Raw genomic sequence first — 144179 nt, 5'->3', positions numbered from 1 at the left:
TGGTCTTACCTGGTTTAATAACCACAGGGTACGTCACTTAATTAACTCTTTCGAGCCTTAGTTTCCTCATCTGTAAATTCATCATAATAATCCCTGTCTTTTTTTTTTAAGATTTTATTTATTTATTCATGAAAGACAGAGAGAAAGACAGAGAGGTAGAGACACAGGCAGAGGGAGAAGCAGGCTTCATGCAGGGAGCCTGACGTGGGACTCGATCCCATGTCTCCAGGATCAGGCCCTGGGCTGAAGGCTGTGCTAAATGGCTGAGCCACTCGGGGCTGCCCAATAATCCCCATCTTTTGGGAGTCTCATGCAATTTGCTGAGATATTTCTTTTTTTTTTTTATTTCTTTTTTTTTAAATAATAAATTTATTTTTTATTGGTGTTCAATTTGCCAACATACAGAATAACACCCAGTGCTCATCCAGTCAAGTGCCCCCCTCAGTGCCCGTCACCCATTCACTCCCACCCCCCGCCCACCTCCCCTTCCACCACCCCTAGTTCGTTTCCCAGAGTTAGGAGTCTTCATGTTCTGTCTCCCTTTCTGATATTTCCCACACATTTCTTCTCCCTTCCCTTCTATTCCCTTTCACTATTATTTATATTCCCCAAATGAATGAGAACATATAATGTTTGTCCTTCTCCGATTGCTGAGATATTTCTTGTAAAGCACTTGGCATAGTGCTTGGCACATAGTAAGCATTCAATAACTGATAGCTGTTATGACATGCAGGGTGATTTAGAAGATTCAATTGTGTCAATTGATGTTCTCAAAAAATGTATGATAGTCATGCAGGCTCTAAGATCCTGCTTCCTTTTCATAGACAGAAGGCTATATATATATATATATTTTTTTTTTAATTTTTATTTATTTATGATAGTCACAGAGAGAGACAGAGAGGCAGAGACACAGGCAGAGGGAGAAGCAGGCTCCATGCACCGGGAGCCCAACGTGGGATTCGATCCCGGGTCTCCAGGATCGGGCCCTGGACCAAAGGCAGGCGCCAAACCGCTGCGCCACCCAGGGATCCCAGAAGGCTATATATATTAACATACATCATATATGAGGCAATCTCATGGTTGGATATCATGAAATAATTTTTCTGCTGCTAAAAAGGAAAGGGAAGGAGGGAGAAGTTTCTTTCAAACAGCCCAGAGGAATGAATATTGATGACAACACTGGCAGGATTACTGAAGTTAATTGCTTCCTCAGAGAAATCTCTCTTGATACCTTGCTCCAATAAAGCAGAGGTGTGAAGCTTGTGGATTCTTTTTTTTTTTTTTTTTAAGATTTTGTTTATTTATTCATGAGAGGGGGGGGGGTGGGCAGAGACATAGGCAGAGGGAGAAACAGGCTCCATGCAGGGAGCCCGATGTGGGACTTGATCCCAGGACTCCAGGATTACACCCTGGGCCAAAGGCAGGCGCTAAACCGCTGAGCCACCCAGGGATCCCCAAGCTTGTAGATTCTTAATGAACTCAGAGCACTTAGAGTAACCAGCACTCATTTCCCACCTTATGGAGGCAGAAAGGGAATCTCTTTTCCTCTGCTTGAAAGTCCTGAGGGAGGAAGAATAGATGTGTCCAGCTGTCTCCAGGGCTCTGCTCGATGAAGCACCAATGGGTAGATAGCACAACTGATTTTGTGGATTTTGTTTAGTGAGAAACCATAGGGCTCACAGAAATGGACTTTCACATAACCCACTAATACTGCAGTCCAACTGTCCTTTAATTTAAATCTGATTGATTTTATTGAGTACGAGGCCAAGAGGTCTTTATATGTTTGAAGGAATCATATGAATCTATACAATTTCATTTTTTCCTTATTCCTAACTTGGGGACTTTTGTTATGTCAGTTACTTGGATTTTTATCTTTTCTTTCTCTTAGCACTGTTTTCTCATAATTCAATTATGCACATTTCTGTCTAAGGAAGGAAGAACAATTAGTTTCTCAGAGATGTCAGATCATTAGTATGAATACAAAGAAAACCAAGGAAAATTTTTTGGAACAAAGAATCACAGTGATCCACCTTCCACATTCATTCTTTCTTTATAAATGGCTTTAGAAGTGTCAAGATGACAGAATAATGTCTCCCTATTATGCACATAGTAATTGGTGTTTGTTTTAGGCTTTATTAGAAACAGATGTAAATATCAGATGATAGTACTTTTCTTTGCAGCTTTATAGAAGGAAGTCAGGGAACCACTAAATGAGAATGATAACTACCTGTGTCACTATTAATGAAGTAAATATCTAAAATGAATATTAGCTAGGTAGCAGATGCACATTTGAACAACATAGAAAGTAATACAGTAAGATGTACAGATACCAGGAAGGTGAAGGTTGGCTTGCAGAATCACGTGTTTCAAGCTTTTTTATGCAGCTGCTTTATTCAATGTACACATTATGAAAAAAAATGTACACATTATGGTTTTAAAAAAGATTTTATTTATTTATTTGAGAGAGAAAGCACACTAGAGAGACAGAGCAAGCACAACCTGGGGGCAGGGGACAGGGAGAAGCAGGCTCTCTGCTGAGCAGGAAACCTGATGTGGAGCTCTATCCCAGGACCCCTAGGATCATGACCCAAGCTGAAGGCAGATGCTTAACCAACTGAGCCACCCAGGTGCCCCTTAATGTACATATTGTGGGGTGATATTACAATAGAAGTCATGGTACTAAGTTACCTGTACACATTCAGAGAGATTCTCTCAGAAGTACAGAGATCATCTCTCATCTAATTCTGAATCTCTTCTGAGAATTGGCCACCATGGACAAAAATATACATAATTTTGCTTGAAGTTGAATTTAATGATCCTAAGCATGACTTTGCTAATATACTTGGGTCAAGCACCGGACATAGGATTTTTCTCTTCTCTGCACTTGGAGAATTCAGGAGCAAGGCCACTGGCAAGACAAGACCTGTACCCTAAAAGTGTAAGCAAATTAAGATAGCTATAAATGAATACATGGGCTTGACCATATTCATTTTTGCTAAAAATTAGATTTAATGTTGAATTCTCCAACTGCTTCAAACTTACATCCCTCCTTTATTACAAGACATTATTAAATTGTTTATTATTTATATGGATTACATTCAATGGAAAGATCTATTTTCACATATACTAAGTAATGTATTTAAGCAACAGTCAATGAGTAACTTCTAGTAAGTAGCACTTTCACTGTACAGTGTAAGTAGCTAGAGGTAAACAGCTGCTTTTAAGGTAAGGTAAGGCTGTTGTTACTAACATTATTTACTGGCAGGGAGTGTAGATAATTAAGTTTTACCATTAATGAAGTCCCTTGAAGATCAAGGACTTGCGAAGAGAGGCATGAAATGAGTCCCCAAGACTGTTTTTCCCTTAGAAATGTATATAAAATCTGGAGTAAGCTCATAACCTATTTTTTTTCACAGTATCTTCAGTATTTTGGGCAGAATATTTAAAATTGGTAGTAAGCAAAAAAAGGTATGGTCAAGCCGTGAAATAGGAAAGCACAACTATTACCAGAAATTCAGTAACAGTTGCCTACAGGAAGTTGTCCAGCCTGGAATGGTTATATAAGAACAATATACAAAAACTTGGTATTTGACTAGCTACTAGTAAAAAGTTAGCTCAGCTGGAATACGTTTCCATCAGCATGGTTGAAATAAAAGATTCATTCCTGAAATTTGTGGATGCCTACAAAATTTATTTTATATTTTCTTGACAGTAAAACAAATGGATCTGTTAATATATGCATTGGTGGAGAACTGCAAGTATTTTTACCTGATTTAATATTCTTATCAGTGATATATTAGGACAGTTTGTGGTTTTTACAGTATCTGGTATTCTTTTAAGGGCAGGAAAAATTTTGAAAGCACAGTGGATTACTCATTTTCTTAACATTTTCAGTGTTTTATTTTTTCCCAATATTTAAAAATGTGATAAAAATATACATAATATAAAGTTTACCATCTTAACTGTTTTAAGTGTACAGTTCAGTGGTATTAAGCACATTCATACTTAATATGCAACCAGCACCACCATCTATCTCCGTAACTTTACATCTTGCAAAACTGAAACTCTATATCCATTAGACAATAACTCCTTAGCACTTTCTCCCCCAGTCCCTGGCACCCTGTCTCCCAGTCCCTGGCAATCGTCATTATTCTTACTGATGGTTTTTTTTTTAATTTTTTAAATTTATTTATGATAGTCACAGAGAGAGAGAGAGAGGGGCAGAGACACAGGCGGAGGGAGAAGCAGGCTCCATGCACCGGGAGCCCGATGTGGGATTCGTTCCCGGGTCTCCAGGATCGCGCCCTGGGCCAAAGGCAGGCGCCAAACCGCTGCGCCACCCAGGGATCCCCTGATGTTTTCTTTTAATAAGATTTTTTAAAATAGAGAATTAGTGATTAAAATATTACATAAGATTAAAAATGTGTCTCTTTAAGCACCCTTACATATAATTTTTGGAAAATAATTATGTTGATAAATAATTTCCTGGCTCAGACTTTCCCAAGAAGAGAAAAGTGGCTGCTTTCATATCATAAATAAGCTACTCTCAGAGGTTGTAGAAACAAGTCGCAAAATGTCTATCAGTTCTTTTTTATCAGGACTTGGCTCCAATTACTCAAGAATTCAAAGTTTCCAAGTTTCTCCCACAAACAACCTTCAAGGGTAAGGATCATAGACTTATTTGCTACTTGCTTAAGGATAAAAAAAAAAATGTGTGTCATTTGCAAATGGGAAGTATGACAACAATCAATCAAATAAATACCTTTAACTTTTAGGTCTCCTTGTTAAAAAAATAAATCTGGTTTTCCAAATAAAATCTTACTTTTATATTTATAAAACATCTGTGAGGGTAGACACTTTATTATGTGTCACGAGGAACACAAAGATTAATAGCTTTTATCATGTCTTCAAGGACCTTGGAATGAAAACTGATGACCATTGGGCATATACACCCTGTGAGGCCATCACTTTCTCACCCATGCAATGCCTTTTTTTTTCTTTCTTTATTTATGATAGTCACACAGAGAGAGAGAGGCAGAGACACAAGCAGGGGGAGAAGCAGGCTCCATGCACCGGGAGCCCGACATGGGACTCGATCCTGGGTCTCCAGGATCGCGCCCTGGGCCAAAGGCAGGCGCCAAGCCACTGCGCCACCCAGGGATCCCTCCATGCAATGCCTTGATATGAGCTTCATTAATAAAGCACACCTTTAAATCTTTTTAAAGAAAAAAATTAAAATTTAAGTAGTATATGGGGCACCTGGGTGGCTCAGTTGGTTAAACATCCGACTCTTGATTTCAGCTCAGATCATGATCTCTCTGTGATGAGCATGGAGCTTCCTTGAGATTCTCTTGCTGCCTCTCCCTCTGCTCATCCCACTCCCTGCTTTTGTGCACTCTCTCTCTAAAAAAAAAATTGAAAAGAATTTAGGTAATATATTATTGTACAACCTGAATAACTTCCCCCAAGAGAGATTTCCAGAGCCCAGGCAGGCAGAAGGCATACTGTGCTACCATCCATCCTTCCAATATCCAGCTAGATGAGGAAACAAAGCCAGAATGGCTCAGGCTTCTAAGGGAAGAAGGTGAGCAGGAAAAGCAGCATGAACGGTTTGTTCGATTGGGGTATTGGTCTCTATAACCACTTTGCATTCCTCTTACACATTTACATTCTTGATATGATCTCATGGTGAGTGGAGTATATTTTCCTGCACTTTGACTTTGGACTTGGTCTGGTGACTTGCTTTGCTAGTGGATATTATATGAGCAGAACTTTGAAATGTGCTCGCACTATTGGACCTGCCTTTTAAAAAAAATATTCAAAATTTCCTGTCTTTGACCATAAGAAGAAAAAGTTTTGGGTAGTCACTGGCCCAGGGAAGAAGAGGGATGTGGAACAAACCTGAACTCAATTTGAATCTTGGAGGCCACCTTGGCCTGGTTCAGACAATCCTAGCCTCCATCAGCCTTATTTCTGTAAACCTAGAGATGTATGAACAAGAGCTGAATACTTGTTGTTTTAAGCCATTTCAATTTATATAAAAAATTGTTTGTTATAAAATTGTTATAAATTGTTATACAATTGTTTGTTATAAAGCATTATTGTGAAAATAGCTATTGCCAACTGATGCTCAGAAAGTAGTCAAGAGTAGAGTGTGTGTTAGGTAATCTCCATGAGTACAAATGAGGGTTTATGGAGGAGGGAGCTCTCCCCCACTGTGCCAGAACTCAGCTGGGTGATCCAAAATTCCCCTTTAGATGTGGTGCTCTTGTGTACTGTGCAAACTGAATGCCTGTCTGGGTGACTCTGCTGGTCTTGGCAACCAGGTTCTGGGAGTTTCAAACTGCTTACAGTGGCTAAAGAGGAGTACAAGAAAACATATTTAAGAACAGAATATAGAGAAATAAGAACTTTTGGCTTGCAGAGTAATTAGACTAAAAAAGAGTTGGAAAAGAGAACACAGAAAAGGCAAAGGGGAGAAAGAAGAGATAAAATTATACTAATATGATGAGGTTTTCAATAAGTACTTAAGGAATCAGACTGCCTTTATAAGGATTACACATCAAGAAAATAAATACATATATCTTGAAGGCCTCCTGTGTATATTCCAAAAGTGAGTAAGATACTATCTTTATTCTCTCTATAAAGACATCACTCCAAGTAGGAAGTGGTCACTTTTGTTAACCACAATCTGAACTCTTTACCTGAGAAGCAAGCATGTGAGTTATATGGATCGGTTTTTATTAGTTGGAAAGGGCAACGTAAGACTTGGCATGGGATATTTGAGATTTCCCTAGCATATCATCATTTGAACTGCCTGCTTTGATTAAAAGGTATACCCAACTAGAGGGCATTTCCATTTTCTTTTTTTTAATTTTAAAAAATTTATTTATTCACGAGAGACACAGAGAGGGAGAGAGAGAGAGAGGCAGAGACACAGGCAGAGGGAGAAGCAGGCTCCATGCAGGAAAGCCTGCTGTGGGACTCGATCCTGGGACTCCAGGATCACGACCAGAGCCAAAGGCAGATGGTCAACCCTTAAGCCACCCAGGCATCCCTGGCATTTCCATTTTCAACTCAACTAGATAACTAAGTAACTTGATTTCAGGGAGTGAGACACCATTTTTCCACATTTGATGCTGTCTGTATATGATAGCCTTGTCATCTTTTAGCTACTTCATAGAAATCAACTCATATAGAACTTAAAAAATTTATTTTGGAAAAAAATTAGACTTTCTAAGTAAATGAAAAATAGTACAGGGAGCTCCATACTTCGTCTGGCTTCCCCCGATGCTCACCTCTCACACAATCATAGCACAATTATGAAAACTAAGAAATTAACCTTAGTATAATATGACTAACTGAATTATAGATCTTATTCAGATTTTACCAGTTTTCCCACCAATAGCCCTTCTCTGTTCTAAAAGATATTCTAAGATCCTACAAAGCTTTGAGTTGTCATATCCCTTTAAGCCTTCTCCATCTGTTTGTCAGAGTTATCATGGGTTGAATTTGTGTCTCCATTTGTACCCCAAATTCATTTGTTGAAGCCCTAAATCCCATCACCTCGGAATGTGACTCTTTATTTGGAGGTAGAGTCTTTTTAGAGGTAATCAAGTTAAAATGGGATCATTAGATTAGGCCTTAATCCAATATGATGACTGTTGTTTGCATGAAAAGAGGAAAAGTGGGCCCAGATGTGTACAGAAGCAAGATGATAGCGAGACAAGAAAAGGTGGCCATCTACAACTCAAGGAGAGAAGACTGGAACAGATCCTTCCCTCACAGCTCTCAGAAGGAGCCCACCCTGCTAACACCTTGACATCCAAGTTCTAGCCTCCAGAACTATGGGATGATAGATTTCTGTTGCTTCCCTCAGTTTGTGGTACTTGGTCATGGCAGCCCTAGCAAACAAATAGACTCAGTCTTTCCTTATCTTTCGTGACCTTGACATTTTTGAAGAGTGTTTGGATTTGTCTAATGTTTTCTCGTGATTAGAATAAGGTTATGGATTTTGGATAAGAATACTGCAGAGGTTATGTGCCTTTCTCTGTGCATCATGTCAGGGGGTACACAATTTGATACATCCCATTACTGCTGGTGATGTTCTCCTTGATCCCCTGGTTAAGGGAGTCTCTATCAGGTAACTGCCACTGTAAAGCTACTGAGAAGCTTTTCCCCCTTTTCCCCCTTTTTTAGTCAACAAATATTTTAAGGGAAACACTCTGAGGGTATGAAAACATCGTATTTCTTTTTAAACTTTAACTCACTAATTTTGGCATCCATCTGTTGATCCTACCTGTAGCAATTATTACTGTCAGAGTTTTGTTTTTGTTTTGTTTTTGTTTGTTTGTTTGTTTTTACTGTGAGGTGTTTTAATGGTGATTTTTTATTTCTCTCATTTTTCTACATTTATTAGTTTTCCTCATTCCTTCTGCTTTTATTATGTGGAATTATACTGAAAGGAAGAGTTGTCCCTTCTCCCCTCACTCATTCATTTTTATCAGTATGTGCTCATATTTACTTTATTCTTTTTTTTTTTTTTCTTCGTATTTATTCTTTGGGTTGTGTTCCAATACTTCCATTATTAGTTTTGCTCAAACTGTTCCAGCTCTGGCCATTGGGAGCTATTTCAAGTTGTCTCCTGAGTCTTTTTCCCTCATCTGTGCTTTTTTTTTTTTTTTTTTTTTTGAGTGCTTCCTTATCCTTTAGCACAACAAGATGTTCTGGTCTTATCTAGTATTTTCCCTGCCCAGCCCTTCTCAAGGAACTCTGGCTTCTTTTATAGGACAATGGTATTTCAAAAGGATCTTCAACTTTTGTTTCAGGATGATAGATGCAGGTATTTTTAAATGTTTTATTATGAAAAATTAAAAAGGTACACAAAAGTAGAGACTGGTATAATTAACTCTCATGGATTCATCATTCATTCTTGATAATGACTGTGCCAAACTTATTTTTTTATTGTTTTTTTTTCTCCCTGGAGTATTTGAAAATTAATCCATACTTAATGACATGTTACCAACAAATATCCCAGAATCTATCTTATCTAATTTATGTTTTTAATAAAACATACCCACCACATCCTTATCACACTTAACAAAATTAATAACTCACTCCTTAATATCTAATACTCTACAAATTCATATTTCCCTGTTTCAAAACTGTCTTTTTATATTTGGCATATTTAAATCAGGGTCAAAACCAGGCCGCATATAGTATTTGGATGCTTTGCAGTCTCTTTTAAGAAATAAGATAATAATAAACAGTGCTCCTCCCCACCCTCCATGCTTTTAAAAAAAATTATTTGTTAGAGAAACAGAATCACTGGTGCTGTAGAATTTCGCATTCTGTATTTGGGTGTCATTTAGCTTATTCCTTCATTCTCCACATTTCCTGAAACTCAGTGGTTAGACCTAAAAGATTAATTAGGTTCAGGTTCATTTTTTAGGTAAGACTCCTTCATTGGTGGTGCTGTGTGCTTACTTCATCACCTCATGAGCACTTCAAGCTGGCTGACCTGCTTTTAGTGATACTAAGATTGCTTGGGTTCAAGTAGTGTTAGCCTGGTCCTTCCATTATAAAGTTCCCCATAAATTTCCCCCTAATGGTTTTAGCACTTGCTGACAATTGTTGCTTAAATCCATTATTTCATTAGAAATTGCCAAATGACAACTTTCTAGTTTTATCATTCCTACTGCATTTGTTATTTGGAATTCTTCTTTAAATCTTCTCTGGAATAGAGTTCCTACAGAATACATGCTTGAATCTTTATTTTATTTATCAATTTTTAGATGTTCCAGTGATGATAAATGAGATTTTTAGTATTATGAAATTCATGGACTTATGTATATTTGCTGTGTTTCATTCTATAAGATATTTTCTTTGTTATGCTTGGATTTCTCCATCTTAGGCATGAGAGCTACTTCAAATTGGCTCCTGTGTCTTTTGACGGATACCAATCAACTTTGATAGCTTCCTTTCTTCCTGGTATCTGGGGATGTCCCATTTTCATCTTGTGCATTTTCTGCCGCAGGCCTAAAATCAGTAATTTCTTTAAGCAATCTACATTCTTTTCAATAAAGAATAGCATTTATAGATGACTCTTGAAAGCTCAGATGCTTGTTGCTCATGATGCATGCTTATTTTTTAAAAGGCGAGTTTATTTTTTTATTTTTTTAAATTTTTATTTACTTATGATAGTCACAGAGAGAGAGAGAGAGAGAGAGAGAGAGAGAGAGAGAGGCAGAGACACAGGCAGAGGGAGAAGCAGGCTCCACACACCGGGAGCCCGACCTGGGATTCGATCCCGGGTCTTCAGGATCGCGCCCTGGGCCAAAGACAGGCGCCAAACCGCTGCGCCACCCAGGGATCCCTAAAAAAGATTTATTTATATATTTTAGAGAGAGAGCGCAGCAGGGAGGAGCAGAGGAAGAGAGAGAGGGAGAGAAACTTAAGCAGACTCTACACTGAGCATGGAGTGGGACGTGGAGCTCGATCCCATGATCCTAAGATTATGACCTGAGCTGAAACCAAGAGTTGGATGCTTAACCAACTGAGCTACCCAAGTGCCCCTGTATTGTTGGTGTTTTTAACCCCTCAAGTTAAAGAGAACTCCATTTATGAAAAATATTAGTATGTTTGCGTGTTTTCCAGGTTTGTCATTTGTTGTTTGATTCTTTATAGTATTTTTTCATGCAAAGTCATCTTATATTTACGTAGTTAAATTAATCACTTTTTTCTTTATTATTTTTCAGTTTAAGTGATAGGTAGCAGTTTTTCCCAATCTCAGTTTATTAAAAAAATTCACTCATGTTTTCTTCTAGTAGACTTCTAGTAAATTAAATGTAGTCCTTTTTAACAGCTTTATTGAGATATAATTTACATACCATACAATTCATTCAAAGTGTACAATTCAGTGACTTTTAGCATATTACATTATTATTACTTCTCATGGTGGTAAAATATATATAACATTAAATTTACCTTTTTGATCATACTGTAAACATACAATTCAGTGGTATTAATTATATGCACAATGCTGTGCAGCCATGACTACCATCTATTTCAAATCTTTTTCTTCATCCCAAACAGAAACTCTGTAAACCATTCAGCAACAACCCCCCATTTTTGCCTTCTTCCAGTCCCTGGTAACCTCCTACCTACTTTCTGTTTCTTGATTTGCCTATTCTATATACTTTATGTAAGTAGAATCATGCAATATTTGTTCTTCTGTGTCTGATATTTCACTTAGCACATTTTCAACATTCATCTATGTTGTGGCATGTATCAGAACATAACTGATTTTTGCAACAGAAAAATATTCCACTGTAGGGATAGACCACATTTAGTGTCTCCATTCATGTTTATGGATATTGGGGTTATTTCCATCTTTTGGCTGTTGTGAATAATGCTACAATGAATGTTGGTGTGCAAACAACTATTCAAGCCCCTTGAGTATATACTTAGGAGTGAAATTGCTGGGTCATTTGGTAATTCGGTGTTTAGCTTTTGGAGGAAATGTGAAATTATTTTCTGTAGTGACTGTACCATTTTACATTCCCACCAACAACATATAAGAGCTCCAATCCTCTGCATCTTGGATAGTACTTGTCTTTTTCTGTTTTTATTTTTGTTTTTAAAGCCATCCTAGTAGGTGTGAAGAGGTATCTCATTATGGTTTTATCTTGTATTTCCTGTGACTAATGATGCTGAGTATCTTTTCTTGTGTATATTCTATACCTTCTTTGGAGAAATGTCTATTTGAGTCATTTTTGAATTGGGTTGTTTGTCTTTTTGATACTGAGTTGTAGGAATTATTTACATACTCTGGTTATTAAGCTCTTATCAGGCACATGACTTGCAAATATTTTCTCCCACTCTGTAGGTTGTTTTTTACTTTTGTAATAATGTCCTTTGATACAAAAGCAATTTTGATGAAGTCCAATCTGTTTTTTTCTTTTGTTGCTCATGCTTTTGTTATGATAAGAATCCATTGCCAAATCCAAGGTCCTGAAGATTTACCCCTCTATTTTCTTCTAGGAATTTTATGGTGTCAGGTCTCACATTTAAGTCTTTAATTCATTTTAAGTTGATTTTTGTGTATGGTGTAAGATAGGGGCTTCATTCCTCTCCTTGGGCATATCCAGTTGTTCTAGTACCATTTGTTGAAGAGATTATTTTTCCTCTTTGAATGAATTTGGCACCCTTGTCAAAAATAGATGTTTTTTTTTAAATTTTTATTTGTTTATGATAGTCACACACATAGAGAGAGAGAGGCAGAGACACAGGCAGAGGGAGAAGCAGGCTCCATGCACTGGGAGTCCGACGTGGGATTCGATCCCGGGTCTCCAGGATCGCGCCCTGGGCCAAAGGCAGGCGCCAAACCGCTGCGCCACCCAGGGATCCCAAAAATAGATGTTTAGATTTATTTCTGAACTCTCAATTCTATCCCATTGGCCTATATGGATATCCTTATGCCAATACCACACTGTTTTGATTACTGTAGCTTTATAGTAAGTTTTGAAGTTGGGAGATGTGAGTGCTTCAGCTTTGTACTTCTGTTTCAAGATTGTTTGGCTATTCTGGCACCTTTGGAATTCCATATCATTTTGAGGGCTGACTTCCATTTCTGCTAAAAAAAAGCTGTTGGGATTTTAACAGAGATTGCATTGAATCTGTAGATTGCTTTGGGTAGTACAGACATCTTGACAATATTACTTCTTCCTATCCATGAATACAATATTTGCATTAAAACACATTTCACTGCATTTCACAAAGCATCACTTTATTGTCATATAAATAATAGTGATTGATGAAGGAAAAAACGAAATCGTGACTATTGATATTTATCTAGGGAACCATTTTCATAGAACACTGATGAAGGAACATGGTATACATCTTCAGAGTGGCAGGGGACACAGGGACAAGCACACTAGATTGAAAGCATAAAAGCATATTCTCATAAGAACCAAACAATCTTTGTTGTTGGAGGACCAAATGGAATCATCATTAATGTAAGTAGAATCAAAATTCACAATCTGTAAGTCCTTCTTAAGATATGCATGATTCAGCTTATTTACAGTTCGAGCAAAGGCATATTTAGAAGCACAACTATATGCTTCCAAACTGTACACTTTCTTGAAGTGCAGATCAAAAAATGGATTGTCCTAGAAAAAAAAGAGAGACATGATTGTTTGTAGCCAGGAAAGTAGCTAGATTTCCTGGGGATTCTCTCATATTCTCTTACATATGCTTACTGATTGTAAAGTATCAGTATCAAACAGATTTCTAAAATCTACAAACGAACTTTCTAAAGCTGTTTGCTTTAAACATATTGCTTTTAAAGAAAACAATAATATGGAAGATTACTTTGGAAGCATCTGTGACTTTTCAATTATCCAAATAAAACATGCCTCAGAATGCACAGTTATCAAGTCCTCCCAGGGGAGTGAGTTTGAGAGGATACATGGGGATGGAAAAAGAAAATAAATCCCCTTACATACTTCTGGAGTGGAGAAAAGATGTCTTCATTTCTTTACTAGGAAGTTGATCCCTTGTGCTATTCCAATGGTAGCAGGGGGAACATTAAGGGAGACTCTTAATCATAGGAAACAAACTGAGAGTTGCTGGAGGGGAGTGGGGTGTGGTGACAGGGTAACTGGGTGATGGATGTTAAGGAGGGCACAGGATGTAATGAGCACCGTTGAATCACTAACCTCTACCTCTGAAACCCATAATACATTATATGTTAATGAATAGAAATAAATAAATAAATAAATAAATAAATAAATAGGGAAACACAGGATGACAAGATTAGCTTTTGCCATACTATAGATCACCAGCTTGCTGGTTAATAGCAAGTTAATAGCAAAGAATTACCTTTGAAGTTAATAGCTGGGATCATTAAATCATTTGACTGAAAGTGTCAAATTACTCAAGATTGCCTCTATTGATTGCTCTAGGTTGTTGCTGTATTTTTAGTGGAGATGTTTTAGGAACAAGTGGACATCAAACTTCATCTAGGTCCTATCTGCTAAAATAACAATAATTACTGTTACTAAGAGCAGTAACAACAATGCCTTGAATTTATAAAATGCTTTTCAGTTTACAAAACGCTTCCACATTCATTAACTGCCTAACCCCTAACTCTTTTTGAGGCCAGAGGTTTTGAATTATTTATCTTTGTGTTCCTAGTGCTTATCTATGGCAAATATTAAGTTCTCAACAAATGTGTGTTGAACTGATCAGAAGTAATCCTATAAAAAGAGAAGTGGAGGTAAACATTGCCGTAAATGACAAGGAGGGGGAGAGAGGTGAAACCAGACTATTAATAATTTGTTACCATGTAGTGTGTAAACATTATACAGAAACAGCTTGCGCATTTGCATTTTTCTTTTAAATAGGAAAATTCTTGCAAGAGGCAGGAAAAAGAACATGAGTTTTGAAGTTAGATAACCATTTTGACTCTCTGATGTTAACCATGGGCAAAGTACTTATCTAATCTGACCTTTACTTTTCCCCCCATTTTAGGTATGGTTGCTATGATATGTATATGAGAATAATTATAAAAACTGCATAGTGTAGAGTTTAATAAATAATAGCTCTTTTTCCCAAAGCTGCCCTCAAAGGTTGTGATACTGGTGTGAATACTACCTTGCTTCATATCATTAAATAAAAAAAAAAAACACAATGCTTTCAAACAAGAATGTACAAAAGTTATGTGATTTTAAATTCAGTGTTCCCATGAGCCACACCTTGCAAAATTTTTCCTGGCTGTCATAATTGCAGCATTAACTACACTTCTGCAGGAAATCTCAATAAAAGGAAATCACACCCATTCCATTACCACATACTAATCATGCTCTTTATATCGTTTTCTCTAAAATATTTTATCCTTATCCTGTAGAAAATATCCATTATCCCTTTGGGATACTCAGAGGGGATTATTTTTCTCCTTTAAGCCTAGTAATTGATGCCTGAGCAGACATGTACATAGAATACAAGGGCCTCTTTCCCTCTCTTTCTCTCCCTCTCCATTCTCTTGTTCTTTTTTCCATAGAATCCTAGACCTTGAAGAGGGTCTCCTGGATCATCCAGTCATCTCTTGTTTAGCTGGGACAATAGTTTCCAGGAAGGTGGAGCCCAGGTCACATTTGTAGTTGGCAGAGACAGGAGAAGAACCAAGATCTCAATCAGCTCAGCCCAATGTTTTGCTATACTGTTCCGCCTCCTGGTATACCATATCACTCTCCAAATCCCCAGTCCTTATGATTTCTGCTTTATAGATTGACTTCAATTTCAATTCCATTGCATTTTAAAGTTGACAATTCTCTGGCTCAAAATTATTCTATTTAAAACCATGTCATTGCTATTGAGAAAAATATAATAAGTGCTGACTTCTGAGGTTTCATTCCAAGAAAGAAGAGAAGTAGAAATTCTCAGAACAACTGGGATATTTTCATTTCATCCACAGAAAATAAATATTTAAAAGAACTGATTTTTGGATATTATAGGTTTTTTTTTTCCTGGCACTTTAGTATTTTAGGTCCTAAAATGATGAGAAAATTAGAAATACTCAACTTCTCTTTTGTTTCTAGTTCACAATCAAAGATGATGATCTTCATCGGGAAAGGGAAGAATCAACAAGGTTGAGATAGAATTAAGGTCAGGAAGGTGAGGAGAAAATAGAGCACAGAGAGCTGCTTCCAGGGAATCTAAGTGACAGGCTTGCTGAATACAACCCCAGGCACTGACCAAGCTTATAGAAAATCATATGACATCAGTAATATTTGAAAACTTGAGAGAAAAATAAGAAAAGAAAAATGAGTGAAAATAGAGGGAGGGATGATTAATTCCTGAACATTGATTTCTTTTTAAAAAATATTTCTTTTATTTATTAAACAGCACAGTAAGATTTTTGTTTTTAGAGAGTGAGAGAGAGTACATGAGTGGGAGGTGGAGAGGGGCAGAGTGAGAGGGAGAGAGAATCTTAAGCAGGCTCCACACTCAGTGTGGATCCTGATGCAGGGCTCAATCTCACAATCCTGACATCATGACCTGAGCTGAAATCAAGAATCAGACGCTGGGATGCCTGGGTGGCTCAGTGGTTGAGCATCTGCCTTTGGCTCAGAGTATGGTCCTGGAGTCCCAGGATCAAGTCCCACGTCAGGATCCTTGCATGGAGCCTGCTTCTCCCTCTGCCTGTGTCTCTGCCTTTCTCTCGCTCTTTGTCTCTCATGAATAAATAAATAAAATCTTAAAAAAAAATTAGATGCTTAACCAACTGAGACACCCAGATGCCCCTTGACATTGATTTCTGATAAAATTCAATGCAGTATAGAAATTTTGGCAAGTACATAAAGGTATAAAGATGAAATAATAACTTAGAATATGTAATCTTATCACAGAGATAATTATTGTCAAAATACTGCTTTCTTTCATATATACATATTCATGCATACATATACCTATGTATATTTTTGTATTCAAATTTAAGGTTTAGATTTCAGTTTTCAATAATATGAAATATTCTAAATATGCAAAATGAGATAATAGTACAGAAAAGTTTTGTATTTGGCTGACTTTAAAAAGACTTACTAAATGATGAACAATTGTGTCCTGAGCCATTCTTATGGAAACATGATTTTTAATGACAGTGTCACATTCTACCATATTGATGTGCAATAGTAACTATTTCCTAAATGTTCAACATTTAGGTTGAATGTATTATCAGAAAAATGCTCTGTGAATACTCAGGGGAAAAAAAGCAATGAAATCCAGCATGCTTTCACCAAGAAGTCATGCCAAACATGCAAAATTTTTAAAATAGGATTGATTCCTAGGTGATGATATCAAGATAATAGCTGATAGCATATATTGATTTCAGTAAAGATCATAAGGGCAAAATTCAGGTATTCAGACTAGATAAGTAAGTAAGTATATAAGTAAGTATGGTAAAATTAAGTGCTTATGTCTGTCTGTTTCACCACTGTATCTTCAGAGACTAGTAGAACCTGGTATACCACAAATTCTGGATGAATGAATGAATGAATGAATGGATATATGAATTTGTAGAGATGTTAAACAAGCAGCTCAAAGAAGGCAAATTAATAGATTTCTGGGTAAAGTCTAGCTCCACCCCTGAATAGCTTTGTGACTGTGGGCAAGTCAATTAACTCTTTGAGTTTCGTTTTCCTCATCTGTAAATTGGAAGTAATAACTGAATCTAATTCTATAGGGTTTTGTGATGATTATGTGAAATTATATAAGAAAAGAGCTTCATGTGGTTCCTGGCATCTGATAAGAGTTTACTAAGTGTGAGATGGTAGCAGGGAGCGTTATTACAAGCGGTGGTAATAGTAACTCATCAATTACCTACAGGTTACCAGATGGCACTTAGCTCTGCCTGTCTCATCATTTTTATTATTGATGAATTAAGTCCTACATATTGTGCTCATTAAATCTGCATCATCATACTATAGTGAATATTTGACAATTTGATAGGTGGGAACAATAGGCCAAACTAAGAATATGGTATTCTCTAGGATTAAGAATAAATAAGCTTAAATTCTAATTTATCCAGCAAAACCACAAATACTTATTGAATGCTTAATATCTATAAGGCAGAAGGCTATGATAAAAGATGAAAAGTCATGGTCTCAGTTTTTTAGGTTTCCATCCGGAGGGGAGATAGAGTAAGCCAACTGCAGTTTGTAGAATTATGTCTGTAACACATTTATTCTTCAATGCAAGGGGAGTTTTGGGGAAGGGAAACAAGAGTAGGACTTTACCCGATGGGGAATCTGGGAATGGGGTGAGATATGGAGGTGACTGGGCATTTTAAACCTCAACAGTCAGCAGTTAAGCACTGATGATATATACGGTTTAAGGAGGAATGACCAGAAATAATGGAGCCAGATCACCAAGGGCCCTAATTTAAATTTTATTCTCTGTAAGTGGAAGCTATGGCAGATCAGGTTAATTGGTAATTCATGCACAAAAGACTTGGAGTTTCAGGTTTAATAGAAATAAAGAATTCAGAACCAAGGAAATACAGGCCAGTCACACTAATTGTAAAGTATTGTATTTAATTTTGGAAAAGCTGGAGCATTCCAGGGAAGAGAAAATAGTGTGGTGAGGGTGTTGAAGCAATGTCATGGGAAAGAAATCACAACAATGCTACTATTTCTTAGCATTTGTATTGTCCTATCATATTATCTTATTTGATCTTCATAATGAAAGTTATTTAAAGAATAAAATGAGTACCTTTGACTTAGAAAACCTGAGGGAACATTATAATCATCTTCAAATATTGGAAAGGCTGCTATGTGAAAGGAGGACTGGATTTTTTCTAAGTTGCCCCAAATGGCAAACCCAGAACTGATGGGTGGATGTTAGAGTGAAGCAGATTTTTGGTTAAACATAGCAGGAAATTAAAAATAAAGTATGGCAATTCAGAAATTGAATGGATTTCCTCACATGATAAAAGTTTCCCATCAGTGGAAGAATTCAAGGGGAAACTGAGAAAACCACTCTTCAAGTGGTCAAAGTGAAAGACTGGCATGTAAACCTTCCCCACAACCTTTCAAATCTAAGGTTGTAGGATTTCTGGAGGATTAAGTGGCTAACTGACAGTAGTTTGAAGACAACGAGGAAGGAATCTTCAAAATTTAATGGAGGAACTTGGGGAGAGGGTGCGGTGGAAACATCACATACAGTTTTAGGATTGACTGGCAGATTGTTCTTAATCTGTTAAGAATCTCTTGGGAAAGATGCTTTTTTTTTTTTTTTGAAAGATGCTTTTAAATTTAATAGACAAAAATTCAAACTTCAACTTAGAAAAATGGAACAAAAAACCCAGTGGATTATCCCAGCAGAATAACCCATACCACTAAAGAACAATATGTCATCTTAACAGTATATGCCAAGAATAATATGAAATAGGATATTGAACATAAAGATTTCTAGCATATTGATCCCACATCTCCCTTACAAAACATAACACTTACGGTATCTGCTTCTTTTCCATCAATCATCTGCAGATCGTTCAAAGACCACTTTTTTGTTACTTCATATTTTTCATCTAAACCTATTCTGTAGTGTTTCACCATAATTATTTTTACTTCTTCATTTTTCGTCACTGTAGGACAGAAAAACACTAAGTTTACATGAACTCTTGGAATAAATTATTCATCAAGTTATTTTATTTTTTTGTACTTTTAGGGATTTATGTACCTTCTTTTCATATAATGAGTTTAAGCCTACATCACATCTGTACCCCAATTATAAAGCCTGACATATCTAAACCTTCATGAGTATGCTCCCTAATTTGCTCCATATGTTAATATAATTTTTGCTACAACTGTGTTTACATGCTGCCGTGGAAATTTCTGTCAGATGGAACACTGAGCTATGTGCTTTCAGCTATGAGCTTTGTGGTGGAGAATGGGATTCGACTCATGGCAGGAAATAAGAGGCTTAGTGTTAGCATACAGTCAGTGCCAAAATATTTACCAGAACAAATTGGAATTTTAATTTATGACAATATGGAAAGTGAGGTCAGGAAAGCAAACAGTTCTGCTCACACAGCAACACAGGGTTGAAGAGTGATCATACAAATACAGGTCTGTATGTCCTCTAAACATACTGTACTGAACTATCTTCTAAAGTTGCTGTGAGAATTTTGACATACAAGTGCTTGCATCATAGCTACCATTGACCTGTTTGATTTTGTTTGAGATTTTTTTGTTTGATATTTTTAATCTTCTTTAGCATGTCTCCAAATATTAGCATTCAAAGTGTGCCATCAAAACAAAAAGCTTTAGTACTATACTTTGAAAGGCAAGAGAAAACCATGGCTTATTTGATGTGAACAAAATGAGGGAAATAATTTCCCGGCCTTAAAATCTTTAATCTCATACGAACACATCAGAAGAATCAATATTTGATGTTAGAGCTCCTGAAATGAAAATTATCAGTGAATAAATAAAGGGGGTATTTACTGAGAATCTGCTATTTACCTGATAGAACTATTACAGATGCCAGAAGAGATACAAGGATGAAACATGGTCCCTGCCCTCTAGAAACTACGATTTTGTTGAGGAGACAATGCTAACATGCATGAGTCACATAAAATTTATAGTTATGACATACAATGCTATATAAGTATATTATAAAGTAGTGGCAATTGGAATTGAATATCTGGAAACTTCTTTCAAGATGGATGATGTCACTTAGAGAGTTGCAAGCCCGTTCTGTCCTCTAAGAGTGAGACTAGAATTTGAGGAACTCTCTTTTCATTCTGGAAAGTACCACTCTGGCATGTCCTCTTGGTGAAGAAGATATAAAGCGATACATTATGATATAATGCTAGATAAGCAATGTGCAACAAACTATATGCTCACCAGGAGTTCTGAGGAGGGAGAGGATTGGAATAGTTAAGGAAGGAATAGTGGGAGAAATAAAATTTGAGAGAGGATTTAAAATGAGTCCTGTTTGTGAAGGCAAGTATGATACTGAGAGTGTTTCCAGGTGAAGGACAGCATGAGGAAATTAATGACAGAGAAGCTGAGACTCACCAAGAGAATTAGAGAAAGTGGACTATATAGATTGGTTGGTGTTAGGATATGGTGGGCAATAGGACCGACTAGGTCGAGAAGACTGTGAAAATGTTTTGAAAGCCTCTGGATTTGCAAAGGGACAGAAACCACTGAGGAGTTGTGATATTTGGATCCTTCCTCTAGTAGAAGGGATGGCTTGCTGGTCTGGACTGTGAGGGCTCCAGAATTGGGGCTGGTGAATGGAGTAATTATCCTCTGAGGGCGGAAGTGATACTGAAATTAAGGCCACCAGTTGATCTTAGAGTTGCTCAGTGAGTTTGACCCCATAGACAAGGAATCTCATCAGGCTGACAAATCTAAGAGGTCATTCTGTCAAGTGTTCAGTGAAAGCTCATACAAGAATACATATTCAATAAATCCTCTTTCCTCCCTGAACAGGAGGCTAGTACAGTGGTGCCCTGTTAAAGCAGTATTTTTTTGGGGAGTAGGGATGCACAAGATACACTGAAGAAGGAGAAAAGAAAGGAGGACTGGAGATCCCTAGAAAAGGCAGTGAGGCTTACTGGGCTCTGGCTTTAGACATTTCAGATTCAAATCATGGACACCACTACTTAGAGTGTGGTCTGAGGAAATGACTTCACACCAGAGAGATTAAGCCTCCTTCTGCTCAAGTTGGAAAGCACACATCAGACTTCTACAAACTCAGAGGGTTTAAAGATTAAAGATAAGCTAGATAAATGAGGTAGGATAGTGCCTGGTTTGCAGTAAGTGGTAAAGTGTTTTATCTCATTTATTTTAAGAGACTGTTGTTGTTATCTAGGCATAGGATGTGAGCAATGGAATAGACATGGCAAATCTAAGTAAGATTTCAAATGAGGCATTGACAACACTTGATGGAAACCCATACAGGAAAGTATGGAGGGTAAACTGGTTGGAGACAATGATGATTGGTTGATTTATATTTTTACTTTTCATTTATTTTTTTAAAAAGGATTTTATTTATTTATTTGAGAGAGAGAGAGAGAGCATAAACAGAGGGAGGGGGATGGGAGAGGGACAGAGGGACAAGAAGACTCCTGCTCAATGCAAGGCTCGATCCCAGGACTCCGAGATCATGACCTGAGCCAAAGGCAGATGCTTAACCCACTGAGCCACCCAGGTGCCCTTATTTCTCTTTTTAAAAACATTTTATTTATTTATTTATTTATTTATTTATTTATTTATTTATTTATTTGAGGGAGAGAGAGAGAACATGCATAAGTGGAGGAAGGGAGAGGCAGAGGGAGAGGGAGAAGCAGACTCCTTGCTGAGCAGGGAGTCCAATGAGATGCGGGGGCGTGATCACAACCTGAGCCGAAGGCAGACACTTAACCAACTGAGCCACCCAGGCACCCCATGAGTTTAGTTTTTGACATACAGACAAGGTATCCATAAATGATCTCAGAAGAAAAGGAGGTGGAAGTTTATAATTTAGGGGTAGAGATACAGAATTAGGCCTTTTCTGTGTGAACAGTTTTCCAAGACAAGTTTATAGAGAAAAGAGCAGAGGAAAGAGGCAAGACCGAGCAGAAAAGAAAAAGGTGCCAGCAGAGAGGTCTGGGAGGAGACAAACCCAACAATGCAGTGCCATGGAAATCAAGAGGACAGAGAATTTTAAAACTTGGAAACCATCCTGTGAAGTCACTTTGTTGGAGAAAGCAGAGTTCAGACCAGGCACTGAATCTGACTTAGGGAATACCATTGATTTCTTTCCTGAGGGCAGTTTCTCTGGAATGGTGAGGGCAGAAGACAACTTGTAGACAACTCCTTCTGCTCTAATACTGAGTGCATACTGTGTGCCAGTTCCAGGGTTAGGTAGGATTGAAACAAAAAATAGGAAAAGACTAAAGGCTATGATTTAGATCACATACTCCAAGAGTTTGCAAGAGGAGGGATTGTATATTCTGGGGGACAAAGGGAGTGACTGCAGGGCATGTCCTTGAGAGGACCCAGACAGGAGATCTTAACTCAGTCTCAAAAAACTGTCCCAGAGTCTGTGAGTCTCCTAAAATTGTCTGCAGAAATTGGTGGGTTTCTGCCTATGTGCATTTCTCCAGCTCTAAGAAAGTTTCATTTCCACTGGTCTAGATGCTAGCTTTGGGAAGAGGAAATGATTAGAAAGGAAGCTATTAGGAAGGAAGCATGGAGTGTCGAAGTAGAGGCAGAGTTGATTCTGTTAGACTTATTCAGGACAAGATCTTGAGGGCAGTTCCGTCGATTAGGAGGCAGTTGTATCTGTTCAGACAAAGGCTCTACCTCAGAACCAAAGGACAATGTTCTTGTTCTGACTTAGCTGTCTCACTAGCTACTTAGGGTGTGGGAGAGAATGGGTATAGGAAGAAATAATTGGATACTATGTGAAAATATAATCTGAAGCAAATTCCTCTGCTTCATCTACATGTTATGATAGTTAGCCAATTGCCTATAGGCTGATTCATTTCATTAATTTGATAAATATTAGAGTTCCCCTTTTGTACAAAGCCCTGTGAGAGGCATGAAAAAAAAAGAATTCCCATAAGGCAGCAATCTTGCTCTCACTGAGATTACAGGGGGTAGGGACTCAGAAAAAATGCATAATCACAGTGCCATGAATGAGGCACAGACAGGGTAATACAGGAAAATGGAGCAGGGACATCTTCATCCAACTGGTGGGGTCAGAGAGAGCTTCTTGAAGGGGGTAATCTGAGTTGTAAGGGGCAGTGAGAGCAGAATAAAGAAAGGACTAGAGGAACTTCTGGAACAGCATGTGTACAAAAGCATGAAATACTTGATCCTTTTGAGTCATGACAGGTATTTGGTATTATTGGCATGAAGTGTGAGGGTGGGTAGATTGTAGGAAGCAGGTTAGGCAAGAGGTCTGGAAGGGTCTAGAATGCTAGGCTAAGGAATTCAAATGTTATCCTGAAAGGTGTGTGTATGGAGGGGTAGCTTGGGAGGAGGGTTGTCACTGAAGAAGTTTAAGGGATAACTGAGCTTTAAATTCTAGAAAATTTTCTTGAGGAGTTCTATAAAGGATTGAGAGAGATGTTAAGAAGGTAGGATCTACCAGTTATCGAGTTTTCTTATATTAATGATTACTGTCCTAACTAACACTGAACTAAGAAAATAAGCAGACTTTAAAAGTTAACCTTTTGATACAATGATGTAGCAAGAGACAGTACAGACTCCGAATTTGGCAAAAGTAGCCTCCTTTGGAGTCAAGGAGACTCCAAGAATTTTCTTTAGCCAAGAGTCAAAGAAGTTTACTCATGCTGGAGTGGACCCAACCCCTGATTTTCACACTTGGGCTCTGCTGCCAGCTGAAATTAAATGGCCATGTCCACACTAACGCAGCAGCAAAGTGGAAACTCATCACCTTGTCTTAAAACAGAAATGTGTTTATATAGTCAAAGTGTTAGAGAGTTGTTTTTAGTAACATCAGAGGGGCCATTATGTAATTATGATTTAGTGAGTAATATCTATAGACTAATGGAATTTCAGAATAACCTGTTCAAGTATTAATATTTTAGTTAGCATTTCCAGAATTACAGTCTTAACTTCATGCCAACCATTTATTTTCACTTTTAATTTCAAAAGAAACACTCATTAACCGCCTCTCTTACCATGACAAAATAGTCACTGAATTCATAGGCTAGATGGAAAGAAGATTGGCTAATTCCACCAATATGATTTTGCAGAATAGAGGAAAAACAATAGCTCACAAATAAACTACATAGAAATGCTTTAAATAAACAAATGACTGTTATTTTATAATCTTAGTATTACATAATTGTTTTCATCATTGAAATTAAATAATATGAAGAAACCATCATGAGATATCAAAGATAGGAAGCCTCAGTGAAAATGTTTCAATATAGTGATGATGTCTTGGGGTCATTGAGAACACTATTATTGATTTCACTAACAAAGCAATTTTCAAGGGACACCTGGGTGGCTCAGTGGTTGAGCATCTGCCTTTGACTCAGGGCATGATTCTGGGAGCCTGGGATAGAGTCCTGCATTGGGCTCCCTGCAGGGAGCCTGCTTCTCCTTCCGCCTGTGTCTCTGCCTCTCTCTGTGTGTCTCTCATGAATAAATAAATAAAATCTTTTAAAAATTCTCAAATATATTTTTTCTAGAAATATTTTTATAACATCAATTCTTGGGCTATACTGAGTACTATAGATTGAATGTTTGTGTCCCCTCCAAAGTGTATTTTTGAAATCTTAGCCCCCAAAGGTGGTGGTATTAGCAGTTGGGGACATTGGGAGGTGATTTGGCATTAATACCCTTATACAAAGACTCCATTGGTGTTGAGTTTTATAAGTTCTTTATAGATTTTGGAAACTAGGAAGGGGAGGAGGGCGGGTGTTGGAGGGGAATGGGTGACGGGCACTGAGGCGGACACTTGACGGGATGAGCACTGGGTGTTTTTCTGTATGTTGGTAAATTGAACACCAATAAAAATTAATTAAAAAAACAAAAAACAAAACAAAACAAAAAAAAAAAAAACAAAGACTCCAGAGAGATCCCTTGCCCTTTCCACCATATAAGTTTACAGGAAGATGGTGATCTCTGAGGAGGTGGTCCTAACCAGACACTGAATCTACTAGTGCTATGATCTTGGACTTCCCAGTTTCCAAAACTGTGAGAAATAAATGTTTGTTGTTTATAAGGCTTGTTAATTTATTCTTTTTTTTAAATTAATTTTTATTGGTGTTCAATTTACCAACATACAGAAAAACACCCAGTGCTCATCCCGTCAAGTGTCCACCTCAGTGCCCGTCACCCATTCCCCTCCAACACCCGCCCTCCTCCCCTTCCACCACCCCTAGTTCGTTTCCCCGAGTTAGGAGTCTTTATGTTCTGTCTCCCTTCCTGATATTTCCCAACATTTCTTTTCCCTTCCTTTATATTCCCTTTCACTATTATTCATATTCCCCAAATGAATGAGAACATACACTGTTTGTCCTTCTCCGATTGACTTATTTCACTCAGCATAATACCCTCCAGTTCCATCCACGTTGAAGCAAATGGTGGGTATTTGTCGTTTCTAATTGCTGAGTAATATTCCATTGTTAATTTATTCTTATTTGACACTCTCATTGTTACTATTCTTACCATAAATAGCTTGACAAAATTGTTAGATACCCTGGTTCACAGAGAAGTTCTGTTCTGACATTAAAATGTAATATGGGGGCAGCCCGGGTGGCTCAGCAGTTTAGTGCTGCCTTCAGCCCAGGGTGTGATCCTGGAGACCCGGGATTGAATCCCACGTTGGGCTCCCTGCATGGAGCTTGCTTCTCCCTCTGCCTGTGTCTGTGCCTCTCTCTCTCCCGTGTCTCTCATGAATAAATAAATAAAATTTTTAAAAATAAAATAAAATAAAATGTAATATGTATGGATAATTTATAATACCATTCTCATAATTCTAGAAAATGCTATTTATTTTAAAATTAATATTTATAAACAAAAATGTTTTCCTAAGTATATGAGAATATTTAAAATAATCTGTATCTGAATATGCATATAATTTTATTTATAAAATGTATAACAATATTTCAATTTTCATTATGTATTAAATATAATGCTTATATATGTTTAGTGTGTATTGTTTTTATTATAAATATATATAGTATATACTATTTATAAAAATATATTTCAGCATGTTATCACAGTAAATTAATTTTTCCATATATTTAAAAATATAATCCTACCTCTTATTTTATTTTTTTGGAACATAATTTATCATATTTGTTTTTTTCCTAGTTAGGATTTAACAGGAGAGCACTATGTGCCTATGTGGGTGTTATTATTTCCATTTCAGAGATGATAACACTGAGGCCAGAGTGGTTAATTACCTTGCCCCAAATTTCACAGCTGGCAGGTGGACAAAGTAGAGCCAGGTTTTATACCATGTATGTCTGATCTCGAGCATTCTAGAATCCATTCTAGCATGTCCTGCTACTTCCCATTTAATTATGGTGAATGCTGGATATACTATTTCAATCCTTTGGAACATCTTTAATTCATTTGCACCCATCATTGCGCAAGTGACTTATCCCTTTCTAGTGCCTGTATATAAAAGGGCTCCTCCATCCTCTATAAGAAGATGCTTTTAACTGATAGGGATAACGATGTTCGAGGCTAGGGGAAGCTAATCTCAAGGAGAAATGACCATGCAAACTCTGAGTTGGGAAGAGACTGAGGTGCCAGGAAATCCTCAATGTAAATCCTAGTAAATACATAAAGGGAGATTGGGTTTAGGACATCTGATTTTTGACATCAATCAGGTAAGGTATCAAGATACAGTAAATCACAGTCATTTGGTTGTGAGACTCCTACAAAAGACGGAATCTAATCAGATAAATAGAAATTTTAACTTATCTAAACATACTTGTCTTTAGTTTGAAAAATGCCTGATGGAATTCAGCTGCTCTAGCCTTCGGTTCTTATAAATTTAGAACTGCTAGATTGTAGGATATAAAGAGAAAATTCTAACCATCAGTCTCTACTCTGTGAGGGTGGCCAACATTCAAAATCGGGAGTTACCTGCCTTGATAATTGTAATATGACCTGTTGGATTCATATCAATAGAAATCTGAGTAAAGCATGATCAAAGATTAAAGTCTATCAGTCATCACATTGACTTCATTTCAAATTACCATTCTGCCTCAATGTACTTGAAATGGTCATAAAGAGATGTTACATTTAGGATAAATGCTCTCAAATTGATGGATGTGATATAGAGGAGAGTTATGAAAAATTAGTGAATAAGTATCAGTTATAATGTTAACTTTTATCTGAAATATCACAATCTTACTTTCTCTTCACATCTGAGAGGACCTTGTTTTTTTCTTCCTTACTTCTTACAGAAGAGAATCGTTGAATTTTACTAATTAAAATGATCACCTACTCTCCTTTGTCATTTTCCAGATGAGAAAATTGAACCCTAAAGAAGTTGCTTTCATACATGCTAACAATGTTAACCCCTTGACCTTCTGATCCGTGTTAAAATGATTCAGGTCATTTGTGAAAAAAGACAGCAGGTAACCCCCGTGCACAGTATCTTTCTTAAAACTCAGGGATAACAGAAAAAAAAAGACATTATCCATTTCCAAAAGTTTAATTCTAGCGGACTTTTTTTTATAATGCCATATAGGACAAGTTTAATTATAGGGTTGGAGAGAGGAATTAAGACATATTAGGTAAGTTAGATTTATACATTGCTAGGATTTTATTTTTATAAGTTTAAAAAATTACTTGCATACTAATGTTACATGATGAGTAACTAACTTTATAAAGAGGATCATTATTAGTAACAAAATTATTAAATATTAATGTTGGAATAAGCATCTTCTCTAATATATTAAGTCAAAATACTTAAAGATATAGTGATTTCGTGGTTAGGATGCAATATAGTTTCTAAAATTATTTCATTTGACTTTTTTCCATAACTTGCTTTCTTTCTTTTTCCTGGCCAGTTAAGTTTTTTACCTTGCTGGTACGCCAAGTTCTCATACTTTGTATTTATATAGCAACATATGCTAGGTAAAGCATTAGGTAAATATTAGTATGCTTATTATTGAGTAAATATTATTCTTATTAGGATTGATAGAATTTTTGAAAGTTCTTAGCCATTTTATTTAAAGCTGTTTTGCTTCCCTTACAATACTTCATCTTGACAATTTTAGAGTCCTTCTGAGGCAATTATCAGGAAGAGAATTATAATAAGTTGTTTTCTGAAAATGCTGAGGTGTGTGCCTTAAAAAAGAAAGTCCACAAAGAACACTTAGAATTTCTGAGCTCTTTCCTCCTAAGCCCCTGAGAAGTAGTAAAAGGCATGGATTGGGAAAAGGGAAAGCTATATATTAAATTCAGTAATGGCATAAACATTTCTCTCTAAATTCAGCACAAACATTGCAGGTTAGGCAATAATTAAATGCAAAAGCCTATTCTCACGTATGGATAATTTTCGTGCATTTTAAGAACATGAGGGAGAATCTGTATTTAGTTAAATAGTTTAGAGAGCAGCCTCTTATCCTTAAAGTTCCCACTTCATGAACTAATTTCTATGATTAAATTATTGTTTCTGCAAGCATACTTCCTAGAAGAGAAAGAATTTTTAGAAGATCATTTCTCTTTTCAAAATAAACCACCAGGAAGTCTAAGTAAGCCCTTAAAAGAAAATCTAAGGTCTTTTTTTTCTTTCTTAGCACGAAAAGACAGAATCTTAGTTATCCAGGCTGGTTGGAAATAGAGCTGTATAACTCAATTCTCCAGTGTATTTAAAAATATACAGAAAGCACTCTGTTGAATTTTTTAAAATGAGCTCTTACACATTAAGGTTGCATACCATGCAAGTGAATTAAATAAAGGCTTGAAAACAAAATAATCAAAGCAGGAAAATACATACCCAGTTTCCTTCTGAACAATCCACCGAAATATTCTTAATACGATATTATTTTTCTGTCTTCCATTTTAGCACTAAAAATAAAATTCAGTGGAATCCAGATTCCCAAACTTGGCATAATTAAGCTCTATCACCTGAAGATACATGTGCTGTTACCATTCAGGAAAATAAATACAAAAATGTCCTTCTACCACCCAAGGCTCTTGTGGAGTTATTTACATTTTGAAGTGATAACAGAAAGAACAGATTACCTGACACGCAGAGGTAATACCTGTCCTGGACCGAGAACTCTATTTCAATAAACTCGTAGAGATTCTGTGAGAGTGGCTTAAACAGTTTCTTCTCCAAGTCCTCCTTCACCAATGATGACATTTCCTCCAGTTCCACTTGGCCTGATGTCTTGGCTCCAGATCACCCTTTGCTCTCCTTTGGCTCCCTAGATTTCTTGTTTGGGTTTGCACCTCCCAGCCCTCACTCTCTTAACTTCTCATTCCCAGCCAGACCCAGGCTCTGGGAGGCGGTCTGCGTGGTCAGACCCCTCACTATGGTGCGTGCCTAGTGGCAGCGGCAGCAGCAGCCCAAATCCAGCAGCAACACTCGCCCCACCGGCAATCCTCAGCATCCAGGCTCAAGAAGGCTGCTCTCTGGAGCTCTCCTGTGGTTTGCTGATGGGGAACACATTTCTGAACACCAGCAGCTATACTTGTGGAGTCCCTTGCTTATTCTTGTCTAGTAGCGTTTTCCTCTTTCACATCACTCTGCAGAGGAAGACCAACGGCTTCAGCTTGATTCCATTATATAAATCAGCTGTCTGGCTCTATTGATTGGGATCATCTTCCATTAAGAACTTCGCTATCATCGGCAGGAGACAAAGCACCAGGGCTTGCTCCTGACACTTCCAACAAGTCTCTTGCCCTCCTTCTTTCCCTTCTTGCAATTCATCAGACCTTTGCAATCATGAAAGTCAGCACCAATTCCTGTGTCCAAATAATTTTTTAAATGGGCTCACTTTGATGTTGTTTATTCTCCTACGCACAAATAAAAATTTATTAAGGTATCTACTGGGGCAAAGCTTTATATCTGTTTCTTGGGAGGGTGAATTTTCTATCCCCAAGGAGCTCATAATCTAATCGAGATGACTACACCAAATAATTAGCATGAATGTTTAATTAGCATAAATGGCACAAAAGAAAATATAGAAAAGATATTTGTACCTGAAAAGTATCAGAGGAGGTGCTATGGGAGAAGCTCTGGAACTTGAAGAATGAGGGAAAAGTATCAAAGTGGAGGGGAAGGAGCCTATTCCACAGACCAGACACTGAGCCAAAGCCCTGCATTAGAAAGCTCAGGGAGTGTTTGGGAGGACAGGAAATAGTTTTCCTGAGTAGTAGCATATGTGAAAGTAAAAGGTAAGACTGGAAAGATAGATTGGGGCCAGATCAGGAAGGGCATTGAATGCCAGATTAATCCTTTGGATTTTATTCCGTAGGAGTAGAGAGTCAGTGAAGGTTTTGGGGACATTCATCCATTCAACAAATATTTCTCAAGGGCTGATTTTGTGCCAGGCTCTTCTAGGAACTGGGAAGACACAATGAAAATAACAGGTCAATTCCCTGCTCCTGTAGATTTTAGAGGGAAAGAGGGAAAATAAAGAAATAAAGCAGCGGCCTTTCAGGGTGCACTCAGCTGCAAGTTACAGAACATATGACATAAAGTTGTAAGTAGGGAAGACTTCAAATAATGTCTCAGAATAAAATGTCTGCAAGTAGGCAGTTTCAAGGTTAGCTCAGGGCTCATAGAGGGTCCCAAGTGTTTTGATTCTTCCGATCCTCACCTGTTGGCTTTTTGTCCTTAGGCTGCTGTTGTTCAGCTCCAAGAAAGGAAGAAAGGGAGTCAGGGATTGGTAGCTCTTCTTGATTTCTCTTTATGTCAGAAGCAAACTCTCAGAAACCAGCCAGAGACTTCCCTCTATATCTTGGTGCCCAAGACTGGGTCACATGGCTATCCCTAGGAAACAAGTACTTGTCATTTTTGGTTCCTACCATGGGAAACAGGATTTTCTAACAAGGAGGAAGAGGCTGGGAAAGGCGGGCAATGAATAGTGTTCTATGGCTTCCAAATTAGCTGCTCTAAAGAAAAATTAATGGCATGGCTGGGGCTAGACTGAACTATGGGGTCCTGGGTGGGACATTTGTCTCGCTGAACCTCAGTCTCTTCATCTGAAGAATGATATCTAGAGTCTTTTCCTACTTTAATATCTCCTAATCTGTTGGTGATTCTGGGACTCTAGTAAAACAACTTGGTAGACTACCAGAGAACTAGTATTATGCTTTTGGATATAGAAATGGAGAAGAGGGTGGGGTGCCTGAGTGGCTCTTTTGGCTCAGCGTCCGATTCTTGATTTCAGCTTAGGTCATGAAGTCAGGATTCTGAGATTGAGTCCCGTGTCAGCCTCCACGCTGGGTGTGGAGCCTGCTTGAGATTCTTTCTGTCCTTCTCCTTCTTCCCTTCTCTAAAAAAATGGAGAAGAGGACTTGAATGTAAGATATATTTGGATGATAAAATCACTAAGCCATGGTACCTAATTGGATATCAAAGGTGGAAGGTGGAGGTAATGACATAACTACTTTCCATTTCCATCTAGGGAATGAGATAATGGACCTACAGGGAAATTTTTAAAAGACATTATATACAGTTTATTAATTATTTCCTAGGTGTTTTAGTCCTCTATGGAGAAAAATAACAACAACAAAAAACTGGTATGACAGAACGCTTATCAACAGCATTGTCATTGAAATTTAATAAGATGCTTGTTTATGGAATTAAAAAAATTTTTTTTCTCTCCTGTTATAGTGTAAGTTTTATGAGGGCAGGAACCATGTTTCTTCTGCTTACCATACAACCAGGATATGTGATATGCAGTGTCTAGCACATTATCAACATTCTTGCATTCCTTTATTCACTCAATTTATTTGTAAATATTTATGAAAAGAACAAAAAAGTGAATCAAATAGTCTTATAATAATTTTCTTTCATTTTTGCATAGCTGATTTTACAGTTATATATCCTCATAGCTGGAGTGGACAGTTATTAGTCTTTACCAACGATGTATTCAGTATCAATATCCATTTGCTCTTGTTGCCATGAATGCATGCACTTTAGCTGTGAAAGTCTCAACTGCACTTCCGCAGGAATACTACAACTTTCTCTGAAAGTTCTTAAGAGAAGAGTGGCTATGTATTCCAAGATGGCCTTAAGTAATGTTGAAATGAGATGTTCAGAAGCTGACATAGTTCCAAATTGAAATATTTGCTATCAACAAGTGTGTTCAGGAATGATTTGCCAATTGGTTAGAATATTCTTATTGTATTGATTTGTTTGACAGTCTTAAGGGAAAAGTCATATTATAGTGCTAATAAATATTTTTTTAAGGTTCTGAATCTTTCTTTAAGACCAATCTATCAAAACATTGTCTATGTTATAAAGAATCAAAGGATTCAGGCTTAAAAGAATTACAAATGGCAATTCATCAAAAATGGAAACAAGCAGAATCTCCAGAGACCCTAATTTCTTTGTCAGTTGATAGGAATATAGTACAGAACTTTTGGAAACTAACATCAACAGAAGAGGTGATGGAAAAATAACGAAATAGACCCCCATAGTGTTCACTAAGATATTTAAGAGAATTATAATGGGTGTCTGGCTGGCTCAGTTGGTAGAGCATGTGACTCGAACTCAAGGTCATGAATTCAAGCCCCATGTTGGGCATAGAGATTACTTAAGATTTTTTAAAAAGATCTTTTATAGAGCTATAAAAACATTTTTTCCTCATGGCCAAAGATTATTCTAGTCTGTAAATTTGTTTTCTGAAATGCAATGGAATTGTCAATGGGGAATATGATAAGGAAACCATTGGGAATTAATGGCATTTTCCTGGAAACCCTTATTTTTAAAACTCCAACATCCCCTAAATGTATTTCCTATGGAGAAGGAAATTAAAATAAAACCATTTATTATTTATTTGGGAGAGAGAGAGAGAGAGACAGAGAGAGAGTGAGGAGGAGGGGTAGAGGGAGAGGGAGAGAATCCCAAGCAGACTCCACGTGGATCATGAAACTTGACTTTGGGCTTGATTCCATGACCCCAATATCATGACCTAATCTGAAATCAAGAGTTTGACACTCAACCTATTGAGCCAGGTGTCCCTGGAGGAGGAAAATTTAATACCTTACTGATTCATTATGAGGTCCCGCCAGTCCACCATCCTGGGTAAAGTAATGAAACTTATGTGTGTGTAGATATAGCTTAACTGGTGTACAGGGAGGCAAATTACTCAGAAGAAAAGGCCTCCTTGGGAGTCCTATAAAACTCACAGATTAATTCACTTTTGTGTTAACTCCAGAACTGAAACCTGGATTCTACGCAACCCCCAACTGGAAGAGGTGACTATCATTTCTAAGTCTGTAAACAGTCCAGATCTTTTTTATTCTTAGATTTTTTTTTTTTTTTTAGAGATCAAGGGACTATTTCTTTTTCAATTTTCAGTTTTGGAATTTTACTTTAACCATTTCCTAACCTAGTCTTTAAAAATTTTACATTTTCTTGCCACCATAGAATTACTTACTTGAGTAAGGTATCTAGGAGTAGGTGTCCTACTTGTCCATCACTAACAGGATAATGATGTGTAGGGCAGCCCCGGTGGCTCAGTGGTTTAGCCTGGCCTTCAGCCCAGGGAGTGATCCTGGAGACTCGATCCTATCAAGTCCCATGTCAGGCTCCCTGAATGGAGCCTGCTTCTCCCTCTGCCTATGTCTCTGCCTCTCTCTATATATCTCAAATAAATAAAATATTTTGGAAAAAAAGGATAATAATGTGTACAAGAGATAATATTTTTTCCCTTTTGCACATTCATAAATTATAGGAGTGTAGGTTTGCCCTGAGCTCAGGGCTAACGTAATTGTTCCTTGAAATTACAGAGTTGGCCTACTTGGGATTTGTTGACCAAAGATCTGCTCTTCTTAAGGCTGCTGTGTAGATGCATGATGAGATAGTAGTAAACATGGTGAATACAGGTTAGACCCCCCAACTCTGTGTCTTCTTTCCAGATCCACATCCCAAAGCCCCTTTGCTTAAGCAAAAGGCTGTGGGTGTGTATGTCCTCACATCACTAAATCCTGGAATGGCCTCCAGGAGAGAGGAGAAAATACTGTTTATCAGCACTAATCAATGCCAGGCTCTGAGTGTTGGTGTTTGCAATACACATTGTTTTATTTAGTCTCCAACAAAGCTAAGGGTAGATAAATATATGATAGTTCCCATTTTTCTTATGAGGAAACAGTATTCTGTGGAAATATGGTAGCCCACCTTAATGCTTGACAAAGAGGGTAATACATCTCTGTCCCACATTTACTGCTTCCACCTTTGGAAGAATGTCTTTAGTAATAAAATGTTACTAAAACAATCTTTTTCGTTTTGAAAGTTTTGAACATGATGTCTTTTTATGTTAGTTTACACACAGATTGAAAATGGTCAGTTCTGTGTTTTATTTCTTAAACTTTTATTTGTAGGAATCAGGACAATGTTGGTATCAAAATATTTCATCTTTTTTAAACATAAAAAATTATATTTCTGTATCATATTTTACTTAATCCAAGAAATATTTGTTCTTTAATCAAAGTAGTTCTTGGTATTTCTAGTCTAGTATGTTCGTGTGTATGTGTGAGTGTGCAATGCTCTAGAATGTTATTCCTTCCCCCTAAATTCTTATGTTGAAATCCTAACTCCCAATGTGATAGGATTAGGAGGAACAGCCTTTAAGAGTTGATTAAGTCGAGGATCCCTGGGTGGCTCAGCGGTTTAGCGCCTGCCTTTGGCCCAGGGCGCAATCCTGGAGTCCCGGGATCGAGTCCCACGTCAGGCTCCCGGCATGGAGCCTGCTTCTCCCTCCTCCTGTGTCTCTGCCTCTCTCTCTCTCTGTCTATGATAAATAAATAAATACATCTTTAAAAAAAAAAAGAGTTGATTAAGTCATGAGAATGGAATCTTCATGGATGGGATTGTAATAAAAGAGACCCTAGAGAACTTCCTTGTTGCTTCCATGAAGAGGACACAGGAAAAAGAAACAGGAAGCAGGCTCTCACCAGACACCACATCTGCTAGTGTCTTGGTGTTGGACTTCCCAAGCCTCCAGAAATCTGAGGAATAAATGTTTTGTGTTTGAGCCACCGAATCTATGGTATTTTGTTATAGTGGCTAAAAAGGACTAGGTCAGTGTGTATGCATGTATGTGTGTGTGTGTGTGTGTGTGTGTGTGCATGTATGCACACTTTGATGATCTAGGGTAAATGTATTTAGGATAGATGATTTAGTATAGATTCCAAATAGATGTACTTTTGTGTTTTCTTTTGTTTTCATTTGTTTTCTTCCAGTTATGGGTACTCCACGTAGTCCCATAGCTCTGTTATAAGAGTTATTAGAGAATACAGCCCTATTCCCTGAGAGGAAAAGAATGCAATGTCTTCTTTTGTGCCTGCCCTTCCCCGACATTCTAACATTCACTGATGAGGACTTGCTGAGATACTTGATATCTCGGACTTCAGTTTATCACTAATATTGCAGAATATGTCACAATAGGAAGGCTTCAGTGGTTCACAGTCAGTGCCAGAGTCCTCATTAAGAAAAGGTTTCTCTGACTCAGCCAGAGATGCAGTACATTTCTTGCTCAGAATGTTCTAGTGTCATTTTTAAAACATTGGACTTATAGAAGCAGTTTCCTTTTAAAAGTGAAAAAGAAAAAAAAAGAAACTCTAAAAGCACTCTTATAAAAAATATTCTTTTGACAAGATATATACACAAATTTAATTTCATGGAAGATTTCACCTTTGCACACAATTTTACAAACCTTTAAAGAAAAGGTATAAGGAAAAGTTTTCTATTTTCTTCTGTATGGTGCAGAATAACATCAAGAACAAGTTTTTATTTGGCTTTATTTGATTCCATGGAATATATGATTTATATTCATAAAGAGGATATCTCAATGTCATAAGGTATTGAAAATAATAAGATTATTTCTATAGAATGGGTGCTAATATATATATGTATATATGTAGCAGTTAGATGCTTTCAATCAAGTTTTTTTGTATTTTGGAGAGAATGGGTTTTCAAATTAGTTAATAGAGAGAAACTCACATTACTTGATGTCCAACTATGTGCCTACTATGTGCCAGGTTCTAAGACCTTTATAGATGTTAGCTTATTTTAAGCTTTCCAATAGTCCTATGAGGTGGTTATTATTGTTATTCCAGTTTTACATATGAGAAAACTTTCACACAAGTTACCAGTTACTTGCCCAATCTTACTTTGTAATGGAGCTGGATTTGAATGCAGGCAGTCTTACTCTATAATTTGTGTTCTGAACCACTTGGCCATACTGCCTTGTTGCAACTTGACCATGAGTAGATTTAAAAACTTTGCTTGTTGTAGATATATTTCTTAGGACATATTAATCTGTAAATAAAGGTACTCTTTTCTTGTTTCAATTTGTTTTTCAACTGCTTTTACATTTTTAGACTTTTCAATTCAACCTGTGTCCACAAAGATACCAGTACTTCAGGACTAGTAAGGATGAGCTCCTCTCACAGCAGATGCATAATAAATATGTCTTAAATGAATTAAAATGCAGTTGTCAGTCCTAGGGAAAAGTCATGGTTTTCCTTTTCCTCTAAAAATGGAACTGGACCTACACAGGTCAACATAAAACATACAAAGGATATCTACTTTTTCTTTTTTTTTAAAAGATTTTTTTTTGTTTGTTTATTCATGAGAGACACAGAAAGAGAGAGAGGCAGAGACACAGGCAGAGGGAGAAGCAGGCTCCATGCAGGGAACCCCATGTGGGACTTGATCCTGGGACTCTGGGATCACGCCCTGGGCTGAAGGCAGGTGCTCAACCGCTGGGCCACCCAGGCATCCCTCTACTTTTCCTCTTTGCCTAGCACTCTCCTTTCTTCTGGTAGAAGAATCCATCTTTTCCATGGAGAAGCCATCCCATGTGTGGCAGTGGGGCTGTTCCCCCTGCCACGTGCTTGACCATTGTAGAGGCGTGAGCACGAGTCTGGCCTAGTCTTAGCTAATGAGAATACTCCTTCCCCTGGTCACAGTGAGTGGTTCAGGGCTGTGCATATGATCCAAGCAGAATAGTGCCTAACTAATTGTCTCTCAGCATCAAATCCACACCTTGCTCTGTAATCTTGAAGCTGGGCCCTGTGAACATCTCTTTCACCTGCCAGCTAGTAGAATGTTAAACTTTGTCAGTAGAGGGCAATGAAGTGACCCTGTAAAGCAACAGCAGCAGAAAGATGAGTCCCTTCCAGGTTCTGGTGATCCATTATTACTGTTATTTAGGGTGGAAGCCTAGTGGTTACACAGGGGAATTCTAGCTATACCCTGGGCCCATACTCTCTGGCAACAATAGATTTCTTCCAGAGACCAGTTGGAGCCTGTCCACACCCTCCCATGATGGCAAGCTGCTTCTGTAGACTGGCCCTGGCTAGGCTGGCCCTGGCCGGGACCCTGTGGAAAGTTTCTTTTACTACCAGTAAGCTTCTGGTTCCTGTATTAGCTACGCCTTTTTCAAAAGCCTGAATCTCATTCTTGCCAAGGAGGGGACTCCTTTAGTCCTTAGTTATTTATTGTTCACCTGTCCTCAGTCTAAAGTTAGTAACTGCTGTTTTGTACCTATCCCGTGTTCAAGGAACCAGTGTAGTTTCTGTCTCCAGACTGGATTCAATAGTTTCCTCTGAAATTTATGTAGAGTTTCTAGAAAGAAAAAAAAAAAAAAAAAAAAAAAAAAAGAGATGTTCCCCCCTCCCCCCACTGGATCAAGAGCTATAAGTATAAGGTAAGCTGGAGCTGTTTGAGGCCATTGTCCCCAGGCGCAGAAAGGCTATTTTCAGTTTAAAAAAAAAAAAGATGAGGTCATACATAGAGATAAATAGATATGAGAGACAAATGAACATGGAAAGCAGCCATGACTGAAGAGTGTTTTTCAGTTATATTACCAATAAATTCTCTTTTTCTTTCTTTAAGCAAATTCAAGTTGGGTTTCTATCTCTTGAAATTGAAAGAATACTAACCAGAATACAAAGTAGCTTTGCCATTAAAGAAATATTATTCACTTTTCATTTTTGGTTTGAATAGTATCTTTAATTTTTAAAAGGATCATTTATTTATTTAACTTTGATTCACAGTCTCCTGAGGGCAATCTCTGAAGGCTGTCTGCTATCAGCCCTCCTTTGCTGGAAGGGCATTGGGGCTAGTCATTGCAGTATCCATTACAGGGGTGCCCAGCTTAGTCCGAGGAATCTAAAGAGGACCTCCAGAACAAGGTGACCACTGAGTTGATGCTCAATGAAGTGTTACAGTTTTCCAACTTCAATAAAGTTCAAGAGTCAAAGAAGGGAAATACATATATTTTTTAAGATTTTATTATTCATTTATTCATGAAAGACACACAGAGAGAGGCAGAGATATAGGCAGAGTGAGAAGCACTCCCTGTGGGGAGCCTGATGTGGGACTCAATCTTAGGACCCTGGATCACGACATGAGCCAAAGGTAGATGCTCAACCACTGAGCCCCCCAAGGGCCTCAAAGAAGGGATATCTTAACCTGATTGTTCAACAAACATTTATGGAGTCTTTCTGTATCATATAGAAAGTATGGTGGTGGATGCCAGGGATAAAAAAAAAAACCTAAATAAACTCCCCTACTTTTTAGGAAATTGTATGACCCATGAGTTTTACTTCTCTGTATTCTGATGCTTTGATATCTGGAGGCTTGTTTTTTTTTGGGGGGGGGGCTTGTTGACCCTGGAGGGGTCATAGCCCCATCACTTTCCTTATCAGGCTCTCTTACACAGGGCTGCCTGCCATAATCAACCCAGGGCCAAGTACCAGGCATCTGGGAACAGCTCCTAAGTCCCAGAGCCCACTGAAATTAATCAAACTAGATAAGCCCAAATCTGCTTACCCTGCCTCACCCATTTCTTCCTGTGAAAACCACAATATAGACTCTTGTCCATGCTTTCCCCCCTTCCTCTGCCTCGTGACAGACCCTGGGGCTTCCCTGTGTGTCCCCCCTATGGTGTGGCATGGGTGTCCCCTCCTCTTGGGATCTGTGAATATAACAAACAATGTTTTCAATGGCAATTATTTCCTGATCTGTCAGCCTCACTGAGCTTCCAATGTTGTATTTCTAAACTATATTTTCAAACAGAGACCGTTATCAAGGAACTTTTAAAATTATTTATATTCCCAGCCAAACCTAAAGTACCTTGAAAACAAAGGCCACACCCACCTTATTCACTGTTGTATCCTCAGCCATAAATCTCAGTTACTATTATAATTGTCCTATGTGGATTTCCAAGCATGGTTCATCTAATATCACTTATATTCATTCCTTCTCTCTGATTTCCACCAACTCCACTCCACTTCAGGCTTTAATGACAGCTAACTGGGCTCACTCTTTTAGTCATTCCCTTCATTTTTCTTCTTTCAGGTTTTTGTTCATGGTCGGTTCAAATGGCACCAGATCCACCAAGCCCCTCCTGATTTGTTTCAACTTTTCATTGCCTGCTCTACCTCTTGTTCTAGTTATCTGTGCCTTTGTTTTTATCTCTCTATCATATTATAAGCCCTGTGAAAGAAAGAGCTGTATTTTAGACATCTTTATATTCTTAGTTTCCAGTACAGTGCTAGATAGGAGGGATTTCACAACTGTTTTTTAAATGATAGAAAAATACTGGTTTATCAGCTTCTTGAGGGCAGGGAACATGTTTCACTTCTCTTCATATATCATGGAATGTCTAGCATAAGACCTTGCTGATAGATGATCCATAAATATTTAGTGAATTGAGTACGTTTATAAAGTAGGTGGAATAATTAGTGTTAATAATCCCATTTGACAGTATTTGTGGGCAAATCAAACTTCAATAAAAATTTTTTTTTAAAATAATGCCATTTGACAGATAAAGAAACCAAGACTTAGAGCAGTTCGTGCTTTTCCCAAGGTTATTGAGTCAGTATGCAGTATGCAGTAGTATACCTGGATTAGAACCCAGGTACTTGGCCACCTGCTCCAGAGTGCATCTTTCCCCTATCTGAAAGTAGAAATTCCTTTTTTTTTTAAATTTTTATTTATTTATGATAGTCACAGGGAGAGAGAGAGAGAGGCAGAGACACAGGCAGAGGGAGAAGCAGGCTCCATGCACCGGGAGCCCGATGTGGGATTCGATCCTGGATCTCCAGGATCGTGCCCTGGGCCAAAGGCAGGCGCCAAACCGCTGCGCCACCCAGGGATCCCTGAAAGTAGAAATTCCTATACAAACTTTTATAAGCCTAAATGGCGAAGAGCAATGAGGCAATTTTTAATTTATAGGGAAAATTTTTTGAGCATTCTCAGACCCCAAAAATAACCTCTCTTAGGCATTCTTATACTTTAGGACACATCTTGCTGATAGATACACAAAATAAATAATGATAAAGTACAGATGTCACAGGCACAGTTCAAAATCATGGCAGCTTGAAACTGAGATGCTGAATGTAGTTCCTGGGGAGGGGCTTGGTTGTTCCACTTTTGCTTCTTGGGGTGTACTGAGCCTCTGTAATGGCTCAGTGCAGAAAGCTATTTCTGTTTTTCACTCCCTCTTCATAACAGTGAAAATATTCTTTGGATTTCTTTCAGTTAGGAAAAACAGGTAATAATGTAGTTCTCTCATAGAAAGCAAAGTGGTTTAGTGCAAACTTTTGATAAGCAAGGAACTCGTGTATTTCCCATTACTCATCATTACAATAATACGCGGCATAACTGAGCAATTATCATGTGCTAGGAACATGAGGATATAATTGAGAAGTTTGTCATCTTCCAAAAGATCTTGTTCTCTATTATATATGTTGCTGTGGATTGAATGTTTATGTCCCAAATTCAGATGTTAAATCCTCACTCCCAATATGATGGTATTTGGAGGTGGGGTCTTTGGGAGGGTATTTTGGTCATGAGAGTAGAGCCCTCATGATGGGAATAATGCCCTTATAAAAGGAGGCTAGAGAGATAGTTCACTCTCTCCTCCATGTGAGGATGCAAAGAGATGTTTGTAGTCTGCAACCAAGGGCTCTCACCAGAACCAAACCATATTGGCTCTCTGATCTCACATTTCCAGCCTCCAGAACTGTGCAAAATAAGTGTTTATTGATAATCCACCCAGTTTATATTATTTTGTTACAGCAGCCCAATCACAAAGTCATATGTTTTTGAAATCCTCTGTGTTTTTCATAAGATTAGAAGTGTACTATGACCTTTGTTGACAATAGAGGCTTGGATATGTCTTCTGTATTGATTTAATAAAAGGTGAAGATTTAGAATATCATCGCTACATAAGATAAGGAATTGGCAAGTATGAGGAATTTAGTATTATTTTCTTGAGAATGACACATCATAAGTTGATCTGAATCTCTTTGATTTCCCAGAATTTTTACTGGCTGGGCTTATTCCACATACACCTCCCCCCTCCCTTGGCAATATCTCATGAGCTATTGATAAATTATTAAGCTCTGATGCAAACCCAAATGCCAGAATTAACCATAAAATTTTGTATTCATCAGGGTCTAGTCAAGAGGCAGAAAACACAAAAGTTATTTTGACAGAGAAAATTTAATATGAAGAACTGTTGACTAGGTAAGAAGAATCTTTAACTGAAAGGCTAAAAGAAGCCCCGCGTCCTGGATGAAGCAGCTGCAGAAAGCAACAACCCCACCCTCTAGGACCGGGGAAGCAAAGGAAAGAGGTTGAAATTGTTAAGACTTAGAAACTTATAGAAGAGACCCATGCTACTGAAAGACTGAAAGTCAGGTCTCTGAGATGGAGTGCTATTTAGCCTGTGTCTTGAGAATGTAGTTGGGATTGTTTTTAATCAGGCATGGTAAATCACACAGACACAGACATAACTTTCATGAAGGAAGATGTTCACATTCACAGACCTCTGGAATAAGGAGACATAGATCCCATGTGGGACAACATGAGGCATCAGCGTGGGTCAGGAAGCAGAAGAGGAGAAAGCGTGGGTGCAAGCCTCTGCCGTGGTGTCTTCAGGAAAGGCAAGGGAGGGCATGTTATTAGGATCAGATGGTTTTGAATAGTTTCTATAGGCTCTGGGCTATGGAAGTGGTCTCTAACTATCAAGTACCGGATTTAGGATAGGGGGAATACTGACTTGGTGAGAGTTTGATGAAGAATGTGATTGGGGGCAGCCTGAGTGGCTCAGCAGTTTAGCAGTCTTCAGCCCAGGGCTTGATCTTGGAGTCCCCAGATCTGGAGTCCCATGTCGGGCTCCCTGCAGGGAGCCTGCTTCTCCCTCTGCCTGTGTCTCTGACTCTCTTTCTCTCTCTGTGTGTCTCATGAGTAAATAAACAAAATCTTTTTTAAAAAAAGAAAGTGGGGTGTGAGCTTTGAGTTGATTGGTTTGCATATAAGGGCATGCTCCTGGGTGAGTTGTTTGCTATCTTTAGAAATTAATTAATCTGGGGGATCCCTGGGTGGCTCAGTGGTTTGGCGCCTGCCTTTGGCCCAGGACGCGATCCTGGAGTCCCAGGATCGAGTCCCACGTCAGGCTCCTGGCATGGAGCCTGCTTCTCCCTCCTCCTGTGTCTCTGCCTCTCTCTCTCTCTCTATGTCTATCATAAATAAATAAATAAATAAATAAATCTTTAAAAAATTTTTAAAAAAGAAATTAACTAATCTGAGAATGGCTCAGTTGGTGGAGCATGCGACTCTTGATCTCAGGGTTGTACGTTTGAGCCTCATATTGAGTGTAGGGATTACTTAAAAATAAAATCTAAAAAAGAAAAAAAAGAAGAAGAAGAAGAAGAAGAATCCTTAGAAATCAGCTAACTCCAGAAGGGAAGTCTGTAAGGTCCACACAATGTCAAAACATTATAAAATATAGAAAATAAAAACCATGATTAATACAACGAGGCTGGCATTTTTGAGTTCTGAGGGTTTCCAGCTGCTTCCCTGGGCCTTTCTTCCCATAAATTAAACTTCTTTCCTCCTCCAAGATTAGAGGGGCTGGCTAATATCTAGCTTTCAAAGGGAAAGGAGTTTCTGGCCCTTGTCATTGAATTTAACAGCAATCCAAAGAGTTCACAATAGCCTAGATATTCTAGATATTTTAGAGGAATGTACACATTCATTTTCTCACCTCACCTGAAGATCTTCAAGGTTCTAAGTTCATTAATAAATATCAAATATTTGCCAATAGCAAAAATATTTAACTGCTTTTAAAGTGGAGATAAAAGTGAGGCCTGAGATGAGCATTTCCATCACCTTCTACCTCTACTGCTTCCTTCTGTATATCTCCTCTCCCCATTGCCAGGACTCAGGACATCTCAGAAAAAAGTGTTCATCTAAATAATTGCCAGCTGAATTTGTGAAGGGATATTTTTAGTTTGTGAGAGTTTTGTTCCTCCAAAAAGTAAGCTTTTATAATATGAATTGGATAGAAAACAGAACCTGAGACAAAGTGTTTATGAGAATGTTTTATTGGGGAATGAATGCAACCCCAGGGCAGCGAGAGTGAGGGAGAAAGGAGTGTGAGGGCAGAGAGGGAGGGTGGAACATTACGCACTGGACAAAGCTTCAAAAGAAAACACAGCTTGTACTTGGTCAAATAGTATGTCTTCAGATAGGCCTTATGGAACCACTGTATACGGAGGCAATTCATTGTAGGAAAGAAAGAAAATAAATTTATCTCTTGGTTCCTTCCGAACTTCTGACTCTCATTGGTAAAATGTTTACCCCATTTTTAAAAAAAGATTTTATTTATTTATTCATGAGAGACACACAGAGGCAGAGGCATAGGCAGAGGGAGAAGCGGGCTCTCTGTGGAGACCCGATGTGGGACTCGATTCTGGGACTTGATCCCGGGACTCCAGGATCACATCTTGGGCCGAAGGAAGGCGCTCAACTGCTGAGCCACCCAGGCATCCCTGTTTGCTCCATTTTTGTTATGTTAATTGGCCATTTTGGACAGCTAATGGGAAATCCATATTCCATGCTTTGCAGCACAGAGTTTCTCTTTGGATCTACTAAGATTGGAGTTGGTATTGAAGCTGCCATGGCTGCTGCCATTCTGAGCATAATGAAAGCCATGCCAGATCCAGTCTTTCCCCTTGGAAGAAGGAGAACTTCTTCAGCAGTGTTAGGAGGAGAGGCAGTGGTGGAGGTAGCCAGAATTTTCCACTGAGCAAGTGGCAAGTGGCAAGTGGCAAAGAGCTAATGTGAGGATGAGCATAAATTAGATCTGATACAGAGAGTATTAGGTAAGGAGTAAATCAGAGATCAGAAATATTTGTAAATAGAAATGAATATCATTGAGAAGTGGAAAGTTCCAGAAGGATATGTATAGAATATGGATTCATTGATCATGGGCCTCAGAGATCTCTGCCAACACATGGAACCAGAATGTGTTTGAGGTGCAGCCCTGTGTTAGGAGGCAGGAAACCTGATCTTTCCTTAGCTTCCTTGTCTTTCCTTAGCTGTGGCATTTTGGCATAGTCTTAGATTACTTTCTTCATCTCTCTGAGCCTCTGTTGGTTTATTTAAGAAATGGAAGAGAATCAAAGCCGATGTTTTCCAGTCTAAGATACACATTTCAGAGAAACAATTTTGCAGGAGTAATATACACGTATAGTCTTCTCAAATTTCACTAAAGAAAAATAGGAATTATAGTCAAGAATGTCAGCAGACAGAAATTCATTTTTAACTTAGTATACCCACTAGTGGATCTGACAATGAGCTACTGTACTGGGCAATCAGCCAATCTGAAGTCTAGGCCTGTCAGCAGCCAGCCATAAGATCTCATGTAAATCAGTCAACATCTATCTCTGTGCTTCATCAAAGCAGAAACTCTGGTCTCCAGTCACCTTGGTTTGAGTCCCAGTGTTAGCACTGGCCAAGTGTGTAATCCTGGTCACATTACTGGAAGTCTCTGATTCTCCCTCCTTATCTGTTTAGTGGGGCTGCTGTGAACAAATGCACATGAAATGTCTGACCTAAGCACATACTCAAATGCTCATTAGAATTTCCTTGATTATAAAAAGGAGTAGTTAGACCCAAAGATCCCTGGGACCCATTCCAGCTTCAACATTCCATGATCCCATTCTCTGATCCATTACTTAGTTATTACAATGCTTAATAAGCATTTATTATGTATGTAGTCCTATGCTACCTTGACCTCAGGAAGCACACAACCTGATTGAGATAGTCACATAGATTAGAATCCATACATAGTAATCTGCACTACTGTGATAGGGAGTGTTATCTTAAAAGCATAATAAATCTCATTTAGAGTTTTAAGATTGATGACTTGTCAAGCACATTATTCTGGGAAAAAGCACTTTGTCAGTGTTGAAGTATACACTTATGACAGGTCCTTATAGTTCTTTAAAAAATTATTTTATAAATGCCCAGTATATGTTCAACTGATAACTAATGGAGTATTATTGGAAGAAGATGTCCACATTGGGTTTTATTCTAAAGTCTGAAGCATGGTAAATTATATATCATTGCTTAGTCTAACTTCTCTTTATAGTGATATCATATTTCTAAAGGAAAAAAATAACATTAAAATTAATATTAAACTGGTGACTGGCATTGAATTGAAATGGAAATGCTTTCTGTTGCCATAAAGGTTACCATGGTAAGGCTTTTAGACGCAATACAAAATCCCGCACACAAGAAATAAAGAACAAAGTCTTCTTCATGGATAGCAAAGACTCTCCAGCTATTTACACAGCAAAAGTGTTTCACTCAAAAATTCCATTCATTTCGAATTATGAAGATAGAGAAGAAAATCAGGAAAATAAGTTACTGCAGAAGTGTTTTTAGAAAAAAGTTCATTTTTAACGAATAGTGCTAGGCAAAATGGAAAAAGCTGTAGTATTATTAGGCATTTAATAAAACATGAAGAAAAGTAATTTAAGAAGGCTTAAGGCAGGGCTCCCAGAAGTTTATTTTAGGACATTCAGGAAGATGCTATTATGGGGTGCAGTATGTTGTGGTAAGATGCTGAACTTTGATTTAGAACATGTTGGTTCGACTTCTTAATCTGCTACTTACTGTTTTAGATCATCTTGGCTAACAGCCCTACCCACTCTATGATTCAATTAGCTATAAAATTGACTTAAGTAAAATTATTTATTTATTTTTATTATTTTTTAAAGATTTTATTTACTTATTCACGAAAGACACACACACACACACACACACACACACACACACAGAGAGAGAGAGAGAGAGAGAGAAAGACAGAGACACAGGCAGAGGGAGAAGCAAGCTCCATGCATGGAGCCCAACGTGGGACTCGATCCCTGGTCTCCAAGATCACGCCCTGGGCTGAAGGCGGCGCTAAACCACTGGGCCACCCGGGATGCCCAAGTAAAATTATTTAAAATGTATTTTGATTGTAATTGGTTTATAGTGTTATCAAAATTTTACATGCACATAATTTAAAGAGATAAGTAGTTTAACAAAGCTTGTTTGAAAACCAGTGTCCCCCTTCCCCTATCATTTCCTATGATTAGAGGAAAGCATTTCCAACCCCTTCCTCTATCATTTTCCTATGATTAGAGGAAAACATTTCCAGCCCTTAGCGCTGTAACTTCTAATATTTGCCTCTGTATCTCTAGGTTATATGCTTGAATTGTTAGTTTTAAAAATTGTGATAAAATATACATTGCATAAAATTTACCATTTTAAGTACAGAGTGAAGTGGAATTAAGTATATTCATATTGCTGTGGAATCATCCACACTACCTATATCTCCAGAATTTTTTCATCATCTCAAACCGAAATCTGTGGCTCATTAACAGTAACTCCTTATTACTACTTATCCCCAGGCCTTGGTAACTTCCATTCTGCTTCTGTCTTCATGTATTGGACTACTCTAGGTGCCTCATGTAAGTGGAATCATACAATATTTGTCCTTTTTGTCTTATTTATTTCACTTGATATCATGTCCTTAAGGTTCATCCACGGTGTTGCATGTGTCAAAATTTCCTTTCTTTTCAAGGCTGAATAATATTCCACTACATACACATACAATGTTTTGTTTGCCATTTATCCATTGACAGTCATTGAGGTGCTTTTACATTTTGGCTATTGTGAATAAAGCTGCTATGAACATAGGTGTACAAATATCTGTCTGAGTCCCTGCCTTCAATTCTTTGGGATATTTACCCAGAGGAAGAATTGCTGAATCATATGGTAACTCTGTGTCTACTTTTTTTTTTTTTAAGATTTTATTTATTTATTTGACAGAGAGAGAGAGAGAGAACAGCAGCAGGAGGAGGCACAAAGGGAGAGGGACAAGCAGATTCCATGCTAGGTGGAGCCTGACGTGGGACTAGACCCCACAACTCTAAGATCATGACCTTAGCTGAAATCAAAAGTCCAACACTTAACCAACTCTGCCACCCAGGTGCCCCATGGTAACTCTGTCTATTTTTTGGAGAAACGGCAAGACTATTTTCATATTTAAATGGCTGCACCATTTAAAATATCTGCCAGCAGTGCACAAGGGTTCTGATTTATCCACCTCCTCACTAGTTCTTGTTGCCATTTTTATTATTGTTATTGTTGTTATTATTGTTATATGGGATGCTTCATGAATATGTGTGTTGTCATGTTTGTGAGGGGCCATGCTGATCTACCCTACATTTAAATTTAAACACATTTAATATATATATATATATATATATATATATATATATATATATATGTGTGTGTGTGTGTGTGTGTGTTATTGAAGTGAGCACTCTGTGTATTTTTGCTTTATACTTTGTAGAAAGTTTCTTTAATTTTATCTCCCAATCCTTCTATTGAGTTTTAATTTCTGCTCTTATACATGCAATTTACAAGAGCTTTTGATTTTCTGGATGTTCCTTTTTTAAAGATCATCTTACTCTTTTTTTTTTAAAGATGGCTTTTTAAAAAAGATTTTATTTTTTAGGGCAGTTTTAAAAGTATATGACAAAATTGAGAGGGAGGTACAGGGATTTCCTGCTCCCATATAACTCCTGCTCCTACATATGCATAGCTTTTCTCTTATTATCAACACCACTCACCACAATGGTGACTTTTTAAAAATCAAGGATGAGCCTACATTATCACATCATAATCACCCAAAGTCCATAGTTTACCTTAAAATTCATTCTTGGTGCTGCGCATTCAGTAGGTCTGAACAGATGTGTAATGACATGTAACCATCATTATAATATTGTATACAGTATTTTCACTGTCCTAAAACCCCTCTGTGGTCCTCCCATTCCTCTTCCCTCCCACCCCAACCTCCACCCATCCCAAACCATTTATTTTTTATTGTCTCCATTTTTTTCCTCCATTTTTCCGGAAACATCATATCATTGGGCCTTGGAATGCCATGTCATTCGAAGGATATAACCTTTTCAGATTGGCTTCTTTTACCTAGTAATATGCATTTAAGATTCCTTCACGTCTTTTCATGGTTCGATAGCTAATTTCTTTTTAGCATTGAATAATATTCCATTGTCGGGTTGTACTACCCACCTACCTACTGAAAGATATCTTGGCTGCTTACAGGTTTTAACAATATGAATAAAGCTGCTATGTGAATGAATCTGCACTGTGTGTGGATTTTTGTGTGGACATATGTTTTCAGCCCCTTTGGTTAAATACTAAGGAACACAATTGCTGGATTGTATAGTAGGAGCATGTTTAGTTTTATAAGAAAATGTCAAACTGTCTTCCAAAGCATTCCTACCAGCAATGTATGAGAGTTCTTGTTGCTCTACATTCTTGTCAGCATTTGGTGTTATCAGTGTTCTGGATTTTGGCCATTCGAATAGGTGTGCAGTAGTATCTCATTGTTTTAATTTACATTTCCCTGATGACAATATGATATGGAGCATCTTTTCATGTGCTTATTTGTGATTTATATATCTTCTTCAGTGAGGTATCTGTTAAGGTCTTTGGCCTATTTTATAGTTGAGCTTTTTGTTTTCTTGTTGTTGAGTTCTAAGATTTTTTTAAAAAGTATTTTGTATAACAGTTCCTTACAGTTCCTTATGAGATTTGTCTTTTGCAAATTATTTTCTCCCAGTCTGCGGCTTGTCTTTTTTGTTCTCTTAATCTTGTCTTTCACAGAGCTGAAGTTTTTAATTTTAATGAAGTCTAGCTTATCAATTATTTCTTTCATGGATTGTGTCTTTGGTGTTGTACTTAAAAAGGCCTCTCCTTACCCAAGGTCATCTGGGTTTTCTCCTGTGTTATCTTCTAGGAGTTTCATAGTTTTGTCTTTTACATTTAGGCCTATGATTAATTTTGAATTAATTTTTTTGTGAAGGGTATAAGGTCTGTATCTAGATTCATGGGTTTTTTTCCTTTTTTTTTTTTTTTTTTGCATGTGAGAGTCCAGTTGTTCTAGTACCATTGGTTGAAGAGACTATCTTTTCTCCATTGTATTATCTTTGCTTCTTTGTCAAAGAGTAGTTGTCTATATTCATGGGGGTCTATTTCTGGGCTCTATTTTGTTCTATTGATCTATTTGTTTATTCTTTTGCCAATACCACATTGTCTTGATTACTATAACTTTATACTAAGTTTTTTTTTTATACTAAGTTTTAAAATGGAATAGTGACTTGTTCTTTTTGTATGGGTAAAATAACTTTCCCTATTTGTATGAGCACACTAATAATAATTATTTAAGGGATTATTTTGCCTACATGGTCTCCAAATTGTCTCCCTTTTCTATATTTTAGTCTGTAGTTTATGCTACAGGCTTTCTTTCAGATACCTGGTGATGCTTGGCCATCTGTTCATATTTGAGAGCCCTGAACTGATTGGAATCTCTGGGCTTTTGACTATGAAATTCACTGAAGGGTGATTTGGCAGGAAAATTTTGTGGGTATCTTTATATATATATTGATTTGGATTACTCATGTTCCCTAAAGAATTATTTTCCAATTCCCTGCTTGAAAGATTAACCCTGGCTCACTTCATTCCAGAGCTCATTAAAAAAAAAAGAGAGTTTGGACAGGGGTTTAGGGGGATAATATTAGTGGAACTGGGTTGTTGCTTCTGAGCTTTCCCTCTGCAGGCTAGTAGTTAGTTCTAAGTCAGCTCTCTGAGTGAATTATCACTCATTCACTGTTTTCCAGCTCCTTATATCTTGTTGTAGTGTTTCCTCTCTCATTCTTTTTATCTTGTGTGTTTTATTTATTTATTTATTTTAAATATTTTATTTATTTATTCATGAGAGGGAGAGAGAGAGAGAGAGAGAGGCAGAGACACAGGCAGAGGGAGATGCAGGCTCCATGAAGGGAGCCCGACGTGGGACTCGATCCCAGGTCTCCAGGATCATGCCCTGGGCTGAAGGCGGCACTAAACTGCTGAGCCACCCAGGCTGCCCATATCTTGTGTGTTTTAAGATAACCTTTTTTTTTTTTTTTTTTAAGATAACCTTTTAACTCCCATTTTTATAGACATCAGAAGAAGCAAAATTAGATATATGTGTGCTCAATCTTCTCTTTTTTTCCAGAATGCTAATGTATTTTCTACTTCAAATAGTGTGTCTATCTCAGATGGATGATAAATTGTAAGAAAAATCTAATCTCAATTATCCAAGGCTGTGTTGTGCAGGATACAGATTTTCCTGACTATTGAGGCTTCTCATATGAACTGCTCACTTGCTTGGCTTGTCTTACTACTGTCTTGGTAGGTGAGGGCAGAAAGTGTAGTGAAATTTCCAACAACTTGTTTTACAACTTTTCTTGTCTTTTCTGGTATAAAGGATACAGGAAGGAAAATGTTAAGAGTCATGGCTTAAAGTGAGGGTTTGCTGTTTCACATTATTTATGGTCTCTTAGCCCCCAACTGGTTTCACTATTTTAATGTCCTAAAATCACATTGCTTTTGAGAAAAAATAGGGAAAGGAATATGCCATTTCAAAATGCTGTATCTGCTCAAAATACTTTCATGTCTATCCTATGATAATGCTAATTACACATGTTTAGATAAAGAAACTGAAGAATGAAAGGTCAAATAACCTCTGTAAGTATATACAACTAACAAGGATTTTGGAGGGTCAGGAAATTCATAGTTTCCTTCTTCCTCTCTCTCCACTTAGTGGTGATAAGAAGGTGTCCACTCTTGTGAGAGGAGTTCAGTCTAGGGAGGATACTTTGGGACAGAACTGTTGCCATTTATAACTCCTCTTTAGTGAGCATCTACTAATTGCCTGGCTATATGCAAATGCTTCACATGCACTGTCTCAGTAATCTTTATAGTGATCCTCCTTCTTTACAGATCAGAAACTGACACCAGACGGGTAAGAAACTTGCTGAAGGGCACACAACTTATGAGTGCAGGAACTGGGGTTGGAACCAGCTTTTTGGACTTGAAAACTCAGGTTCTTTACAGGTATGGCTTCCTTTTGGGTACAGGATAGTAGCTTAGTCTGGTGATGAAATAGGGGGAAATGGCCAATTACAATACGGCATGACAGATGCTGTGGTGAAGGTATGGTGTGGTTATAAGAGCCTATGGGGGGAGAGCTTGGGAAACTACCTGGAGAAAATTGTCTAATCAGAGACTTGATGGAAGAGTAGAGCCAGCGAAGGAAAAAAGGGCCAAAGAGCATTTCAGGCTGAGTGATCAAAGAGGCATTCTTATACGTAGAGGAAATCAGAGTATTTTAACAAGAGCCTTTGGGAAGGAGATGTGGCAGGAGATGGAGTGGCAGGGAAGGTTTTTAAAAAACGGTGAGGCTAAAGAAATAAGTGGAAGGAGTGAGGCCAACTATAAAGAGCCTTTAAAATCTAATGAGAGAGTTGGGAGTTTATCCTCAGACCAATGAGGAACCATTTCTGGCACCAGGCTCATAAAATCCAGTCAATTCCTAGGTGTTAAGACCACTAAGAAGCATTTTCTGTTTTATTGAGGTGACTCTGAGTAAGCTCCTAGATGGCTCCTAGATGGGGGCTGGTCCCCAGAAAGACTAACTCATAATTAGAAGCTTGGAATTTTCAGGCTTGCCCCCCACTTCTCCAGAGGGGGGAAATGGGAGTTGATAATCGACTGTACCTATATGAGGAAGCCTCCATAAAAATGCCAATAACATGGGGTTTGGAGAGTTTTCAGGCAAGGTGATGCACCCCAACTCCATGGGAACAGAATCCCCTGTGGTCAGCACCCTCCGAGACCTCCTGTGCCACCCTGTACTTCTTCATCCGGCCGTTTATCTGTATCCTTTATCATATCCTTTAGTAAACGTAAACATAAATAAGTTTCTCCCTAAGTTCTGTGAGCTTTTCTAGCAAGTAATAAAATCCAAGGGGAAAAATATTGTGGGAAACTCCAATTTGTAGCCAAATTGGACAAAGTTGTTGGTAATCTACTGTTTGCAATTGGTATTTGAAGTAGGATGGGAGCAGTCTTGTGGAATTGAGCCCTTAACCTGTGGGATCTGACACTATCTTCACACAGATAGTGTTCAAATCCAGTTATATTGTAGGTCTCCCAACTGGTGTCACAGATAATCGCTTGATGTGGAGAACCCCTCCTTCCCTGCTCCATATGGTGACCAGAAATGAAGTATTTTGTGTGGGTCCTAAAGGAGAAAAGCAGGAGGAAGACATAGGAGGAGAACTGATAGCTTTTTCCAGTTCACTGTGTTTCTCTCTAGGGCCCTTCACACTTGGAGGATCTTCCGAAGACAATTTAACTTTTCATAAAGCTTTAAACTTGTTACTCTTTGCTGCCAAGGAAACATAAAAAGGCAACCTTCTACTTTTGTATTTTCTCCCAGTTATGCACATTGCCATCGAGATTCCCTAGAATTCTGGCATAATTCTCTTTTGAGGCCTTTCTCATGGAACAACCGGCGAACACTGTGGAGGACCAGCTCATCATGCGACCACTGCTAGATGACATTCTAAGTACTTAAAAATAACCAAAGTGTATTTAACTTCGTTTCCCATGAAATTGAAAGCAAATGGGTTTATTTTGTTGTTAAGTTGCCCCACCAAATTGATAAGCAATCACTTATAAACTAGCCAAGAAAAAGAACTTCCAGGCTTCCTTTGAGCCTTGAGTACTGTTTATCCTGGAGCCAAAGTGGAGACGCTGGCTTTTACCGCCCACTTCCCTAAAGTTATGCCTATGGCTTTTTATCCCCCATCATTTGAGGGTTTTCCACGAGGGCTCAGGTGCGAGATCCAAACTTCTCCCGTAAAGGAGGTTGTTTAGGGGCAGGTCTGCGGTCCTCTCCGGACCTGGACCTGGGCTTGTGAGGTGGGGACCAGCTCAACCAGGAGCGCAGGCCGAGGGCCTGTCCTAGAGCCGACCTGACCCGCAGCGCAACCTGCAGGCGGGAACTCGTGCTCAAGAGCAGCCCCCACGTGCCCAGCGACGCTTCTCAAACCTGCACCTAAGGGCACCTCCGTCCTGGTCGCCACCCTGAAGGTCTCCCTCCCTCCCGCCAAATTTCTTTTAGAGTCACATTCGTTTAAGAACGAATGTAAATATTACGTCGACCTCCACAGCTTATCCTTAGGAGTTTGCAGATAAAAATAGAAGTTCGTATCCCCCACCTCCATGCACGCGGTTTCTTTTTTAGCTGCATTATAGCACCTCCTTCCCCAACCCCAGCTAACCCGTGGGCTTCCGTTTTTTTTAAAATTTTTAAATTTTTAAAATTTATTCATTATGAAAGAGAGAGAGAGAGAGAGACAGGCAGAGGGAGAAGCAGGCTCCCTGCGGGGAACCTGATGTGGGACTCGATGGGGGCCTTGGGATCACGCCCTGAGCTGAAGGCAGATGCTCAACTATGGAGCCCCCCCCACCCCGGGTGCCCCACGCTGGATACTTTAACAGCCCACTTTTTTTTTTTTTGTATATTTTTTTATTGGAGCTTGATTTATCAATACATAGTGTAACACCCAGAGCTTCCTAACTTAAGGAGTTAAGTTAAGGAAGACCTAAAGCGCTGCCCACTCTGGCCGAGGGGCGGGGCCAGAGGGGCGGGGCCAGAGGGGGGTCAGGCCGGCGCCCCGCCCCCTCCGCGAGCCCCGCCCCCTCTGCGAGCCCCGCCCTCATCCCGCCCCCGCAGCCTCGCGGGAGTTAGCGGAGCCCCCCCCCCCCCCCCCAGGGCATCCCCAGAGAGGGCGAGCCCGGGAGGCTCCCGGGTGGCGGCGGCGGGTCCCAAGCCCGCGGCGGCGAGGGGAAGGTCCCTGCTGGCGGGCGGGGTCCTGGCGCTCCCCTGCGGACTGACCCGGTTACTCGAGAAGGTAACGACAGCGTCTCCGGCGTCCGCTCGCCGGGCCGGGGCCGCCTCCCCCGCGGGGGCCGCCTGGGGGCGCTGGTCCCGAAGCCCGCCGGGCCGCGGAGCGCCTTCGCCAGGCCGGGGGGTGAAGCAGCCGCGCCGCGAAGCCCCCCCCCCCCCCCCCCCGCGAGTGCGCTCGGTGTCCTGCGCGGGAAGATCGCTGCCTTCTCTCTGCTGAGGACCGTGTCTGTGGCCGCTCACCTATCCCGCCCCCTTCGGCCCGCTGGGACTGCCCGGTCCCGAGGTCTCCAGAACTACGAGATCGAAGAGGAGGAAGAGTCTGCATTCTCTACATGGGCCTTTGGAGGATGCAGGAATCAGAGATTCGGCCCCTGGGACTGATTTTAAGTGTCCCTCCGAGTGTCCCGGGGCGCAGCTTTGTGGAGACTCCGGAGGAGGGCTCTGGTCTTGGGATTGGGGTCCCGCAGCGTGGGTGAGAGAGGGGTTTGCTTTTTTGGTTTTGGTTTTCCTCCTCGGAGCTAGGTGAGGAATCGCATCTAGTGAGGGTCTGCCGCAGAAGCAAATCTCAGCCAATGTTGAGGTAATACCCACTCTTCTGTTATTCAGCTACCCTTTCCTTTTTTTTTTTTTTTTTTTTTTTAAGATTTATTTATTTATTTATTCATAGAGAGAGAAAGACAGAGACACAGGCAGAGGGAGAAGCAGGCCCCATGCAGGAGCCCGACGCGGGACTCGATCCCAGGTCTCCAGGGTCACGCCCTGGGCTGCAGGCGGCGCTAAACCCCTGAGCCACCCCGGCTGCCCCCTTTCCTTTTTTATTTAAAAAAAAAAAAAAAAGGAGTTTATAACTAACGTCCGGTGTTATATTACTTTCAGGGGCACAGTATAGTAATTCAACTATTCTGCACATTCCTTAATGCTCATCAAGATAAGTGTACTCTTAATCTCCTTTATCTAGTTCACTCATAACCTCCTCTTACCTCCCCTCTGGCAATCACCAGTTTGTTTTTAGGAGCCTATTGTTGTCTTCTTTAATTGTTTATTTCATTTTTTTTAAAAGATTTTATTTATTTATTCACGAGAGACACAGAGAAAGAGAGAGAGGTAGAGACACAGGCAGAGGGAGAAGCAGGCTCCATGCAGGGAGCCCGACGTGGGACTCGATCCTGGGTCTCCAGGGTCCCGCCCTGGGCTGCAGGCGGCGCTAAACCGCTGAGCCACCCGGGCTGCCCTAATTGTTTATTTCTTAAATTCCACATATGAGTGAAATCGTATAGTATTTGTCTTTCTCCATCTGACTTACTTCACTTAGCATTATACCCTCTAGGTCCAACCATGTTGTCACAAATGGCAAGATCTCATTATTTTTTATGACTGAGTATTATTCCTTTGAATAGATAAACCACATCTTTATCCATTCATTTATGGATGAACACTTGAGTTGCTATTGTAAATAATGCTACAGTAAACATAGGGTTACATATAACTTTTGGAATTAGTGATTTTTTTTTTTAATTTGGGTAAATACCCAATAGTGGGATTACTGGGTCATATGGTAACTCTGTTTTTAAGTTTTTGGTTTTTGAGGAACTTCCATACTATTTTCTACAATAGCTGCACAATTTTCATTCCCACCAACAGTGCACAAGGGTTGTTTTTCCTCCACATCTTTGCTAATGCTCCCCCCTCCCCCGCCCCCTTCTTTTTGATTCTTGCCATTATGACAGGTGTGAGGTGATAGCTCAGTGTGGTTTTGCTTTTCATTTCTCTGATGATGTTGATCATCTCTTCATGTGTCTGTTGGCCATCTGTACATATTCTTTGAAAAATGTCTATTCAGTTCTGCCCATTTTTAAAATCAGATTTTTTTGATGTTGAGTTATGTAAATTCTTTATGTATTTTTGATACTGACTCCTTATCAAGCATATCATCTACAGATATCTTCCCCCATTCAGTAGGTTGCCTTTTGTATTGTTGATGGTTTCCTTTGCTATGTAAAGCTTTTTATTTTGGTGTAGTCCCAATAGTTTATTTTTGCTTTTGTTTCCCTTGCCTGAGGAGATATACCTAGAAAAATGTTTCTATAGCTGACATCAAAGAAATGACTGCCAATGTCTTTTTCTAGAAGTTTTATGGACTCAGACCTCACATTTAGGTCTTTAATCCATTTTGAGCTCATTTTTGGGAATTAAGTATAAGAAAGTGGTCCAGTTTTATTCTTTTGCTTATAGTTGTCCAGTTATCCCAACACCATTTGTTGAACAGACTTTTTCCTATTGTGTATCCTTGACTCTTTTGTCATGGATTAATAGGCCATATATGTGGGGGTTTACTTCCGGGCTGTCTATTGTGTTCCATTGTTCTATGTGTTTATTTTTGTGCCATTACCATACTGTTTTGATTACTATAGCTTTGTAGTATATTTTGAAATCTGGGATTGTAATACCTTCAGCTTCATTCTTTCTAAAGATTGCTTTGGCTACTCAGGGTCTTTGTAGTTCCAATCAAATTTTAGTATTATTTGCTCTGGTTCTATGAAAATGCTGTTGGTATTCTGATAGGGGTTTCATTAAATCTATAGATTGTTTTGAGTAGTATGGACATTTTAACAATTTGTTCTCCTGATACATTCATTTGTATCATCCTCAATTTCTTTCATTAATATTTGATAGTTTGAAAAAAATATTTGATAGTTTGTGGAGTATAGCCTCATTGGCTAAGTTTATTCCTAGATATTTTGTTCTTTTGGGGAAAATTGTAAATGGGATTGTTTTCTTAATTTTTTTCTGCTACTTTCTGCTATATTAGTGTATAGAAATGCAACAGGTTTCTGTATATTAGTTTTGTGTCCTGTGACTTTATTGAATTTATCAGTTTTAGTAGTTTTTTGGTGGAGTCTTTAGGGTTTTCTATATATAGCATTATGTCATCTGCAAATAGTGACAGTTTTGCTTATTTCTTACCAACTTTGATGCCATTTATTTCTTTATCCTGTCTGGTTTCTATAGCTAGGATTTCCAGTATTATGTTGAATAAAAGTGATGAGAGTAGATATCCTTGTCTTTTTCCTGTTCTTAAGGAAAACTCCCTGTTGTTCACACCCATCCCTATTCTTTAATGACAAACACAAAAAAGGTTACCCTTACTTGATTTTGAACTTTGAGAAAATGTCAGATAAAAATGATGTGCACATTTATCTAGGCAGTCACCTGGATGTGGAATCTTTAGATTGCCCTTAACTAATGTTTGAATAGAAGTCTCAGTTGTGGATACCTTACAGCACTTGGGCAATGAGACACCTGATATAGGTACTTCTGAGGACACAATAGTAGCATAACATTTATTGAGCATTTACTATGTGCTATGTGTAATTCTAAGTGAATTATATATATTATGTAATATAAAATGCTATTCTGAATGCTTTCATCCATTATTACTAAGTTTTGACAGGCATATAAAAGAGCTGCTATCATTAGTCCCACTTTATGGAGGAAAACTGAAACAATTTTTCAGGTAGGTCGGTACCTCCATTTTCCAGGTGCTATGAGTATTGGCTGCCAACAGCTCACAGCTGTACCTTCTCTCAAGAATTGCCTCTTGATGAAGCTGCCCTGCCAAGAAATGCCCAGGAGGGTGAATCCCAAGACTCCCAGGTGTGGCCTGTAGTGAAAGGATGACAGATATTGGGGTACCTCCTGCCTTAAAGAGGAACCCTTTTGCCATGTCATTTCTGCTCTGTAGCAACCAGTGGATCAAGCTGGGGTGGACTGCAGCTGGACCCACATCTTTCCCTTGCTTCTTTCCTTTTCCTCATCCTGTTTACTTCACTTACAGTTTATACCTGAGAACCTCAAATCATTTGCAAAAAATCCTCATCTCAAGCTCTGTTTCTGTGAAACCCAGCCTATACAACTACTCTGCTACATTGGGTTGTGAGGTTTTCATAGTTTTATTCATTATTCAGTAGACATATGTATTTCTATGAGAAGACAGACAATCCACTGTTTCAAATATGTGTCAGATGGCTTTCTCTTTTTATTAACATAATGAAATATATTACAGGAGCTTTGCTGCTAATCTAGTGCTTTACTGTGTAAAGAAAATGATAGAATGACTTCTCTTCTTGGTCACTCCTGACTGTGGGAGATACACCTTTCCATCGTAACCCTTCAGCCCAAGATTGCTACCTTGTGGTGTAGCTCAGACATGGTTAGGATATTCGGAGGCACTGCCAAAAGCTCTGGCAAAAGCAACTCAGAGGGAACACAATGAGAGCAATAGTTTTATATGATCTGGCATTCAAAACATAGTTTTGTCAGCTTTGCTTTATGCTCCTGCTCAGCCTCTATAAATCTCTTTCATCAATGTCTTGAGATCCTAGCCAGACCGGTTCACAGGTATCTTTCTCCTCTCACTCTTTGGTACTTTTTGGAGGATTCTTAGGGCACAACACTGATGGCTTAGCTTCATCTGGCCCTTGATCTCAATGGTCTAGATCCTCTCTGCCCAATAGAAATATAATACAAGCCACAAATGTGAGCCACTTATATAATTTTAAATTTTCTAGTAGCCACATTGAAAAAGGGGAGAAAAAAAGGTGAAATTATTTTTAATAATGAATTTTCAGCCCATATCTCTAAAACGTGATCATTTCAACAGGTAATCTATATGAAAATTATTGATGAGATATTTTACATTCTGTTTCATACTAAGTCTTTGAAGTCCAGTGGGTATTTTACACTTCTAGCACACCTCAATTTGTACTAGCCCTATTTACATTTTGGACAGTGCCAGTCCAGATATAGCATCATGGCTTGCATCCAAAATTAATTAAGTGTTCTGGGGATTAGAGGAGGAATATTATTTTTATTCTGGACACACTGAGTTTGGGTAAGCATTCCTGTGGACAGTGACAGTAGGCTTTTGGAAATGCAGTTCTAGAGCAGCAAGACAGCATTTTCCAACTTAATTTGTCAGAGCAACATATAGCTGCCTTTATAGTAGGCTACCCATTTCCCCTTGTTTTTTGAATCCATACCTTAGAGTTCTTTCCCAGACCTAACTTGCACATGAACCTGTATATGATCTACTCCAATTTATCTCCATGTTAGATTGTTTTCTTATACATGTACTCTATACTTACTTATTTTTTTTTTTAATATTTGTATTGTCTCCCCTTTGGGTACATTGAAAAGAGTTGAGCAGAAGAATGAGCATTGTTTTACTTGAACATAAAGAATCATTCAGCTAATGAACTAGTATGCTCATTCAGCATGAGCAATCATTCTAAATATAATTTGGTTAGTATTTTTTATCTATTTTAATAGCTATGTGGTTTTAAGAATAGCAAAATCTGTAATATCTTAAAAAATTTTTTTCTAATATAAAAGTGATGACTAGTAATGTTATCTCCTTCACAAAAGTGTGTTTTTTTGTTTTGTGTTTTGTTTTTATGGTGGCAATACTCAGTGTTTCAAGGATATGGGGAAATGGACACTTTCATCCATTGCTGGTGGAAATGTAAATTTCTTCAGGGATTATGGAGGGCAATTTGACAATGTATATACAATTCAAAATGTGCATACCTTTGTCTCTGCAGTTCTAGTTTTAGAAATTTACCCCATGAGAGTAATTGGATTAGTGCACAAATTCGTATGTGCAGGAGTGCTGATCCTATTATAATTTATAATTTTTAAAGGAAACAACATAATTTCAACAGCTATTTATTGGGTGCCTACCTCTGCTGGGCATTGTAGTAGGTACGGGCTATAGTAATTAATCAGATATAGTTAGTCCCTGCCTTCATGTAGTTTATGGTATAGGAAAGAAGACAGCCAATTAAACATTCATTAGCATTAGCATTCCAGTGCTAATGGTATGCACTGTGGTTGAAATGCATATAAAGGGAACTGAATGCAGACATGGTGAAGCAATGAATAAGGGTTAAGTGGACTTTCATTAGATTTTCACTTTTAAATGTAAACATATGACTTATATAATCAGAAAATTGTAGCTTTTTAAAAATTGGAAATAAGATAATACAAGTTAAGTGTAGGAAATTTGGCAGTTACAGAAAGGTTATAAAGAAGAAAATAAAAATGACTACAAATTCCATCCCTAAGATGACAGATGGTCAGTTGTAACAATTTGGTATATATCCCTCCATTATTTTTTTCTTTTTCGATTTTATTTATTTATTTGACACAGAGAAAGAGAGTGAACACAAGAGAGGGAGCAGGAGAGGGAAAAGCAGGCTCCCCGCTGAGCAGGGAGCCCAATGCTGGCCTCTATCCCAGGAATCTAGGATGATGATCCAAGCAGAAGGCAGATGTTTAACCCACTGAGCCGCCCAGGTACCCCTCCCTCCATTTTTTATATGCATATGAATGTATTGGCTCTTTTCACAGTGATACATGTTTCATAGATCTGTTTGAAATTTTAATATATTTAATATTGAAAATAATTTGAGCTTACTGCTCATATATATATTCTATCATAAAGTGAAGTTTAATTGTGAAAATTACAGTTTATTTTGCTTCAGAGAGCTAAATTCCTATATTTAGCTACTGTGTATTTGGGGAATATGTGTGGCATCAAATAATTCACTTTTCTCTGTTCTTAAAAAAATTTGATGCAATTAAATTATTAATCATATCAATAATATTTTTCTTCTGGTTGCTGGCATTCATTTGAGATTATAGGGTCAAACTGGTTAAAAGTTCATTTTTCATGAGCTCATGTGAATAACATCTCATTAGAACTGTGCCAGCCAAGATGGGAGTGTTAATTAGCTTTACATTATATGATGTAGTTCCCAATGTCAGCAGGAGGTATGGTGGAGCAAAGTTACCTGACTTAATTATTATGTATTGTATCATCTTTGCTATATTGCTTTGTACACTATGGTGCTGCTGTCATTGATTCTTTTTTTTTTTTAAAGCTGCTAAAAACCAGAAGAATTAAGTCAGCAAATTCTGTATGTCTTTCATAGGTATGTTAAATAACCAAGAGAGTCTCTTGCTTATATAGGAAGCCTAAAGATATAAACTACTTTCATGAGTTAATACATGTAAAATGTTTGGAATAGTGCCTGAAACATACTAAGTGCTCAATAAATTATTATTATTATTATTACTACTACTGTTAATAGCAAAGTTAACAGAATAAGTCTTGGAGTATGTTAGATGTATGTTCAGATTCTTATCATTGAGTATGGAGTGTGAAGAGTAAACTGATATCAAGATAATAGAGGGTGATCATACTTTTTATGTTGATGCCCAAGACCTGGAATAAAATGTTAAAGAAACATAGTCTAGGGCAGCCCCGGTGGCGCAGCGGTTTGGCGCCGCCTGCAGCCTGGGGTGTGATCCTGGACACCAGGGATCGAGTCCCACATCAGGCTCCCTGCATGGAGCCTGCGTCTCCCTCTGCCTGTGTCCTCTGCCTCTCAGTCTCTCTCTCTCTGAATAAAATAAATAAATCTTTAAAAAAAAAATAAACAGAATCTATTGGGTATATAAACTCAACTGAACTGAGTTGCATTTTACCTTAGAGCATAGCCCTTAGTCTGTAACACTATTTTGAAACTGAATTCCCTAGATGAAAAGGACTACTGAAGCTCTTGAATAGGTTTATGAAGTCTTTTTGATGATTGTGATCTTTAACTGAGTTGACATGAGATTGAACTAGATTTATGGGGTGACTCATATTCATAACTCAAGAAATAGCTTTTCATCATGTAAACAATTCTCAACTTGTATAATGATTTTATTATCTTAGTTATAAGCGAACTTGTCTATCTGTAACATCACCAGTGAATTCCATACTTGGCACTTCAATTGTTTTAAGTAAATCTATTTCTTAAAGTTATTTCAGCAAAGTTTATGTGTAAAGTTAAAATTACATAAAAATAACATGTTCCCTAGGCTATAAATCCTGTCCAAATTTTTAGAAGAAATTGTGTATTTGGGTACAGGAAGAATGCATTCAATGTAAATACACTTTGTTTTACAGAGCAAAGATTTCAAAAAGCTGAAAGTACTGATGTTCATTCAACCCAAAGAAGCCAAGAAAAATCTCAGAGAGGTAAAGAAATAAAAAAGATTTTTTTCTGATATATGATTATTCCAATATATGAAACATATTATTCTAATATATCATCATTATGCTTTTCTGTCATTTTAAACAAATACAGGTTAGCACTATAAAAGCATAATGCCAAATTATTTTTCTTATATTTCTATGCTCCTAATCCTTGTCTTGATTTTTGGATTTTAGGAAACAAAATGGGATTAAATAAAGAGGGTTGGAATATTTATATTTTCTTTTTTTTCTTTTATATTTATATTTTCTTTTGGTTTGGTGAAGCTGTTCTTTTCTTTCATTTATTTTATCCATTGATTAAAGAAATATTTATCTTTGGGGTAATACTATGTGTCACATTTGAGGTATGTATTTGAGATCATTGATTTTGAATAAAAATAAATTTATTTAAGCCTATTAAAATGTTTTCTGTAATTTTAACTTACTAATCTTTGAACAAACTTCAGTGATCTGTTATATAGATATGTATTTCTGCCTCTGAGAGAGTGGGTGGACCTTCTCTGCTTCTATTAAAATTTTAATATACTTAGGTAAATTGAATTTACATTTGTCATTTTTTTTAGCCTTTAAAGGATGTTTTGTAAACCACCTATAAAGTAAAAAGAGGTATTGATTTTTAAACATTTTAAGATTATGAAGCATTTCAGAGTATCCTAAAAAATAAAGTGCTGTATTATAAGTATTCATCATCTTTGGCATCAGATGGTTCTAAACGTCAATATTTTCTGTGCTTGTCAAATTGTCTTGAATCCACCTATGCCGTTTTAGCTTGGGAGAATCTAAACCTAGTAAATATCACAGCCATGGAAGTTCTTCTTACTAAGAGCTGAAATTCTTGTGTGGGTACAGATAGTTCTCAACAGTGAATTTATAACTTGGAAAAAGTAGTATAAACAAACATGATGGAGGTTAAATTTATCTTTCTCATGGAAACTATTTTAAGTAGAGAATTATGTTCCTGAAGGTATAAAAATAGACGTATTTACTCAACTCTTTATGAATCATAGACATACTATGAAGTATATAGTTTCTTGACTATGCATAAGGCCATAAAGATGGTAATAAATTACCAAGCACTTGTAATGTCCTGGCAGACATCACCAGAAAAGGTATTCCAGGGTAAACAAGTGCTGAGGGGATTAGAGGATTCTGATGGCGGGATGGCTTTCTAGGGTCAAGAGCTGAGAGCAGGGCATCTTATCCGGTAAGTAGCACCCTGGCTTCTAATTATTGTCACCCCATGAACACTTTGTGGGTTTTTTTTTTTTTTGCCTATTAACAGAAGTCATTTATTAATAGTTAATTTATCTCCCTGCTTTTACAAATAAAAAAGATGTCTGTCAATCAGCACTTTGGTTCATGCTGAGTTGCCATGATTCCAGCTATAGCAAATGAAAGTTTATTATTCTGGGCAGCTTTATTACAGGTAAATTAATGTACTCATTGATCTTTTGGAAATATTCAAAGTTCAAAAATTCCTGCTCACCCCTCGACCTCATTTAATTCTTTATGTAGTCTTAGAAGTGACACTTTGGAAATCCCTGTTCTAGATGTTGTCAAAAAGAGACTAGTAGGGATGTATAGTTTGTATGTAATCAGGTAGGAATAATTCAGGGAATAAAAGGACTGTAAACCAGATAATATCCCCTGCATTGTCCTAAAGATAGTTGTGTACCTGAATGCTACATGCATTTTAGGTAAGGAGAAAGTGCTGAGGTGAACATAACTGCATTCTTTATGCTTTAAGCATCTTTTTACAAAGTGCCAATTACCAACTTCCATTTGCTTCATCCCACCTCAGTCATCCACCCACCAGTGCTAATCTATATCCATGATACAGGGACTAGGAGGAGGAAGGGATTGATTCTTCTTTGTGTACTCTGGGGTCTGCAGCTGGTTGTGTAGGGCCATCTCATAGAGCAACAATGAGACAGATAACCCAACCAAATTCCTGGGAGATTTTAGTTTGGGCAACTTATATGTTCAAACTGCACAGGTGAGTTACAACTGGTTAATACCGATATGTTTTTATTTTTAGTTTAAGTCATCTGGGAGTGAGACCCACTGATTTCAAGTACTGAGTTTTACCTGAAGCTAAAAAAAATTAAACTTTTTATTTTGATAATTTTAGATTTACAGAAGAGTTTTAGAGATGCTACTGATAGTTCCTATATACTCTCTACCCAGCTACCTGTTAACTACATGTTAACATTTCATGTAGTCATGGTACAGTGATCAAAACTAGGAAATTAATTTTGTTTCAACAAATGCAATTAACTACAGACTGTTTGTATTTCTGTTATTTCAGTGGTATTTCAGGCTTTTTTTCTGTTCCACAATTCAGGTCAGAATACCACACTGCCTATAGTTGTCACATCTCCTTATTCTCCTTCAATCTGTGACAGCTCCTGAGATTTTTTTGTCTTTAATTACTTTTGAAGAGTACTGGTTAGATGTATTGTAGTGTGTTCTTCAGGTTGGGTTTGCTTTTTTTTTTTTTTTACATGGTAAGACTGAGGTTGCAGATTTGGGGTAAATGAAATCAATATATCTTATTAATGGTGATCTTAGCCTTTATCACTTGGCATAGGTTGTGTGGCCAGGTATCTCCACTGTAAAGTTTCAATTTTCCTCTTTCCATACTTGGTTCTTTGGGGTAAGTTGCCAAGTCTAGACCACTGGAGTTATTAAGTCCAGTCTAGGGAATCTACGACCCATTTCCTAGAGGGAGTATTTAAGAAATTGGAGACATGTTAAAAGCACCACAGTTATTAATAAATATTTGATGAGAGATATTATGAGGCCATGTGGATACCCTGTTTCTCTAAAGTTTCACTTACAAATTTTAGTATTCATCAGTGGATGTTGCCTGTAGCAATTATTACTTTGGTACTGTGAAAACAAATAATGGAAACCTCATTAAAGATGGAGTCCAAAAATCCTGAAGGGGAAGCTCTCACACATTATCACTCAGACCATAAGGAGGAAACTTAGATATGTAAATACCCCAGTACAAGGAAGAGTTTCACCTTGTCCAGCAACAACCCAGCCATTGAGAAACTGCCACACTCTGCTGTTGAAAGGTGTTGCTACCCTGATTCCTTTGAAAACAGCCCCTTCTAGCTTCTTCCTTTCCTCCATAAAAGCAGACCCCCCTCTTCTGTTCTCTGGACTTGCCTATCCTTCTCCATAGTTTGCTTGTCCTGCACTACGATTCTCTGCTATTCTTGAATAAACTCATTTTGCTAGTGCAATGACTGGCTGTTTTTTTATTTATTGGTTTGTTTTTTTTAAAGCCAACAGCTAATGATGATGTTCCATTTCCCCCTTTCTTCCTGTAATTTAATTCTTTTGTAGGAAGAATTGCCTCTTTTCATTTATTCACTCACTTGTATATTTGTATCAGTATAGTCTCATGGATATTTATTGACTTTTGGATATTTATTTATTTATTTATATATTTTTAAAAAATATTATTTATGTATTTATTCATGATAGACACAGAGAGAGGAGAGAGAGGCAGAGACACAGGCAGAGGGAGAAGCAGGCTCTATGCTGGGAGCCCGACGTGGGACTCGATCCTGGGACTCCGGGATCGCGCCCTGTGCCAAAGGCAGGCGCCAAACCGCTGAGCCACCCAGGGATCCCCCAGGATATTTATTTTATTTTTTGGGTTATAATTATTATCATTGTTGATTGCATTGTTCAAATTATCCCAGGTCTGACCATCAGGTGCTCCTAAGAGTTGGTTCCTGTGTCACTTCAAGGAACCCATATCTTGTTTTCTTTTTAAGCACTAACTTACTTTCTGGCACTCTAAGATGCTTCTCCTGGCTTTTCTCTTGTGTTTTCTGTGTTCTAACCCAAGAATCCATAATTTTTTTTAAGAATCGTGGATCCTTTGATTGGAGAATGATATTTAGAAACCCGAATCTGGCCTTTCGGTGTTCTTGTTGCAACTAGAGAGTAATTATTTCTAGACCCTCTCAGTGTGTAGAACTAGCATATGTTTGTATGTATTTTAACCCTGTATCTATTTCTTTATATATTCATCTGTATATATATTAAAATAAATATTAGTTCATACTGGTATCTTTAATTCCAGACTGTTACCACAGGGTTTATTCTGGCATTCCCCTTTGCTTGTTTGTAATTTCTTTCTTTCATAGATACAAACCTGGCTGTCATTGTCTGCAATATATTTATTTACTTGCTCAATTCTAATATGTGTGGAAAGTAGTTTTAGAATTGCTAAACTGGACCTGTATGAGATACATATTTACCAACTAGAGTGCAGTGTTTTGTTTTTAGCCTTCTGTCTTTTTTTTTTAATTTATTTTTTATTAGCCTTCTGTCTTTAGTCTTATAGTATCAAAATTCTATTCTACAAAGGTATTTATCCATGAAATCAGGGATCAGCAGGTGAGTGGATAAACAAACTGATAGATATATACAACTAGGCAATAAAAAGAAACCATTGATTCATGTGAGACAGGGAGATCTTAAATGAATTTTGCTTAGTCAGACATAAGAAACAATGTATTGTGTGATTCTATTTATATGATATTTTGGAAGGCAAAACTGTAAGGAAAGAAAACAAATCAGTGGTTGCTAGAATTGAAAGTTGGAGAATGGGTTACCTAGGAGTGGAATTGCTGGATCATATGATAATTTTATAGTTTTTTTAGTAACTGCCTAAACCGTTTTCCACAGCAGCTGCACCATTTTACATTCCTACCAACAATGCCCAAGGGTTCCAGTTCCAATTTCTTCATGTCCTCTCCAATACTTGTTGTTTTTGCTTCTTTACTTTTTTAAATTATAGCCATCCTAGTAGGTATGATGTAGTAACTCATTGTGGTTTTTATTTGCATTTCCCAAGTGACTAAGAATGCTAAGCATCTTTTCATGTACTTATTGGTCAATTGTGTATCTTCTTTGGAGAAATATCTATTTAAGACCTTCACCTATTTTTGAATTAGCTTGTCTTTTGTTACTGAGTTGTAGGAATTCTTTATGTACTCTAGATATTAAATTCTTGTTAGATATATAATTTGCAATTTTGCCTCATTCTGTATGTTATTTTCCTTTCATTTTCTTGATAATATCCTTTGATACAAAAAAGTTTTTAATTTTGATGAAGCCAAATTTATTTATTTTTTTGCTGCTTGTGCTTTTGGTGTTCTATCTAATAATCTATTACCACACCCAGGGTTCAGCCCTATGTTTTCTGGTTTAATAGCATTTAGGTCTTATATTTAGGTCATTGATCCATTTTGAGTTAATCTTTCTATATGGTATGAGGTGATATGAGCATATCTTTATTTTTAGACCTTTGAAAATGCAAACATTTTAAAGATTTAGGAGTCACATTATAGTTTTTTCTTGAAAAGAGCAGACAGAAGCAACATTAACCTATATTAAAACTTAATATTTTGGAAGAGGGAAAAAGACATGTTTGAATTTCTCACTGTTAATATCTTTCAATGAAAGACTCCCAGGCATTATCAGATTTAATTTTTTTCTGGCCTGTGATTTATTCTGATTGCTTTGCTGAGCAAGCTAGGTTCTGATGAGTTCCTTACCAGTTTCATCACAGAGGTAGGGAGCCTAACAGCATGGATTTTCATGAGTATTTGGGAAGACCACTTCCTCACTATCAATGTCTCCTTCTCCTTCTCTTCCACAGGAGAAGTTTTGCTCTATTAGGATCATGCCAAATTCTCATGAATACAGATAAGGAAGATTGTTTTTTTAAAAGATTTATTTATTTACTATTTTAGAGAGTGGGGAGGTGTAGAGGGAGAGAGAGAATCTCAGACTCCCCACTGAGCTCAGAGCCTGTCATGGCGCTTGATCCCACTATCCTGAGATCATAACCTGAGTTGAAATCAAGAGTCAGATGTTTAACTGACTGAACCACCCAGATGCCCCCCACATAAGGAAGATTATAACTGCCAACGTCTACCACATAAAAAAATGGCTACACTTTGGAGAACACATGAAATCAACTCTAGTTTTTGTTATCAGAGGCTTTGCAGGGATCTGAGCTAATACAGACCCTCATAATCATTTTCTTTTAACGCTTCTCTAAGCTATTATTTGTTTCTTTTCTTTTTTTTTTTTTTAAGACTCAACTATATCTAAAGAAGAATAGGTCATTTCGTAGTTTGCAAAATGAAGTGCAGCTCCAACTTTGCCAGACAACATTCTATCAAGAGAAGTGATGCAAAAATGTTTTATCTAGGACTGCTAAGAAAAACAGTGGCAGATAGTATGTAGAGTTTAACAATACTTAAAGACAAAAGACATGTTACAAATTCAATATTGACCAAGAGAAATATGTAGTAGTTTGGGATTTGTACTTGGAACATATATTAATCCTTGTAATGTAATGATGAATTTTCAAACCACAAAAGGAGACTAAAACTGAAAACAGGATGAAGCCCAAAATTTATTCTAAGCAAGATAACAAAACAATAAAAAAATGACTGGACCACTATAACAGTCCTCTTATTTATCTAGAATGAGAAAAACATGCAAAATGTATTAAGTAAAGTACTCTAAATTTTGTGATAAAAATCTGAAGTTGACACACAATTTGAGGCTGTCCAGTCTTTTGAACTTGACTGCATTTTGAAATGGTTACATTTTTGTTGTCCCCAATAATGTAAACCCAACCATCATAATGAGGAATATAAAACCAAACCAAAGCAATAAAACAAAAACCTACCTTTTCCGGTCCCTTTCCTCACCTTTCTTGTAGGGTCTGGATACATGATTTAGATTCTGACAGATGTATTTTCATGAAATTAATATATATGGGGGAAAAGGTAGGACATGGGGCATCCATTTTGGTGCTGCAGGAATTGGCAAAAACCACATGATTCTTTGTTCAGATGTGGTGGCTCCAATTTCCTGACTGTGATGGCAACAGTATGTTTCTGGGGTCTGTTTAGCATCTTCACCAAGTTGTTCCTGGAAGCTTGGCCAAAAACTATTTCACTAACCTTTCCAAAGATTCTGTAAACTATCTGATAGCTGTAGTAAATCCTTTCTTTCTTAAACCACTCAGAGTGGATTCTGTTGTCTGCAACCCAGGACCCTATTTAATATAAGATCCACTGTGTATGTGAGTCTTTCTTGGAAAAAGTTAATGTCGCATTAACGAAAAGTCTCACTTTATAAATCATGAATATTTAGAATGGAAAGTCACTTTTATTAAGTACCAGTTCTCTTTCTCTCTGTCTCTCAAGTACATGTATAAATAAATAAAATCTTTCACCAGTTCAATGAATATTGATATTAATATTTATTCAAATTTACCATTTTAAATGGAGAATAAAACAAAAATCCATGTATCTAAGACTAGTTAATGATGCACATAGATTCTTCTTATAGTGCAATATACAATATACATATATGGCCATATGTATATTTTTATAAACATTTTGATTTCTAAAAAAAAAAACATTTTGATTTCTAAATGTGAAAGTATTAAATCTTTCTTTTTGTATTTCTAACAAAAATACTCTAATTTTTGTATTTGTTGAGTTAGAGCAATTGTTCATATAGGCCTAACAAGACAAAAATTCTTTTTTTTTTTTAATTTTTATTTATTTATGATAGTCACAGAGAGAGAGAGAGAGGCAGAGACACAGGCAGAGGGAGAAGCAGGCTCCATGAACCGGGAGCCTGACGTGGGATTCGATCCCGGGTCTCCAGGATCGCGCCCTGGGCCAAAGGCAGGCGCCAAACCACTGCGCCACCCAGGGATCCCAAGACAAAAATTCTTAAGGAAGATGATGATTCCAATAAAATTGTAAATATTCACATATGCTTCAAGTATATGCTCTGGAAGTATAAAATTAAATGTTTTAGCATGAGAAACCTATTTAGTATTGGCATTCTTTCACATCACTCAACCAGGCTATTGAAGAATCATTCTGGAGTTACTGTATAATATAAAAGTAGAGTACAGACCCATGTGAATATTTTATAGTTTATTGTATGGGTGGGTATTCTTAAATTTTAATGCTGCAAAAGAAATAGGTAGCCCTGGAATCCTTGTGTCAATGAGATATAGAGGAGGTTGGTGATCCAATTAGTATAATGGGCATCTGGCAGCCAAATGATGCACTTCAAAACCTGGCTGAGAAAGACTGGCCCTCATCCACACTTTCATAATATAAAGGATAGAGAGAAAACAGGATGTGGAATCCTCTTGTTCTTTCTGTGCTGCTTTAAATCCAATAGAGTCCTTGAAAACCAGATGTTTTCTATTATAATGCTTGTCATCCATATATTACTTCTCCATTCCACATGACTTCTCCTTCCTTTTTCATACTTATCCTTGGCTTTACTTTCATGATTCCATGGTGGTCATGTTGACTATTTTCCTATTCTTAGTAAATAGAAACCACCATTATCTTAAGGATATTTCTATGATATGGCAGTTGCTTCAGCAATTTTTAATCATTTTTCCAATCTGCAGATGCAAGTAGTGGTTTTTCAAATTGTTATCTATTAACATAAACACTAGAAAACCAGGAGTCTTCACATTTTAATCTTGTGGTTTTCTTTCCAAAGACAGTGAAAAATATAACATGGTAAAATTTCCTCGCATTTTCTTCCTTTGGAACTAGAATCGTAATTCTTTAAATAAACATGTAACCTTACATTAAAATTTTATTCATTTGTATCATTATGCCCTTTATGTTGGATACAATCAGATATGAGCCTCTTGCGCTCCTATGGGTCTTGCTGAATGTGCCATAATCCCAAGGTTTTGGCTGTTCTTTAACCTGGGCCACTTCTCAGGATTGATTACATAGCTGGCAATCCTGAGAAGATAATACATTGTAGTTTTTGTATTACACCTGGTCTTCTTTCAGACAAACATACTTGCTTACTGCTTGTTATAAAAGCAGCAGATTCCCTAAGCTTAGGTTCTCCTCTGTGAACCACCCCTCTGCATATGCAGGCTCCATTAGGCCCTCCACATTTCCCTGTGGGACTTGGGCACTGGTACAACTATATTGCTACTCCTGTTATTCCTTTTGCTGTAACTAGTAACATCCTTTGTCTCTGACTCAAGAGTCTCGTATCTTCTGTCAGCATCCATAAAACTGGCAGGCTTACTTAGTTTGAATAGTTATTTTGGTGAGAGCTTTTCTCCTTTAACTCTCCTTCACAGGATCAAACTTATTGAAGTAGGGCAAAATCCATGTTTTATAAAATACCTTACTTTTGAACAATTCAAATCACTGTTATATATTATATTTTTCTCCTAAAACACTTTTATGAAGTATATAGATACAAGTTAATACCATTTGATAAATGAGGAATTGGTGATAGAGATTAAGTGATTTCCTCAAGATCACTTAATTCATAACACATTAAATACTGGAATTCAGGCTTTCTCACTGATAACACAGGGATTGGATAGTCTATAATATATAATACTGTCATTTTCCTTCTCACTAACATTCTTTGTAATAGTATCTGTCAAATTTAGAATACGGAATTTGTAATTAGTATTCTTCCAGAAAGGAAGAACTCTTGGTAGTATAATTACTAACTGAAAATATGAAATTATTTAGACTTCCTAATATTTCATAAAACATATTCTGTTCCAACATTCATAAACATTACTCATATAAAAAACTAAATAATGTTTGCTCTTAGCCTCAAACACAGTGTTTCTCACAGTGCAGTCCTCATCAAAATGATCTGGAGAGCGTCTTAAGACTATAGGTTGCACCCCAGACCTACCAAATCTGAATTTCTAGAGTATAAAGGAATTTTGAGTATTTTTTTAAAAATCAGATCTCCCAGGTAATTTTTTTTATGGCCATTAAAGTTTACCATGCATTACAACCAGGGAGAGATTGTTTCTATAGACTAGGGGTGGGCAAACCACCATCTTTTAGCTAAATACCTACAAATAGAGAAAAGTAGCAGATTTACAAAACTGTTTCTGAATATAGTACTTATGAAAACTCTTGATAAAAGAAATGCAAATCAACACCAAATTTACATTTCTCAGAAAGCCAAATGTCTTCCCTTACATCATCAATTTAGCAGTAGTGGTTTAAAAATGCTTATATTTTGTGAAATAGCAGGTTTATGTAAGGAATTCATTCATCTAGAGATCTTCTGTTCTGTGGTTGTGCAACACCTCCTTTTGCCTATTCATAAATCCACTCGATATATATTCATTGAGTACCTTATTTCTGAGCCAAGCGCCATTCTAGGCACTGATGTTACAGAGTGTACAAGTTGGCTAGAATCCCTGCCTTTAAGGTCTGTATTAGAAGAGGATGATAATTGCTTCTTAACAAAAAGTAAGATTCTTTATGGAGGAAGATAAAAGGATTTTATTTGTGATCAGTGACTCCAAACTTGCCATTTTGCAGAAGAAATATGTTTTTAAAATATTTTTTCTTTCCAGATTTGAAGTTGAAAGTATGGTTCTAAGATAAGGACATGTACCAAAGGAATGCTGCTTGATTTTTGCTGGACACTTAAAGGTCATGTCAAGTAATACAAGCAGGAACAAAAATACCAACTCTGAAATTTTAAGTGAATTTGAAGAAGGTGACATTATAAGGGTAAATATTGTCTGAGTTTCTCAGTCTCCCAGTATTATTTATTTATATCTTTTTAAAAAGATTTTATTTTTTTATTTGAGAGAAAGAGAGAGAGTGAGCATGAGTTGGAGGAGGGGCAGAGGGACAAGCAAACTCCATGCTGAGTGGAGCCCAAGGCAGGGCTCAATCCCAAGACCCTGAGATCATGACCTGAGCTGAAGTCAGTTGCTTAATTGACTGAGCCACCCAGGTGCCCCTCATCATTTTTTATTTAAAAGAATTTTAAATTATATGTGTCATTGCATTAAAGTAATTTACATAGTACACTATAGTATTGAAATACTTCAGTATGAAATATTTCAGTAATTGAAGTCCTTAGACAAACCATATTTTTCTTCAAGGAAGAGCCAACATATAGCCTAATATATATTTTGTCTAATATAGGATACACAAGATTCCTAAGTGGTTGTTATATGAATGATTGACCGGCTAAATGAGTGAGTTACAAACCATGTCACTTTAGAGGCTGAGTAGTATTAAAAGATAAAATGTGCCAAAACAGTTACTAATTAAAGGAGCTCCTTTTGGTTTTTTAAAGAAACCCAGTGCTTGCAAAAAATTTTATGCAAAGGGATAGGACTTAGGATAAGAGAGCAGTTTGTGTGTAGTAATAAAACTTCATTTTTTGTTGTTGTTGAGGGCAGATTGGATCTGAAGATTCTTTTTTTCTTTTTTTTAAAGATTTTATTTATTTATTCATGAGAGACTTATCATGAGAGATTTATTCATGAGAGAGAGGCAGAGAGGCAGAGCATGGGCAGAAGGAGAAGCAGGCCCCTTGCAGGGAGCCCAACTGTGGGACTTGATCCCGGGACTCCGGGGTCATACCCTGAGCCAAAGGCAGATGCTTAACCCCTGACCCACCCAGGCATCCCGGATTTGAAGATTCTTAAATCCAAAAGTCTCTAAGTGTAAAGGTTTTGGGAGGTGAGAACAGTTGCTGGGATTGATTTTGGAAAAGTCACTTCAGGTCAGACACGACACTGGAAACAATGCTAAAGAATCTGGACTACAGATTCTACAGGCAGTAGAGCTCTTTGATGGTCTGTAAGTAGGAGGGAGATGGATCAGATGAACATTTATATAGGTGACTGGTGTGATGATGTATTAGGAGAGAAAAGACAACATGGATTTGGAGAATAATTGCGAGATTAATGAGCAGGTCTTGGACCAAGGCACTGGGCTTGGGTGTACCAATTAAGAGATGGATTCAAGATGTTTTACTGGCAATAAATTCAATGAGAAGGGCAAAGGAAAAAGAAGAGATGCATTTCTAACAATTTTCAATAAAAATTAAATTTTATTTTTGCATGGCATCCCCATTTTTAAATGTATGAATCATCATTGATGGGTCAAAAATTTCTTGATACACTAAACATTGGCCAAGGAGTTAGCCAACCTGTGACTGACTGAACATTCTAGTGCTGGAGGTGCTTTGGAGACATTCTTAGAACCTATGATCTCCAAGATCTTCCCCAGGATCAGTGTTAGTGATAGATGGAGCCTCAGAGGTCAGGTAACAGAAAGCTCATGTTGACGGCTAGTTAGTGGCAGAAGTGCAAGCAGAATCCTGATTTTAGTGTCCTGTTCATTTTACCGTGCTGCCTCAACTGTGTGTGGATCAAATAGAGCCACCAGTGTTTCAACTAAAGGGAAGAAACAGATCATCTGTACTGGGGCTTCTCAAAATGTCTGTAATCATTAGGGTTCTCCAGAAAAACAGAACTAAGAGGATATATGTAGATATATATGAGATTTATTGTAGGAATTGGCTCATGCTATTATGGAAACCAAGCAGTCACACAATCTCCTGCTTTGAACACGGAGAAACAGGGAAGCCAGTGGTCTAACTCAGTCCAAGTCCAAGGGCCTGAGAACCAAGAGTGCTAAAGTCCAGGGCAGGAGAAGATGGATGTCCCAGCTCAAGCAAAGAGAGATTTTAATTTTAAAGTCATGCTACTCTTCTCTAATTTCACCTTGACTCTTTATTACTACATCTTTTTCAATATTAAAGTCATAAAATTGTGTTGTAATTCTGTATACAGTCACATGAACACCATCCTCCCACTGAGCATCATGGATCTAGGTCAGTATCTCCATTCCAAGTCTGCTGTCCTGAGAACAAAGTACCTCCCCCTCCTTTTAAAGCATCTTTTTCTCATAGTAGTAAGTTGTTGGATGGAGGTAGGACACAGCATTATGTATGTTTATGGATCATGCTGCAGTTTTAGCATGTAAAATATTCCAGACTAAAGACTCATTTGGCCTGGAGTTCTTTCTTATACTATAGTTGGTACAAATTAATTCTGCTGGAGCTGATAGATTATCCAAAAGGAAAGTCCAGGCCAATCCTTATTTATTAATTCTGTAAGTTTAAGATTTATTTTTTAATATCATGTGCTTAAAATGGTGCATACTTATAATTCCACAGGTTCCTAGAATTTCATTGTAAGAATAATGTCAGAGCTAAAATAATTCTAAAAGAGATGGATTTGTTTTTATTTTCCAGGAAATCTGCCTTTTAAGTAAATACCAATCAGCCTACTTCAATTTTATGTAAAACAGATGTAAAATTTCTGATAATGAGTGAAGAAGTATTTGATGATATTCATAAAAATGATTACTGTTTTAAGAAAGTCCTTTTGGAAAGCCTACATAAACTTCAAAGCCCAAAATATTTACATTGAAAATGAATACTAAGGAAAATTAAGTATCTCTATTTAAATGTTAGCTATTAACACGTTGTGCTCATGGATCAGTAGCCTTGATTAGATAATAAACCATCACAGATGTAGGGGAGGCAAACTTTGCTCTCTGCCTTCTCAGGATTTTTCATCTGGGGCAGAAAATTAAACTGACATACAACAGATTACCCAGAGAAAAGCATACAAATTTATATAAGGTTTATGTGATATAGGAGCCTTCCTCATGACATGAAGACCCAACGAAGTAGCAAACTTCTATAAAGTGCCCGTTAAGAATTATTATTATTTTTAAAGAATTATTATTTTTTTTAAATGGCGCTAAACCGCTGAGCCACCCAGGGATCCCAAGAATTATTTTTAAAAAGCTTTGTATAGAATTTTTCGACTTTGCCTCCCTGTTGAAGAAAGTTTCTTTGTTCCTGATAGAGGGAAGGCATCTGTCACATGGGAGTTCTTAATCTCCCATTTTCAGGAAGAAAAGAATGATATTAGAATGCTCTTCTTACAGTCTAACTCTCTGCTGTTTCCTAAGTGTCTCTAGTTCAAAATAATCCTTATGCCAAAGTGGTATATTTTGGGGTGGTGTACATCCTGTCACCCATCTCAGACCAGAGGAATTTTTCAAGGATTAAATGAGAAAATCTTCATGGAACTATCAGATCCGTGCCTGGCAGAGCAATACTCACTACATGGTATAGTCTTTACTCCTGTTGCTAATTGTAGTTAAAAATAATGATATGTCGTTGACGGATACAACCCTTCAAATTAACTTTTTAAAAAGTTGTGACTATAAATGCTGTGTTGCTTAGGAAAACAGTTGGCTGGTTCATTGCTAGGTTTATAATTTGAAGTTAAAGCGCCTATTCACGGGGATATTCTGTGATGTTGCAGAAATTCTTGATGAGGCAGGAGCTGTGTGTAATTCTGGTTGACAATTGAAGGGCATTTTGTCACAGAATCCTGGGACAAGCGAAAAGCAGTTTTTCATTTTCATTATTTTGGAGGAATGTGATTTGTTAAGTGTTTAATAGTTCTTTTTTTTAAAAAGATTTTATTTATTTATTCATGAGAGACACAGAGAGGCAGACATAGGTAGAGGATGAAGCAGGCTCCCTGCAGGGAGCCTGAGGCAGGACTCAATCCTAGGACCTTGGGATCACAACCTGAGCCCAAGGCAGATGCTCAACCACTGAGCCATCTTAGGCAGGCTCCAGTGTGTATTATAATTTACTTTTTTAAAAGAATAATTTCCTTTTTATTTAAAACATCTTTCTTGGGTAAATCTCATGAGTCACATAGCCTTAGTTTCAGGGTGATGGTGATTTAACATTAGTGGCCCTAAGTTTTTTTTTTTCTTTTTTAATTTATCATTACTCGAAACAAATGGCTTTCCAAAGCTATTTAGGCCATGTGTTCCTATTCTGCCTTATAAATCTTGATGTGCCAGGTACTGGAGTGATTGCTTAGTTGATCCCTTGGGAAGCCTGAAGTGAAAGCATTGATTAGGCTCTTTTGGGCTGAGAGCCCTATTCAGCTATTTAGCTGGCAGAAAGTCTTTGTTTTTTTTTCGTTAGGGAAACTAGTGGCAGCAGAATCTTGCCTGGAGATATTTATTAGTAGTAGTAGTCATAAGCACTGTCTACTGTCTACTCACAAGTACTGTTGGTTGGTAAGTCATTCTGGAAGCAGAGGAAAGTGCTTCAATCTGTATTTATTTAGAATTTTTTAAATGGATACCTTTGTCAGTGCTTATCAGATAAAGCTCATGAGATTTTCTGTATATTTGCCAGGATAAATCATTCTGTGATATGCTTCTCGAATTCAGAGTGGAATGTACTGTAATCTGATTTGAAAGTGTCATGGGAAATTTCTTCAACGTTTTGGTATTGATGAATATCAATTTAATAGATGCATGCTGTATACTTCTTTACTGAACCAGTGCTGTGGGAATTTGATGGACAGCAATGATTATGGCCATAGTAAGTGCCATGTACTCAAATGTCCTATGAAAAAAAAGCATCACAAATACAGTGATATGCAGGATGTGGTTTCTTTTTAAATATTATATTTGATTTATTATTTATGGACTAAAAAAAGAGAGGTGAGCTCCATTAACCCAGTGACCTTTACTTTTTCCCAAGAAGGATAATTGCATTCTAATGGAAATATAGGAACAGTAGGTATTAAAAACACAACCCTCTGAAAGAATGGGGCTGCTTGCTTCAGCCTCTGAAAGCATCCAACGGGGCTCAGCATAAATTTATAAGCAACTCAAATTCTTTACCAAAGTAGAAAAATACTGCCAAGTGTGTTAGCCTTGGGAAAATCTAATAATGTTCTGGTGTTAATCTTTTATTTTCTTCAAGCATATTATGTTCTTTTTAAAATAATAGTCATCAATTTCATTCAAGACTGAAATTATAGCCTTACAGTGAGTGTCACTGTGCTGTTTCTCAAAGATTGCAGTGGTATGTTCATATGTGTGAGTGCTATGTGCATCTTGCATGAAAATCGTAAATTGAGGGCTCCCACTCTGGTTATTTTCCACAGACCTTCTGTGTTTTCTGATTTCTGGTTCTTAAGAGACTTAATTTTGAGAGCCTCTAAAATCCCACCAGGAGAAGGATGGAATCTCAGTTCTGCTTTTGGGTCCATGCTGTTACAGGGTCACAGAAACTCCACAGAGACATTTTCAGGGGATCTCAAATGCTAGTTATGCACCATTGGTATTCTGTGACTGTTCTTCAGCTGTCAGAGGCAAGTGAGAAAGATATAGATGGTGTACATTTTTTCTCACAACTGAATTTATTCACATTTTTATAACAAGGTCCTCTATGTTTTAGGGGGTGCTCTTTCTTTCCTTTTTTGGTGCTGAAGTATTATTATTTCATAAAATGATGTTCACTATTCTTGCTACTTACCATTTTCATGTTCTTACTTGGCACACACAAACAAAAAGGTTGTCAGCTCTATATCATGTTCCTCCAGCCTTAAAATTAAAAAAAATGTTTTTCAACTGACCTGGGACATCCCCAAATCAGAAAACTAACTCCTTTGTCAAACTGTATTGTCATTTTGAAGGCTCAGATATCAGTGTTAGGAAATGCTTCCTCTAAACTGCTGGTTTGCTATTATCGGTGTTATGTTGTCTCTCAAAACAAAATTGCTTAGTCTTTAAGAGCCTGGGTGACGAACCCACGTAACCAGCATTCTAGATTCAGTACTGCCATTTATTTAACCTTCAGAGCCTCAGTTTCCCATCTGTATAAGTGGCAACGACAAAACACCAATTTATAGAGGTGCTGTGATCATTAAGTGAGTTCATATATATCAAATGCTTAGCACAGTGGCTAGCATATTGACATATATGAATTTTGCTGTTGATCATATTTTCCTTCTTTGTTTTGGTAACAGGATATTTATAAGATTTGCCCATATCTAGCCTAGGATTGTCTAGGACATGATTAGGTAAAATTATATAGCCAGCCTGCTATTTCTCTGTAATCTCTCTTCCCTCAGCTGTTTATTTTTCTCCACTGATTATATGCATTAAAAAAATCCCACCAAATAATAATATGACCTTCCTTAGAGTATAGATATGAGGATATACAAACTCAGAATTTCTGGGAGTGGGGCTCAGAAATTTAATTTATAATAAGCATCCCAGGCAATACTTTAAAAAAAAACTTTTTAAAAAAGATTTAATTTATTTGACAGAGACAGAGAGAGAGCACAAGCAGAAGGAGCAGCAGGCAGAGAGAGGGAGAAGCAGGCTCCTCGAGGAGCAGGGAGCCTGACTCCGGCCTCCATCCCAGGACTATGGGATCATGACTTAAGTTGAAGGCAGATGCTTAACCAACTGAGCCACCCAGGTGCCCCACCCCAGGCAATACTTCACATTCAAACATGAAGATCACTGGCTGAGTAGAATGTGTAACATTTTATACTGTGAGAAATTTTTGTATAAAATATAAATCAGTAATGCCAAAGGTATAAATAAATAAATATCTCACTAGTATTTGGGATTGGGATAAGCTATAAATTAATTTATTAAATCTAGAAGTTGCATTTCATGATCCAAGCCTTCACATGCCACTTCAGGTGAAGTGACTTCAGGGTCTTCTGACTTTAGAGCTGCTTTCATTGTATAACTAGCTTGGCCACTCATAGACTCCCAGAATATTATAGCTGGGAACGTAGAGAAGGTGGCTGTGGCCATGAGGCACTAGGGCACTCCAGGGAGCTGGCTGCAAAGAGGCCATCAGCTAAGCAAGATAGGATTAGAGGAACCAACGCTGTTGTCACTCACAATATCAAACTCTACCATTTACTGAATCCCTTTAAAAAAAAAAAAGCAAAATAGATTTGTACTAAGTATTTTCCTTATGGTATTTCATTTAATTTTCATAATAACTCCATTAGCTATTATTTTATTCCCCCTTCATAGATTGAAGAAAGAAATCTAAAAGATATTAAGCAAGATATTCCAGGGACCAAGATATTCCAGGGACCAAGACTAATAACAGTAGAACACAGAGTTCCTGACCCTACCCTAAAACCTGACTCCTAACTGCCATGGTTTCCTGCCTGCTGTTAATTCTCACAGAGCCATGCAAGGAAAGGCAGAGGCCTCCCATAGAGTTCCAAAAGATTGTACTGGCAAGCATGGAGAGATAGTTGTGAAACTTCCTGACTTCCAGGATAATAAAAAAGGCTCTTTATTCATTGGTGCCAAGATTTACTGTACAGTGGCCCATCCTCTAATATGCCACGGGAACATTATATAAACCCAGCCTTGTGGCCTGACTCACTATCTTAATCACAGACTTGTGCACTCAGAGCTTACTGTCTGGTTGAATCGTGGGTAGAAGCGTTTACTTGCTATTGTGGATACCTCAAATTTGTCATAATAAAAAGTGATGTTGGGTACTGAGGAGTAAGCAGTTGGCACTCCTACACCACCTGGCACTTGGCAGCCTAGCTGCTCTCCTGAGCAGTGGAAGTTCATCTCAGGACAATAGCAAGCCTCAGAAGTCAACAACTGCTGGTTATTATTCCATGCTGGTGCATCTGGTACCTCGATGGGTGCTGTGGTCTAGCCCAGCAGTGGAGTGGTCCCAGCAGTGTTCACTATTTGGAGAAAACAAATACTGTGACAGAGATTGAGTCACCAAGGAATCTTGGAAGTCTTCCTTTTGCCTTCTGAGCACATGCATTACAGGTTGGACCTCAAATGGAGCAGTGGTACCTGGTGTGGTTGCCTAAGTAGTTTTAGTGTGCAGTACAATTTCACAGTTTTGTCTCACTGGTTTGTTTTGTTTGTTGTTTGCTCAGGAACTTGGCACATCAAAACCATTTCAGGTTTTGCTGGATTGGAGTCCTAGAAAAAAAGGATTCTCATCACTGAGAAATAGATATTTCTCTGAGAACAGTGATTAAGCCTCTCAATCAGCACATTGCTGATTGTTCATCCAAGGTCCAGATTTTGCAAAAACTTGTCCCCAACAAGTTTAGCAAATAGAGCAATTTTGGGATGTATTTTACACTGTTATTCACAGAACACTTACAGTTTCCAGTTTTGCTTTTATTTCTAATTTTCTCAGCAGGAACAACTCATTTGATATGAACAACTTATTCAAGAAGTTCAAAGGCACTGTAGTGTATAGTAAATACAGTTTTGCCATCAGAGAGAATGAAGTTCTGATCCTGGCTTGGCTACTTACTTGCTGTGGACTTAGAATAAGTGACTTAGCCTCTTTAAGTCTCTGTGGGCTATTTTTAAATCTAAGATGATAATGCTTGTCATACAGAGTGGGTGCAAAATTAATTCAAGAAAGCAATTAAAGTGGTTATTGAGCCCTTACCCTGTGCCAGGCACTGTTCTAGGTTTTATGGATACAGTGGTGAACTTGACCTTGCCCTCGTGTTCAAAACGGAAAGCCAAACTAACAACTGATTACAACAAAATAAGATGCTCCCTAAGACAGTGAGGAGCTTGAGAAGCCTCAGGTGCTTAAAGGAAAAAATAAGTAACTCAGTTTAGGTCAGTGGTTCTCTGCCTTGACTATTCATTAGAAACCCCTGGAGAGTTTTGTTGTTGTTGTTGTTTTTGTTTTTTTTAAACTACCAACACTCTGGTCACACCATAGACTAGTTAAATCAGAATTGCTAGGGGTTTATCTTGGGGACCAGTAATTCTTAAGTCTCCCAGGTGATTCTAATGTGGAGCCGGGTTTGAGAAACTCTTAGGCTGGGATCAGGGAATTTTTCAGAGGAAGCTGAGGTCTTGAGGCTGAAGTCTGCAGCATAATCCAGAGTTGGCCATATGTAGAGAGGACAGAACCACACATAGAACAAGGAAGGGTAGGTGTGTGTGTGTGTGTGTGTGTGTGTGTGTGTGTGTGTGTGTGAAGATCTGCAAGGGTAAAAGAATGTGATACCTTCTGGGGAAATGCAAATAATTCTATGTGGATTGAACATGGAGCCCAAGAGGAGTAAGGCAGGAGAGGTAAGCGGAGGCCAGAATACAAGCGTCTTTGAATTACCTTCTAAAGAAATGGATTGTGTAAAGGGATCAGTGCAGGCACATAAGACACCTTCACTAAATGATAATGACGGCTATTAGTAGTAGATGCTTGAGTTCTTAGCACATTTACTTCTAGAGTGGCAAAGGTCATTCTAACTATGTTCACTCAAGGGTCTTAATGGAAGATTAATTCTTAGAACATTTCAATATTCCAGCCATGTGAGTGGGAAGAAGAGGTTGCCATGTCTGGGTTGCTGGTTTTGCTCCATTCAAATTGTGCCTTCAGAGTCTAATGAGTAAGTAATTTCTCCCTGGACTTGTGTGTGTGTGTGTGTGTGTGTGTGTGTGTGTGTGTGGTAAAACATGCATAACATAAAATTTACCATTTTAACCATTTTTTAGTGTACAATTGAGTGGCATTAAGTACAATGTGTTATGCAACCATTGCCACTGTCTTTCTCTAGAACTTTTTTTGTCATCCCCAAATGAAACTCTGTACCCCTTGAACACTAACTCCCCATTCTCACCCCATCTTCCCCTGTCCCTGGCACCCTCTCTTGTACTTTCTGTCTCTATGAATTTGATTATTTCAGGTACCTCATATCAGTAGAATCATAATATTTGCCCTTTTGTGTCTGGCTTATTGCACTCACATAATGTCCTCACTAGATTTTAAAAGTCTTAGCCTCCTTTTCCTAAGGTCTTAGATCTTTTACTTGGACCTTAAACTCTGACATTTTAAAAGCATAGAAATAGCTTTGATCTTAGGGAGTTCATAATATTTCAGCACAGCATAATATAAGATGACAAAGCAGCATACAGTGTGTGCAGAAGTCCTGTCCAGTCTCCAGGACAAAGGTATGAACGTCCTGGATTATTTGCTGTGGTTTATCACGCCCTGTTCCCTCAGATGATGAGGATAGCATAAAGGTAGTCATTTATCCACCTTTTCATGGGTTATTATTTTTTCTTTCAATTCATTCAATTCAAGCTGGATAGTAAATATAAACAGCAAGTGATTTTTAAATAATCTCAGTTTATCTTTATATTAGAGCGTGTTCATTTACAGCATTCTTAGGAGCTTCTCCCATGTGATCCAAAACTAGCCCCCATACACAGAGGGCAGGAAGACTGAAGATAGAGGCAGGCAACTCCTGATGGGGAGGTGGCTGGGTTAATAAGCAATAGAACTTCTATACAAAGGGATCCCTGGGGTAGCTCAGTGGTTTAGCGCCGCCTTCACCTCAGGGTGTGATCCTGGAGACCTGGGATTGAATCCCACATCAGGCTCCTGCATGGAGTCTGCTTCTCCCTCTGCCTGTGTCTCTTGCCCCTCTCTCTCTCTCTCTCTTTCTCTCTCTCTCTCTCTCATAAATAAATAAAATCTTAAGAAAAACAACAACAAACTTCTATACGAGGCCTGTCTTGGGTGGTCTTAAGATGTAGATCTCCATACCTGCCTGCCAAGTCTTAAAAGCTTACATAAAGGCCTTAACTAGGTGCAGTCACAAATATTCCACACCACATTACTGTCCTCAAGGCTATGCTTTTGAGGGCAGCTTCTGGGAGCAAGAAAGGCAAGCAGGATGCACAATCCAAGGACAGGGGACAGGTGAGGAGCTTCTGACCTCTGCGGTCCAGCTCATAGATCACGTTCTCTCAATGATCTCCCCCAATAAAGCAGGAAGAACTCGAATCTTCACAGCCTCTTATTATAATGAACAGGCCAATCACATGACTGACCTATATTAATGGTTTTCTCTGCATCCAAACATTTTTATGAATAGCTGCTCTGAAGGATGGAGCCACTTGGTAGAATAGTCATATGAAAAGTCATCACATCTCACTCAGCAGCTTCATCTGGAAAGAACCTGAATTTTCCCCCCACTCTCTTATCTTCCTTTCTTAAATACTTATTTGTTCAAAAAATATTTCTTGAGTTCCTAATTACATGTCAGGCAATGCATTAGGGCCCACAACAAACAAAATAGGTGTGGTATCTACTCTTAAACCTCATGGGTTTAATATTGGTTATTGATTTATATAGTTGATTTCTGGTTCACATAGTTGCTGGTGCTGAATTCACAGGCTATTAAGTGGATCAGATATTCTTACTTTTTTTTTTTTACATGGGGTATTTCCACTTAAAGGGGGCTAACCAACTGGCTGCCAAGCTGCCCCCACAAAGTGATAAAATTCCTGTTGGGCAGGTCTGATGGTTGACTTGCAGTTCTAGAATTTTCCATGCCATTGCCTCCTGAGACAAGAGGAGAGGACAGACTGATGCTAACTTCCAAGAGAATGGAGTATATCTGAATGTTGATTTATTACTTTTGATGGGGACTATCCCTTTTAAGTCACTAAAATATTCCTTTTTATCATTTAATGAATCCTTCCTGGATCAGGGTGCCTGAAAGGCTGAATCCACAGTCAGAGGGATGCTAAGGGAAGACAAAATTGAAGTAATGTTATGTAAATAGTCTCAAGGGATCTTTTATCCAGGCCAAGGGGATGCCTGGTATAAATCCAAGTCCTGTGGCGGAGAGCATCTCTAGAGTGAACCAGTCGTATCCCACAGGTTCTGTGTTCTGAGTGACATTCTTTCATCATGTCTGCCAGATAACAAGATTGAGTTAGTCAGATCATACGCTTAACTTAGCCATATTGTCTCTTTAAAGTGACTGTGTTTATCTCTGATCTCATCTGTAATGGATTATGATCACTGGCCAAACTCTTAGTGTTCTTGGACTTTTCTTGTACCCCTGTCTAATCAAATTGTTCTCTTTGCCTCCATCTATCACTGCATTCCAAAAAGTGCTCTTTAAAAAAAAGAAAAGAAAAGAAAAGAAAACACTGTCTTTAAATAATCCATGGATTTTTCTTCAGTTAGGCTTTCCATTCTTTCATCCATTTAATCCATTCTACTATATTTGCTTATTGACTAAATTTTAGGGAAATATTTTGAACTGAATTCAGACCCAAGCTTTCAGAGAAAGAAATCTGGTTATTAATCACAACCTAGACTCCAACTGCTTAGTTTGGAATGACATCCATAATACCCATTTTTCACTCTCTCCTTTCTCAGGGATCTCACTCTGCTCTGTGACTGGGTCTGTTTCCCTGGTTCTGGGTTCTAGTCTCCTGCCTTTTTCCTTGGGTTCATTCTAGAAGCATCTTGACTTGGCTTTTTTGAGTCGTAACCATCTTGGGTTTATGTGCCCTTTTTCTGAAAGTCTTTGAAATGTGAGAAGGTAAGCAGCTACCTGCTTTGTCTGTAGTATGAATCTTGGCCTTTACTTGGATGGCTGATCTTTTTTTTTTTTTTAAATAATGCCTACCTAAACTTCCTACTTTTATATTATATCCCTGATAATTTTACATTACTTTTTGTAGCTGCACAGAATTGAACTTCTTTTGTTCATGGGCTCTCCTGACTCCATGCCCCTGGACCTCATCATCCATTTGCCACCATCTGTTGGCAAATGCAAGCTGTAGAGTTGAACTGTTCAGCTTCCCTGCCAGGAACCTAGTGTGTTAGTATACCTTTGTCATCACTTTTGCTATTGTTTACTTCAGGGAAATTAATGTGCTGGCTAGTGACATTTTTACTTCCCATTTTAGGACTTTTGGGTGTGATGTGTTTTTAAAAAGCCTATCTAGTATATTAATAATGGACAAGAGATGGCGTCATACAAGCACACGGGGACTTGAAGACCAAGGTCTCAGGGGATTCAGAAGAGCAAATTATAGAGTACATTTTATGTCTTGGAAAGGGAACAGATACTATAATGAATTTTTAAGTTAGCAATTTGTTTAGTCTCCTGAGGCCCTGGCAGCTTGCCTGGGTTATGGGGGTAAAAGCACCTGCAGAGAGGAATTTCTCAGTCAGAACCAACATTTAAAGTAGTGCTGTGTTAATGCTTAAAAAGATGTCCCGCATACATTTTTTATAGCTTCTAGCTTTTGAGCAGCTGGAACTAACAAATGATGCTTTGAGAGGTTGAGCCAGCTTGCCATTGTCTAGGCTTCACTTTACATTATTTATGTTTTTTTCCAATAAAGCCTATGGCACATTCTTAAATTAATGACAGGTTTGCTATAAGTACTAGGACCTTAGAATGGAGGCATGTGGCAAATGCCATGGAGTCTACTTTTTTTTTTTTTAACCTTGCTATTCTTATTTAGGAATATTCAGTGATTGAACTTAAAATTAAGTATACTTTCAAGGATTCTGATTTCATGGGAACTGTTCTTTAAATAATAAACCCTTATGTAATTAGTGTTTGATTAAATGTTCAAAGAGGACAGTTTTCATCACAATGTCAAGTGGAGATGTGTCATAAAAAATTAGATCAGAGCTCAAAGGTAAGTTGGAGATTCCATGAATTTTTATGATCTGGGCACAGAACAATTTGAGTTTAAAAAGAGAAACCAAGTATTTTGGCAGTCTTCAGCAATAGGCTAAAGAAGTTATGACCTGAATTCAAATGTAGTCCTGTAGACCGTGGTTTTCTATGGCACCGGAAGCATGGAAATAAACTTATACTGGAACTCTCACAGGGCTTGAATGCAAAAGCAGCCCTATTAACATTGTTACCCAAATCATGGGAAATCTTGGCCTCCATTTTATCCCTTCTCTGAAATGTTTTTCCTTACTTCAGGCATCCCCAAGGTGGTGTCTGTTTGTGTTAAGAAATTTATCCACTCAGATTTTTCTCTTGCTTGCTCACCAAGCTCCTTCTGCTGCCCTGAAACATTGCTGGGCACAGAGCCATTCCACAGTCCATTCTCTCAGTCCACTGTGGGATGGGGAAGGCTTCCTCTCCCTGCCCTACAAGTTCATGGTTAAACTTTCTCTTCATCACAATTTGAAACCAGAGCTGTGGACTATGAAGGGGGCAGATTCCATCCCATTCTATTCATCTCCTTGTCTTCCTCTTTTTTTTTTTTTTTTTTTTTTAAATTTACGATAGTCACACAGAGAGAGAGAGAGAGGCAGAGACACAGGCAGAGGGAGAAGCAGGCTCCAAGCACCGGGAGCCTGATGTGGGATTCGATCCCGGGTCTCCAGGATCGCGCCCTGGGCCAAAGGCAGGCGCCAAACCGCTGCGCCACCCAGGGATCCCCCTCCTTGTCTTCCTCTTTTGGGCACTCCTGCTAACCTGGAAAAGAATTACTCTTTCTCCCATCAGAAAATAATCTTGTTGAATGCTGACTCCTGCTGATTGATTTTCACAAAGATCTCTAGGTCACCAATTCTGCAAACTAGATTGCAGGCAATCTAGTTTGGATACGGGACACACTGCTGCAAATGCAGTTTTACTTGAAAAACAGGAAATGTAAGGAGCTACAGAAGAACACTAGTCAGTATAATAGTGAATTTTCAGACAAGCTTAAATGACAAACAGGAACATGTTCTGAGGAACATGAATACATTTTGATTGACCTTTGAGATTTTCTGCTGGGCATGATAGGTAGACCATTTATTTATTTATTCATTCCTCTTTCCTCTGTGCTACAGCTGAACATGTAAAAAAGATAAAGATAGAAGAAACTGGAATGGAAATGGAATGTTCAGTATTTCTATTCTAAAGAAGTAACCCCTAAAAAATTTATCATATGTAACTCTTTTTCCTGTGTGTATTCTTTCTGTCTTTCTCTGTACACACATATACAGTCAGTCTGTATATTGTATAATAGATCTATTTCTCACTTTTTGGCATATATAGATATGCCTCATTTTTAATGGGTATATTGTATGATATGTAGTTGTATTTTAATCTCATCAACTAGCCACTCATTTGTGGACATTTGAATTATGAAATATTATACCTAGAAACAAAACAATATGTCATAAGATTATCTGTCATAAATAACAACTGAATACTCGCCAATGTCACAGTGCATTTTTCAGCAGAATCAAGTCTAAATACTTTCTGTTCTGGTGATGCTTATCAATGTTCACAACAGGAAAGAACCCCAAAGAAGGACCTTACTTTTGCTTATTCCATATAAGTAAATCATTTGTGTGTTTTAAGTCTGGATTCATTAAGTCATTAGTGTTCAAGTGTAGACAAGAGCCTAAGTTCATTTCAAAAGCTTGCTTGGGATTTTGCAATTTTACAATTCATAGCAAGAAAGAGGCTGATTTAATACTTTCTATTAACTAATAATTTAAATCACTGTCCTATTTAAGTACGTAAATGATTATTCTCTGTTACACAATAGAAGCAGAACTGTAGGGATCCCTGGGTGGCGCAGCGGTTTGGCGCCTGCCTTTGGCCCAGGGCGCGATCCTGGAGACCCAGGATCGAATCCCACGTCAGGCTCCCGGTGCATGGAGCCTGCTTCTCCCTCTGCCTGTGTCTCTGGCTCTGTCTCTGCCTGTGTCTCTGGCTCTGTCTCTCCTTCTATCTCTCAAGAATAAATAAATAAAATCTTTAAAGAAAAATAATTAAAAAAAAAAAAAGAGGGATCCCTGGGTGGCGCAGCGGTTTGGCGCCTGCCTTTGGCCCAGGGCGCGATCCTGGAGACCCGGGATCGAATCCCACATCGGGCTCCCGGCGCATGGAGCCTGCTTCTCCCTCTGCCTGTGTCTCTGCCTCTCTCTCTTTCTCTCTGTATGACTATCATAAATAAATAAAATTTAAAAAAAATAAATAATAAATTCATTAAAAAAAAAAGAATTGGAAGGAAGACAAAAAAAACTACCTCTTTAAAAAAAAAAAGAAAAAAAAAGAAGCAGAACTATGATGAATTAAAATTTTAATTATTTTTTCCCCATCTATTGCACCTATCTTGCTAGGTCATCCTATGTCTGGACAGATGAAAAAGGCCTCATACTGGGGCTTCCATCGTGGGCCACCACCATGGTCAGCAGGACAGGAATGTGCCCCTGTAATCTCATGCTGTTTGGCCTGATGTGGACACTAGGCTTATTAGGACTAATCTCATCATGCCTCACATACCCCCAGAAGGCCACAATCCCCAGGCTTCCACATTGCCTCTACCCTCTGCTACTGTTCGCTACCTCCACTCATCTGGCCCAATTTCTTGCTCTCCCCAACCTCCCAAGCTCTTCTCCAGGCCATTTGGAATTTTGGGGCTATCACAGCAAACCCTTTAGATCCCCAGCTACAGCTGGGAATGTCTTCATCACTTGCTTAACCTGACTGTAACCTGGGCTCTTGCTGTGGACATCACCTCCCTTGCAGTCCTTTCCAGTGGAAGCAGCTTATTATTTGATGTTCTATCATCATCATCATCATTATTATTCATAGTGCAAGTACTACAGGCCCTGGAGATTGGGGTGAGTGTCTTTCTAGCACCCAATTCATATCTATTCCTTCTTCAGATATTGAGCTCCTTTGGATTTTATGCCTTCAAATTTTACCACCTCTCTCTTTCGCTGTATCTACAGCCTGTAGACCCTCCTCACTCACTGTCTTTCTGTCTGAAGCCCTTGGCATCCTTTCTGAAGGTTTTGACTCTAGCACTTTGACTTATTTGATCTTGGATTATTCTTCCTACCTCAGCCACCACTCCTGCTGTCTTAACTTTGACATTCCTGGTGCCCATTACTGGACTATGTACAATCTTGACTTCAAGTATCCGTCTTGTGATCAGCATCTCCCATGCTTCCAGCCTGTTCTAGTCCTCCCCAGTCCAGCAATCCTTCAGATTCATCTGGCTCTTTAATTGATTGAATTTCCTCTCATTTTTTTCTTCTACTATTATTCTTTCTGCTTTTATTGTTGGTTCCCTTCATATCTCCATATCCAGCTTAGATCCTTTGTTCTCACTACAGTCACACCCCTGAAAATATTCTTACCCTCTCCTGTCTCCGTCTCTCTCTCAAGCCTGAACCCAAAAAGCTAAAACACATGGAGAAAAGGCACTCAAATGTGTTAGCCAGTTTCTCTTTAAATTTCTTGGCTACTGCACCATTATGCTACTTTATTTCCTCAGTGTATTAGCTTCCTCCCTCCCTAATGTGACTACTTCACTTCTTTTCCTCTCTCCTAAATTCTTCTCCTCACTTACATTCATTTGATAATCTCTTGCTTTGGGTACTGCTTAATAAAGATACAAGATAAAGCAGGAACCCCCTCATCAGACAGCTATTTGTAATCAGAGTTTCCATTCCACTCCTGTCTCTGCAGATGAAGTATTCCTGAGCATGTGAAACACCAAGCTCTCTTCCTGTGCTGTTGCATTTCTTGGGGACGGGGCTCCCACAGTAGCTTGCCTTCATGGCTAAGTACACAGCCACCAGACAGACTACTTGAGTGTGAGTCTTGGCTCTGCTACCTCCTCCTAGGTGCATGATCTTAAAGGGATTTTGTAACATTTGTGTACCTCAGTTGTCCCATCTATAATATGCAGTGTTAATGTTACCTACTTCCCAGGCTCACGCAGATTAGAAAGGAGGATTCCCTGAGCCTCTTGGGACAGGGTGAGGCTCGCAGCGAGGGCTGTGCCTGCACTAAATGCCCCTGGCACAGTCAGCCCTCCCTCTCCTGGATCCTTCTCTTCAGCATACAGACATGCTCTAGTAATTTCCTGTCTTCAATAAGCAGATAAACAGAACCTTTCCTTCTCTGCACATTTCCCTAGCCCTACCCACTACAAAGCTGCTTTTTCTTCTTCTTCTTCTTCTTCTTCTTCTTCTTCTTCTTCTTCTTCTTCTTCTTCTTCTTCTTCTTCTTCTTCTTCTTCTTTTTAAGATTTTATTTATTCATGAGAGACACACAGAGAGAGGCAGCGACATAGAGGGAGAATCAGGCGCCCTGGGGGGAAGCCCGATGTGGGACTCGATCCCAGGACTCCGGGATCACACCCTGAGCCAAATGCAGAAGCTCCACCACCGAGCCACCCAGGCGTCCCAACAACAAAGCTTCTTGATTCCATCCCCTTCTCTTTTCCTTCAGTTGTTTTACCTTAGTGCAAATCTCTATGATCCACTCACTGTAAATCATCTGATGCCATTGAACTCCCTTAAAAACCTCTCTCAGAAATAAAACCGACACTAATTCTGGCATACAAAGCTCTACACCATCAGTGTTGGTTACATATTCCCGGGGTGATACTGAGTAACAAGCCACCCTAAAAAAAAAATCTGCCTTAAAACAACTCTTTTTCTCACAGATCTACTAGCTATCCAGGGCAGCTCTGCTGATCCCAGTTGGTTTGCTCACATGTGTGTGGGTTGGCGGGGGAGCTGGCTTATCCAGGCTGCATGGACAGGGCTCTCTGCTTCACACAGCAGGTTTGCTTGGGGCTGTTCTGCTCCAGGGACCTCTCATTCTCTTGGTGGCACAGTCACCAACAGACAATGGCAGCACAAGAGGGCAGATCTAAGCATGTCATACAGCTGACATCCCATCAACTGAAGATAATCTCAGGGCAAATTCAGGAGGTAGGGAAATACACTTCCTCTTTGAGGGGAATTAGTGATTTGTCAAAGGAAAGGACATGGGTGTGTGTGTATGAGTGAAAGAGAGACAGACAAAGCGAGAGAGAGGGAGACATTGGGGCTCATAACTCAATTTACCTCACCATTCTCTGACCTCTCACATCAGTGACTGCCTCACCCACAGAGCTCCAGCTGTAATGGTGCCTTTTCTGTTCTTCGAACACAGCAAATTCCTTCCATTCTAGAGCTATTTGCACGATGTTACACCGTGCTGTAAATTTACTGGTTGCCTTAGTATTAAAGTTGGCTTTCCAGAGAATTCCAGCAACATGACAGCTATTCCTTTTCTTCATTTTTTTTAGTCCTTAATTCTATTTTTGATGATCTATACCCTTAGAGCATTCATTGACTTGAGGATAGATCTGAAAGCCTTTCAGATTCACTATCAAGTCAATAAAACACTTTTGTTTTCCTCTAATAATGTGAAACCTTCCAAAAGATGAAAAACAAATTAATTTGCTCTCCATTTGCTCAGCAGGAGTAATGAGCAGTAGGTAAAACTGAGGAGAAAACAAATTCACTGGAACTTTAGAATTTGGGAGTTGAGAGTACTTGGATTTTTGTGAGTCCCTGAGTTTCACGATGTGATTTTTATCAGCATGTATAAGCTAATTTTGTTTTTCTTTAGGCACATTGCCACATGTTTACTGATCATTTGGATGCGAGTGTGCCTAGTACCTACCAGGCAGCTTGTGGGTGTTCTGCAACTCTGAGAGGCAGAGTCTGCAAGGATGGAAGGAGGGGGGCTGTGGCCTGGCCCAGGAGGTGCTTTGGTGCAGTTTCATGGATGGAAAGGATTCATGGAGGTGGAATTCAAGATGTTGTACTCTGTGCTTCTGAGAGAAAAAGGAGAGGGGTTTGAGGTCTGGGGTTCAAGGCATGCTGCCTCTTTATTCTGCTGGCTTAGGGAAAGCAGCCACCTTCCTGGCAAAGGAACTGAGGAGGGTTTATATCAGCACTTGGTGAATCCTGGCCCAATAGCAGTGAGTGTGTGTGTGTGTGTGTGTGTGTGTGTGTGTGTGGCCTGCACAGCTAAATAGCACATCATCATCACAATCATAATTAACATCATAATAGGTAGCATAGTTGAGGGCTTTCTGCAGGTCAGATAATATGATAAATGCTTTATACCTGAACCCATTTGACTTTTACAATAATAACTCTTGGTAATAAGTACTATTTATCATTTCCATTTTAAAGATGAGGTAGTGGAGGGGCAGAGTTTTCAAAGGACATCTGACTGACAAGTGATACAGTCAGATTTTTGCTCAGGCCTGTCTGTGGTGGCACCTGTGTGCTTCACCACTGTACCACACCGCCCAGAGCAGAGGGGCGAAGAGTCCAGGTCGGAAGCACTGGGACCTGCTACAGCCCTGTGGACAGGGAATGCAGTGTAACAACTGCAGCTCCAGGATTGTGAAAGCAGCCCAGTAGGAATAAAGGGACTCAGTCTACAAGCTGCTACTTTCTGCATTTTGGCCACTGGAGGAAGGAAAGGTTTTGTGACTGTGGTGACCAGAAGTGAGGAATATATCTGCGACTGTGGCAGAAGCAGTGAGCATATTAACATCTGGGTCAGAAACAACCTCTGGGTCACACAGGGGGCCTCTGTTGGAGACCAAAGAGTTTAACACCCTTGAAAGCCCTGGCTGAGTTTTATCAACTAGGAAGCTCATGTACACTGTTGCCTATCACAGCACATCATTTATTAGCATTCATCCAGAAGGGTTCACCTGCAGCAGGCACCCTGCTTTCTTTTTATGTAATACTTCTATCACTCTCCAGGGACATAGCTGCATTCTGGTGGTAGCTCCATGTCCTCAGATTAGATGACCAGGCTTTACTACCCTGGTGAGCCTCCTTATTTCCCATGGCAGCTCTGTCCTGTTGGTCATCGCCTCTCTAGTCCTACCCACCGACTCCATTCCAGGGAATTGCAGAGAATAACAAGGAACTGGGAACACTCAAAAGGCAGGAAGTGGGATACATGATGCTAGTGGGCAGCAGAGCAATTTGGAAGGGGCCTGATCTGGCCTGTCCCACCCTTTGTGCCAGCCTGATTGGCTGACATGGAATACCAGAAATAGCAGAAGCAATGAGTATTGATGAGTTGGTTCTGCTGAAATGTCTTTGCAGCATACCACCCCCAAGTTTCCTGTACCTTATCTCACTAGGCGTTGTCATCAGGATCAAATGAAATAAAGCAGAGAGCTTATTTTTACATTGTCCTAGGCATAGGGTACTTTTAGAGCTGGTGGCAAACTGTATTACTTATAAACATTCAGTCTATCTCTTGGAGGAAGAACTGTTCATCCCTACCCTGTTGATACTGGCTCGGTCCTGTGATTTGCTTTAGCCAATTACCTGTGAGCAGAAGTGATGTATGTCATTTCTGGGCAAAAGCTTTAAGAGCCAGCACGTGGTTCTCCACATTGTCTTTCCCTCCTCTGCCTTTGTTGGGATGCAGCCTCTGTCAGCTTAGGTTCCCAGTGATTGCAAGAGCAGGCAAAGCCCACTGCTGATGCAGGATATGCACGAGTGAGGAATAAACATTGTTTTAAACTGCTGAGAGTTCTCGGGTTGTTTGATACTGCAGAATAGCCTCACCTTGCCCAAATGATACGTAGCTAAACCATGAAGTCTTAGGGTGTTTCTGGAAATGAGCTACTGGAAATGTAAATGCTACTATTTATAACCAAGATTGAAACACTTAGGAAAAAGCCAAGGAAAACTTGTTGGTTTCAGTTTGAGCAGAAGAGAAAGACTCCTTTTTACTCTTTGTTATAATTTTTTTTTGTTATAATTTTTTAAAAAGATTTTTATTTATTGATCTATTCATGAGAGACACACAGAGAGAGGCAGAGACACAGAGAGAGAAGCAGGCTCCCTGCGGGGAGCCCGATGTGGGACTCAATCATAGGACTCTGAGCCAAAGGCGGATGATCAACCACTGAGCCACCCAGGCTTCCCTACTTGTTATTATTTCAAAATTTTTCAAAATTTTTCTTTGTATCTTGTGCTTTGGTCTTTAGCTTGAGTTCATTATTTAACTGGCATATACCTACACGTCCCACTGTGCAGAAAATACCATATGTACGGTATATTTCTTTACCTTCTATGCACAAATTTGGGTTTATATTAGTGTTAGGAGATGTGGAAAACCTGTTATTGACTTAAAAATCATCTTGTATATTTGAACTTCACTATCTTTTTATGTAGCATTTGCAGCTTGTTGTAAAATATCATCTATGAAATAGAACAGCCTGTTTGAAGGGTACTTAGTAATGTCACCACTGCTTATATGACAAAAATTATATAATCTTTTAAATGAACCTTTACTCTAGGAGAAGTATCCGATATTTAAAAAAAAATTATAGTCATGTGATTTGACCAGGGAGAAGCAGAGCAAATGACTTTACAAGTTTACTTCATAAATATGTATGTATAGTCTTCTGTGTGTGTGTAAGTATTATATATATATATGTGTGTGTGTGTGTGTGTGTGTGAGAGTGGTGAGATTTTAATTTTGTTTTTAGGATTTTTGCTGTATTCTTACACAGAGTACAAGCACAATACCAGGAAACATGCAGTTCTCTAAGCTACACATTTTCTGTAGACAATTCTTCCTGTTTAAAAGAAAGTCATTAATAGAGTTGATATTTTTTATTGGAAATTTAAGATAATCTGCTATTAATGTTTAGTGGGGTTGAAATTAACAGGATATGTTGAAAAGTGCATGGGCCTTGATGACATACAGACCTGGATCTGAATCCTAATCTTATCCTTACTACTTATATGTATTTGGGCAAGTACATATATCCTTTTCACCCTCAGTTTTTTCACATATAAATGGACATATTGGGACAGTCTTCTGTACTGTTGATTAAAAAGATAAGAGAGGATTGTCTTATCTCTTCCTGTTGCATCTGTTTTCATCTGGATACTTAGAACAGTACCCAATATCGGATATTCAATACTTGCTGAATGAATGGATGAGTCAATGAATGCACAGCATAGGTCAAAATACTAAAACAGGTATATAAATTTTATGAGTTTGTATCAATTTTTGGATCTCTTATTCTCTGTACGACTTTCTAGAGTACCACCAAATCAGGCAGTGCAATCATCTATCAGAAATCAGTAGCATATTTTTTGTTTGTTGTGTGCACACATGTGTGTTCTTTAGAATACTGTTCATTTTACAATTTTATGACACAAATGCATCCAAGGAGGTAAATATATCATCATGCTTTTATTTTTTATTTTTATTTTTTAAATTTTTATTTATGATAGTCACAGAGAGAGAGAGAGAGGCAGAGACACAGGCAGAGGGAGAAGCAGGCTCCATGCACCGGGAGCCCGATGTGGGATTCGATTCTGGGTCTCCAGGATCGCGCCCTGGGCCAAAGGCAGGCGCCAAACCGCTGCGCCACCCAGGGATCCCTCATGCTTTTAATTTACATATGATTCATGTATTCACCGCAGCTGATATAAGACCAGCAATATGTTATATTACCTATGATTAAATGTATGAATTAAACTAGACTATAAGACAAAAGGTGGAAACATTTTTAAAATCAAGGATAGTAATCACCAACCATCAGAAAGTCATATAGCTTAAAAGCACCTCAATTGATTTTTAAATTTAATTTATTTTCGGTTTTGTTATAGTACTATTCTGATAGCTCATTTATGCTCATGCCTCCCTCCTGTAGCCCAGACATTTATATGGAGGATGAAGCCTCAGAGGAAGAGAAGAAATGGAAATTTGGCATACTTTTGCCAGTAAGAAGTCTGTGGTTTAAAAAGGAGAGACCAGACACAAAAAATGTATTATCCAATCAGTGCTCTAATAAGGCACTGTATAAAGTCTCAAAATGTGCTGCACAGACAATGGGAGCATGAAAGTATGTAACAAGGAACCTAATGTGTCTAAATGCAGTGGATTCGGAAGTCAATGTGGGGAGAACCAGGGTGAAAGAGCATTTTCAGCAGTGGCTTTACCTATCAATCTTGAGGTAAGGGCTATTGATCCTATAGTGGCATACTCCGATCACAGTCTTAATAGCATCGAGAAACAGGAAAACCGCTATGTATCTTTGCAAAAGACTAACCAGGCCATGACATTCAATATCAATTCCAAATGACAGGTAAGTGAAAAATGAGCCATTGATGTTCTGGATAGGTGTGAATTCTGTGTTATTGCTTAAAGAGAACAGTGCTATTTTAGCTTGAGAGTTTGCTTCCCAAAATTTCCTTACACAAAGGATCAAAATAATTTTTCGAGTAGGGTTTTGCTTTTGCTACTGGAGTCTGAGTCCCCCCACCTCCCATATCCTGCAAAGAGACTGGAAGCCCCAGGCCAGCCCCAGGTTTAGTGAAAGCACAACAGAAGTAGTGTAGCGTGTTAGCAAGGAACTTAGTTTATTTCATCTTGGTGTTGCCTCTAATTAGTCCTGCAACTTTGGACCAGTTCCTGAACCTATTTTAGAGGATATTTGGATATAAGTGTATTAAGCATGTTTCTAGTTTCTGTAAATTTGATGCTTTAACATCTGACCTACTGCATATACTGGACATGCCTTGTTCTGGATAACCCAATACTATGCCTGGGTCTCCTGTCTCCCTCATTCCCTCCGCAGGCTCCTCAGGAGTCCTCTCCAGGGGCATGTTTTTCCAATATGGACCAACTGATGCAGAGTCCACATTCCAACCATCTTCTTTATCAGACTCTTATACCCTGGGCCATTCCACACTTGCCTTCATGAGCCCAAGGGCAAGTACTAGGCAACTAGGGACAGCTTCTGTGTCCAACATCCTGCTGAAATTACTCGGATAATCCTAGACCTATTTACCTACTTCACCTGTTACTCCCCATGGAAGCCACAATAGAGGCTTTTGCCCACAGTTCCCTCTTCTTTCTCTTTCACAACCAAGCCCAGTGCCTCCTCATGTGGTTTCCTCCTCTTGAGAGCTGTGAGCAACAAACTAGCTTTGCAGTGGCAGTTGTCTCTTAATCTGTTGGAGTCAGATTTTCTATTAACGCACTATATTTTATTTTACTTTAAAGATTTTATTTATTTATTTTAGAGAGAAAGAGTACGAGTGGTGGTGGGGGGGGAGCAGAGGGAGAGGGACAAGCAGATTCCACACTGAGCACAGAGCCTGACATGGGGCTCCATCTCATGACCCTGAGATCATGACCTGAGCTGAAACCAAGAGTTGGATGTTTAAATGACTGAGCCACCCAGGGGCCCAGTGCACTGTATTTTATTTTATTTTATTTTATTTTATTTTATTTTATTTTATTTTATTTTATTTTATTTATTTTTAAAGATTCTGTTTATTCATGAGAGAGAGAGAGAGAGAGAGAGAGAGAGAGGCAGAGACACAGGCAGAGGGAGAAGCAGGCTCCATGCAGGGAGCCCAACGTGGGACTCGATCCCGGGTCTCCAGGATCACACCCTGGGCTGAAGGTGGCTCTCGGCCATGTGGGCTGCCCTGTGCACTATATTTTAAAGCAGTAAAGAACTGATTCCACTCTAAGTCTTCCTAACTACAGTGTATACTCAGACGGATGGGAACTGGGAACCATGGAGAAAGTCTTTCTAGGTTGCAGGAGCCTCTTGTCTTTTTTTGCTCTATACACCTGCTCCATCCTGCTTACTTTCTAAGGCCTGGCTTCCTTTGCTGTTGGGTTATGACTCATCAGAGTTGCCCTTAGTAGTACTCTTGGGTGACAAGTCTGTTCAAATCCGACATCCATATTTTAGCTGCCTGAGGCTTTCTCTGTCCCTTTTCTGAATTCTTGGGAGAAAAAAAAAATTGATCAGGCCAGTACAGCCTTGAATAAGCTACCCATGAACCAGCTGCAGCCAGTGGGTAGGACAGACATGGCTGCGAGGCATTCAGAAGGGAGGTGGGAGGAACTCAGTACCTGAGGGCATCTCTCAGTATTATTTCAAAAAAGTAAAGAAAGGGGTTCCATTTAAAAAAATTACAAATAGCTGAAAATATTACAAGTTATTCTTCAAAACCAGATTTGTTCAGTCAGGTAGCTCATTTCCCAAAGCACAAAGGTGAAATCAAGAGGTCTGCAATGTTACTGAGTTCAGTCTTCTAGTAGAAATGATAAACTGATGACTTCTCAGAGAGCTCTAAAGAAAATGCTGATAAAAGCCATACCTGTTGTTCATCTTGTAAGTGATGCCTTGGTGTACTGTGGAAAGCTGAAACTTGGAGATTATTTAACAATAGAGGAATAATTGTTTCAGAGACTTAAGTTGAGACATTATGAAAGCCTAGTGAATGTAAAAATTAAACACAGTTTATTAGAGTTTAAAAGGACTGTAGGTCAGGGTAAGGGTTTTAAAGTAATTTAGTTAAAATAAATCCAACATTAGGACTTACAACTTCTTTTTTTTTTTTTTAAGATTTTATTTATTTGACACACACACACACACACACACACACACACACACAGCATGAGCATGAGCAGGGGGAGGAACAGAGGAAGAGGGAGAAGCAGACTCCCCACTGAGCGGGGGAGCCTGACATGGGGCTCAATCCCAGGACCCCAGGATCATGACCCGAGCCGAAAGCAGGTGCTTAACTGACTGAGCCACCCAGGGGCCCCAGGGCTTATAATTTTTAAAAAGGAGATGCTTTAATTATTTAGTTTCCATAGATGCATGCAACAAGGAGAAGCCATGGAGGACAGGTGAGGTGGTGGCTGTCAGCAAGGGGAGTCCTCATCAGCACCTGAGTCAGCCGGCACCTTGGTCTTGGACTTCTGATCTCTGACGCTGTGAGGAAATAAATTTTTGTTTAAGCCACCCAGACTATAAAGTCTAAGCAGACAGATATCCTTCAAGTCTTTTTGGCCATGAAATTTATTATTAAAATATCACTGTTACAACCCCCCCCCCCGAAAACCTGCACTGTTTCCCAGAGAATTCTGAGGAGAAAAGCTAATGTTTTTCTCTTTGAAATGTGTAAATGATGTCTTTCTCAAGGGATCTTTCTCAAATTGATTAGCAGTAAAGTGCCCCTGGTTGTCCCAGTAGGGTGTGTAGAGATGAAGATGGTCAAAATTTGAGCTAAGGCATTTAAAATTTTTTTTTTATTTATTTATGATAGTCACACACACACACACACACAGAGGCAGAGACATAAGCAGGCTCTATGCACCGGGAGCCTGACGTGGGATTCAATCCCAGGTTTCCAGGATCGTACCCTGGGCCAAAGGCAGGCGCTGAACCGCTGCGCCACCCAGGGATCCCCTGAACTAAGGCATTTTTAACTTAAGTATTTTTTAAAACTTACTTATGAATTTGTTTGGAAATGCAATGCAACTTCAAGCCCCTAAGCCTCACAGCTGTTTTTCCTAGCTCTACTAAAATGTTTCTAGTTGGAGCCAAAGTCTGAACCTGGGTTATTTCAAAACATGTGGACAGTCACAGGGATGAAGGCTACTTCTAGGACATCCTAATTCCCCATGATCCTGTAGTCTCTGTGAAGTAACGGGGGATAATGACATAGACTTGCTGATTGAGAGGTGGTTAGAAGTCCTTAGACATGGCAAAAGTGATTTGTTTGGGATCTCAGGCAGATTTTATTTTATTTTTTCAAAATTTTTATTTATTTATGATAGTCACAGAGAGAGAGAGAGAGAGAGAGAGAGAGAGGCAGAGACACAGGCAGAGGGAGAAGCAGGTTCCATGCACCGGGAGCCCGACGTGGGAATCGATCCCGGGTCTCCATGATCACGCCCTGGGCCAAAGGCAGGCGCCAAACCGCTGCGCCACCCAGGGATCCCCTCAGGCAGATTTTAGATGCAGACTGCGTACTTATTCACATTGTATCATCCAGTGAATGAAATGCAAATTCCCACACTTTTTAAAAAATTTATTTTTAAAGTCCAAGTATCATTAACAGTGTTATATTAGTTTCAGGTGTACAATATAACAATTCAGCAATTCTATATATTACTCAGTGCTCATCACAATAAGTGTACTCTTAATTCTCTCCACCTGTTTCACTCATTCCCCTGCCTCCTTCCTCTTCATCCACTTGCCATCTGGCAACCATCAGTTCTCTGTATTTGTCTATTTTTTTTGTCTCTTTTCCTTTGTTCATTTGTTTTATTCCTTAAATTCCATATATGAGTAAAGTGACATGGTATTTGTCTTTCTCTGACTTATTTCACTTAGCATTATGCTCTCTAGACCTACCCATGTTGTTGAAAGTGGCATTTCATTTTTTATGGGTAATATTCCTGTGTGTGTGTGTGTGTGTGTGTGTGTGTAGCACATCTTTATCCATTCATTAAAGAAAATGAAAACACTAATTCGAAAATATATGTGCACCCCTATGTTTATTGCACCATTATTTACAAATTCCCACCACTTTTTTGAAGTAGGGCTACATGTCCAGTGCAGAACTCAGTGTGGGGCTTGAACTCATGACCCTGAGATCAAGAACTGAGCTGAGATCAAGAGTTAGACGCTTAACTGACTGAGTCACCCAGGCACCCCCATCCTACAACTTTTAATCAGAGTTGGCCTGTGGGCCCCTGCAGGTTAATCTACAGGTGTTTTAATGAAAATTTGCTAACATTTAAACACATAAAAATCTCTCATAAACATCAAGTTTTTAAAAACTGGAAGAACTGGCCAGATCAGAATAATGTATATTATCATACACTATTACTCATGTATCCCTGTAGACAAGTCATGAAGTCTCCAGGTCCCTAGTCTTTATGACTTATCTTGATGTCTTTGATCTGTCTTTTCTACTCATTCATATTATGGGTCATTAAAATCAGAGACCTTTAAGAAGATTGCTCTACACTGGCCTCTTTCTCAGAAGCCATTGGCTGCTGGATCAGAACATTAGGCTAAATAAAACACTGTAAATGAGTCAACTTTAGTCATTATGTACACGTAAATTATGAAAGAGGGGTTTCATTAGAATGATTGCTTCCGGGATCCCTGGGTGGCGCAGCGGTTTGGCGCCTGCCTTTGCCCAGGGCGCGATCCTGGAGACCCTGGATCGAATCCCACATCGGGCTCCTGGTGCATGGAGCCTGCTTCTCCCTCTGCCTATGTCTCTGCCTCTCTCTCTCTGTGACTATCATAAAAAAAAAAAAAAAAAAAAGAATGCTTGCTTCTGTCTAAATCAATCAAACAAAAAAAACCCCTCCTTGGGGAAACACAAACCCATCCCTGGGCAGAAAGAGTTGGTATCTGGAGGAAAATCCAGTTTTGCAACTTCAAATAAATTTGCTTTTCTACTTGAATTTTAGAAACATCTTAGATTTTATTAAATCAGGCATAAGTGGGACGCCTGGGTGGCTCTGTGGTTGAATGTCTGCCTTTGGCTCAGGGCGTGATCCTGGAGTCCCGGGATCAAGTCCCACATCAGGCTCCCTGCAGGGAGCCTGCTTCTCCCTTTGCCTATGTCTCTGCTTCTCTCTCTGTGTGTCTCTCATGAATAAATAAATAAAATCTTAAAAAAAAAAAACAGGCGTAAGTAAGCATACTTCTTATTTCTTCCAAAGACTCAGCAATACAGCTAGGTGGAATGGACAAACTTAAAGTAAACAGAGGCAGGAGAGACTGGATAGGAAATGAAAAGAGGGAGATGAAAAGAAGGAACGATTGCTGAAGTAAAAAGAAAAGGGATGAGCATCATAATTTCCATTACCTTTTGTTTCAGAGCCATTTTGATTCACTTTTGTTTTGGACTGTTATTGTTAATTAATCCACCAGGTGGTGCTCTGAAATACCAAATAAACTTAAGTCCTTAAAAATGTATGTCACCTGGACCTTCCAGTGTTGACATACATCAAAACTGAAAATGACACATGTCTGATCACTCTTTATTTGAAAATATTTCTATTCTATAAATACATGAAATGTTAGAAAGATAAAATTTAGGATAAAAATTGAAGATTCATTTAAATTGTTATTTTTCACCATGAAAGACTCTTAACTATAGGAAACAGAGGGTTGCTGGAGTAGGGTAGGGGAGGGATGGGGTAATTTGATGATAGACATTAAGAAGGGCACATGATGTGATGAGCACTGGGTATTATACGCAACTGATGAATTATTGAACACTACATCTGAAACTAATGATGTACAATATGTTGGCTAATTGAATTTAAATAAAAAAAATAAAGTGGAAAAATAGTTATTTTCATTTTCCTTAAAGGTGTCTTTATATTTATAAAGTATAAATTTTAAAAATCAAGAGAATTGCAATGACTTTTTGTACCCCTAAAAATCTATGTTTACATATTCTCCTCCCAGTTTCTTAGTTGGTCCCCTGTTAGAGCCTTCTGTCCCCATTGCATCTGTAGATGCTATGAGATGCAGAGTGAAGTTAATTGGAGGAGTCTAATTTTCTACATTCCACCTGGAATCACCAAACACACTAGCTCTATACTCCCAAGTTTTGGTCTCTGCTTTTGGTACACCTCTGTCTTCTGGGACCCCTCAGAAGCTGGGGTCCAGCTTGTCCATCTAGTACCCTGGTTTCCTCTTGGCTGCCTCCAAACACAAATTCCCAGATAGGTCTGACTCTACTCCCCCTTTCATAGCCACTGGAGGTGAATTTAGACTATTTTTTCAAAGTCTCTATGGCACAATATAATTTAAAGAGGAAAAAATAAGTGACAAGAGGAAATACGCATTGGGGGCTGTGTTCTCAAAGATTTGCATTAAATACTAATAATTATGACAAATGACATTGTGAATATAGCAACAATATCCTTGGAGTCAGACTGTCCTGAGTTCAAATCCTGACTACTCTACACATCACCTATGTGATTATGGCAAAACTTTGAACCTCATTTTTCTCTTCTGTATAATGATAATGATTCCTACTTTCCTTGGTTGTTGTGGGGATTAAATGAAATCTCAAACTTAAGGCACCTGGTTTAGTAGACTATCAGCTTCAATGCCCTTTCCTTTCCCTTTCTTACCCTATTCCTGTGTTCCAAATTAAAATTTTTTCAGTGCCAGTAACAGGGGCACTTCTATGCTCCCCTAAGCCTTGTCTTGCCTTGGTAATTGGTTTCCAAATTTTCCTGATGTGACCACTGCCTGGATCTTCACCATCTTGCTACTTCCAGTTCCTCATTGCCTCGAGCTTTATGCTGATGGAACAATCACTAGATGTAGTTTTCTGTCTGTAGCTTGCCTGCTTTCTAGAATGGCTGTTATCCCTAACAGCCTGCTCTCTGGGTACATCCTCCACTCCCATAGCCCAGTGAGATCCCCATTCCTGCTTTGGGGTTAACCTCCTAAACAACTGCCCTATTGTGAAGGCCTCATTTAAATCACTGGGCTTGATGATTTAGGAAAAGTGTTGCCCAGCTGCACTGTGCACAGCATCTTTGCTACCTATGCATGTGCAGAAAGGTGGTGATTTTTTTAAAATTTTATTTATTTATTCATGAGAGAGAGAGGCAGAGACATAGGCATAGGGAGGAGCAGGCTCCATGCAGGGAGCCTGATGTGGGACTCAATCCCAGGTCTCCAGGATCACACCCTGGACTGAGGGCTTGCATAGGGCTTCCTGTTCAGTGGAGAACCTGCTTCTTCCTCTGCCTCTCTGCACCACCATGCATCTTGCTCGTGTTCTCTCTCTCTCTCTCAAGCAAATAAATAAAGTCTTTTAAAAAATTGCTTGCATAAATAAATAAATAAATAAATCAATAAATAAATAGGATGTGGAAGATGGTCTGTTTGTCCTGACAGAGAGTGCTGACCTTTGCTAGGACAGCTTGAGGATCTGCAAAAGTTTCATCTGAGGTGTTGTATCACCATAAAGCATGGGTCCTTTCAAGACAGGAGTCCACTTAGTGGAGCCCCAGGCAGCAAAGTCAAGGCTGTAATATGAAGTCTGAAAGATGAAGTGAGGTCATCAAAAAAAGACCAGATAAAGACCTCAGAAGCTGTGTGTCCTCAGAACAGGTGGTTCAGGCCCAAGGCCAAATACACTCACAGAATGAGTTACAGGGGCCTTGGAAGGCAAAGCTGTCAGCTGGGAAAACGCATTAGGGCATGTTACTATTACTCTAGCAGCTTAACAGTGCACTCCTGTTTACATACATTTAAATTCCAACCCAGTAATTCATGGGTATAATTTTCTATCATACTTCTTAAACTGTTTTTATGCTAAAAAGTGACATTTAGAAAGTCCATTTATCTGAATTATTTTTTTTCCCATACTGGTGTAATAAACACAAATGCTTTTTCTGCTATGAGGAATTGACTCAACTTATATAAAATATAGCCTCATGCAGATTTTTACATTCAGTGCTTAAAATCCAAACATTTAAAATTCTGAGAGAAGTAATAAATAAATTTTAATAGAAACTCTGCAAATGTGCCACTTAATTAATGGTGGAAATGATTGTGAAAATCTGCTAGTTTTCATAGTGTTCCTAATTATAGACACAGAAATATTCTAGTAATTGGCATTTGGTCAAGCTCAGGATTATTTGAAATTGGTTCTCAATGCAAATTTTATCTCCAAAACTTGAGTCTGCTCTCCACAAACAGTAACACTGAGCAATAACCCAAAATGCATATGGTCCCAGTGAAGCTACTGTCATAGTTTTAAGGAGTCCAAAATAAGGTGTTTCAAGTTTCCAAAGCCATTTCTTCTTTATCTCCTCAGAAGAGTAACACCATTGGCAGCTCTGCAGTTCATTCCAAGTTGTACACACAACCATTCTCTCTAAAAAACAAAACCAAAATAAAAGACTGATTATTCTGAATGCTTTTTTCTCCCTGATCCAGTTTCAGTCATAAGGTGATCTTGGTTAACTTTAAATTTTGCTTAACAGGATCTTTAAAAATCAATGTAAAGGATGGATCTTAAGGGCAAGCTCAAAAAGCCAATCTCAAATGGTTATATACTGGGTGATTATATAATAGCCTCCAAATGACAAAGTTATAGTGCTGGAGGAACAGACCAGTGGTTGGTTGCTGGGGCTAGTGCTGGGGCCCAGGGTGTCACAATTAAGGATTAACATTGGGAATTTTCTCTGTAGTGGTGGAACCATTCTAAATCTTGATAGAAGTACTGGTTACTCAAATCTACACATACAATAAAACTTCATAGACTAGAAAAGAGGAAAGTAAAAAAAAGTGTTTATAAAATCTGTGAAATCTGAATAAAGTCTACACCTGAGTTAATAAAATTGAACAATATTAGTGTCCTGTTTTTGACAATGAGCTAAGGGCATATAACATTATTGAGGGAAGCTGGGTGGAGGGTACATGGTAGCTCTACTACTTTTACAGTTTCTTATAAAACTTAAACTATTCAAAGATAAAGTTATTTTTTTTTAATCAGTAGAAAGAAGTAATTAGGTGACAGGTTTCTTTATTTCTTTTTAAAATTTTTTAAATTTATTTTTTATTGGTGTTCAATTTACCAACATACAGAATAACCCCCAGTGCCCGTCACCCATTCACTCCCAACCCCCGCCCTCCGCCCCTTCTACCACCCCTAGTTCGTTTCCCAGAGTTAGGAGTCTTTATGTTCTGTCTCCCTTTCTGATATTTCCCACACATTTCTTCTCCCTTCCCTTATATTCCCTTTCACTATTATTTATATTCCCCAAATGAATGAGAACATATAATGTTTAAATGATAGCATCTAGGTTCTTGGAATAAAGTATAGAGACGTTAAATGCTTTAGGGAAAAAGGAAGGTTTGTAATAATTCATAGCAATTTTCCAATACTAATTTCCTAAATAGTATTTCCTTTTAGTGGTAGTTTCTTCTCCCCTCCTGTTTGTCCAATTTTTAAAAATCTCCTGTGCTCCATTGTAACACATGAAAACTGTGCTTCCTTCTCTCCCACTATCTTCTATTTCTTGTGCAAAATGTCATCTCATTACCCTACAAAACCAAAATCCAGGTCAATAACTTCCATTATTGTTATAAATTTAGTCCCTAGTCTATGTGTACTTCTTTGTATTTCTGGAGAGAGGATAGGGTGTTGGAAGAACCTTGACTAGCTAGGATAGTGAGGTAGAGAAGAAAATGTCTCCTTATTTAAACTTTACTAAGGGTAAGAGTCTCAGCATTCAAACCTCTGAATTATTTTTTTTGCATGGCAAGAATGTGTCTAGATTAAAATAAATAAAACTACAAGTGAGTAAAAGTACTTCCAGCTGTCTCCAAATCCCTATATAACTCACTTTTAGAAATGATCTTTAGGAGGTACCTGGGAAGGGACTAGAGTAAACAAGAAATAAGTTGGTAATATTTTCTGTCACACTGGCCTGGTCAAAATGTTGGCAAAATGAGGTGACATTCAAAATTGCTAATTTTCTCATTCCAGTGCAAAATTTCTTGGTACTGCTGAGGTCAAAGTAGATTTTCCAGAATTGTTTTAGGGTTCACGTTTACCTGAATCTTTAGGTCAATATGATACCAAATCTCAAGACAACAATCTATAATAGACTTTTCTTCTATCTTTAAAGGAAAGAAAAAATAAAGGAAAAAATTGTGGGTACAGAAGTTTTCTGTTTGATATTCAAGAATGATTCTACATTGCTCAATTATATAAACAAACTTTGGAGATTCTTGGAAATGGCTTGCCAAATTCAATTTTCTTTATAGTTTTGACCAGTCTAAACTCTTCTCCAAAGCCTTTGGAAATGTGGGGGTCAAAGGAAGGCCAGAGTAAGAATTGCAATTGCAGTTACATGGAGTGTCTGTGTGGGATGAAGAATATGACTTCTTTTATTAAATATGACACAAGAAATAGTTACCAAAGCGAACCCTGGTGTCTACTGGTGTATAATACATTTTGGTGTAGTGGAGTAATAGTGGTAGCAGATGAATCATGAAATTAACATTTATAAGATACCAATCAGATCCTTTCAAATATCATCAGTGTCTGCATATCTTCTCTGCCCTTCATTGATTTTGAAATAAAGAAAAACAAATTACCCTGGTTCTAGAGAGCCTTATAAAAATGAATACGAAAATCTCTGGGATGGGGTTCTCATTTACTTAAAACTTGGCTAGCATTGTCATTCCTTTCTCAGTGTCTCTCTGGACAGTCTAAAGATATCTTAAATATCCTGAATGATGATTTGGGAAGCCCTGGAATGTAGACCTTCCAAAGGCAGTGACTTTGTGTTCCATGCCATGTCTCCAGTGCTGGAACAGTGCCTGACATAAGCGCTCAAGGGCCATTTGTTGAGTTGGATTGGTAAATTGTTATTGGGAAAAGAACTTTGTCTCTTCACTCAGACCAACCTTGGTTAGGAGCCTGACTCTGCCACTGGGGGACCTGGGATAAGTTACTTCACTTCCCAGAGCTTCAGTTTTCTTGTGAATAGGGTGCTGACCAGATTAATCAAGATAGCATGCACAAAGTATCAAGCATGGAGCTTAGGAAGTACTGGGTTTTGGTGGGTGATTGTTCCCTCAATAACTCATATCCATCCCATCCTTTTTCTGTTAGAGCTTTCTATTTTTCGAAATGCAATTAATTCAAAAGGAAGTACATCAGAGAAGACTATCCTGATTTCTAAAAGGAGTCTCCAGAAGCTAAATTCTGGGCAAAGGAACTCACTTCTTCCTGATTTCCTTTGCTTTACTAATCCTAAATTAATAACTACTTCATATTTGGACCTATGCCAGTGTAAACATGGAAAACACACCACATTCTAGATTTCTATCAGACTTCACATTTGTTATTTTCAGATGGGATGGAGGTGGGGGAATTTGGGTCTAGTTGTGTGTTCTATTTTATTTTCCATTTATCAAGTAGGTTGTTACATGGACCTTTTGGATGTCTAGGATGACCCAAGAAGCTGAAAATGCAGACCTTTCTTCTTCCTTGACATCTCATGGTTGACATATTAAATTCCTCAAACAGGTGATTTCCAAGCATTCTTGTCTTATAGATTGATCACAAGTTCTTACTATCATTCAGTTCTAGTGTACCTTAAATCCCTCATTTACTTTACTTTTTTTTTTTTTAAGATTTTGTTTATTTATTCATGAAAGACACACACGCATAGAGAGAAAGAGAGAGAGGCAGAGACACAGGTAGAAGGAGAAGCAGGCTCCATGCAGGAGCCTGATGTGGGACTCGATCCCAGGTCTCCAGGATCACACCCTAAGGTGAAGGTGGTACTAAACCGCTGAGCCACCCGGGCTGCCCCTTCATTTACTTTATTAACTAATACTGTAATGGATTATTGGTTGCTGATTGTGTATCTGTGCATTCTAATGCTGTGAGGAATAACTGAAAATAAGAAACAAATTGAGGATATGGAATCTATTCTCAGGAAAAAATAACTATAAAGAAAAATTTAAATATATTTGTTGTGTTAAATGTATTTGCAAAATGGATTGGATACAGGTAAGCTATTATTATATGTGATTATTATTATAATTACTAGTTATACTTAAACTGAAAAGTCAAACCTTGTATACATTAGACAACTAGGAAAAATTATTTGGGAATATAGGCAAATGCTTGAGAGTGTGGTAGAGCATTTATTTACGTACTGGTGGAATTTTAAAAAAGATTTATTTATTCATTTGAGAGAGACAGAGAGAGAGCATGAGTGGAAGGGGCAGAGGGAAAAGGAGAAAGAACCCCAAGCAAACTCTGGGCTGAGCTCAGAGCCAAGGCAGGACTTGATCTCACAACCCCAACCAAAACCAAGAGTTGGGCACTCAACAAACTGTGCCACCCAGGTGCCCCGTATATATTATTTTTAAAAAGTTTTCACTCTTGAAATATAGTTGGCACACATATATCATACATATATAGTTTCAAGTGTACAACTTGGTGATTTGATAATTCTATATGTTACCGCAATAAATGTAGTTACCATCTGTCACTATACAACGTTACTGCAGTATTAATGACTATATTCCCTATGCAGTACTTTTCATCTCTGTGACTTATTTATTTTATAACTGAAAGTTTATACTTCTTCCTCTTTTTTTAGCCCATTCTCCCACCATCTCCTCTCTGGCAATACCAGTTTGGTCATATTTATAAGTCTCTTTTAGTTTGTTAATTTGTTCTATTTTTGAGATCCCAGATATAAGTGAAATCACATGGCATTTGTCTTTCTCTATCTGACTTATTTCAATTAACATAATACTCTCTAGGTCCATCCATGTTGTCACCAATGGCAAGATCTTTCTTTTTGATGGCTCAGTGATATCCATTGTATATGTATACACAAACACAAACATACACCACATCTTTTTTATCCTTTCATCTATTAATGGACAATTAGCCTATTTTAAATAATGCTACAATAAAAAAATGGAGGTGCATATAACTTTAAACTTTGTATAATTTTAATTTTAATATGTAGTGTTATATTAATTCCAGGTGTACAATATAGTGGTTCAACAGTTCTATACATTACTCAGTGCTCATCATGATATGTGTCCTCTTAATCCCCTTCACCTATTTTACCCATTTCCCTACCCACCTCCTCTGATACCCATCAGTTTGTTCTCTATTAAGAATTTGTTTTTTGGTTTATCTCTTTTTTTCTTTGTTCATTTGTTTTGTTTCTTAAATTCCACATTTGAGTGAAATCAAATGGTATTTGTGTTTCTCTGATTGACCTATTCACTTAGTACTTTACCCTCTTTATTCATTGATGTTGTTGCAAATGGCAAGATTTCATTCTTCTTTGTGGATAATATTCCACTGATATACATATATATATGTGTGTGTGTATATATATGTGTGTATATATATGTATATATATACACACACACACATACACACACACCCCACATCTTCTTTATGCATTCATTTATCAATGAACACTTGGGCTATTTCCATGATTTGGCTTTTGTAAACAATACTGCAATAAACATAGGGGCACATACATCTTTTCAAATTAATGCTTTATATTCTTTGAGTAAATACCATTTAGTGGAATTAATAGATCATGTGGTAATCCTATTTATAAGTTTTTGAGGAACCTTTATACCGTTTTCCATTGTGGCTGTACCCATTTGCATTCCCACCAACAGTGTAGAAAGGGTCTCTTTTATCCATATCTTTGCCAATACCAGTTGTTTCTTGTGTTGTTAATTTTAGCCATTCTGACAGATGTGAGATGCTATCTCATTGTAATTTTTATTTGCATTTCCCTGATGATGAGTGGTGTTGACCATCTTTGAATATGCCTGTTGGCTGTCTGTTTTCTTTAGAGAAATGCCTACTCATGTCTTCTGCCCATTTTTAAATTGGATTATTTGTTTTTTTGGTGTTGAGTTGTATCAGCTTTTTATATATTTTGGATACTAACCCCTTATCAGATATGTCATTTGCAAATATCTTCTCCTATTCAGGAGGCTTTTAGTTTTGTTGATTGTTTCCTTTGAAGAAGCTTTTTATTTTGATATAGTCCCAATAGTTGGTGTTTCCTTTGGTTTCCCTTGTCCATGGAGACCTATCTAGAAAAATGTTTTTACGGTTAATGTCAGATAAATTACTGCCTGTGCTCTCTTCTAGGCATTTTATGGTCTCACATTTAGGTCGTCAATTCATTTTGAGTTTATTTTTGTATATGGTATAAGAAAGTGGTCCAGTTTCATTCTTTTGCATGTAACTGTTCCATTTTCCCAATGCCATTTGTTGAAGAGACTGTCTTTTCCCCATTGCATATCCTTGCCTCCTTTGTCTAAAATGACCATATAATTGTGAGTTTATTTCTGGGCTCTGTATTCTATTCTACTGATATCTATGTGTCTGTTTTGTGCCAGTACCATACTGTTCTCATTACTACAGTGTTGTGGTATATCTTGAAATCTGGGGTGATACCTCCAGTTTTGTTCTTTTTCAAGTTTGCTTTGGCTATTCAGGGTTTTGTGGTTCCATACAAGTTTTAGGATTATTTGTTGTAGTTCTGTGGAAAATGCTGTTGGTATTTGATAAGGGTTTCATTAAATCTGTAGGTTGCTTTGAGTACTATGGACATTTTAACAATATTTGTTCTCCCAATCCATAAGTATGGAGTATCTTTCCATTTGCCTGTGTCATTTTCAATTTCTTTCATTAATGTGTTATGGTTTTCAGAATATAAATCTTTCACCTCCTTGGTAAAGTTTATTTCTAGGTATTTTCTTATTTTTTAGTGCACTTACGAATGGGACTGTTTTATTAATTTATCTTTCTGTTACCTCATTATTAGTGTATAGAAATGCAATAGATTTCTGTATATTGATTTTTGTATCTTGTGACCCTACAGAATTCATGTATCAGTTCTAGTAGTTTTTTGTTGGGTCTTTTGGGTTTTCTATATAAGTATCATGTCAACTCAAATAGTGAAAGTTTCTTTTTCCTTGCCAAATTGAATACCTTTTATTTCTTTTTCTTGTCTGATTGCTGTGGCTAAGACTTCCAGTACTATGTTGAATGAAAGTGGTTAGAGTGGACATCTTATTTTATTCCTGATCTTGGGGGAAAAGCTCTCAGTTTTTCACCATTCAGTAGGATATTGGCTGTGTGTTTTTCTTATAAGGCCTTTATTATATTGAGGTATGTTCCCTCTAAACCTAATTTATTGAGGATTTTTATCATGAATGGATGTTGCACTTTGTCAAATGCTTTTTCTACATCTATTGAGATGATCACATGGTTTTTATCCTTTCTGTTATTGACTTGATATATCATATTGATTGATTTGTGAATATTGCATCACACTTGCATCCCAGAAATGAATCCCATTTGATTGTGATGAATGCTTTTTAAAATGTATTGTTGGATTTGGTTTGGTAATATTTTGTTGAGGATTTTTGCATCTATGTTCATCAGGGATATTGTTCTGTAATTCTATTTTTTGGTAGTTTTTTTTTTAATCTTTTTTTTAAATTTTTTTGTTAACTTTTATTTATTTATGATAGTCACAGAGAGAGAGAGAGAGAGAGAGGCAGAGACATAGGCAGAGGGAGAAGCAGGCTCCATGCACTGGGAGCCCGACATGGGATTCGATCGCGGGTCTCCAGGATTGCGCCCTGGGCCAAAGGCAGGCGCTAAACCGCTGCGCCACCCAGAGATCCCCTTTTTTGGTAGTTTTAAATTTAGTTTTGGTATCAGGGTAAATACTGGCCTCATAGAATGAATTCGGAGGGTTTCCTTCCTCTTCTATTTTTTTTTTTTTTGGAACAGTTTGAGAAGAATAGGTATTAACTCTTCCTTAAATTCACAGGTGAATTCATCTGGCCCTGGGCTTTTGTTTGTTGGGAGATTTTTAACTACTGATTTTGTTTCTTTGCTGGTTATTTGCTTTCTTTGTTGGTCTGTTCAATTTTTCTATTTCTACTTATTTCAGTTTTGGTAGTTTATATATTTCTAGGAATTTATCCATTTCTTCCAGGTTGTTCGATTTGTTGGCATATAGTTTTTCATAATATTCTCTTATAAACTGTACTTCTGTGCTGTTGGCCAACATTTTTCCTCTCTCATTTATGATTTTATTTATTTGGGTCCTTTCTCTTTTCTTTTTGATAAGTCTGGCTAGAGTTTTACCAATTTTATTATTTTTTTCAAAGAACTAACTCCTGGTTTCATTGATCTATCCTATTGGTTGTTTTTAGTTTACATTTCATTTATTTGTGCTCTAATCTTTATTTACTTTCTTCTACTGATTTGAGATTTTGTTTGTTCTTTTTCTAACAGGTATTAAGGTTAGGTTGTGTATTTGAGATTTTTCTTACTTCTCAAGATAGGCCTGTATTGTTATATACTTCCCTCTTATAACAACCTTTGCTACATCCCAAAGATTTGGGACCATTTTATTTTCATTTTCACTTGTCTCCATGTATTTTTTTATGTCGTCTTTGATTTCTTGGTTGACCCATTCATTGTTGGTAGCATGTTACATAACTTCCATGTATTTGTGGTATTTTCATATTTTTTTTCTCATGGCTGATTTCTAGTTTCATAGCGTTGTGATCAGAAAAGATGCAAGGAATGGCTTTGATCTTTTTGAATTTGTTAAGACTTGTTTTGTGGCATAATATGTGATATATTCTAGATAATGTTCTATATGCACTTGAAAAGAAATGTGTATTCTGTTTTAGGATAGAATGTTCTTAATATATCTGTTAGGTCCATTTAGTCCAATATATCATTCAAAGCCTGTTTCTTTCAATGTTTCTTCTTCATTTTCTGTTTGGATGATCTAGCCATTAATGTAAGTGGGGTGTTAAAGTCCCCTACTATTATTGTATTACTATTTAAGATTTTATTTATTCATGAGAGACAGAGAGAGAGAGAGAGAGAGAGAGAGAGAGAGAGAGAGAGAGAGAGAGAGGCAGAGACACAGGCAGAGGGAGAAGCAGGCTCCATGCAGGGAGCCCAACGTGGTACTCGATCCTGGGTCTCCAGGAGCACACCCTGGGCCCAAGGCAGGCGCTAAACTGCTGAGCCACCCAGGGATCCCTTTTTGTACTACTATTGATTACTTCCTCTATGTTTGTTATTTGCTGCTTTATGTATTTGGGTGCTCCCATGTTGGGTGCATAAATATTTGTATTCATTATATCTTCTTGTTGGATTGTCCCCTTTATCACTATACAGAGTCCTTGTTTGTGTCTTGTACAATCTTTGTTTTTTGTTTTTTTTAAATAAATTTATTTTTTATTGGTGTTCAATTTACCAACATACAGAATAATACCCAGTGCTCATCCCGTCAAGTGCCCCCCTCAGTGCTCATCACCCATTCATCCCCACCCCCACCCCACCTCCCCTTCCACCACCCCTTGTTCGTTTCCCAGAGTTAGGTGTCTTTATGTTCTGTCTCCCTTTCTGATATTTCCCACACATTTCTTCTCCCTTCCCTTATATTCCCTTTCACTATTATTTATACTCCCCAAATGAATGAGAACATATAATGTTTGTCCTTCTCCGATTGACTTACTGCACTCAGCATAATACCCTCCAGTTCCATCCACGTTGAAGCAAATGGTGGGTATTTGTCGTTTCTAATGGCTGAGTAATATTCCATTGTATACATAAACCACATCTTCTTTTTTTTTTTTAATTTTATTTATTTATGATAGGCACACAGTGAGAGAGAGAGAAGCAGAGACATAGGCAGAGGGAGAAGCAGGCTCCATGCACCGGGAGCCCGACGTGGGATTTGATCCCGGGTCTCCAGGATCGCGCCCCGGGCCAAAGGCAGGCGCCAAACCGCTGCGCCACCCAGGGATCCCAACCACATCTTCTTTATCCATTCATCTTTCAATGGACACTGAGGCTCCTTCCACAATTTAGCTATTGTGGACATTGCTGCTATAAACATCAGGGTGCAGGTGTCCCGGCGTTTCATTCCATCTGTATCTTTGGGGTAAATCCCCAACAGTGAAATTGCTGGGTCATAGGGCAGGTCTATTTTTAACTCTTTGAGGAACCTCCACACAGTTTTCTAGAGTGGCTGCACCAGTTCACATTCCCACCAACAGTGTAAGAGGGTTCCCTTTTCTCCGCATCCTCTCCAACATTTGTGGTTTCCTGCCTTGTTAATTTTCCCCATTCTCACTGGTGTGAGGTGGTATCTCATTGTGGTTTTGATTTGTATTTCCCTGATGGCAAGTGATGCAGAGCATTTTCTCATGTGCATGTTGGCCATGTCTATGTCTTCCTCTGTGAGATTTCTGTTCATGTCTTTTGCCCATTTCATGATTGGATTGTTTGTTTCTTTGCTGTTGAGTTTAATAAGTTCTTTATAGATCTTGGAAACTAGCCCTTTATCTGATATGTCATTTGCAAATATCTTCTCCCATTCTGTAGGTTGTCTTTGAGTTTCTTTTTAAAATTTTTTTAAATTTATTTATGATAGTCACAGAGAGAGAGAGAGAGAGAGGCAGAGAGAGACACAGGCAGAGGGAGAAGCAGGCTCCATGCACCAGGAGCCCGACGTGGGATTCGATCCCAGGTCTCCAGGATCGCGCCCCGAGCCAAAGGCAGGCGCTAAACCGCTGCACCACCCAGGGATCCCTGTCTTTGAGTTTTGTTGACTGTATCCTTTGCTGTGCAAAAGCTTCTTATCTTGATGAAGTCCCAGTAGTTCATTTTTGCTTTTGTGTCTTTTGCCTTCGTGGATGTATCTTGCAAGAAGTTACTGTGGCTGAGTTCAAAAAGGGTGTTGCCTATGTTCTCCTCTAGGATTTTTGATGGAATCTTGTCTCACATTTAGATCTTTCATCCATTTTGAGTTTATCTTTGTGTATGGTGAAAGAGAGTGGTCTAGTTTCATTCTTCCGCATGTGGATGTCCAATTTTCCCAGCACCATTTATTGAAGAGACTATCTTTCTTCCAATGGATAGTCTTTCCTCCTTTATCGAATATAAGTTGACCATAAAGTTCAGGGTTCACTTCTGGGTTCTCTATTCTGTTCCATTGATCTATGTGTCTGTTTTTGTGCCAGTAACACAGCTGTCTTGATGACCACAGTACAACCTGAAATCTGGCATTGTGATGCCCCCAGATATGGTTTTCTTTTGTAAAATTCCCCTGGCAATTCGGGGTCTTTTCTGATTCCACACAAATTTTAAAATAATTTGTTCTAACTCTCTGAAGAAAGTCCATAGGGATTGCATTAAATGTGTAAATTGCCCTGGGTAACATTGACATTTTCACAATATTAATTCTGCCAATCCATGAGCATGGAATATTTTTCCATCTCTTTGTGTCTTCCTCAATTTCTTTCAGAAGTGTTCTATAGTTTTTAGGGTATAGATCCTTTACCTCTTTGGTTAGGTTTATTCCTAGGTATCTTATGCTTTTGGGTGCAATTGTAAATGGGATTGATTCCTTAATTTCTCTTTCTTCAGTCTCATTGTTAGTGTATAGAAATGCCACTGCTTTCTGGGCATTCATTTTGTATCCTGCCACACTACCAAATTGCTGTATGAGTTCTAGCAATCTTGGGGTGGAGGCTTTTGGGTTTTCTATGTAGAGTATCATGTCATCGGTGAAGAGGGAGAGTTTGAATTCTTCTTTGCCAATTTGAATGCCTTTAATGTCTTTTTGTTGTCTGATTGCTGAGGCTAGGATTCCAGTACTATGTTGAATAGCAGTGGTGAGAGTGGACATCCCTGTCTTGTTCCTGATCTTAGGGGAAATGCTCCCAGTGCTTCCCCATTGAGAATGATATTTGCTGTGGGCTTTTCATAGATAGCCTTTAAGATGTTGAAGAATGTTCCCTCTATCCCTACACTCTGAAGAGTTTTGATCAGGAATGGATGCTGTATTTTGTCAAATGCTTTCTCTGCATCTAATGAGAGGATCATATGGTTCTTGGTTTTTCTCTTGCTGATATGATCAATCACATTGATTGTTTTACGAGTGTTGAACCAGCCTTGTGTCCCGGGGATAAATCCTACTTGGTCATGGTGAATAATTTTCTTAATGTACTGTTGGATCCTATTGGCTAGTATCTTGTTGAGAATTTTTGCATCCATGTTCATCAGGGATATTGGTCTGTAATTCTCCTTTTTGGTGGGGTCTTTGTCTGGTTTTGGAATTAAGGTGATGCTGGCCTCATGGAATGAATTTGGAAGTACTCCCATCTCTTTCTATCTTTCCAAACAGCGCTAGTAGAATAGGTATGGTTTCTTCCTAAATGTTTGATAGAGTTCCCCTGGGAAGCCATCTGGCCCTGGACTTTTGTGTCTTTGGAGGTTTTTGATGACTGCTTCAATTTCCTCCCTGGTTATTGGCCTGTTCAGGTTTTCTGTTTCTTCCTGTTCCAGTTTTGGTAGTTTGTGGCTTTCCAGGAATGCATCCATTTCTTCCAGATTGCCTAATTTATTTGCGTATAGTTGTTCATAATATGTTTTTAAAAATCGTTTGTATTTCCTTGGTGTTGGTAGTGATCTCTCCTTTCTCATTCATGATTTTATTAATTTGAGTCTTCTCTCTCTTCTTTTTAATAAGGTTGGCTAATGGTTTATCTATCTTATTAATTCTTTCAAAGAACCATCTCCTGGTTCTGTTGATCTGTTCCACAGTTCTTCTGGTCTCGATTTCGTTGAGTTCTGCTCGAATCTTTATTAACTCTCTTCTTCTGCTGGGTGTAGGATCTATTTGCTGTTTTTTCTCTAGCTCCTTTATGTGTAAGGTTAGCTTCTGTATTTGAGTTCTTTCCAGTTTTTGAATGGATGCTTGTATTGCGATGTATTTCCCCCTCAGGACTGCTTTTGCTGCATCCCAAAGATTTTGAACGGTTGTATCTTCATTTTTATTAGTTTCCATGAATCTTTTAAATTCTTCCTTAATTTCCTGGTTGACCATTTCATCTTTTAGCAGGATGGTCCTTAACCTCCATATGTTTGAGGTCCTTCCAAACTTCTTGTTGTGATTTAGTTCTAATTTCAAGGCATTATGGTCTGAGAATATGCAGGGGACGATCCCAATCTTTTGGTATCGGTTCAGACCCGATTTGTGACCCAGTATGTGGTCTATTCTGGAGAAAGTTCCATGTGCACTTGAGAAGAATGTGTATTCAGTTGAGTTTGGATGTAAAGTTCTGTAGATATCTGTGAAATCCATCTGGTCCAGTGAATCATTTAAAGCTCTCGTTTCTTTAGAGATGTGTGCTTAGAAGACCTATCGAGTATAGAAAGAGCTAGATTGAAGTCACCAAGTATGAGTGTATTATTATTCACTTTGGTTATTAATTGATTTAAATATTTGGCATTTCCCACATTCGGGGCATATATATTGAGGATTGTTAAGTCCTCTTGTTGGATAGATCCTTTAAGTATGATATAGTGTCCCTCTTCATCTCTTACTACAGTCTTCGGGGTAAATTTTAGTTTATCTGATATAAGGATGGCTACCCCTGCTTTCTTTTGAGGACCATTTGAATGGTCCATTGACTTTCTGATTCTTTCTTTTGAGGTGAGGTTTTCCTTCTAGTCGTTTTGCTCAGTGCAGAGTGGCCAAAAACAAGTTGTATTGGGAAAAGGAGAAAAAGAGAGAAAAAAAAGGAAAGAAAAGAGAAAAAGAAAAAAGAAAAAAGGAAGAAAAAAAGGAAAAAAGAGAAGAAAAAAAGAAAAGAAAAAAAAGGGGTGGGGGAAGCAAACAAATCAGAAAGCAAACACACACACACACACACACACACACACACACACACACAAACACGGGGGAGTATCTTCCGATTCTGTATACTTTAAGTCCCTTGCCTTCCCCTGGAACTTGTCCGTCCAGCTGGTCTTCTGGGGGAGGGGCCTGTTGTGCTGATTTTCAGGTGTTAGCACTTGGGGGAGCTGCTCTGCCCCATGCCTGGTGCAGGGCTCAGTGGGAGTTGTTTACCCCGTGAGGCCCCAGGAGGAACAACCACAGTGGCAGCGGCAGCCCTGGAAACCTGGATTCAGCTCTCGCAGTAGCTCGGGAGCTCTCGGTCTGCAGGGCGTGGAGGCTCCGGGGCGGGGCCGCTGATCTCAGCTCGGGGCAGGAGCGTCCTCGCTGTCCTGGGCCCTCCCGGCCTCTGCCTGTCCCTGGGGTAGGCCGGATCCTGGACTGTGTCCCGGCGCCCAGTGCTCCGGGGCCTGCGCTGTTGGATTCGCGCTCCTGGCCGTGCAGCCCCCTCCGCGGAGCCACGCCCGAGCCTCTCCGAGCTGCTCCCGGAGCCGCGCCGCCCCCTCCGCGCGGAGCTTCTTCCTCCGCCCGAGCCCCTCCGAGCTGCTCCGGGTCGGCCGTGCGCGCTGCAGCCCTTAGGGAGCTCGGCGCACTCTCCCAGGCGCAGGTGTCTGTTAGTTTCCCCGGGAGCCTGAGGGCATCCCCGCCCTCCTGGATCCTGCTCCAAGCTCCCTGCGAGGCCTTTCCGCCCGGGAAGGTTGGTGCAGCTCCTGCTCCTCCGGGATGGGGCTCTCCTGTCCTGGAGACACTCGCCCCGGCCTCAGCCCGGCTCCTCGCGGGGCCCCTCCCCCTTGGAGGCCTTTTGTGTCTTTATTTCTTTTTCCCCGTCTTCCTAACTGATAGAAGCGCAAACTCTTCTCACTGTAGCATTCCAGCTGTTCTCTCTTTAAATCTCAGGCCGAATTCATAGATTTTCAGGATAATTTGAAGGTTATCTAGGTAATTTGGTGGGGACCGGTGATTTGGAGACCCTACTCTTCCGCCATCCTGCCCCTCCTCCCACAGTCTTTGTTTTAAAGTCTGTTTTGTCTGATATAAATATTGACACCCCAGCTTTATTCTCACTTCCCTTTTCCATCACTTCACTTTCAATCTGCATGTGTCATTGGGTCTGAAACAAGTCTCTTCTGGGAGTATATAGATAGATCTTGCTTTTTTATTCATTCCATCACCCTGTGTCTTTTTATTAGACTGTTTAGTCCATTTACAGGCAGAGTAATAGGTACATATTTATTGCTACTGTGTTAGTTCTTGCTTCAGTTTTGGTAGTTTTTTAAAAATATTTTATTTATTCATGAGAGACACAGAGAGAGAGGCAGAGACAAGGTAGGGGAAGAAGCAGGCTCCTCACAGGGAGCCCGATGCGGGACACAATCCCAGGAATGGGATCATGCCCTGAGCCAAAGGCAGATGCTCAGTCACTGAGCCACCCAGGTGTCTCTAGTTTTGGTAGTTTATGTTTCTAGGAATTTATTCAATTCTTCCAGGTTGTCCAATTTGTTGGCATATAGTTTTTCATAGTATTCTTTTATAAGTTGTATTTCTGTAGTGTTCTTTTTCCTCTCTGATTTGTGATTTTACTTATTCGGGTGCATATAGATAGGTCTTGCTTTTTTATCCATCCCATCACCCTGTGTCCCTGTGTCTTTTGATTGGAGCATTTAGTCTATTTACATTCAAAGTAATTATTGGTAGGTGTATATTTCTGCCATCATGTTAGTTGTTTTATGGTTGTTTTTGTAGTTCTTCTTTGTTCCTGTCTTTTGTTCTCTTCTCAAATGGTTTATGGTTACCATTAGGTTTATATACATTATTATGCATAATAATAGTCTATATTGAGTTGATGGCCACTTAAGTTTGAACCCATTCTAAAAGTAGTAAATTTTCATTCTTCTCTCTGCCATATTTTGGGTATATATAGTGTCATATTTTACATCCTTTTATTTTGTGAATCCCTTGAGATATAGATATAGGTATAGATACTTAATTTTACTGTTCTTGTGCTTCCTACTTTTTAAAATTCTTCTTATTGTCTTTCCTTTCTACTCAAAGAATCCTGTTTAATATTTCTTGTAGGGCTAGTTTAGTGCTCATAAATTCATTTAACTTTTATTTGTCTAGGACAAATATCTTTTCTGAAAGATAACCTTGCTGGATAGAGCAGTCTTGGTTTCAGGTTTTTACTTTCAGCACTTTGAATATATCATGCACTATCTTCTGGCCTACAAAGTTTCTGCTGAAAAATCAACTGATTACCTTATGGGATTTCCCTTGTATGTAACTGTTTTAGTTTCTTTTGCTGCCTTTAAAATCCTCTCTTTATCACTGCTTTTTAACATTTTAGTTACTGTGTGTCTTGGTATGGACCTCTTTGGGTTGATTCTCGTGGGGAATCTCTGTGCTTCCTAGATCTGGATTTCTGGATTTCTCTTTCCTTCTCCAGATTCAATAAGTTATCAGGTATTATTTCTTCAAATACATTTTCTGCCCCCTTTTCTTTCTCTCCTTTTTCTGGGATCCCTATAATGCAAATGTTATTACAGTTGATGGTTTCATTGATTTCCTTTAATATATTTTCATTTTTTATTATCCTTTTTAGTCTTTCCTGTTCAGTTTGTTTGCTTCCCATTACTCTGTCCTCAGATTGCTGATCCATTCTACTTCCTGTAATCTGCTGTTTATACTCTTCAATGTATTTTTAACTTCAGTTATTGATTTCTTCATCTCTGGTTCTTTTTAACATTTTCTATTTCTTTGTTGAGGGTCTCACTGAGGTCCTCTACTCTTTTCTCAAGTCCAGGGATCATCTTTATGACAATTACTTTAAATTCTTTATTAGTCATATTACTTATCTCCATCTCATTTAGCTGTCTAGTTATTTTGTCCTGTTCTTTTATTTGGGATACAGTCCTTTGTCTTCTCATTTTGTCTAACTCTCTGTGGATCTGTTTCTATATTTAGGAAAGTCAGCTACATCTCTTGAAAGTAGTGGCCCTATGAAGAAGAGGTCTTGTTGTGTATGCCTGGTAATGCAATATTCCCTGTTTACCAGAACCTAGTACTTCAGAGGTGACTCCTGTGTACATTATGTGTAACCTACTATTGTGGCTGAGCCACATTTGCCTTCAGTCCAGTCTGCAATGGCTGTCTTTGCCTGTTATGGGAAGAGTTTCATCCTTATGTTGTTAGTGGGCCATTTTGGGGCCATGCTGGACTTGAGTTGGGTCAGACCAGGCATTTGTCAGAGCAGTGGTAGCACTGAATCACTCTCCCTCTGTTATACCCTGAGACATTTTCACTGGTGGGTGAGGCCTGCAGTCAGACAAGATGTCTGACCCCAGCCCACTGCTGGAGCTGCAGTCAGACTGGGGAGTGTGGTTATCTTCCCTCTCTCCAGGGTAGGAATCATTTTATAGTTGTGCTGGCCCTGGTTGAGTCTGCTTGCACACTACCAGGCTTGTGGCACTATTTTGGATGGAGGGGATGGGATTCCAGGAGGACAGGGAAGGATGTGCTGTTTAGAAGCTAGGTGAAGCGTGTTTGGGCTGCTCTGGTTCCCACAAAGATCTATGTATCTAGGCTGGGGTGCAGGAGAGGAAAATGACACCCACCAACTCCTTTGTTTCTGGAGAAGTCTCCCAAAGATCCCTGCCCCTCCAGCACATGCTCTGATATTAGTAAACAAATCTCCTTCCCACATACCCTAGGTATTTTTCAAATTGCTACTTCTGTGCTGTATCTCTGCAGAACTGCTTGTCGTGTTGTCTCTTGAAGGATGGGGACTCAGCTTCCGGTTGCTCTCTGATTCTCCCAGAGCCAAGCCCAGTGATTTTTAAAGTTCCAGATGTTAAGTCCCATTGATTGTAAGAACTCATGAAGTTTTGTCATTCTAGTCTTCAAAGCTAAATGCTATGGGAATTCATCTTCCCACTGTGGACCCCCTGTGCCTGGGGTACCCAGTATGGTCCACTCCTCTCCCCTCTCTATATCCTTGGTGTCCCTCCTGCAGACAGTTTGACAAGTGTCATTGTCAGGGTGACCTTGGCTGTAAGACATACTGGTACTATGTTAAAAAAAAAAAAGGTGTGGTGGAGGTTGGGACCAGAGAAATTAATTGGGACAAAAGTGTTGACAAACCTTCTAGAAAGACACTAGAAATTACCAGGTCTACAAAGGCACAGAAAACTCTTTCCTAAATGCCAAAAATTTCTAGGGATCATCTTGGGTATTTGTTAAAAATACATTATCAGGCCCTACCCTAGATATCCTGAACTAGAATTTATAGGAGAAGGGCTTAGAATTTTGTATTTTAAATGAGCGCACCTGATGACTCTTTATGACTAAGTAATTTTAGAAAAGACTGCTTTAGTCTAATGTAGTCTACAATCAGAATTAAAGTTTTCTTACTCATGAGGCAGAATAAGGCTGGGAAGCTGAGCTTTTGAGATTCAGAAGGGTTGTATAAAAAGTATAACAAGAAGGGATCCAGGAAGCAAGATACAGCCTTGAGAAATAAGACTGCTATGTTCTAGATATAGATATTAGGGCTCTAGTGAACTGCACCATTAAAGGCAAGGCTCTAGTGCTTGTGGGAAATTAGTGGAGGCAAAATCTTGAGAGATAAGATATCAAACAAACATCCTGGCAACAGATGAGTGTGGTGGCAAAAATCCTACCCTCTTGATGTAGATGAAAGATTTAGGCTTGTGTAGTATACCTGTCTGATGGCCTGCAGAAGTTGTGGGGTATGCCAAATCCTTGTGGGTAAACAGCAGATGATGTCTCTATTGAGAAGGATCTTGTACTGTATGGTAGCCACTGGGGCATATGAATAGTCCGTAGGAAACCAAAATCCACCACCAAGGCTGGACAGGCGGTGAGGAGACTCCAGTTTTTCCTCAAGGCCCTATTCTTTGGGTCTTCATGAAAAGGTGTCTGGTGAAGCTTTTGGTGTAGGTCCTTGAAGCTTCACCCTTGAAGTTCATTAGGGTCATGGTAGGTATAATCATGTGCCAGAACTCCATAAGGTGAAGGCAAATCTCAGAGAACTTGAGTAGTGCTGTTAAGCCTAGGAAATCCTTCTCACAAGACAGCCTGAGTTTTCTGCAACCTCAGAGGATGTCCTGGAAGTGGACATTACTTTCAGGTGAGGTTTGAGCATTCAGTGGAGGTAAGCATGAGATGTATGAAGATGATTTGTAAGTTCTGTTGGAACAAGAGTGGGAACTGTTGGGATCCCTGGGTGGCGCAGCGGTTTGGCGCCTGCCTTTGGCCCAGGGCACGATTCTGGAGACCCGGGATCGAATCCCACGTTGGGCTCCTGGTGCATGGAGCCTGCTTCTCCCTCTGCCTGTGTTTCTATCTCTCTGTGACTATCATAAATAAATAAAAATTTAAAAAAAAAAAAGAGTGGGAACTGTTAGACTGGGAAGTAATACAATTTGACTTTGATCATTTTTATAGACTGAATGTGTCTCTCCCATCTCTTCAAATTCATATGTGGAAACCTAATCCCTAGTGTGCTGGTGTGTAGAAGCCTTTTGGAGGTGATTAGGTCATGAGAGTAGAGTTATCATGGATAGAATTGGTGCCTTTATAAGATGCTCAAGAGATCAGAGTTCCACCATTCCACACAGCAAAAAAACATGGCCTATGTGAACAAGGTAGTGGGTCCTCACCAAACACTGAATTTACTGGCACCTTGATCTTGGATTTTCTCATTTCCAGAACTGTGAGAAATAATGTGTTGTTTATAAGCCACCCAGTCTATGATATTCTGTTATAGCAGCCCAAATAGACTAAGAAAATTTTAAGATAAATAATAGAAATTATAGCTGCTTTTTAAAAATTCAAATAATAGCCTGGAGTGTCTTTCTAAATTCTAATAAATTTGTTTTCCTCTCTCAACAAGAGTCTCTCATTATTCTCTTCATGGCCAAAAGAAACAATAGACTTTCTGGTTCACTATTTTTTATGCTGATCCTCCAGGTTATATTGTCATGTTTTGCATCCTAAGCTTCTCATTTAGAATCAGTAAATAACTGAGTAACACTTCTTGAATGAATTAGAAGACTTGGCTCTCTTCATCTTTCAGAATCCTCTCTGCCAGTCACACTTCTTCCTATTGCTTATAGCCATGTCAAAATCACTTCTTCCATGAAACCTCCCCTGGTTCTTCCATCTGTGTATGAATTCTGCATCTTTTGAGACCCCACAGCACGTTGGTTTATAAGTCCTTTATGGCACTCACCACTTACATTCTTCCTTTTACCTTTAACAACATTTCACTTCTCTTTATTTAGTGTTTATTAATAGTCCTTCCTGTCCCTTCCATGAAGGAAAACTATAGAAGAAATAGAAAATAAATGAGAAAATGGCAATGAAAGGAAAACAAAGGTAGGACTATAAGATGAAGCCTACTGCTGCAAATATTTAGTGGATACTTGCCATATCTCACATGCTAGCAGTGTCTGCTCTCCTGGAATGCAGAATTGAGTCAGGGCAGATATATGCATTAAAGGACCAGTTCAACTTTCAGAAGTACCCAGGGACCCACTTCAAACCATCAATAGAGATTTGATTTTAGTAATTTAGCCCCCTACCTATCTTCTTGCTAATTTACCCACTCTAGTGTAGAAAATGGGCAACAGTGTACTCTTAACTTGCTAGTATTTTTTATTCAAAGACTTCCTTTCTAACTTCATAGATACCTTGGTAGCTTTTCACCAAGTTTTCTTCAAGGTTCAACAGTTTCTACTGCCAAAGCTGGAAGACTGTTCATATAGTTATGTTGGGGAGACAGGGTATCCCTTAATTTTTCCATGGAATTTCCATTCCAGTTTGTGTATACTTAATATAGATTATCTAGTAAAATGAGTCCTTGGCAGTTTTTCATCAAGTACAGCTGCCTCTGTAAAAGAGGCTACAGTTTTAAGCTGTTTTCTCTACATTGGTTAAATGGCAGCAAATAAGATAATGATCATTTTCCAAATGTCATAAGAGCAACTGATGGCACCAACATAGTCATTTATGGCTCCAGGGCAAACTATGGGTGGAATGTTATGACTGTACAAATATGTGAAAATGTAGATTATTATCATAGCAATGTAAAAAGCTACGGATTTTCCCCCCAATCAATACCTAGTTTTTGTATTTTGACCAAAATAATTGTAGAGGAAAGCCCCTTCTAGGCCATTTTAAGAGCAAGGCATTTGCATTAGGAACTTTTTTTAAAATATAAGAATATTTAATTTAATTTTTATTTATATCTTTATGCATGAAGAAAGAATAAGGAAAAGTATAATTGTAGTATAATTTTGATTCTAATTGAGCTTTAAAAATAGTATTCTTATTATAATAACTATCACCTTAGATAATAACTAGCAATTAGAATTTTCTCTCACAGGACTTATTTCTTCAAAAATGTTGATTTTTTTTGTTGCTCTATTTTCAAAATTTGACTAAGTTGTTAATTTAAGATCATAAGTTTAAGTGTTCCTCCATGAATTAAAATTTTATTTGTAGGCAGCTTTAAGAAATGTTAATTTCCTGAGTCTTTTCCCCTGTATATAGTAAAGTCAGTTACTTTAACATAGAAAGAAAATATTAGACCCTGCCCCCCAAGAGAGTTGGGTGTATGCATTTATGCATATGAGAAGCTTTGCTAGCATCATTTTGGGGCTTTTTCTTGGGGTAAGATTATATCCCGTATAGTGTTGAGGGGGAGGAGGATAGAGTGTCAAGAGGCATCCGGCAGACTGGGTCAATGTGGATGGCAGTGTGCAGGCGTCAACCTGTGATGATCCAAGCAGCAGGGAGAGCCGAAAATGGGAGGTCATTTGGTGACACTTGGAACCAAGGAAAATCATAGCAAAAGCCAAAGGGAAATAAGTCAGGAACCTGGGAACAACTGCTAGGGGGATCCAAATAAATTTGTAAAAGGTTTTAAGCAAATATTTATTAAATATCTGACAATGCTTCCCAAGTGTTCTGACCACAGTTAATAAGAACTACATTTTATGTCTTAGCCTAACACACATTGACACACAGCCCTCACTGTGTCAAGAGTTTTACAAAGATTCTTACCTTCACCTTGAGTGAGGCACTCCAAAATTTTCAGTTCTCTTAGGTTCAATTCTATTTCATTTAAAAATGTTGATAGGATGGGTACCTGGCTGGTGTGGTCCATAGAGCAAGTGGTTCTAGATCTTGGGGCTGTGGGTTTGAGCCTCATGTTGGCTGTAGAGATTACTTAAAAATAAAACATCTTTAAAAAAATAAAGATGTTGATAGGAGACTTATAAATTTCTTTCATGATCTGTTAATTGATAGGAAGCCATAGTTTGAAATGTACTGTCTTGGGGATGAGGGAGATGGAATAAAGAGAGTTAAAAAAAAAAAAGGGACTAAGACTGGAGGACATGGTTTCTGATTTTAAGGAGTTGGAAAGCTCCATAGGAAGTTGGAATGTAACAAGTGAAATGACCAAACATAACACATTTAGAGTAGAATAAATGGAAACAAGCAGATTAACAGAGAAATTAATATTAATACAAGTTAGTTATAGAAGTGTTGGCTTGAGATGTGAATAGCTAAGGTCAGCAATGAGGCCCCTCATAGATGTGGTTCACATCTTACTCATCTTCATAGCCCTTTACTGCCTGACACACTGCCTTGCACTGATGTTTGAATAGCTTAGCACAATAGGAATACCAAGGCATTGTTGTTATTCCATGTCTCTTCAGGGCTGAAGTTAAAATTCTTATTTTTTATTTAGGAGAATATCCTAAATTATTTCCCATGATAGTTTAGTAGAAATTAGTTTATCAAGTTACTGCGCTTATTTGACCTTGGATTGGCTTTGAGGCTGTGGGTGGTGACTATCAAAGGGAAAACTTAGGAAGGTGCAGGGGAGCCTCCGGGACACTCACAGAAAGGAAATACATATCAGAGCCCTGAAGTCAAACTTTATCTACTTAAATAATCTTACTTCAAATTATTCTGCTATGCCACTGCAACATTTACTTAAATAATATCTTGTAGTTATGTCCTCTCATTGTTTTTATGGTGTTTCCTCAATATTGACACCACAGGTAGATTTTATTGTGGCTTTTCAATAGGCATTATGGGTTCTCCCCACTTTCCCACCACGACCAAATCTACAATGTGGATACATACAAGATGCCCAAAATTACTTGGGAGTAGAAAATATATAAAACTCTATACAATTAGAGATTATCTCTGTCTTGCTCATTTTATCTTTACCCTAACACACAATAGTCATAACTTTTATATGAACAAATAAATTTTCTCAGTGGTCTCTGAATTCCACACCCCCTTTCCTTTAGGGGCTGGAAAAACTATCATCTCTGAGCTTAAATTCTCATTTCCTTGTATTCATCACATGTGTAAGTACACAATAGAAGCATTAACTTTTTTAGTTAAAATTCTGGCAGGGAACTACAATCAGTGATTATATACTCTAAATGACTTTCATATTTGTTGTCAGCTCTAAAGCTAGGAGGCCAGTTGAACCTGACCACAGATTACCTCGTGACCTTAGATGATTCAGTAGTATCAACTCTCTTTTGAAGTTGTAAGTTAAATAATCTTTATAGGGGATCCCTGGGTGGCGCAGCGGTTTGGCGCTTGCCTTTGGCCCAGGGCGCGATCCTGGAGACCCGGGATCGAGTCCCACGTCGGGCTCCCGGTGCATGGAGCCTGCTTCTCCTTCTGCCTGTGTCTCTGCCTCTCTCTCTCTCTCTCTCTCTCTCTGTGACTATCATAAAAAAAAAAATTAAAAATAAATAAATAAATAAATAATCTTTATATATCAGTATAGAAGATGCTGCAAATTTCTTTCATACTTAGCTATCCGTAGTCTTTCCTTAGGGTTGTTGTTGGCAATAGCCTGGATCATATGCGGAAATATCTACATGTTCTTTTTTTTTTTTTTTTTTATTTTTATTTATTTATGATAGTCACACACAGAGAGAGAGGCAGAGACACAGGCAGAGGGAGAAGCAGGCTCCATGCACCGGGAGCCCGACGTGGGATTCGATCCCGGGTCTCCAGGATCGCGCCCTGGGCCAAAGGCAGGCGCCAAACCGCTGCGCCACCCAGGGATCCCCTACATGTTCTTGATGTAATTAAGACAAGTTCTTCCCCTGAAAAATTTCCCTACTGTTCTTCATCAAGAGCAACTCTTGATGTAGCTGGAAGAAGTTTGGAAAGTAGTAATATTTCTGTGTGATAATGTTGCACAAACATTGGAATATATTTCTGAATTGCAATCCACCAATTCTGCAGTCTACATCTACCACATTATATTTATTTTGATTAATTACATAAAATATTTTTCAATATAACCATAAAAAGAAACAAATTAAAATGGGCATTCCCTTTATTATTAAATGTCCTTCTACAACATCATTTCAAGAAATGCCTAGTATTCCACCTAAGGAATGGATCATAATGTGAATAAGTTTAAAATAGAATTTACAACAACAAAATATCTTATTCAAGCATCCACAGTTTCTGCCAAGACTTCATTCTCAGCTGCTTGGAAAATAACACTCAACACAAAGAAATGTCAGCTTCAGATAAGATAAATGGTTTAAATTTGATGTCTCATTGAAAGTCTGATTCTTTTCCCTCTAAAATATCAAGAATCTTTGTTCCAGGGGGGTATAAAGACAGATCTTTGTTGTCTTTTTTTTTTTTTAAATATGAGGCAGGACCCTTTTATTTGAAGTGAGGTCCTGCGGGGGAGGCCTGAGGTAAGAGCCAGAATTTCCTTTTTTTTTTTTTTTTTTTTTAAAGATTTTATCCATTCATGGGAGACACAGAGAGAGAGGCAGACACAGGCAGAGGGAGAAGCAGGCTCCATGCAGGGAGACCCATGTGGGACTCGATTCTGGGTCCCCAGGATCACCCCCCGGTCTGAAGGCGGCACTAAACCGCTGGGCCACCGGGGCTGCCCAGATCTTTGTTGTCTTGACACTCACCAAGGAAGTACCTAGAATTCCTGTGTTAATTTTTTAAATTTTTAGATTGTACTTAGATGTTAAACTGATAATTTACAGGAAATTTCAGGAAATTTTTAAGATGAGAGATCCACTCTTTGTGATATAGGGTAGTCTAGCAAGCTAGATAAGATAAATAGCAAGACTTTGTAGGATCTTTCTTGATTATATTTAATAACACTCTTTATTAAATATACTTAGTTTATTAAATATACTTATTTAATAAAGTATTTGTAAGTATATAAATAAATAAGTATAAATAAATTTATAAGTATAAATCCAATCATTTCTTAAGAAACTACTCTTTGCTGGAATTGGGGAATAAGTATGAGTAAGACATAATTTTGTAAAGAAGAGAGCTTTTTACTCTTCACTGACAAAGTGAATCATCATTTGTAAATGCTTCTGAAGAGTATAAATTATTGCAAATAACATTTGTAGGTTTTTAGGAAAAATGTAATTCATTATCGTACACATCTGTGGCACAAATGGCCTGGCCTGTATCTTGCAGAGCATGAAACTTCTTCTGTCTTGAGGTCCCAGTCCTGGAACTTTGGGTTCCTTCCATATTTGCAAATTATTAGTAATAAATTAACAAAAAGAAATGAATAACAACTACATACAGATAGTTATATTTGATGTCCACATTGATCATCAACTTGGTGCCATTCCTTAATGTCCCACAAAAATACATGCTTTTTCTGATAGAGATTCAACCATTATTACATCATGCTCTATTATCCACTGATGGATGCCCTATCACCTGTTCCTAAGGTTGATGGCTCCCTGTTCAAGAGGGTCTTCTGTTCTCTTAGAAGCATTATCTAGTTCTTTCTTTCATTGATTTGTCAAATATTTATCAAACACCTAATCTATGGTTCTGCTGTTCTCTGTTTATAATACTACATGTCTTGTGCTTAAGGCATTACCCTGCTTTTTTCAAGGTCCTGTTTTGATAATTGTTCCAGCATATATCCTGAATACACTGGGGGTTTTCTCTGGTACTTGGACTAATGGCAAAATAAGGTAACTCAGATTTAATTGAATGTAGTATGTATGTCTTGTTTGATGGAACCAGTGCAAATTACAAGCATTTAAAAATTTGAATTACTTTAATAAGGACAAAGTAATTTCCTAAATTAATTAATATATAATTTATTAACTGCTATTAAGCCCTTGTTAATTAAATAGAATGGAAAGTTAAATAAAAAGATGGATAATTTCCTAAAGGAGATGAAGTTGTGATTTAAATATCTTTCTTAATTGGTTTAATAGACAAGCACAGTAGTGTATAATTCATCTAGGACTTGGAACTTCAGGGTGATGAAAGGCCACACAGGTAGAGCATTATAAGAACAGGAGAGAGTAGGGATCATTTCCAGAGAATGACTGTATTCTTTTTTGTTCTATTTCAGTGGTTATTAACTTTTTATTGGTTAAGAATTCAATATGCATAAGTCAACTAATGTTTACCAATTATCTCTTATACCCAGGCATTGTAGGCATAGAAGCTAAGGATTTATTTGAACAAAATAGATCTTTTTGAGAATTTGGTGAAAGCTAAGGACTCCTTCCAAGAGAAAAAAAAATTAAATATATACTGCATATTTATAACAGTTTTTGTACACAAACTCTCAAGAGGTATATAGACTTTTGAGATTCATCCATGGAGACCCATAGGTCTGTGGATTCAATTTAAGGACCACTGCCCTATTTGAAGTTATTCAACCTAGGAATGATATATATGTGCCTTTGGACTAGTCACTTAACCTCCCAAGGCTTCCATTTTCTTGTCTGTTAAATGAGAGCAGTAGATGAAAGTTTTCCTTTTCTAAAAATCTGTCTGTGAATGGATACTGCAAATATGCTTGTCTATTTATGTCATTTACCTCTCTGTTGCTCATATTAGGGTGTGGGGATAGGAAAGAATAGTATTAAACAGAGCATAACAAAATAGAATAGGAATCAAAGAATCTCCTGGAGTTTAGAGACCATATAAACTCCTCCATGAGTCTGCGCCCTGCTGTCTTTGGGAGCCACAGCCCGGGGAGCACAATTCCAGCAGCACAGGGACCTGGATCCCAGGGTGCCGGGTGGACACAGCTGGAATCCTGTGTTCCCCCTGGGACAGGCGGAGGTGGGGAGGGCACAGGACAGCAAGGACTCTCCTGCCACCGGGTGCCCCCGAACTGTGCAGATCAGTGCACCTGTGCTGCCCCGGGAGCATCCAGGCCAGTGCGGACTGGGAGACTGTGGTGGTTACTGTGGGATCTAACTCCAGAGCTGGAGACCTGGCCCCCACCAGTGTTGTTATTCCTTGTGTCACTGTGTGCCTGAGAGAGGTGGAGCCACCAGGGAATAGAGGCCTCATGGGGTAAACAGCTCCCACTGAGCCTGACATCCAGTGGGGGGCAGGGCATCTCTCCCAGGTACACACACCTGAGAATCAGCCCAGCAGGCCCCTCCCCCAGAAGACCAGCTTGAAGAATAGAGGAAGAGCAAGTTCTTGACCCAGCAACGCTGGAAAGCTCCAGGGGAAGTCGAGGGATTTACAGTATATAAAACCAGTTTTTTTCTTCCTTTTTCCGGTACAATTTGTTTTTAATATCAGACTGTGTAAATTTCCTTTTTTTTTCTCTTTTCCCACCTTAACTACAATATTTTACCACCTCTTCATTTTTAAGATTTTTCCTTTTTGACTTTCATATTTCTACAATTACAGGTCCTAGATATATTTTCCACTTCTAGATTCCCTTCAACATACTCAAGTTAATTTGGGGATATATACAAGATATGGTTTTTTTTGCTTTGTGTTTTTTGTTTGATTCATTTTGTTCTACAGTGGTGGAAGTCAATACCTTCTAAAACATGACCAGCATGCACCCAGAACCAAGTGGTACACTATACTGGTTCATTCTGTGAGATTCCTTATTCCCATTTTTCCCCTCTCTTTTATCTCATTTATGTTTTGGTGGTCAATGTTGGGGCCCTCTACAAGTATTTCTGGCTTATATAAATTTGGGACTGAGCATCTTGTAACATACAGAACTTAATATACTCAGAACCAAGAGGATCACCCTCTAGAACCCCTCAGCAGACTACATTCTCTCTCCACTACAACTTCGTCACCACCACCATCTCCCAGTCCCTCCCCCCCCCTTTTTCTTCTCCTCTTTCTTTCTTTTATCTTTTTCTTTTTCTCTTCTTCTTTGGCATTCTTGGCCTTTTATTTTTTACTACTTTGTTTTAAAATTTGTTTTTCACTTTAGCAGTCCTTTTGTTTTATTTCGTTCTGAGCTTTGTTTTCAATTTCTGGTTTCTGACCTCATCAGAATCATCTAGGGTGAAATTTACTTAGGTTGTGGTTGATATTATTGACTCAGCCCACTCATACAGCCACTCTGCACTGAGCAAAATGACTAGAAAAAAGAACTCACCACAAAAGAATCAGAAACAGTCCTCTGCCACAGAGTTACAGAATTTGGATTACAATTCGATGTCAGAAACCCAATTCAGAAGCACAATTATAAAGCTACTGGTGGCTCTGGAAAAAAGCATAAAGGAATCAAGAGACTTCATAACTGCAGAATTTAGATCTAATCAGACTGAAATTAAAAATCAATTACATGAGATGCAGTCCAAACCGGAGGTCCTAACAATGGGGGTTAATGAGGTAAGAGAAAGAGTGAGTGACAGAAGACAAGTTGATGGCAAGGAAGGAAGCCGAGGAAAAAAGAGAAAAACAAAAGACCATGAGGGAAGGTTGAGGGAAATAAATGATAGCCTCAGAAGGAAAAATCTACATATAATTGGGGTTCCAGAGACACCGAGAGGGGCAGAGGGACAGAAAGCATATTTGAACAAATCATGGCTAAGGACTTCCCTAATTTGGGGAGGGAAACAGGCATTCAGATCCAGGAGATAGAGAGGTTCCCCCCCAAATCAGTAAAAACCGTTCAACACCTCGACATTTAATAGCGAAACGTGCAAATTCCAAAGGTAAAAAGAAAATCCTTAAAGCAGCAAGAGACAAGAGATCCCTAACTTATATGGGGAGAAATATTAGATTAACAGCAGACCTCTCCACAGAGACCTGGCGGGACAGAAAGGGCTGGCAGGATATATACAGGGTACTAAATGAGAAGAACATGCAGCCAAGAATACTTTATTCAGCAAGCCTGTCATTCACAATAGAAGTGGAGATAAAGAGCTTCCAAGATAGGCAGAAACTGAAAGAATATGTGACCACCAAACCAGCTCTGCAAGAAATATTAAGGGGGACCCTGTAAAAGAAAGAGGAAGCCCAAAGAAAAAATTCACAAAAACAGGGACTGAATAGGTATTACGATGACACTAAATTCATATCTTTCAATAGTAACTCTGAATGTGAATGGGCTAAATGCTCCCATAAAACGACACAGGGTTTCAGACTGGATAAAAAAGCAAGACCCATCTATTTGCTGTCTACAAGAGACTCATTTTAGACTAAGGATACCTACAGCCTGAAAATGAAAGGTTGGCAACCATTTACCATTCAAATGGTCCTCAAAAGAAAGCTGGGGTAGCAATCATCATAACAGATAAAAGTTTTTATCCCAAAGACTGTAGTAAGAGATGAAGAGGGACACTTTCATATTTAAAGGGTCTATCCAACAAGAAGACCTAACAATCATGAATATTTATGCCCCGAATGTGGGAGCTGCCAAGTATATCAATTAATAACCAAAGAAAAGACATACTTAGATAATAATACACTAATAGTAGGAGACTTCAACATGCCACTTTCGGCAAATGACAGATCTAAGCACAACATCTCCAAAGAAACAAGAACTTTAAATGATATACTGGACCAGATGGATTTCAACGATATTTACAGAACTTTGCATCCAAATGCAACTGAATACACATTCTTCTCAAGTGCACACGGAACTTTCTCCAGAATAGAGCACATACTGGGTCACAAATCAGGTCTCAACCAATATCAAAAGATTGAGATTGTCCTCTGCATATTTTCAGACCATAATGCTTTGAAACTTGAACTCAATCACAAGAAGAAATTTGGAAGAAACTCAAACACGTGGAAGTTAAAGAGCATCCTGCTAAAAGATGAATGGATCAACCATGAAATTAGAGAAGAATTAAAAAGATTCATGGAAACTAATGAAAATGAAGATACAACCGTTCAAAATCTTTGGGATACAGCAAAAGCAGTCCTAAGAGGGAAATATGCAATACAAGCATCCCTCAAAAAATTGGAAAAAACTCAAATACACAAGCTAACCTCACACCTAAAGGAGCTGGAGAAAGAACAGCAAATAAAACCTAAACAAGCAGAAGAAGAGAGTTAATAAAGTTTGAAGCAGAACTCAGTGAAATAGAGACCAGAAGAACTGTAGAAGAGATCAACAAAACCTGGTTTTTTGAAAGCTGGTTCTTTGAAAGAATTAATAGATAGATAAAGCATTAGCCAGCCTTATTAAAAAGAGAAAAGACTCAAATTAATAAAATCACGATTTAAAAAGGAGAGATCACAACAAATACCAAGGAAATACAAATGATTTAAAAACGTATTATGAGAAGGTATACGCCAAAAATTTAGGCAATCTAGAAGAAATGGACACATTTCTGGAAAACCACAAAATACCAAAACTGGAACAGGCAGAAACAGAAACCCTGAACAGGCCAATAACCAGGGAGGAAATTGAAGCAGTCATCAAAAACCTCTCAATACACAAAAGTCCAGGGCAGGATGGCTTCCCAGGGGAATTCTATCTAATGTTTAAATAAGAAACAATACTTATTCTACTAAAGCTATTCCAAAAGATAGAAAGGGATGGAATACTTCCAAACTCGTTTTATGAGGCCAGCGTCACCTTAATTCCAAAACCAGACAGAGACCCCACCAAAAAGGAGAATTATAGACCAATATAATTATAGACCTGATGAACACAGATACAAAAATTCTCAACAAGATTCTAGCCAATAGGATCCAACAGTGCATTAAGAAGATTACTCACCGTGACCCAGTGGGATTTATCCCTGGGATGCAAGGTTGGTTCAACACTCATAAAACAAAAAAATAAATAAAATAAAACACTCATAAAACAATCAACGTGATAGATCATATCAACAAGGGAAAAAACAAGAACCATATGATCCTCTCAATAGATGCAGAAGAAGAATTTGACAAAAATACAGCATCCATTCCTGATCAAAACTCTTCAGAATGTAGGGATAGAGCAAACATTCCTCAGCATCTTAAAAGCCATCTACGAAAAGCCCACAGCAAATATCATTCTCAATGGGGAAACACTGGGAGCCTTTCCCCTAAGATCAGGAACATGACAGGGATGTCCACTCTCACCACTGCTATTCAACATAGTACTAGAAGTCCTAGCCTCAGCAATCAGATAACAAAAAGAAATAAAGGCATTCAAAGTGGCAAAGAAGAAGTCAAACTCTCCCTCTTCACCAATGACATGATACTGCATGTAGAAAACCCAAAAAACTCCATCTAGATTGCTAGAACTCATACAGCAATTCGGCACTGTGGCAGGATACAAAATGAATGCCCAGAAAGCAGTGGCATTTCTATACACTAACAATGAGACTGAAGAAATAGAAATTAAGGAGTCAATCCCATTTACAATTGCACCCAAAAGCATAAGATACCTAGGAATAAACCTAACCACAGAGGTAAAGGATCTATACCCTAAAAACTACAGAACACTTCTGAAAGAAATTGAAGAAGACACAAAGAGATGGAAAAATATTCCAATCTCATGGATTGGAAGAACTAATATTGTGAAAATGTCTATGCTACCCAGGGAAATGTACATATTCAATACAATCCCTGTCAAAACACCATGGACTTTCTTCAGAGAGTTGGAACAAATAATCTTAAGATTTGTGTGGAATTAGAAAAGACCCTGAATAGTCAGGGGAATATTGAAAAGGAAAACCAGAGCCGGGGCATCACAATGCTGGATTTCAGGTTGTACTACAAAGCTGTGATAATCAAGACAGTATGGTACTGGCACAAAAACAGACACATAGGTCAATGGAACAGAATAGAGAACTCAGAAATGGGCCCTCAGCTCTTTGGTCAACTAATATTCGGCAAAGCAGGAGAGACTATCCACTGGAAAAAGAACAGTCTTTTCAATAAATGGTGCTGGGAAAATTGGACAGCCACACACAGAAGAATGAAGCTAGACCATTCTCTTACACCATACAAAAAGATAAACTCAAAATGGATGAAAGATCTAAATGGGAGACAATCCATCAAAATCCTAGAGGTGAACACAAGCAACACCCTTTTGAACTTGGCCACAGCAACTTCTTGCAAGATACATCTATGAAGGCAGGAGAAACAAAAGCAAAAATGAACTATTGGGACTTAAGATAAAAAGCTTCTGCACAGCAAAAGAAATAGTCAACAAAACTAAAAGACAACCTACAGAATGGGAGAAGATATTTGCAAATGACCTATCAGATAAAGGGCTAGTATCCATGATCTATCTATAAAGAACTTATTAAACTCAACAGCAAAGAAACAAACAATCCAATCATGAAATGGGCAAAAGACATGAACAGAAATTTCACAGAGGAAGACATACACATAGCGAACAAGCACATGAGAAACTGCTCTGCATCCCTTGCCATCAGGGAAATATAAATCAAAACCACAATGAGATACCACCTCTCACCAGTGAGAATGGTGAAAATTAACAAGACAGGAAACAGCAAATGTTGGAGAGGATGTGGAGAAAGGGAAACCTTCTTGCACTGTTGGTGGGAATGTGAACTGGCACAGCCACTCCAGAAAACTGTGTGGAGGTTCCTCAAAGAGTTAAAAATAGAGCTATGCTATGACCCAGCAATTGCACTAGGGGAGATTTACCCCAAAGATACAGATGCAGTGAAACCGAGACACCTGCACCCCGATGTTCATAGCAGCAATGTCCACAATAGCCAAACTGTGGAAGGAGCCTCGGTGTCCATCGAAAGATGAACGGATAAAGAAGATGTGGTCTATATATACTATGGAATTTTACTCAGCCATTAGAAACGACGAATACCCACCATTTGCTTCAATGAAGATGGAACTAGAGGGTATTATGCTGAGTGAAGTAAGTCAATTGTAGAAGGACAAATGTTACATAGTTTCATTCATTTGGGGAATATAAAAAATAATGAAAGGGATTAAAGGGGAAATGAGTGGGAAATATCAGAGAGGGAGACAGAACATGAGAGACTCCTAACTCTGGGAAACAAACAAGGGTTAGTGGAAAGGGAGGTGGGCGGGGGAACAGGGTGACTGGGTGATGGGCACTGAGGGGGGCACTTGACAGGATGAGCACTGGGTGTTATGCTGTATGTTGGCAAATTGAACTCCAATAAAAAAATATACAAAAAAAAAAAAAAAAACCTCCTCCATAAGAAGAGACAATGGCAATTGGTAAATGATCTCTTGGTGAGTGAATGTCAGAGTTAGGATCTGGCTCTGTACTTCTTGACTTCCAGTCCACAGCTCTTTCCACAATGCCACAGTATGTATGAAGATTTTATCCCCACTAGTGCCCATAAAGTGGTTACACTAGTAATGTAATATATATAGTATATTGAGTAGTAGAAGATATAATAGTGGTTGTATTAATAACTTTCTCCTTGAATTGGTATGGTGAATCTCAGTTCTTGTTGAATTAAGATATTTGTCTTTAATTAGATGTATTACTAATAAAAATATTTTATAGACTTGGCATGAAAGATACTTGGTATAAAAGATATTTATGAAATTCAAGGATCTGTGGGAAATTCAGAAAGCTTTACTAATGGCACTAATAGTGTTGTTAGTTGAATTGTGTTCATCCCAAATTTATACATTGAAGTCCTAACCCCCAGTTCCTTACAATATGGCCTTACTTAGATATAGGGTGTTTATGGTGACAATCAAGTTAAAAATGAGATTATCAGAGTGGACCCTAATTCAATATTAACTAGTGTCCTTATTAAAGGGAAAATTTGGAGAGAGACTATTGCAGTAAGAACACCATGTGAACATAAAGGCAGAGGTTGAGATGATAGATATATGCATGAGTCAATATTTAAAATATGTGATAGGGGGATCCCTGGGTGGCGCAGCGGTTTAGCGCCTGCCTTTGGCCCAGGGCGCGATCCTGGGGACCCGGGATCGAGTCCCGCGTCGGGCTCCTGGTACATGGAGCCTGCTTCTCCCTCTGCCTATGTCTCTGCCTCTCTCTCTCTCTCTCTCTCTCTCTCTGTGTGTGTGTGTGTGTGTGTGACTGTCATAAATAAAAATTAAAAAAAAATAAAATAAAATATGTGATAGTTGAGCCTGTTACAAAAGACTAACATGCAAGTAATTTGTCCCCATCACTCATTAAATCTTACCATCAGAAATATTGACAGTTCTATAGTAATGTGATTTTTAAAAAGTTCCATTTATTAAGTGTTACAATGTGCTAAATGCTATGAGACATACAAGTATATTATAAGCTACTTTATTTAACTTTGTAACTTTCTGAAATATTTTGAAAAATTCAATACTGATATGTGCTATACCTTTCTTATTCCACTTAATGACTCATGCACTTACTGATGCCAATAATATTTGAGTTAAAGCTTTAGTTCCAACATTAAATCATTCTACCACATTTCACAATGAATATTTTTAGCAAATATTTTCCAGTAACTATTTTTGTAGAAAAATAATAAAAAAAATTCCACTAACTATTTGCCCTGATCTGAAAAATATTTCTGGCATCCACAGTTAAATATTTTGACAGTCATATGAATCTAATATGAATAAACCAAACTCTGAGGTACTAAGGGAAGGCACCAGAGAAAGAGATAAAATAATAATTATTTTGGAGTAAATTATTGTTTACTCCATGGCATAATTTAAATGCATAAAATGAAAGCATTTTTAGAACAATTACAAAATTTTTGTAGGCATATTTTAAAAATAAATATACTCTAAGTTATTGGAGAATATGCTTAGCAATGTTATAAAATGTATTCAGTGTTTTCAGTTTGAGATTTTTGTGGTGATGGAGTGGATCAAGACAGCAGTGGGGACTCTGAGGAATGCACTCGTGTAGCTAAATCACTTAGCCAACATTTCATTTATTTATTCATGAGAGACATGGCTCTCATGAATAAAGAGAGAGAGAGAGAGAGAGAGAGAGAGAGGCAGAGGAAGAAGCAGACCCCCTGTAAGGAGCCCAATGTGGGACTCATCCTGGGTCCCGGGATCACACCCTGAGCCGATGGCAGATGCTCAACCACTGAGCCACCCAGGTGTCCCTTAACCAACATTTTTAACTTGATAAAAATAACATACCTTATTTTCACATCCGAAATGTGTAATAATGTTTACATGTGATTCACATTTTATTACATTTAATTACATAAAATTATTCATGCAAAGCACCAAGGTCATTGCCTAGCACAAAGAAAAATGTTCCGGATATTAGCTGCAACCCCTCAACTCCTAATTAAATTTAACAAAGATGTCAGTTACATACTGTTGTGCCTAACATTATGCTAGATTGTCTATTTAAGAAAGTATTTTTTGTTTAATTTATTTAAGGTATAAATATATCTCATGGTGTGAGAAAAACTTTAAAGAGTAATATTCAATCCAACAAAGATTGAAGTTTCAAGTTAAAGCAGGTAGGAATTAAAAGATTTGACATTGTCTCTATTCTTGAAGAGTTTGCTGCCACTATTTGAGAATAAGACCACATATAAATAAGTACTCTGTTGCCTTATATAAATGGTAGATAAGTAGCTGTTTAGGGAAGGGTAGTAATGTGATCTGCAGTGGTCAGATAGAATGTGAACTGAATCTTAAAGAATGGAAAAGGTTTGGACAGGCAATGAGGAAAGAGAGAGCCTCCTGGGAGAGTAAATGTTTTCTCACTTATAAGCAGAGCAAGTAGTTTTTAAAACTATTTTAAAATTTACTGTACAAATTATGGTGTTTGCTAATGTCCTGTTAGGTTTGAGGTTGTAAGATCATCCCCTAATATAGGTGCTTTGCTTAGGGTCATTTTCAAAACCTCCTTGAGAAATTTGAGGACTCAGAATAGCCAAGACAATCTTGAAAAAGAACAAAGTTGGTCAAAGTTTGTGGCTAAGCCTTAGCCACTTAGAGGTTTAACTTTTACTATGCGAGATGTGTGTGGTTTGGAGGCCACTTTACCGTTCAGAGTTTAGGGAGTTAACTTTGTTGTTGTTGTACCTTTTCAGCGAGGAGCTAGTAGGTTGGAGCTTCCTTTTTTGATGGCTCCTGAGAGGTCTAAGGGAAATATAATTAAAAACAAAATCTCCTCCCAACACAGAAAACCTCTCCACAGACATAGCAGAGAGAGAAAACAGTTTTGTTATTGAATAAACATTAAGCCAGCATGTCATGTGCGTCAGAAGCAATCCGCTAGGACATGGCAAAGACTGAAAGAAATCTCACCCTGATATATCACCAAGCAGGTACAACAAATTATGTGCATGTTTTCCAGGTAAACAATGTCTTGTCAAGTAAGAAGACTTGGCAGCACCTTTGGCACACATAGTTCATACTGGGTTTACCTGGTAATTGGAGTGGCCATCTGTGTTGACTTTATCCAGGAGGAAAACAAACTTCTCTTTATGACAGGATGTAGTTTTGCAACCTGGAACAGGGCCCTACTGAATTTAGACTCCTACCTCCCCGCAGAGACTGGGAGACAGGAGTGCTCTCTCCCTTGATGGCTCCCAGGTCTTTCCAGATGTTACTGGGTCACAGAGCAGAAAAAGGCTGATCTAGTCTCCAAAAGGATTTATATACATTTCAAAGAGAGGAGAAAGTACTTAGCTTTACGAGTCTCCTGAAGTAAGTGACCTGGGAAAAAATAAGCAAGAGAACTCTCTTTCCTTGTATTCAACAGGGAAGATTAAGCCTCTTATTTCTAATTGTATTTGCTCTTATGGGGGATGCAAACCTTGATGTTCAGAGGCTGCAAGGGATGACTGTGGTGTTATTTTTAAGCCTGTTTTCCTAGGAGTTGCCCCTTAGAGTGGCTTATTGTTCTGTCTGTTTGGTCAGAGGTTGTATTTAAGCCCCTTATGCCATTGAGTCTTATCTCCTGTGTTGATAATTCTGTGTCCAGCTTGAGAAGTGCTTTCAAGTTTGCCCCATCTCCTGAGGGCTCCAACAGGGAGGGGGGGGCAGCCGAGTATATTTGCACTGCCTTCCAGATCCCCAGAGTTGACTCTGACCCAAGACACCCATTAAACTTCTAGCTGCTTTGCTGTTTTGCTGTATCAAGGAGCTGCCAGCCTCTTCTTAATTGCCCTCCAAAAGATCTGTATTATTTTTCAAAAATGCCCTTAGGGACAGAGTTCTGCACTCCCAGTTCCAAATAAAGTCAGTTTTCTCAGAGCTTCAAAGCTCTTTTTCCAAATGGGCTGCCTTTCCTCCAGGACAGAACCCCTGTACCACTCTACCACATTTGGTTTTGGGGACCTACTTTCCCTGGAATGACACCCCTGCTCTGTGAGTATGCACTGTGGTGGGAGGGGGAGGGAGTTGGCAGCCCATGGTCTTCTCAGCATACCCCTCCAGGCATGGGACCTCCACCCTATGAGTAGAGCTGGAGTGGAGGTGATTTGGGCTCCAGTTTATTTGGCCTCTGTGCCTGGGGTAGAGCTTCTGCATTATGAATAGAGGGCTGGGCAGAGGAGGAGAGACCTGATCCTCTTAGGCACACTTACCTAGAACAGAGCTTCCTGGAATAGATGAGAAACATCTGCACCCTGCCCATCTTGGACTGAAACTGTAGTCCCAGACTGGGAGCTGGCAAGGAGATGGAACTCCCATTTTCTTGGCTGCACATGAATAGAATTTCTGTAAGGAAGAGCTGGGAGGAACAGTGAAGTAGGTTATGGTTCAAATACTACTATTTTTCCTGATATTTAGTAGATTTTCTTGAATGAATGTTTCTCCATTTGCTGTATACCCTTAGGACAATTTCTAGAGACTTTAAATAAAAATTTCTCTTTAACTAGTCAAATTGTTTCGCTGGTATTTGAGCTCCTTACTCTATCATTCTGGAAGTCCCACTTCTCACCTTCATTTTTTTTTTTTTTTTTTTTTTTAAGGTTTAATAATTATTTTATTTATAAATTTCCACCAACTTTTGCCTGTCATATTATTCCAGGTATCACAGATGGATTATTTACAGTATTATCACATGTTCATCTGCATGAAAATCAGGGAAAAGAAGAGATATACAGAGTACATGAAGATGACATCTTATAGTTCACATTTACAGTGTAGTGCTTTGTAAACATACAGGCTTCTAAACTAGGCCTGTCCTATCATAATCCAGCTGCATGACCTTGGGTAAGTCACTTCTGTTTTCTCACTTTTAAATTATCTATCACCTGACTTCTCTACTTCATACTTAATTGGCAGCATGCAAAAATACCTCAAAAAATATCATGCATTGAAGCGTCAATATAATTACTGTACTTTATGTTTCCTCATTTTAGAGTAAGAGTACCCATATTTCTATGAAAGGCATTTGTTTGCAAAGTGATCCTTTTAAGAGAACTCTTAGGCATTAATTTTACTGACAGTCTTAAGCCAATGCCTCAATTCTTAGTAACAGGGTATGATAGTGAGATACACAACAATCTTAAGTTCTAGTTAGTAACTAATACAATGAAATGACTCAATAGATCCCTAAAATACTCCAAAAGTAATGAGGTAAAACCCAGGAGAAAAAAAGTCCATCGTGGCTTACTTAAATGATTTAAAATCCAAGTGAGAATCGTGGTAATTGGGAACCAACTTTTACCTAAATTGAAGCTTATTTGTGCAGAAAAACATCAAAAGATAATCAGTGAAAATCATATTCTCTATGAATAATTTCTGAAAATTAAAATTCTAACACTTTTGTTTCTGAAAAATTGCTTCTTTGTCAAAACATCTGGCACAGACTACACTGCCCTCAAATCAATGCTGTAGCCAGATGGTAAAGTCCTTCTGTCAAATTTTTTAGAAAGAGTCACATTGCTTTTTAACTGTAAAGTGAGTATCTCTAGGGTTTCAAAATTCAAGGTACAACCTGGAGGATATTTATG

General features: G+C 38.4%; 2 protein-coding genes and 1 long non-coding RNA gene across 5 annotated transcripts in view; 1 reads left to right on the top strand and 2 right to left on the bottom strand.

Annotated features, from left to right (window-relative positions):
* Positions 1-12381: 12381 nt before the first annotated feature.
* EXOC1L (exocyst complex component 1 like) lies at positions 12382-29704 on the bottom strand. Of its 2 annotated transcripts, XM_041726423.1 has the most exons (4): positions 29244-29268; positions 28996-29126; positions 19011-19141; positions 12382-13169 (listed from the first exon to the last, which is right to left on the bottom strand). In XM_041726423.1, the coding sequence occupies exons 3-4, from the start codon at positions 19110-19112 to the stop codon at positions 12903-12905; spliced, it is 369 nt and encodes a 122-aa protein (XP_041582357.1). In that variant the 5' UTR covers positions 19113-19141; positions 28996-29126; positions 29244-29268; the 3' UTR covers positions 12382-12902. The 2 variants fall into 2 exon arrangements, with proteins under 2 accessions (XP_041582357.1, XP_041582356.1); XM_041726422.1 differs by lacking the exon at positions 28996-29126 and having other exon boundaries at positions 29244-29704.
* A 24569-nt stretch (positions 29705-54273) lies between these two features.
* LOC121473884 lies at positions 54274-131053 on the top strand. 2 transcript variants are annotated; one of them, XR_005983253.1, is made up of 3 exons: positions 54274-54941; positions 62376-62447; positions 130973-131053. It is a non-coding gene; the product is annotated as an uncharacterized LOC121473884 (long non-coding RNA). The 2 variants fall into 2 exon arrangements; XR_005983254.1 differs by lacking the exon at positions 130973-131053 and adding an exon at positions 72919-73072.
* A 12113-nt stretch (positions 131054-143166) lies between these two features.
* The window catches only part of LOC121473881 (probable UDP-sugar transporter protein SLC35A5), a 2927-nt gene continuing 1914 nt past the window's right edge, over positions 143167-144179 (bottom strand). The window contains 1 exon segment of the mRNA XM_041726662.1: positions 143167-144179. This exon segment is cut by the window's right edge and continues 1320 nt beyond it. The gene's annotated coding sequence lies outside the window, so the exon portion shown is untranslated.

The sequence above is a fragment of the Vulpes lagopus genome, chromosome 12 (genome assembly GCF_018345385.1).
Source record: "Vulpes lagopus strain Blue_001 chromosome 12, ASM1834538v1, whole genome shotgun sequence".
In the NCBI taxonomy this organism is placed as follows: Eukaryota; Metazoa; Chordata; class Mammalia; order Carnivora; family Canidae; genus Vulpes; species Vulpes lagopus.
The sequence above is the reverse complement of the archived record's forward strand: the minus strand, read 5'-3'. Positions and strand labels throughout refer to the sequence as shown.

Coding starts and splice junctions, on each gene's coding strand:
- EXOC1L (XM_041726422.1), bottom strand. CDS start 29,364: ATGTCATCATTGGTGAAGGAGGACTTGGAGAAGAAACTGTTTAAGCCA. Junction 19,142..29,243: donor GTATTACCTCTGCGTGTCAG/GTAATCTGTTCT, acceptor TCTGTCCTACAG/TGACGAAAAATGAAGAAGTA. Junction 13,170..19,010: donor ATGGAAAAGAAGCAGATACC/GTAAGTGTTATG, acceptor TTTTTTTTCTAG/GACAATCCATTTTTTGATCT.